The 140784-nt window shown below is 40.8% G+C and overlaps 11 protein-coding genes, 1 long non-coding RNA gene and 1 other non-coding gene across 23 annotated transcripts; 6 read left to right on the top strand and 7 right to left on the bottom strand.

The window, feature by feature from the left end:
- The first annotated feature begins 6660 nt into the window (after nt 1–6660).
- LOC124861289 lies at nt 6661–18578 on the top strand. Its single transcript, XR_007036582.1, has 3 exons — nt 6661–6800; nt 17189–17330; nt 17480–18578. It is a non-coding gene; the product is annotated as an uncharacterized LOC124861289 (long non-coding RNA).
- A 7641-nt stretch (nt 18579–26219) lies between these two features.
- On the bottom strand, nt 26220–38585 carry kif23 (kinesin family member 23). Of its 5 annotated transcripts, none has more exons than XM_047388014.1 (24): nt 38317–38585; nt 38020–38086; nt 37758–37886; nt 36573–36678; nt 35533–35669; nt 35324–35436; nt 35057–35233; nt 34869–34913; nt 33068–33180; nt 32673–32794; nt 32457–32559; nt 32305–32384; nt 32114–32233; nt 31868–32027; nt 30747–30908; nt 30504–30670; nt 30248–30421; nt 29951–30148; nt 29397–29738; nt 28993–29226; nt 28176–28264; nt 27043–27115; nt 26623–26693; nt 26220–26539 (listed from the first exon to the last, which is right to left on the bottom strand). In XM_047388014.1, the coding sequence occupies exons 1-24, from the start codon at nt 38328–38330 to the stop codon at nt 26524–26526; spliced, it is 3012 nt and encodes a 1003-aa protein (XP_047243970.1). In that variant the 5' UTR covers nt 38331–38585; the 3' UTR covers nt 26220–26523. The 5 variants fall into 5 exon arrangements, with proteins under 5 accessions (XP_047243970.1, XP_047243976.1, XP_047243985.1 ...); XM_047388020.1 differs by having other exon boundaries at nt 35057–35218; XM_047388029.1 differs by lacking the exon at nt 34869–34913.
- On the bottom strand, nt 32923–33020 carry LOC124861701. The gene has a single exon (XR_007036720.1). It is a non-coding gene; the product is annotated as a Z30 small nucleolar RNA (small nucleolar RNA).
- A 2244-nt stretch (nt 38586–40829) lies between the features above and the next one.
- On the top strand, nt 40830–49260 carry ddb2 (damage-specific DNA binding protein 2). Of its 2 annotated transcripts, none has more exons than XM_047388097.1 (11): nt 40830–40989; nt 41065–41206; nt 41292–41401; nt 43112–43303; nt 43776–43942; nt 45017–45116; nt 46009–46186; nt 47139–47284; nt 47488–47643; nt 47729–47774; nt 48816–49260. In XM_047388097.1, exons 2-11 carry the CDS (start codon nt 41074–41076, stop codon nt 49064–49066), a joined length of 1479 nt encoding a protein of 492 aa, XP_047244053.1. In that variant the 5' UTR covers nt 40830–40989; nt 41065–41073; the 3' UTR covers nt 49067–49260. The 2 variants fall into 2 exon arrangements, with proteins under 2 accessions (XP_047244053.1, XP_047244062.1); XM_047388106.1 differs by lacking the exon at nt 43776–43942 and adding an exon at nt 43472–43617.
- On the bottom strand, nt 49174–50907 carry LOC124882042 (protein FAM180A). 2 transcript variants are annotated; one of them, XM_047388158.1, is made up of 3 exons: nt 50046–50907; nt 49804–49868; nt 49174–49703 (listed from the first exon to the last, which is right to left on the bottom strand). In XM_047388158.1, exons 1-3 carry the CDS (start codon nt 50110–50112, stop codon nt 49356–49358), a joined length of 480 nt encoding a protein of 159 aa, XP_047244114.1. In that variant the 5' UTR covers nt 50113–50907; the 3' UTR covers nt 49174–49355. The 2 variants fall into 2 exon arrangements, with proteins under 2 accessions (XP_047244114.1, XP_047244123.1); XM_047388167.1 differs by having other exon boundaries at nt 49804–49865.
- Nucleotides 50906–56908, top strand: kbtbd4 (kelch repeat and BTB (POZ) domain containing 4). 2 transcript variants are annotated; one of them, XM_047388074.1, is made up of 6 exons: nt 50906–51007; nt 51409–51441; nt 52576–53046; nt 53130–53271; nt 53574–53680; nt 55458–56908. In XM_047388074.1, the coding sequence occupies exons 3-6, from the start codon at nt 52585–52587 to the stop codon at nt 56316–56318; spliced, it is 1572 nt and encodes a 523-aa protein (XP_047244030.1). In that variant the 5' UTR covers nt 50906–51007; nt 51409–51441; nt 52576–52584; the 3' UTR covers nt 56319–56908. The 2 variants fall into 2 exon arrangements, with proteins under 2 accessions (XP_047244030.1, XP_047244039.1); XM_047388083.1 differs by lacking the exon at nt 51409–51441 and having other exon boundaries at nt 50925–51007.
- A 485-nt stretch (nt 56909–57393) lies between these two features.
- Nucleotides 57394–68015, top strand: rapsn (receptor-associated protein of the synapse, 43kD). Its single transcript, XM_047388133.1, has 8 exons — nt 57394–59402; nt 61444–61782; nt 63103–63261; nt 63797–63895; nt 64063–64185; nt 64280–64333; nt 64462–64661; nt 65864–68015. Exons 1-8 carry the CDS (start codon nt 59178–59180, stop codon nt 65934–65936), a joined length of 1272 nt encoding a protein of 423 aa, XP_047244089.1. The 5' UTR covers nt 57394–59177; the 3' UTR covers nt 65937–68015.
- A 93-nt stretch (nt 68016–68108) lies between these two features.
- Nucleotides 68109–72097, top strand: LOC124882026 (zinc-binding protein A33-like). The gene is made up of 6 exons (XM_047388119.1): nt 68109–68623; nt 68873–68968; nt 69118–69348; nt 71061–71083; nt 71165–71283; nt 71363–72097. The coding sequence occupies exons 1-6, from the start codon at nt 68231–68233 to the stop codon at nt 71917–71919; spliced, it is 1419 nt and encodes a 472-aa protein (XP_047244075.1). The 5' UTR covers nt 68109–68230; the 3' UTR covers nt 71920–72097.
- ighmbp2 (immunoglobulin mu DNA binding protein 2) lies at nt 72032–82726 on the bottom strand. Its single transcript, XM_047388061.1, has 16 exons — nt 82589–82726; nt 82243–82331; nt 79503–79672; nt 79227–79422; nt 79039–79136; nt 78792–78955; nt 78477–78677; nt 78244–78391; nt 77989–78163; nt 76713–76895; nt 76502–76620; nt 76324–76418; nt 74174–74297; nt 73288–74088; nt 73015–73214; nt 72032–72302 (listed from the first exon to the last, which is right to left on the bottom strand). The coding sequence occupies exons 2-16, from the start codon at nt 82317–82319 to the stop codon at nt 72108–72110; spliced, it is 2946 nt and encodes a 981-aa protein (XP_047244017.1). The 5' UTR covers nt 82320–82331; nt 82589–82726; the 3' UTR covers nt 72032–72107.
- Nucleotides 82727–82838: 112 nt separating this feature from the next.
- Nucleotides 82839–99584, top strand: chid1 (chitinase domain containing 1). The gene is made up of 12 exons (XM_047388148.1): nt 82839–83190; nt 83313–83456; nt 95413–95545; nt 95634–95678; nt 95789–95895; nt 95986–96047; nt 96138–96227; nt 96331–96432; nt 96511–96660; nt 99175–99255; nt 99331–99373; nt 99449–99584. Exons 1-12 carry the CDS (start codon nt 83083–83085, stop codon nt 99545–99547), a joined length of 1164 nt encoding a protein of 387 aa, XP_047244104.1. The 5' UTR covers nt 82839–83082; the 3' UTR covers nt 99548–99584.
- Nucleotides 99585–101600: 2016 nt separating this feature from the next.
- Nucleotides 101601–103813, bottom strand: gatd1 (glutamine amidotransferase class 1 domain containing 1). Its single transcript, XM_047350315.1, has 7 exons — nt 103672–103813; nt 103436–103512; nt 102374–102479; nt 102169–102276; nt 101998–102089; nt 101822–101915; nt 101601–101735 (listed from the first exon to the last, which is right to left on the bottom strand). The coding sequence occupies exons 1-7, from the start codon at nt 103718–103720 to the stop codon at nt 101620–101622; spliced, it is 642 nt and encodes a 213-aa protein (XP_047206271.1). The 5' UTR covers nt 103721–103813; the 3' UTR covers nt 101601–101619.
- A 466-nt stretch (nt 103814–104279) lies between these two features.
- cd151 (CD151 molecule) lies at nt 104280–114005 on the bottom strand. Its single transcript, XM_047350326.1, has 8 exons — nt 113867–114005; nt 112952–113036; nt 111103–111294; nt 110398–110472; nt 107103–107207; nt 106803–106958; nt 104575–104661; nt 104280–104486 (listed from the first exon to the last, which is right to left on the bottom strand). Exons 2-8 carry the CDS (start codon nt 113033–113035, stop codon nt 104427–104429), a joined length of 759 nt encoding a protein of 252 aa, XP_047206282.1. The 5' UTR covers nt 113036; nt 113867–114005; the 3' UTR covers nt 104280–104426.
- Nucleotides 114006–114151: 146 nt separating this feature from the next.
- Nucleotides 114152–139148, bottom strand: cracr2b (calcium release activated channel regulator 2B). 4 transcript variants are annotated; one of them, XM_047384059.1, is made up of 19 exons: nt 138994–139047; nt 138622–138678; nt 137302–137558; nt 137112–137223; nt 135591–135735; nt 130003–130149; nt 129821–129911; nt 129227–129322; nt 128965–129152; nt 128596–128667; nt 126864–126918; nt 126070–126146; nt 125860–125977; nt 125645–125771; nt 118180–118261; nt 117973–118087; nt 117673–117780; nt 117472–117548; nt 114152–114641 (listed from the first exon to the last, which is right to left on the bottom strand). In XM_047384059.1, exons 2-19 carry the CDS (start codon nt 138641–138643, stop codon nt 114545–114547), a joined length of 1986 nt encoding a protein of 661 aa, XP_047240015.1. In that variant the 5' UTR covers nt 138644–138678; nt 138994–139047; the 3' UTR covers nt 114152–114544. The 4 variants fall into 4 exon arrangements, with proteins under 4 accessions (XP_047240015.1, XP_047240021.1, XP_047240039.1 ...); XM_047384065.1 differs by lacking the exon at nt 138622–138678 and having other exon boundaries at nt 138994–139148; XM_047384083.1 differs by lacking the exons at nt 138622–138678; nt 138994–139047 and adding an exon at nt 138887–138907.
- Nucleotides 139149–140784: the final 1636 nt, after the last annotated feature.

The raw sequence follows: 140784 nt of genomic DNA, 5'->3' as shown, positions 1-140784 counted from the left end.
CATTAACAAAAGCAAAGTGGTTGAATTGACTTACAGAGTTTCCCTCTTATCTCTTTATCTGCTGGATTACTTATCCGCCCTCTAAGGTTGATGAGTTACACCGCAAAGAAGATTTGTTTTCACAACTATTATGCGCCCTATTAAAAAAAGAAAGATTCCAGCCTTGTGACAGGTAGCAATTAGCTCTCGAAGTGGTTTTTACAAGGTCTTGAATTGTCATTGTCAGTGGTTATTTCAAAGAAGAGAATGTGCTTTTTGTGAGTTGTTACAGAAGGATAAACTAGACAGAGATGAGACAGTGTGATTTTTGTTTGTTTCGTTGTTTGTATGACCTTTGCCTTCCCGGTAATCCTTATCTCAACAATCTTGAACTGGTTCCCTACCCTCATTCACACAGCAATCTTTCCATCCTTCCTTGGTCTGCAAAGGAATGCTCACACCCTTTGCATAGTAGCACTTCAGTCCAATGTAAAATCAGTTGCAGGGATCCAATAGGACACACCATCTGCTTGTACATGCTGATTGTTGCTAAGATAACAATGTGGAGAAGAAATTAAAATAACAATAATAATAGCAACAGTTGCATGCACCGTGGAGTCCTGCAGCTATGTGTGGCTCACCTAGACCTGTTCTGCCTCTGTTTCAGTTCAAAGCAACATTCCACACGGTGTCAAGTTGTTTGTTAGCGGCTGAGTTGTGCAGTGGAGGGTAGAGAAAAAAATACTTGTGTGAGTCAACAGCTCCACTGATTTGGAACTGAGAAGAGTCATGTGATGTATCACTAACCACTCGACCACCTGTAAATCCACTCACCATTACCACCCTACCCTGCAGACATATCACTGGGAAACTGCTGACAATTACAGGATGCGGTGGATACGATTTCTCCGAGGGGAGGAGCAAACATTTCTTCAAGCATAATGAGATTTACAGCCAAGAGGATCAGGTTTATATTTTAAGGCATGCTGTATCTGGTTGAAACTTTGGTAGGGTCAAACTCATCTAGAGAAGACAAGAAGTTCGGTTACTGCAAGATCTGAGAAATATCATGAGCACCTATGAGCTTTGAGCTTTGGTATTTGACAATTAAAAGTTAAACAAGTACTCTGGAGTCTAAGCGTAGATCTCGCACTAAAAACCACATTATTTCTAGTTTCATCTGTCAGTGCAGCTGCTGCCTAGCTGTTATTAGCTATCAGTCGTTTCAAGCAGTTTGATGAGAAATGCCTGTCATTCAACTGTTGCTTCTCCCGTCTTTGAATACTATTAAAATAATCTCATGTCTAAAAATATGAGCCGCTGAGTGTTGCATGACAGAATGTCACAGACTGTTGTTTTGCTGTCATGATCATGTGAACCACTTCACCCTTGTACACACCAATACATGAGCACAGCACCTTCTCCTTGTCTTTTTACCTTGACGGTTTTGTGATTTTTAATTTCCAATGTTCAGGATAGGTTCGTGGAAAACTAACACGTCAACCATTGCAACATAAGTATGTTGGCCCCGCTGCTGGTAATAACGTAATAATTCACAAGGTTGGAGCATACAGAGGGAGGGATGTTTGGACTTTTCTATTTTCACAATCTCTCTGGATCATCAGGAGTTCTAGGTTGTCTGTTACGCTCTCCTCTCTTCTGCTCGCCCCACAGGTTTTCTAGGGGATTTATGTCTGGGGCGAGGAGTTGATCATGGAAAACCTGATTGTGTGCCTGGCGAGGCATTTCTGTAGTAATTTGGCTATAAGTTTTAGACTGCTAACCCGCTGAAAGACCCAGTGACGACTCATTTTCAGTTTTCTTGCAAAGGCCACCAGATCTTTGTTTAAAAGTTGTTCATGATTCAGTGAACTCTAAAAAGTATGCAAGGGCTTTTGAGATAGGCCCACATCATCACAGATCTTGCACCATACTTTACGGTAGGCATGAGGTGCCTTTCTGCATATTTTCCCCATGCATCACCCCAAACCCAGCTGGAGGTTTTGTTGCAAAAGAAAAGCTCAAAGCATACAGTTTCAGTCTGAGTCCCAGCAGGGTGAAAGAAACTCCACATGTTTACATTTGTGATGGTGGGACAGAAAGGCTTTTTTCTGGGATAACTCACAAGTGTTAGGCATGCAGATGGCGTCTCATCTTTGTTATGGAGAGATAGTGGCCGCAAGACTATTACTATCTTGCTCACTATCTGTGGGTCGTTTTCCAGCCATGTGGCTTGTGGCTAAATAAAATGGACGTTTGAGTCAATTCATATTTGTAACCAGGGAAACAGAAATAAAATGTCTTTGTACAATTATTTCAAAAGAAACGTTTCGGGGTACAAACAATAGTGATTGCACTGGTGATTTTGTTAAAACAATTCTTTCTCAATGCAGAATAAATCTGAATAATATTGTTCAAATTAAAGATTTGATTTCTCCATGTTTTTTAGTTGGAGATCATGCTGCTGCAATGAATTATTAATATATTTGAATTATTTTCAAGCATCTTTACCAAGGGTGCCAAACAATGTGGCAACCACAGAATGCTTCTGTTGACATGAAGAGTGTGCAGAAATAATATCACTATACAATAAATCTTTGAGCTACAAGCTAAATACAGCATGCATGCAAAAATGCTCTCTTACACCAGCTAATGTCTAATAACTGCATGGTTGAGGCCAATTTGAGTTATTTTCAGACTTCAGATCAAATTTATGAAAAACACATGTGTAGGTCAACAATTCTGATCTTGTGGTCTATTTAAAAAAACACAAATAGAATAGCTAATCAACACCAGTTCAGTCCACTGCCCTCACAAAAGGGTTTAGGAGCATCAAAACCAGAACAAGTAGACTGGGGAACAGCCTCTTTCTGTGGGCCTTAAGGACACTAAATACACATCCGTCAGTATAGTACTCATATATGGCACTTTAGGACACTTCATGTAAGTAATTTTATCGTAATGACTACTCCTTTAATGACATCTGTCCTGGTGTTTCTTCATTTAACTTCCTTTTACTTTCTGTCTTTACATGATTTTTATGTGTCTTTGATCCACTGAACAAGACTGGTTTTTGAAAATGCGTTGTACAATTAAAATAAAGATTTTTCTCATCATAGCTACAATTCAAAAAGTCAGGAATGAGCTAGAACGCTCCCTAAATCCAGCCTGTGTGTAACTCATATAAACATAGTCATAGCTGCAGTACTGATCTGTTTATTTGTACTTTTGCCTGTTTGTATCTTATTAAATCAGTCACTGCCCAACCTCTGGTAAACTAAAGCTCCCAGGCTTTGTGAGCGTGAGGCCAGACTGTTATGTGAAAATGGTTAAAGCTCACTTTTTTACATGTCAAACAATGTTACAATAGCTCACAACTTGAAAAGTTCACTTGTACCAAATCCATCGACAACCACAGAACAAAGGCATGAAAAACCACAAGACTATAACTCTCCCACCCACTATAAACCAGTTGCTTCCTGGTTTTGATATTGTCTGACAGGACCATTGACTATTGCATATTTGTGCAGAGTACAAATCTGGCATCGTGAAACATGCGCTCACTGTCATCATTCATTCAGAGCAAAATGTTTGTCACTGACTTATGTACTGACTCACTTAATCATTCCAACCTTTCACATGATGTATGTGGAGTATCAACAGGCAGGCATCAGTTATTTAGATATGATATATTTAGATATATCATGTCAGATTCTGACAGATGTTCCAGAACCTTTCCTAAAAGTTATAAACTAGCTGTAAGTATAACAAAGTCTGGAAATATTGAAGCTGAATTTCATTTAAAAGGTGGCAAACTCTGGCTGCTGATGATTATGAGATAATAGAAAACAGTCATGAAATAAATATGGATGCTCAAATTTGCAGTATGATTTGGTAAAATGAGCATTTTCTCACAGATGATAGCAGTAAATAGCAGATGAACTACACAGACTCATCTAAGTTTTTATTCTGGAATCCAAAACAATTATTTTATTCAGTTTGTTGACAGCAAACGTTAGGTTTGCCAGGCAAACAAGTTCTATCTTGATAGTGTTCCCATTCTTGCTGACTCTGTACAAGTGTAGGCGTGCATTAAATCTTTTTTCCTCAAACATTCAGAGAATCATGTTGCCAAAACTGGTGAATGGATGTCTGCCAGACCCTAAAACCAGCTGTAAAATTATCAGCAATCCAAAATGAGGATAATATGGCCTGCTAATATGTCTCATAATCCTCGTTAAAAGCTTGGTTGTGATTGCCCTTATTACAGCGGAGGTATTTTATTGTTTAAATTGCGCTATGGCAACCCACAAGGTGGATTCCCGTAACACAGTTACGCATTTAGCAAAGAGGGCTTTATGCTGTTTATAGGCTTTCACAACAACATCCAAGATGGAATGTCATGTTGAATGAGAAGGGGTATCAGGAAGAGGTACCCACAAATATTACCGCATGCTTCCCCTGGAAAAGTATTTGGCAATGACAAGGCTGCTAAATGTGGGTTGAAAAAAGGGCAATAAAACCATAGAGCAAACTGCAATATCTGTCTCAGTGTATCTGTTGTACAGCCAGAGCCAACGCTCAAACAGGGAGACGGAAACCCATGGAAATTAACAATTTTGTGGCTAAGCTATTAGTGGCTTTTTGGCTGGCAGTGCTAAAGATGGATAGCTTATCTGACTTTAATAGCTGGCACAGCAGCATTAGCGCTGAGCTGGAGCAAGGAGAGGAACAATACGGCACATTAAAGGAGCAGCCAGCACACGCCACAAAACTGCTCCAGACTTCTAATTAGCATTCATTAACAGTAGGGGAAAGAGCAATTATGGTCTTTAAGTAGTACATTAGCTAATGTTGTTTTTTTTCTTTCATGTCAGCAGATTTATCCAGGAGAAGTGCGCTGCCACATCACAGTTGCTGCTTCGTGCTGACTGGGAGGTTTTGGTTGATGCCTGTGATGACCTTAAAATACACTGCCGCTGTTTGTTTACACTAGTTATTACTGCTAACAAGGCCACAGGTTCAGTCAAACATGACTGACTGATTGCAGCCATCACAGCTGCTGCAGGAGCTTAGCTACAGAGTTATTTCATATGTGAGGTGGCTACTACATCATTATCATGTTTTTGTGCTGCTGCTTTGAAGGAAATAGATGCCTTCTGCTTTACTTACAGTCCCACTAGAACATTTCAGATTTTTCACTCAGCACATCCCAAGGTCTTGTGAAAGAAAAAGCTGTCTTGTGTGCAAAATATAACAATGCAACAGTGAAAGATCTTTAGCACGCTGGGTATTAAAAATAACATCTTAGCAAGGCTGAATCTCATGGAAGTAAAGTTGGAGAGGTCAGCCAGGTCAAATTTTTCAACAATTTCAGAATAACCATTCTTGGTTGAATATTGCAAAAGCAGTGCTACCGTCTACTACATTTACAGTTTATTACATAGAACAATTCAAGCAATACTGATATTTCTACAGAGGCAACAAAAGAGAAAACTTACTTTAAAGGTTCATGATCCTCAGTCCATCAGTGTGCTCTGAAGGAAACCAGACTTGAATCTATCAGGGAAAATCCTGGGTAGGCTCAGTTACATTTTTAGAAAGTATTATCACTGTTTGTCATTGTATTCAAACATCCAAAGGAAAATGATGACAACATGCACTACAAAGTACACCTTTCATGGATGATAGCTCATTAAAGATGCGCTGAGTATAGGTGGAGAAACATCCAGTAGTCATTTATTTTGGAACTCATGGACTCTGAATCATCCAACATTTAAGTACCACAAAAGTTTGTTAGTAGTCAGCTTTGTTTAAAAAGTAGTTTGATGGTTTTTGGCAAAATGTTTCTTCAACCCTGTCAGTTTATAAAACTGAACATTTGACTCAGTTTCATACTCAAAATAAATAAGAGAAAACAGATTTTGAATATTATTTTTTTTTTACCCAGTCCCAGTCTGTTGTGGAAATAAAATGGACAGTTAAACCCTGAACAGACAAAAGTTGCTGTAGGCTGATTGATATATAATTTCCTATGACTTCATAATTACAAATGAGGCAGAACAGACACATTTGTAGCTGCTCTGTGTAATTAAAACTTCATTCAGGCATACATATTGTTCATGCTACCACATGTTTTGCGTGGTGAAATGATTGCCTTTACGAATTATTCCACGTTGAGCTTATTCAGTTCCAAGTTGACACTGTAGAGAAATGCGCAACCTAACAGTGACACAGTTTTTAACATGGCATTGCTGCTGTTTGATTGTAACTAAAAGGAAAGTGAATGTCCTAAAAGGCTGACGTGCTGCTTACAGCTCCGCCAGCAGGTTCAGGCTCGACTGCAGAGCGCCCTCAGCCCGCACAGTGTGGAATGAAAGAGGCCGAGACGCTGACATCTAACAATAACATCAATGTGAGAGGCAGGTGATAAAAGACTTGTCATTCTTGTCAAACATGGAAGCCACAGAGGACAAAAAAAGGTAAGCAGAAGTCTGCCTTCTTCCGTTTCCTTATTATCTTTATTATTATTACTGCAGCAGGCAGTCAAGGTTCACTAACTGAGCACACTTAACTGTGTATGGTGTCACACACCCACCCCACACACACATAAATCCTGGCTCTCCTAACACCAGCCCTGCTCTGTGTGCTCTGCTAATATTGACTCTCCTGACGAACACTGCCTCTATTGAGTCAAACACAGCGCTGTTTGACTAGAATTAGAACATCATAGAGATAACAGCCATGGACCTGTCCAGGCTGGAGCGGCGGCGCTAATGTGAGGCAGAGTAGGAGAAGGAGAACCGCAGGTGATGATGGAGGTGAGGGTCAAATGTTTTCCTACTTTTTAGTAGTGCACAATAACCAGTGCACAATAATAATCGCTTGTGAAGCGTTTCTCTGTGAAATCCCACAGCTTTGTTGTTTCTGTCTGAGCAGAGCTGTGTTTATTTTTTCATTAAGCTCATTGAGGCCTTGAGGTTGTAAAATTGGCTTGTCACCCGGATTATTGTGTAGTTTGTTTCTCCGTGATGAAAATGGTGCTGTCAAACTTCTTGGAAGCAGGAATAAAAGCCTGCTTGTTGTGCCAAAGTATGCTTTTCATCTGAATGCAAGTACTAAATTCTTATCATTGGTTACACATTGCAGCTATAATGTTAACAGCTCCGCCCAACTGTAAAACACACACACAGATAAAAATACACTGATAAAAAACGCCTACTTGATTATTCCTCACACCCAGGCCTACTCACCTGCTTGGTAGCTTTTCTATCTCCATCTGTCACATATGCAGACTGTGTCTAAAATCTCTTACTAAACAGTCCTCCATATCTATACTTTATCGTTCACCTTAATTCCATGAATTCCTTCCATTTTATGCTCTGATGTTCTTCTGCAATCTTGTCCTTTCTGCTAAAAGTCTCACAATACGGGTGCTTGAGAAGAAGAAAAAAACAAAAAAAAAAGCATGAGCATCAGCAACAACATGTAGCGGGTGCTTTAGACTTTAATTGATTCAAAGTTTGCAAAAATCAGGTCCATCTTTTAGAGCAGGCATCATGATGTGATGGGACAGACCATAATGCATCAAAAACAGAATAACTGTTTTCATGTAAAAATGTTAATGAATTATTTTATTTTCATGTCAAAGTTCTTCTCTATTAATAATTTGGCCCAACAATATAAAGTAAATTGCAGGTTTTTGATTAACAGTAAAAACAATTGCTACTGTCCTTAGCTTGACCACTAGATGTCAGTAACAGGTGCAAAGTGTTCCTTTAACAAACTTCTTTGTAACTCTTGGTGATATACGAAGGCACACATCTCATACAATGCTTATGTGGACAACGTTTAATCGCCTTATAATTCCTTGGACTACGGTACAGAAATATGGACCTAAGACAAAATAGTATGAAAATAAGCATCTTTTTAACTCAGGGTAAGTAATAATCAGTTGTCACTAAAAGATAACGGGGAAAAAATAATAATATTATCCAATTTTTATTCACTAATTAGTAAAATGCAGAAGCACAAGCTGAAGGATTTAAACTGAGTTTCTGTTAACTGTCTAATAGTTGTAGCACAAAACCTAACTTTTAAGGAGGAAAACGCAATTTATATATATCATATATATTGTATATGATATATATATATATATATTACACTGTAGACTTACAAGGGTTAGCTACTCAGATCAAGTCACTTTTGGTTACTCTTAAAACTAATGCTGTCATTAGCAGGTGAAAGATAAATGGACTGAACATTTAGAGCACTTTTCTAGAGAAACTGATCGCCCAAAGCCACATTTACTTATTTGCACTCTTAATGTTCACACATTCATACGCAGATATGCATTTCGGTAGGCAGCTTGAAGTAAAGTGCCTTGCCCGAGGGTACATCAACATATCGTGTCTGTGTGGGGCAGGGGGGTGGCACTGGGGACTGGAATCAAACTCAAATCTACAGTATCTGATTGCAAAGAGAGTACTCCTGTGTTAAGGATGCGATAAGGATGGAAATAAGATGGTGATGACAAAAACTTGCCAGAAGAAAGGGTGACCTTCTAAAGGCCAGGTCCATGCAGGGACACAACCATAATGGGTAAAAACCATCAACCTCAAAGAAAGTAGGGGAGTGGATGAAGGCCTTAAGAGGAGGAAACCTTGTGCAATTTACTCTATAAGTCTTTGACAGACTACTCTGGTTTACACCACCTTTCTTACATCTCTGGTACACTACTACAAATATAGTTCTTAATATTATATGTTTTGGTGAGCAACTTTCATTGTGTTTTATATGTGCTGCAATGTGTTGGAAGCCGAACCCATGGCTGTTCTGTAACCTCTGACCCTTCCAGTCAGAATTCCAACTTCAGGGGGAATTCTTGTTTATATTTCCAACTGGAAACTCAAGAGAATCCAACTTGCGAGTACAAACAGAAAGCACAGAAAAGACAAATTTTGATTAGCATTTGACCTTTTCTCTGAATCCTTTACTTCAACAGCTCACATCTGAAATTTTAATGGTGACAGAGTCTGGTAAAAGCTAGAAAGATGTGGAACAACAAATGTTTAAACATGTCCTCCTTGCAAAATGTCTCAAATATCTTACCAAAAATGTTTCTCTGTCAACACAAGATGTACAAATAGCAGAAAATGTGTTATTGTAGAGGGTGAGATGTGGTGACTTTTGTGTCATTCACAAACCTGGTGCTCTGTGAAAGGTAAACTGTCATGGACAGACCAAATACTCAACATGATTACACAACTACTGTTCAAGCTAGGTTTAACAATAAATCATGTTCCTGCAGGTCTTTCTATCTACGACCAATACGTGCAGTTTAGCTTAGCCATCTGGGTCAGCTGGGGCCATGTTTTTCAACCTGTGTGAGCAAGGGGAAGAGCTGCAAGCTCCAGCAGCAGGCATTGCAGCAATCTTTTCTGCTTATATGGTTTCGCTTTATTCCTACCGGCCCCAACGATATTTTGAATTGCCCTGGGTTATGTATTCACTCAGTCATGTAAGCTAAATGAACCATCCATAATGTAGATGAGAAAAGAAAAAGAGATTGAGAGAGAAATGGGGATGTAAATCTAGCGGTGCCCCCGGTGTTAGGGAGGGAAGAGAAAGAGATGTCAGCATTTCCACACATTTCACTTTCAAATGAACCAAAGCTGATTGGAGAATCAAACCTTTTTCTCTGCACACATACCAGATAGTTCAAGTGCATAAAAAAGCTGCAAAAGATGCAAAAACGTGTGAATTTAAAAGATAAATCATGGTGAGAGCTGAAGTCTTATATTTATCCACTCATCACTTTTATCTTTACAACATCCCTGCCCAAATTTTACCTTCAGGAGTTAATGGGTCACCTCAGTTAATATATGGTTGCTTTCCTTCAGTGAGAGTTGTGTTTTGTTTGGTCATTTATTATCTCATGTCAAAACACAATGTACAGTGCCTTGCAGAAGTTTTCATATGCTTTTAACTTTTTCATATTTTGCCACATCACAACACCTAACTTGAATGTATTTTATTGGGATTTTATGTGATAGACCAATACAAAGTTGTGCATAGTTGTGAAGCTGAAGGAACGAATACATGGTTTGTAAAACTAATTTCAAGTAAATTAATGACAAGTGTGGAGAGAAATTTGTACTAAGTCCCCTCTGCGTCAATACTTTGTAGAACCACCTTTGCCGCAATGAGAGCCGTACGTCTATTGAGGTATGTCTCTACCAGCTTTGCACATCTTGAATTTGAACGTTTTGCCTGTTCTTCATTGCATAATAACTCAGTTTAGTCAGATTGGATGGACAGCATCTGTGAATATCAAGTCTTGCTACAGATGTGTAAATGATCTTAGGTATGAACTATGACTGAATAATCAGGACTGCAGAGAGAATAATCAGGGCTGACCTTCCCTCCATCCAGGACTTATACAGGTCTAGGGTCAGGAAAAGAGCTGCTAAAATCTCTGCAGACCCCACACACCCTGCACATAAACTGTTTAGAGTTTTACCTTCAGGCCGCCGCTACAGAGCACTGTTTACTAAAACCAGCCGCCACAGAGATAGTTTCTTCCCCCAGGCTGTTTCTCTGATGAACATTCAATAGAGTACAAAACAACAGCATACAGATGTGGCAAATGCACCATTTTACTATATATGTGTATATTGTACATTGTAAATTTGTATATTCTGTAATGCAAAAACAGAACAAAAGAGCAAAGTGTACCTGAGTCAAATTCCTTGTGTGTATGTACGAACTTGGCAATAAAGCTGATTCTGATTCTGATGACTGGGCCATTGTAACAAATAATTATACTTTGATCTGACCAGCTTCGTTTTCCCTGCAAAAGAAAAGCATCCCCACGGCATGATGGTGTCACCACCATGTTTCTAAGGGCAGTTGTCAAGTTCAAGGTGAGGTGTGCTTAGTATTTTACCACACATAGCTTTTTGCATGAAGGCCAGACATTTTTAATTTGACCTTATCGGACCAAAAAACCTTTTTCTACATGTTTTTTGTGACCTCTACATGGCTTTTGGAAAACTGCATCTTCTACCTTAACATGGTTTTATATTGTGCACATATAGTTTTTTACCTTCCAGTTGACATTTATGCACTACTTTGTGTTGATCTATCACATAAAATCCTAGTTACATACATTGACGTTTGTGTTTGTGTTTGTGAAGTTATAAACTGTGGAAACGTACAAATAGTATGAATGCCATTGCAAGGTATGTACCAATACACAGCATTGCTTCTTCTGTCTGCAAGCCATCTCTTTTCAGTTTGATATTAACAGGCATTTTTGCACTTGGCACTCTGGAAGATGATGCAAGTTATTTTGTGTCCTCCATGACAAATATTTCCTGGCATTTCACCGCTTCCAAAATACTACAGCCAGTTTGATATTAGATAAATATTTGAGCTGGCGCGCAATGAAGCGTATGTCAGATGGGGAAACAAATTATAAAACGGACTGGCACAACGGATGCATTTAGCTGCTCAAAGGGAGGAAAAAGACAAGGGGAGAGGGGCCTTGTGTGTTGTCCATTAGACTCCACTCAGTTCTTCAGCAAACAGAGAGAATGCTAGCCAAACAAGTTTATTCAAGGGGGTTCTGGGTGGACCGTGTTAACTCAGCAAATCCAGCTCCACAAACATGCTTCAAAGAATCCTGCTATCTCTGCAGAGCCTTTGATGTGGTTATTGATCACACAGTAGTCTGTGAGAAAAAAGGGATACAGTGGAGGTTTGGCATTCTCAGTTCTGGATCAGATGGAACAGATAATAGCAAAAACATACTCCCCTCATCACATTGAGGCGTGCTTCAGTTATAACAGCTGTACAGACATTTTTCAGCTTTTAGACAGATGAAATTAGAAGTGAAATATGGTAGAGCAAATCAGGTCATCCACCCTGACAACAGGACACTGTGCATTACGTCTTGCAGCAAACGATCAGTTGAGAGTGATATGACCTAATATGTACAAACTTCAGTGTGTCTCTTCATCACGAGGCAAAATAAAAGAATACCTCAAATATTTTTGATGGGTCTGGTGTCACGCTGCGATGGTAGTGAAAGCAAAGCAAACACTTCCACAATTACACGGTCACGCTGTATGCTACAGAAAGGCAAACAAAGTCTGTTCTTCTTAGCAAGCTGAAACAACCACCCACAGCCGTGCTCCTGTCTCACACTGAGACCATTAGTCACAATGATTTCTCTGCCAGCTGTCCTGGTGTTTGCTTTAGCTAGCCTTGCAGGCAGTTTGAACCTCATTTGAATTCTCACTTCAGTTTATCAGGCGTGCACCGAATCATTAGAGTCCGTTAAGTCCGATGCAGATGTGCTCCTCAGGTAATGTTCAAATGCAAGAACTCATTGATTTTTAATCGTTTGAATAAACAGCACGTTTGTAAGCATATCAAAGCTATTCTGTGTTGCTGAACTTTTTCACATTTTGTAATGTTACAGCCTCAACCTTTTGTCATAGGACAAAACAAAGCGATGCGTAATTGTGCTGTTTTCCACATGTCATGCAAAGGACACAGCAAACATTTGAAAGAATGTGCTCTTCAAATAAGCAAATAGAGCATGTTGGCCTACACGCAAAATGCTATGTGTAATGGAAAACTAACACCCTGAAAACACCCTCGTCACAGTCAAACACGATGGTGGCACCGTCATGGTGTTGGGATGCTTTTCTTCAGCAAGAACAGGGAAGCCGGTCAGAGTTGATGGGAAGTGGATGAAGCTAAATACAGGACTCCTGGAAGAGACTCCTGTTAGACATATCCCAAAAGACCCCAAAAGAAGCTGTGATTGTCGTGAAAGGTAGTTCTTACAAACTGTTATGAGCATTTAGTATATAGAGATTTTTTTTGAACAATTAACCTCACCTGTGATTTAAGACACTGATTTGCTGGGTAAAAAAAAATGCCCAGAGGGACGACCTATGCCCCACCTCCTCCATCCTCCAACCACCATGCTCTATAAATCCATCTTTTGTTGGTTTTTGTTTTTAGTATTTTGTTAGGCAGGGAAGTTTGCCAGATAACATTTTACTGCTTGGTTGCTCCAAAATCTCTTCATGCTTTTGTTTATTTTGGTAATGCTCCAATCTCTTTTGGTTTTTTTGTGAGTACAATTTTTCATTAAATATGAGTTCAAGAATTTGCCACATTATATCATGCGTACTTTGAGCTGCTTTGATTTATGGACCTAAATACAAACTGTTAAATCAGAGGGCTGAACACTTGCAGCACGCACGCAACACTTTTTAGATTTTTATTTGTTATACATTTTATAAACCATGCATCATTTACCTTTCACTTCACAGCTAAGCACTGCTTTGTGTTGGTCGGTCACATAAAATCCCAATGAAACATATTGAAGTTTGTGGTTGTAATGTGACAAAATGTTTAAAAAGGTCAAGGCATTCAGATACTTTTGGAAGGCACTGTAACAGTTTTTTGTGGACAACCGCCCTTGTTTACATTTTCCTGCAACTGTCTGATTGAAGTTGCTGCTTCATTAGAAACTTTCAAATTATTCATAAGCCAATTTCTTGACATGTACCTGTAATTACCTACCATTTAGAAAGGGAAGCGTCCAAGCTTCTGCAAGAAAGGGCCAAGCTTCTTAAAGATAAAATGCTGATATGTATGTGTGTGTGTTTTCAAAGAAGCTTTTGTGTTTCCGTGGGAGTTCGTGTGGAGGATTCTGACTGACTGAGCTTTATTCAGACATTATAAAAAGTCAGGTGGTGCAATTTCACCCTCATCCAAATGCCACCTATGATTGTTCACAGATAAGCTGGCTCTACTGTGAGTAATTTGCATGATAGCATTGGCAAGACAAAGGTTTCAAATACCATTCTCCTTCCTGCAGCAAACACAGTCAGATATCAGCTTAAGGAGTTGGTTAAAAGCTATTTATAGCAAGCTTACATTTTTTCATCTTGATTGAGAGAAAGATAAATCAATCTGTATCGCATTCAAACACCATTTAAGCCTCATACATCATCTTGCAGTGCACCATTGTTAGCACAACAGTTTCTGGCATTTCTTCTTCTTTCGTTTCATCAGCAAATTGCTCGCAGCACTCCTTAAATAATCAGGCAATTGCACGCAAAGCCTGGGTTACGCTGTGGCGTTAACTAGATGAGATCGAGCACTTGTTAAAAAGCACTCAGACTTTTCTGTGAAGGACACATTGTGGTTTCAATGAAAATGAGTCGACGGAAATCAGTCATGGCACACTGTCACCACAGTGAAGAGACAGCCAGCTAAAAGTGCAGCCAAGCCACATATACTGGGCAAGGAGAATACACTCAAGTGACAGCTGCAAGCACTTAGTCAGCCGCCAAGAACAAAGAGGGGGAGGGAAAACTCTTCAGCCCAATTTGGCAATGTGAGGCTACACAACAGCGGCTCCCAGTATTTTCAATAAGAAATAGGTCATGTCTTGAAATGCGACTATCAGTGGCCAGTTTTTTTCCGCGTTGATATGTAAACCACAACATGCATGAGGTGAAATAGATTCATCCAACCACTGATGATAACTCAGGGATATAAAATGGAGAGTGTCAAATGTAATATGTGTTGTGCCTATCTTTGGAACAGCAGTCAAGTGCATGTACAAAAAAAAAACATTAGCAATGTAGACTTTGAAAGTCTGAATGGAGCAGCTCTGTGACATGAAAGTCTAAAACATCTGAGCTGAAGGAAGAGGCAGCAGATGTATTCTGCCACCTAAAACGTGCACTTAGAGCAGTTCTACTACAATGTTCTTTCATACAGCTGAAAAACCAAACATAACCTCGAAGAATCTCTAACAGCTTGCAACTTCTTTGACCCATCTATTCGCCACAGTCATTAAAAAAGCACTCTGAGCCTTAGGCATCTATGTTCATTTTGCAGAGGTGGTGCATTTTAATTGGGCTCTGTAAACTTTGTATCAGTAGTCAGTATAGTACCTGAAGTAGATATGTCTCTGAATGACCTCAGCTTGGGAAAACAGAAAGTCAAGCTGATGGCATGTCTCAGTGGGGCCAACATGAAAATGATTTCTACCATTTTAAAACAACCCATGTTCAAAACATTTATGCCCCGTTCAAACTACTGTCGCACAATCGCTCCAACTGCTTATGGTTTTATCGCAGTGGAGATGTCTGTTGGTGTATTTTTTACACATACTTGTCCTCTTCAGGTTGGAGGGGAGTTCCTGCCTCAAGTGGAGGAGTTTACGTATCTCGGGGTCTTGTTCACGAGTGAGGGAAGAATGGAGCGGGAGATCGACAGACGGATCAGTGCGGCTGCCACAGTAATGGGGGTGCTCTGCCGGTCGGTTGTGGTGAAGAAAGAGCTGAGCCGAAAAGCGAAGCTCTCGATTTACCGATTGGTCTACGTTCCTACCCTCACCTATGGCCATGAACTTTGGGTCATGACCAAAAGAACGAGATCCCGGATACAAGCGGCTGAAATGAGCTTCCTCCGTAGGGTGGCCGGGCACTCCCTTAGAGATAGGGTGAGGAGCTCGGCCATCCGGGAGGAGCTCGGAGTAGAGCCGCTGCTCCTCCACATCGAGAGGAGCCAGTTGAGGTGGCTCGGGCATCTATACCGGATGCCTCCTGGACGCCTTCCTCGGGAGGTGTTCCAGGCACCTCCCACCGGGAGGAGGCCCAAGGGACGGCCCAGGACACGCTGGAGGGACTATGTCTCTCAGCTGGCCTGGGAAAGCCTTGGGCTCCCCCCGGAGGAGCTGGAGGAGGTGTCTGGGGAGAGGGACGTCTGGGCGTCTCTGCTGAGTCTGCTGCCCCCGCGACCTGGTCCCGGATAAGCGGAAGACGACGTGTACGAGTACAAGTACAAAGATTTGTATTGGAAGCATTTGCCACCATCTAGCAGTCAAGAGTGTGAAAGACATCTGATTGTGATTTTAACAGAAATAAGCTATATTTGAAACACTGTGATAATGGACCAGAATGGTTATCACATGCCTGAAAGTGGAAAATTATTACTATGCCCATTCCGGCCAGCTGTCCCTAAATGCATCCTATCTAAATCAATGTTTATGTTTGTTTAAGTTTGTTTATGCTTATGCGTTTGGCGGAGGCTTATATCCAAAGTGACTTACAAATGTGATATAAAAGTGTAGGTAGCATCAAAGCTAACAACAGGCCACTTAGAAGGAAGACCACCAGTCAGGTTCCGATAGAGGTCACAAGGTGACAGTGTAGAAATAAAGTGCAGGTATAGAGAAAAGTGTAGTAGAGGTGAGAACAGAAGTACAGGGTCGGTGCTGGGTAGGAGATGTGCTCTGGAGAGCTGTGACTTTAAGTTTTTGTTGAAGATAGTTAGGAACTCCCCCTGTCTACCTTTTTTGTTTAATATTTATTGTGTCATATTCAAGCCAATAGTCTCTACCTAATTTAGCATATGCTTGTTAGCAGAATCAAAATTTACTTCTTTATTTAATTTTAAAGTAATTCAGGCAGTTAGCGGTTGAAGTGCTTCATATGAATGCCACCGTCAGCTTTGCATAAGACATGTATTTATAATACTTTATTGTGAATATCTAATGCAATATAATTCAGTGTAAAACAAAATCCAGAGAATCTCTGCGCCAGAAAGTATTTCAGTAGTCTGAGGTAGGCATTGGCCCTACCTAGCACACCACATAGTTTAAAACGCATTGGAACAACTAAGTCCAAACAACGCTGTACTTGTTTGGTACATGTGCATACCGAACCAACAGGGCCGTACCAGCTATTTTTGGTACATCTACATCACATCCCTAATTATTAAAAATAAAACAAATACGACAACAATAATTAAAGTTAAATAAAGAACAAAGAATTACCAGGGGGGTTATCGGCTTCCCAAAATGAAGAACTTCGAAGACATAATTCTGAATTCCAATGTCTTACCTCATCTAAGAAAGAAAACTTATGAAGGGAAATACAGTATATTCAGTTCTCAGGACTGCAACACCATCCTCAAAAATGAGAGTTTGTTTTGATTAAATCTATTGGACTACGAGGCCATTTATAGAGGCTTACCAAAACATAGTTAAATTGATTTCATTACATCGTGTCTGTGTGTGCTTTGGAACACGGGGAACAAGTACTTTATGTGTAATTTCATTTCTATTTAAAATATATAAGGAAATGCAATTACATTTTTTCTTTTCCAGAGGATTATGATGAGATCCAACATTCCTTGGAAGGGGAGCAGCACCCGTCATATTTCTTGATGCCCAAGCAGCATAGGGACTCCACGGTAGCCAACTGCTGATCTGGCCGATGGGTGGCTACCACTTCTGGATTTTAGATCATGTAAGTAGTTGCACATGCCATGTGTGAAGCTTTAAATGATCTATCATGTTATCTAAAGGCCAAATATTTGCAGGAAAAAAAGCAGTAATGTAGTTCTTTCATGCAGTTTAGCTCTAAGCTGCACTTAGCTAATGTCTTCTCCTACTCAGATCAAGCACACCACAATGGCCCCCAATCGTTCAGCTGGCTGCCTCCACAGCAGTTGGCCAAGATCATCGTCCTCCATAAAAAAAAAAAGTCTATTGTCTTTTCAACATCACTGAAAGATTTCCAAATCTTGATAAAAATAGGAAGAACAAATAAATTGCATCAATTTGCATAGAAACAATAGAACAAGTGATTTTCTCTCCAGGGAAATCATGTATTCTTTAAACTAGGTGCAAGTTTGGAGAAGCCACTCTAAAGGTTGAACCAAGCGTCCATCATCAATGCTAAGGTTGTAGCTGCAAAGGTCCCCTTTCAATAGTCCCCTCTCTGACTAGCCATTTGTTAAATTCTTCGATCAAAACCTCTGTTTTGGCCAACGTGAAATCGCCTTTACCACTGTCTACTGTATGTAGGATACTGATGGTTAGTAACTGCTCAACACAATGCAACCTCTTTTATACAAAACTTTCTCTTTAAGCAAAATGAATGTAGGATGAAAAAACAGTGAAGCCTGGTGAGCCTTGAATGGCTGAGCGATGGGCAAGATGACAACTCACTAGCTGTCAGCACTGATCTGTGTTCGCATAGTTTTCTGGCCCAACACATTCAGCTGGCTGCCAGCCACAGCCTTGACATATAAAGACGTAGTGTAGACCCCGACCAGAGCTTTGGTTTTTCAAAAGCTATGCTCTCATGCACTATTTACGGATGCTTCCCACTAACTGACTTTAATTGTCGGAGAATGTTATGCTTGCCACTAAAAGAGAGCAGAAAACCGTGTAATAGGTCGCGGTTTAACGGACAGCTGCGGCTGTAATTGAGTCACTTGTTTCAACTTGCCCTTCAAATCTGCAATTATTCAGCTGATGCGATGCAGATTTGGAGGCGAATGGAAACCATCATACCTCAGAGGCCTGTTACAGCTCTAGTATGGTGCACAGCTGGATAGGGTTACACTCTATCTCTCCTATTTAAGCCCACTTTTCACTGCCTGGTTCAGAACAGTGTGTTAATCATGTAAGCAGAAAAAGGTCACGTACCTGCTGTTTAGTTCAAATTTAGATACACAAAACAGTAAATGTGGTGTAAGACAGCTTTGATAAAAACTGTGTAAATTAGCAATAGATCAAATGGCCACAGTGCCTTGCAAAAGCATCCATACCATTAATCTTTCTCATATCTTGACATGCTACAAGCATAAACTGCAATGTATAAATGGTATTTATTTTGGGATAGTTCAAAACAAAGTGGTGCATAATTGTGAAGTCAATGGAAAATTTTACATGTTTTTTTTTACAAGTAAATATTTGAGAAGCTTCACACACGTTTGTCTTTAGCCCCCTTGACTCAGTACCTGGTAGAACCATCAATCCCTGCAATTACAGCCAGAAGCCTTTGAGGCATGTCTTCACCAGCTTTGCACATCTTGAGACTGAAATATTTGCTTATTATTCTTTATAGAATAGCTAAAACTTTTTCAGATTGTGTTTCAATTTTTGAGACAAATTCTCAATAACATTTAGGTTTGGACTTTGACTAGGCCACTGTAACATACATGTATGCTTTGAACGTAACCATTCTAGTGCTCTGGCTGTATGTTTGTCATTGTTGTCCTGCTGGAAGTTGGACCTCTGCCCCAGTCTCAAGTCTTTTAAAGCCTCTAACATGTTTTCTTTAAGGACCTTCCTCTATTTTGCTCCATTCATCTTGTCATAAACTCTAACCAGTTTATCTGTCCCTGCTAATGAGGAGAGCCCCCATGGCGTGGTGTTGCCATGTTTTATCATAAGAATGCTGAAAAAAAAGCTATTTTATTTTTTCGCCTACATGTAACATGGTGTATGTTACATGTAGGCGAAAAAATGAAATAGCTTTTTTTTTTTTAGCTTTTATACAAGAATAGTTTTTCTCCCACTACACTTCCATCAAGGCCAGATTTGTGGAGTGTACGACTAATACAGTGGGTGTGCTGATTCTCTTCCACCTGAGCTTGGATCCCTGCAGCTCCTCCAGAGGTACCATGGGCCTGTTGGCTGCTTCTCCTATGAGCTCTCTCCTTGCATGGCCTGTCAGTTTAGGTGGATGACCATATCTGGTAGGTTTTGGAGTTGTTCCAAACTCGTTCTATTGTCAAATGATGGCTTGAACAGTGCTCTGTGAGATGTTTAGAACTTGGGTTATAGCCCAAACCTGCTTTAAATGTTTCCACAACTTTATCTTTAACCTGTCTGCTGTGTTTCTTGGTAATCGTGATGCTGTTTATTCACTAGGCATTCACAAAATTTCTGGATTATACTGAGGTTAAAATGCATACAGGTGGACTTTATTTAGTGAGGTAATTAATTGGATGAAGCATATTTAATTGAGGTGTATCAGCATAAGCAAGGCTGAATGCTAAAGCAGGCCACACTTCTCAGATTTTTATTTGGAAAATAAAAGTCTATGCTTGTCATTTTTCTCTTTTTCATAAATGACCACAGACAGGATCTTCAGATGTATATAAATACAAAATGATCTTTAGACGTCCTTCATTACATTTTTATTTGCAGCCAAACTTAGAGACTTTAATGATATCTTTAAAAAATAACTAGATTAATATTCTTTAAGGATTTTTGAAGCTCTTTCCCTTGGATTTTCACAGCTTTTTCTCTTTTTTGTCCAGTACCTGACTTTAATTTAAAGGAATGTTTTTGTTGTTTCTGTTGTTTTTATGCCTCTTAACATTGACCTTTGCATCATTCAGCCATGAAAATGTTCCTATGCTGAAAAGATGAAACTGTGTGTGTTCACAGGTAGCAGAAAATCTAGCCAAGGGCACGTTTTGTATTGGATATTTAGGCACTTTCTTGCAATACAAACTATGTTGGCATCCCTTTAGCTAAAGCTTTGTTTTAAAAAAAAAAAAAGTACAAATACCATTTTAGAACAAACTATTTCAATCACACAGAGCTTTTACCTGATAACCTCCAGGAAGTGGATCAGTCATTCAGATTATGCTGGAGTTTTTCATATTTTCTAAAGATAGGACTTTGCTGTAAATAGTTTTAAGGCATGACATTTCTTCTCTTGTCCCCCATTTGTCAGTTTTCCCCATTTTTAAGTGCATAATTGCAACATGTCCTCATGGTCATTTACAAGGACCAGACAGCAGAAAAGCAGCCAAATTTCTAGGAAAAGTAAAAAAAAACCTGATAAAGGTTTGGAGGACGTTAAATAAGGTTCACTTTAAAAAGGATACAAGAAACTCTGGCTCCTTGTATGAATAGTATAAAGAAAACATGTTTTGTTTAAAATGTTTGCACTGAATTGTAGATGTCTAAAAAAGGAAGACTTGCCTTAATATATTTGTGGTGTGCTCCACGTGCTCCAAAAAAAAACAGGTCAGAGTTTTCAAGATATAGTCACAGCGAGAACTTTCATACACGAGTCAAAACTTTGACAATCGACACATACCAGTGTGGTCCTTGGCAAAGTTGCTGAACCTGCTAATTTTTTCTGCTTCTAACTCATGATTTACAGAAACCAATTGTTTATTGTGCTCCAATATATCAGCCTTAAACTGTTATGGGCTGTTGAATATAATTAACCGAATCTGTGTGTTTGGTCATCTGGTTTATGTGTATAATTTAATCCAAATGTAATCGAGAAACTTTTAAATATGAAAGGCAAAAGATTGAACAACACAAATTTGAATCACATGAATTATTAATGGCCCTTATTTACATTGTAGATTGATGCGAAAATGATTTTATCCCATCAGTGCCAAAGGCTGCTTAAGACCTCTTCATCAGAGTCACTCAAGCAAAGAGTCAATAAAACACTGCAATTAGGCCCGCTCTTTAAAAATCTGAGGCAGTCTAATTAATTGTGTACTGAAGTGGAAGAACAGGAATCACTCCAGCAAGCTTTTGAATACTGACAAAAAAATCATAATTCATAAGCCTTCTAAGCTTTAAGCTTCGAAAGGCAGAATGATGCCTTCTGAGCATAAAGTTGGATGAGTGGCGTTGTCTATAAGATGTTTTTTTCTGTATTTTCAGGCCTTTTATTGCAGCTTCCCTCAGGTGTCTCTTTTGAAATCGCTGGTCAGAGGCTCATCAGGAGTTTGATAATAACATCTTTCTAAAGCTCACACCACTTGGCCATGGAGGGCCCTGTGGTGAGGAGCTGTGTATAATGTGGTGCAGCACATCAAACAGAGCCTGGTCAAAAAGCAAAGCACTCAATATCTCGTAGAGGTGAATTTAATGGCCGCTGGTCACACTGAGCTCTTGACCCTCTCTGAGAGGCTCCGTGTTAGTCACTCTCCAGTGCTTTCCAATTGAAACCCTGCCAGACTGGCAGTAGATGAGCTTTCAACCATCTACTCAAAGCTTGTATGACTGTACCCACTGGCACATGCTGATCAGAACACCTGTGATGTTCAGCTGATGAGACGACTCAGCTGAATGCTGCGAGAGGAACTCTAATTTTCTAACACAACTGTTTTTTTTTTGTTTTTTTTCCCTTTGAACACTGAAGTGACAGAACTGCTTGAGAGCCTTCAGGCCTCCAATGAATGAATGCAGAACTTGATTTATTAAAGTTTCTCAAACCTATTTCCAACACTGGCTGTCATGACGACGATAAATTCCAATTAATAATGTTTGAAAACTCCAGAAACTGGCTGTATTATTGGGACTGTTACTTTTACTATTTTCTCTACGGTTTGTTCCATGTGAGCATCAATGAATATCAATACATTTTAAAATATGAATAAATGCAGTGTAGTTCAGTGGTAAAAAACCCACTCCAGTATGTAAACTAGGTTGTCTTTCATAACAAAATGTTGCTCCATTTTCAGCAGCGCTCTAATATAAAACATAAATGAACATTGATGCGATTTTTTTGTTTTTCTTAAAAAAAAAAAAAAAAATCTGCTCTGTTTTGTTGAAGTTTTCATTTCTTTGCTTACAGGTTAGTTTTTTCATGCTGTCCTGTGGTGCCATCTAGCGGTAGCTAATGATATGGATGTCTATTGTGTTCAGCCTTATACAGGTGCATCTCAGGAATGGAAAATCATCGAAAATGTCATATAGAAAACTGATTCATTCCACACAGAGATATTTCAAATGTTTGTTCTGGTACTTTGATGATTGTGGATTAAAGCCAATAAAATCCCTAAATTCTTCACAAAATTAGATCACATAAATTTGTTCCAACAGCATTTTAATACAGAATTGCTGGCTATGTGAAAGCTAAGCCCCTGATAATGCCACAAGGTTAATGTCTCCAGATTCAATTGTGTCCATTCATTCGAGGAGGAAAAAACGTCCACAGTAGTCCGATGTAAAAATAAAATAAAATAAAAGTTTATTCCACAGTTTCATAGCATCTTCTTACAAGAGCATACAAAGGCATACCGGCCCCATTTTCCTTCAGAATAAACGAACTACGGTAGAAAAACCTCGTGGCTCTGTACCAAGCTGCAGCACCTACTTCTGCAATACCATCTAAACTCTCCGGCGCTGACCCTCCTTCCCATAAAATCACGAAGTCCCGAGCTCAAAATTAGAAACCAGCCTTTTCTCAAAACCTGTTCACAACAACACCCCAACATATAAACATGAACGTAATAAAATGATTCTACTTAAATTTGAACCCTAAATTTATTATGAAATTACTATTTAAACAAAATAAGGTTTAACAGCTAAATAAATACTATATATAAACTTACTTAACTTGGCTCCCACATACCGACCACTAATTTGTGACCCAAACACATAATTATCAATTTAAACTTGTGGAGCCAAAGTATTCAAATGTGCGTCATACAACATAAAACAAACTGATGAGTCGTTGTGATTACTTCAACCTGCTTCCTGCAAAAGGCAAATCTTTGTAATGGTTCTGTCCAGTGTGCTTGTCTTGGTTGTGATTCTTACGTGACGCACTATTCCTGTCCTCTCTGAAATGGTTTTGATTACTTTTCCTGTAAGCCAGGAGTTGCATGGGGCTGTGTCGTCAACAATGAGTACGATGTCACCAACAGCAAAGTTGCGAGATGAACGGATCCACTTTTGCCTTTCCTGAAGTAGTGGCAAGTATTCTCTTGCCCAATGTTTCCAGAATATTGGCAAAAGCGAATGATTACTTCTTCAGCGTCTGCAAGGTTCTCCATAGTTAGTTTGTTGGTGTCCACATGAAGCAGGCTGCGCTTGAAACCTCTCGTGTCCCTTTCAACTTCTGACTGAGCTTCAACTGCATTAAGCTCTTTCCTTTTGTGACACAGTTGCAGCAAAATCTTCACTTTAAGCATCCATGCAACCACCCTTTGTAGGAAATCCAACACTACATCTTCACATTCCTCAACTGTGTGAGCACAGACCAGTGTACTCTTCACCTCTGGGTCATCTGTAGTCAGGTCTCCAAAGGGATGCATATTTTCTGGCCATTCATCCTTGGATTTAACGAGAAACTCCGGCCCCTGTAACGAGACATGATTATGAGTGAAGCTCTCTGCCTTGAGTCCTCTTGAAGCAACGTCGGCAGCATTCAAAGAAGTGTTGACATACCTCCATTGCTGCGGATTGGAGCACTTCAGGATGACATCCACACGGTTAACAACGAAGGTGCGAAACCTACTTGTTTGGTTGCCGATATATTTAAGTACCGTAGTACTGTCTGACCAAAACCCCAATGGCTGGAGTGGAAGGTGTAATTCTGATGTCAGAACCTTGTCCATGTGGGCTGCCTAGTTGCAGCGGTAAGTTCCATACGGGGAACCGTCATGGGCTTCAGTGGGGCCACTCTTGCTTTCCCCAACATGAATGCACAATGAACTTCGTTACTGCTGTTCTTCTGTAGCAAGTAACTAACTGTACTGTAGCCCTCTTCGCTGGCATCAGCAAAATGTTGCAGCTGGTCGTAAACTGACTCTCCAAAGCCTACTGGTTTAAAACATCTTGGAACACTTATGCTCTCCAGCTGATGGAGCTGGGTCTTCTACTCAAGCCACTTATGGGCTAAGTCTTCTGGCATGATGTCATTCCAACCAATTTTCCACCTGCAAAGCTCTTGCAGAATTTTCTTAGCTTGCAGTGTGACTGGTGACAGGATACCCAATGGGCTGTAGACAGAACTCACAATGGAAAGAAGGTTCCTCTTAGTGGGAACTTTGTCAGGCATTATAATCTTGAATCTGAAGCTGTCAGACTGTATGCACCATTGAAGTCCCAAGGCTTTCTCTATGGGAAGCATGACCCGATCTAGGTCGAGCTCTTTAACCTCTGATGCCCCCTCCACTTCTGGAATAGCGGACAACATTGCTCTGCTATTACTAATCCATTTGGTGAGTATGAATCCGCCTTTGTGACATACTGCTCTCAGAGTGTGGTTCAACTGCACAGCTTCATCTTCTGAGCTAAGAGACTTTAAACAATCATCTACATAGAAATTGTTTAGCACTGTGTCAAATGCTTGATTGCTGGCCTGGTCACGGTTGTCTTCAGCACACTTGTGCAGAGCAAAGCTGGCGCAGGTTGGTGACGAAGTCGCACCAAAAATGTGAACCACCATCTTGTACTCCTCCATTTTCTGAGTTATGTCTCCAGATTTCCACCAAAGGAAACGGAGATCAGAATCTTCTAAAATAGTTTTTCTTTTGAACAAACCTTTATTTTTCAGATTAAAATTGTTTTTTTGAACAAACCTTTATTTTTCAGATTAAAATTGTTTTTCTTTTGAACAAACTTTTATTTTTCAGATTAAAATTGTTTTTCTTTTGAACAAACCTTTATTTTTCAGATTAAAATTGTTTTTCTTTTGAACAAACCTTTATTTTTCAGATTAAAATTGTTTTTCTTTCGAACAAACCTTTATTTTTCAGATTAAAATTGTTTTTCTTTTGAACAAACCTTTATTTTTCAGATTAAAATTGTTTTTTTGAACAAACCTTTATTTTTCAGATTAAAATTGTTTTTCTTTTGAACAAACTTTTATTTTTCAGATTAAAATTGTTTTTCTTTTGAACAAACCTTTATTTTTCAGATTAAAATTGTTTTTCTTTTGAACAAACCTTTATTTTTCAGATTAAAATTGTTTTTCTTTCGAACAAACCTTTATTTTTCAGATTACAATTGTTTTTCTTTTGAACAAACCTTTATTTTTCAGATTAAAATTGTTTTTCTTTTGAACAAACTTTATGGCCCCAATCTAGCTCCATATGCAAGAGCCATGTTCATCACGTTTTGAGAAAGATGTTAAATATGCTGTCAGATGGATTAATCTCGTATTTTTCAGCCTCTACTGTGCCCTTAGCTTTCTCTTCAATCCAGGTCAAAGCTGTCTCAGCAAAAGCCTTAAACAAATCTCGTAATGAGGAGGCATAAAATGCTTCAAAATGTCCTTATAGCTAGCTGCATTTACTTTAGATTTTATAAAAACACAATGAACCAACACCAGCAGATGTCATGAACCCTAAAATCTTGGAAAACCTCACACTGGCATCAAACAGCTCGGATTCTGTGCCTCTCAAATCTCCCTCCAGACTCTGGCCTTGATCTTTAAATGAAAAGGTGTCCAACTGCAGTCCTGCGTGTTTTAAATGAGTCCCTGGTGCAACAGAGACAATTCAAACGTCTGAAGTAGCTCATCAGTGAGCATAACTTATGACTGAGATTAACCTTTTTCGTTGCCATTATATTTTATTAACCCTTGCTTTACCTGTATGTTTTACGCTAATGTATGAATTTCACACACATCGATGCTTCAAAAGGAATTTTATTCCTGAGTAAATCCAGAATGAAATAAATGTGATCATTTAGACAAAGTGAGTGGTAGACCAACATCACCGTGAACACAGTCAACATTTGCCACAAGTGACTTTCAGAACAAAACCATGTTAAAAACACTTTGGTGACCCATATCTATAAATCCTTTGCATATATAAAAAGCGTGGAAAAAAAAAAAAAGGTTAAATATAAAACAAGTTCGGATTATTGCACAGCAGCCAGGTGAGGACAGGAGAGGGGAGTAACTGTATAACTGTTGAAGCTACCATTAGCTTTCAGGGTTTTCTGCGCCTGCAACAGAACAGAGTGAATCAGACATTTCCTGCAATATGAACAAAACCATCTGTTACTAATCTTGGATGCTTGCAGCTTACTTTGTGATCCCGTGATGCTCAAATCCAGGTCCCATGTTTGATCCGGCCTTCATCTCCAAGGCCACAGAGCACTGGAAAGAAAAGGAAAGAAATGGACCAGAAATTAAACTCGACTTAGATTTTACTTTGAATTTTAAGAAGATACCAGCTGAGATGTGCTTAGGCAGCATGTTACAGAGAAGCATTGTTTGGTGATTGGGTTTATTTTAATTTCTGCTACATTAGTGAGGTTTAAACACTCTGGATAAAGTAGAGTATTTTATTATGCTTCGATTTTTTTCCCATTCATCCAACATGTGCTGCATCTAAACAGACGCTGCTGCTCACTACTTTCTGCTTGTGAAAAACTTCACCTTCAACCTAGATCCAAACTGGACCATTTAAGAATGACACACGTAAGAGTCTTTTTTATTCCTTTACCCGTGTCTCCACATCAGTCCAAGGACCATCTGTTTGATCTCCACTTCTGCCTTCTGAAGATTTCCTTTTTCGACTTCAGAGGGGGAAAAAAAAGTGACAGATTTGTTTAGTTACTATTTCCACTAATAATGCTCTCATCTTTCCAAAAATACACACATGCTTAATTTGGAAGTTCTGAAGTACAACTTGGCCAAACTACTTTCACACTATCTGTTATCATTGCCCAGCTTAGGTTAAAGTTAAAATGCTTTCACTAAACAAAAAACACCTTTAAATTGTAGCTGAACAATAGTAGAAAAACATGCAATTGTGAAACTGCTGGATGTTGTCATGACAGAATTGGTTGCGATTAAAACCACATTTTCCGGTCAACATCATCCGTCTGAGGATCATCAAGAACAGTGAGAGGGTTTCTAACTTGCCTTAAATACATCCTTAGCATAAAAAACATGAATCTATAGGGTTCCTACACCTTTTTGACTAAAATAGAAAATATATTTTCAGACATTGGAGTGCAAAACAAAAATGAGCTTGTTGGGTTTATCATCTGTAGTTCTTATAAATCACGAAACAACATGATGCTCAAGTGGGCTTCAGTGTGATGAGGTCCACTGGATTATCAGTAGCTGTTGGCAAATTAAATCAACTCAACTTTAAAATCTATACACCTGGATCTGTCAAATCTGGACATTTAGCCTACACTAAAGACAGACTATTTAAAGTAGGACAGCTGTCATTTCTTTCATTCAACTGGGGACCCAAAAAACCATTTTTATTTTCAGGATCAGTTTTTTCTACCCAAATTCATTTTGTTTATTTTATTTTTTTAAACAAATGTGGTTACATCCTAAAAAGTATAACTAAGAATAAAATAGGGGAGAAATTTTGTGTTTTAGTGAACAGAATAAGGGCTAAAGTCTGCAAACTCAAACATTTTCCATACTAATTCAGAACTTGAAATACGATCAATGCAATTTCATACTTTTCCAAACTGGGCAGGAACATTTGAAACCAAACCCAAGCAGCAGTTTTGATATTGTGCACCAAGATACTACAATCTCTATCTGATAAATAAGCATCTGGACTTTAAGTGGTGTTAAACAATGAAATAAAAGCTGGTATTTTTCTGTCACCTTTGGACGGTGGCGAGTTCCTGTTTAAGCGTCTCGATGTCGGTGAACTGAACAGCTTGGCCTCCTCCTCTGGTTTTAATCACCTCCCCCTGAAACATTAGGATCAGTCAGTCAGTCATTTTCTACCACTTATTCCATAGTGGGTCACGGGGAAGCTGGTGCCTATCTCCAGCAGTCTATGGGCGAGAGGCGGGATACACCCTGGACAGGTCACCAGTCCATCACAGGGCAACACACAAACAACCACGCACACACTCATTCATACACCTAAGGGCAATTTAGAGTGACCAATTAACCTAACAGGCATGTTTTTGGACTGTGGGAGGAAGCCGGAGTACCTGGTGAGAACCCACGCATGCACAGAGACAACATGCAAACTCCATGCAGAAAGACCCCATGCTGGGAATTGAACCCAGGACCTTCTTGCTACAAAGCAACAGTGCTACCAACTGCGCCACCGTGCAGCCGCATTAGGATCAGTTAAGTTATAATCAACTTTAATTAGTAGCAAAATAAACATAAAATAGTCTCACAAAAGTATAAAGACATCCCAACGTAAAGACAATCAGTTAACTTGGGAGGAGGTTTGAAGACAGGAATACCACAACATAAAAGCCAAAAATGTCAAACTTAAATTTGTTTTTCTGGAATTCAGAGTTAAGATTTCAGCCAATTATAAGATTTACAGATTTCTTCTTTATTTTATTCTCTAAAATAATGACAGTGAAAGTAAAAACTTCTCTCAGAACATAAAACTGATGTCAACCTGGGTGAAAAAGTAAACGCATGAAATTCTTCCTGCTGCGTTTTACTTGACCTTAATAAGTTTGGTCTGTATCTCGCCGTCGGAGGCGACCTCCTGATGTGTCAACACGTATCTGTCGCACTTGGAAAGGGCCTTCTCGTTGGGTGTGGACACCTGAATGGCGTTGGGGATGACGGGCTGCAGGACTGTCCCCAAGTCGAGGCTGGAGGACGGCTTGTGGTCTACCCATTTCTCAGCGCCAGCAGAACGGGAACGACGGTGGAGAGGACGCACCGGTGTTGTCGTCTGCTCGGATAACAAGTAAAATGATTCAAAGTAGAGCAAAAGACACGTAGAACCGCGTGAATAAAATGAACATCCTGAAGCCTGAAAAACAGGCCCAGTTTCACTAAAAGAAGCACAGAGAATTTTGTCTTTATTCTTCAACTTGATGCTGCTGCAGCTATCTCACTGACCCTGTTGCTTCTCTCGTCTATCAAGTCAAAGACAAAAATGGGGGAGGGGAGACAGGCTCCTTCCTGTCTACTACAGCACTCTCCTCCTCTCCTGGGTCGACGGGCTGAAGACCCGACAGGAGACTGGATTCTTTTGGGGGTCCTAGAGGACCTTAAACCCTGCCTGTTGTCTGGAGCTGCCCCCTGCTCCAATGAGGACACAGAATTGGCCACTGATAAGGAACAACGGCTGCTGGGAAGAGGGCATGTGGGTCTTGGGTTCATCTCAACTTCCTCAACTCTAATGGCTCTGACTGTAGGTGACCCTGGCACTGGACTGACCTGAGGAGACTCAACAGGGCTCTGAGGAGCAAAGTGAAAAGGCAAGGTTAGAGACATGATCAGAGGAAAAAATGTATATATTCAATAAGAACACCTGCACATTCTCCCAACCAGAACCTTGGCAAAAAACAAACAAACAAAAAAAATCATTAAAGTCAGTGATAATCTTAACATTAAAAACCATTTTCAACAACAAAAACAAAAGTGAGCCAAGCACTAAGAAGTCAACTTACAGGAAGAGGCGACGGTGATGCTGATCTCTTTGTTGGGGGCCGCTCCTCCCTGGAGGGCCGCTGAGGCTGACGCGGTGGAGGATCCGGTCGACCAGGAGTCTTGCTCTCTGTTACTATAGCCTTGAGTTGTTTCAGTTTCTCATCTTTTACCCAGAGCTTGTTCTGCATCTCAAGCTGCATTGCATTCACACGCCTCTCCTGCACAACAGCAAGGAGGTTAAAGTGCCACTGTGGTCACAAAGTCTGTCTTTTCAAAGTCCAAGAACACTCCAAAAGCAACGCATTGTTCCAACTTACACATTCTTTCTCCCACTTATGCTGCGTGTCTGAGACCATGCCCTGCATGCGCTGCTCCATGCGTCTCTTCTCAGAAAGCTCTCTCTGCATCCTATGCGCTCTGGTTTCCAGCTCCTGCTGCAGGGAACGCTTATCATCCTCATAGATTTTAGTTGTTTTCTGTAAGATGTCGATCTGGAACAGAGTCATGTCAGAACTTTAGAAAAACGAAAGAACATCTACACACCAGTAGTGTTTAAAAAGGTTAAAGAAGAACCTTGTGTTCTTGCATTTTGTTCTTCTTCTCTAATCGTTCGATCTCAGTCTTGTTACTGTGGATCACTTTGTCTTTCTCTACAAGTCTGCCATTGTGTTCGTGGATTAAATTCTCTTTGGAAATGAGATTGGAGTCCAGTTCTTGGAGCATAGACTTCATCATGATGGCTAAATTGAGAAGAAATGGAGGGTGAGCCAAAACAAGACACAGATGGCTTGTGAGAGACAAGCTGTGCGAAGGCACCTGCTCTGTTGTATTCTTCAATCATCATCTGCCGGATCCTCTGTCTGTTCTGCAACGCTTCAATCAGCCGGGGCAGAGTGATCTCATCGTTCGGGTCAGTGAGTTCACAGGAGGGCAGAGGCGGCAGGCTCAGCACAATGCCGTTTACAGGAGAGAACCCATCTAAAGAAACAAAATATGAACTTATGACACACTGTTTCCAAAACCACTGTCACGTCTGCCTGCATACTTCAGTGACATCCCATTCCTAATCTACTGGGTTTCAAATGATGACAGCCCACCGTTTGCAGATATAACAGCTTTTAACAAGGTTTAAGAGTGTGTTTATGGGAACTCTTTACCCTTCTTCCAGAAGAGCATTTGTGAGGTTAGACACTGATGTTGGACAAGAAGGCCTGGCTCAGAGCCTCTGCTCTAATTCATGCCAAAGATGTTCTTTCAGGTTGAGGTCAGGGCTCTGTGCAGATGAGTAAAGGTCTTTCACACCAAACTCATCGATGTTTGTTTTCTGGAACTTGCTTTGTGCACTGTCACACAGCCGTGTTGGAACAGGAAATAAGTCATCTCCAAACTGCTGCCACAAAGTTGTGAGCGTGAAATTGGCCAAAATCTCTTGGTATGAATTAGGAGCTCCTTTGACCAGAACTAAGCCCAACCCCTGTGTGGTCCCAGACAACTGCTCAGGCTTGTTTTATTTGTAGATAAATAAGAGCTTCTATTTATTACTTTTTGTCATGCTAGAGGCAACCCCCATATAAAATTAGTTCATACTTGAAAGTTATGGAAGCCACATCCTATAAGATGGATGAATGAACAAATGGATAAACAGAGGGATAACTGGATGTTTAATAAATACTACTTCAGGATTTAAACTTCTAAAAAGTAATAAATGAATAAAAGCGCACTTTTCTGAACTGCGGTCCCCATAAACATCAATACATTTGAAGGTGGTATGACCAAACTGGTTTTAGGTTCTCTTTGATTAAACGTACAGTTAGGGAGAAATTAATAATGCAAGTAAATATTGTTTTATATAAATATTAAAAAAAATAAATGTTATTACATCAGTAATTCAATCATGCCTTTTAGCCCATTTGGCTTATAGGGTGTAGTATTGTTACCTCGGTCTATTGGACCACCACGCTCCTCCAACCTGTGAGACAGCTCCTCTTTAAACGCCTGGTTTCGATTGCGGCGTCCTGGAGTGAAGCCACAGATGGGCCTATCCACTGGACGAGCCACCTCCACCTCCTGGGTCATCTCCGCAAACCGCATCACCAGCTGCACAGAAAGGAAGTTCCTTTAATAACCAGAAGCAACTTTTAACCATTTCAGAAGGACACAGTGAATTTGTGGGATCAACTTGCCAGCGTTTCCTCATAATCATCTGCCTTGGGGTTGACGCAGACGACCATTCGGACTTTTCCTTCTCCGTCAAAGTAGTTTTTAAACAGGTGGGTGACCTTGGAGTCTCTGTAAGGCACCATCTATAACAGAAAGTCTATGTTACCTGCAAGTTTTGAATGTAAATATTTAGCTTTAATCTGGCAACACCGACCTTGTTAGTGCCGCACATTTGGTTCTCCCGAAGTATTTCGATGCACGTCCGCAGATTAAGAAGAGACTGATTGATGTTTCCTGCGTGATAAAAAGTATTAGGTGGAGCAGAAGATTACTAGGTGTTAAATCTCATCTTCATGTTTAACAAACCTGCTTCACGTATCCGTGTGCCTTCAGCTCCCGTTCTACCAGTGCGCTCGCTTCCTGCCAGGTCAACCAGACACAGCTGACTGACACTCACCTGGTTTTTGTCCTGACAATCGAAAGGAGGAAAATCTAAATCCATTGTGCTGATTTTAACTCAACACCAGGAGGATTTTGAAATGTGGACTAAGCTCTGGGAAAAGAGGTTTGGCTGCGGCTCACCTGGAGAATGTTGTCACCATCTGCATCCAGAGGTGCCTGCGCTAGCTTGATGATAAACACACTGTGTGATCGGCTCGACTCTCTGTTCAGTCGAGTGTTTGCAACCTTTCTCTTCTTTTGACCTGCAAAAAGAAAAAAACACATAAATATAACAAATAATTCTTTTTTTTTTAAAATTAAATTCAAATTAAATTCATCCCAACAATTTATTGCACAAAACTTTATCCAATCCTTCCAGCTGATCTAAAACCTGCTCAGAGAGAAGATTAACCAAAGTCACTTCCTGGACAGAGCCGACCCGGAGACCAGCAATTCCAGGTCAGTCGCATCTAAAAATCATCACTGCAGTGTCTGTTTTTCAAAGCACGTTTCTGGATCTCTACAGCAACACTCACCTCTCCAGAACACCTGAAACGCTTCCTCAGCAGATTTGACTTCAACCTCCATACACCCAGCCACGTACATGTTGTGATTCTGATCTTCTCTAAGGATTTTCGATTGAGGCGCTCTACACCAATAGAAAAGTTAGGAAAGATTGTTATTCACTGAGGTGGAAGAGTATCTTTCTATCATGCAACAGGTGCAGAGCACGAAGCACTACATGCAGGTAGGTGTCAGGAGAGAGCTTCAGACACAAATAATGATCAAGCAGAAAGAAACATGAGTTTATAGACAGTTGTGACACAAAGCAAAGGCCACAGGCAGATAGTGGGTCATGTAAGGAGACAAAAATCAACTCAGAGTCATCAGATTTACACACTGAGTGATTGTTTACAAGCCTCTTGGATTTAAATAATCCGGGTTCCTGCACATGTTCCAGTTCAAGACTTGGCCTCCCCTTCACAATTCTGTTAAAACTTTCATTGTTCCCCGTTTTCCTTTGTTTATCTGGACTAAAGCAGATCAGCTCTATTTCAAATATCAATAACTATTAAATGTGCCAAATCTGGACTGTATTATACTACATTAGTACAGATTCAGGTTTCATTGTGATCAATCTAATAGAAATTTCATTTAAATGGAAATAAATGTAAAAAAAAAGTACCTACGTTTTTAATCTTCTAGATAATAGAATGAATAAATTTTGGAAATATGTAACATAAAAAAATGTCTTTTTTTCATACTTAACCAGACATGGATAATAGGAACCCTGATGTATAAGAGAGCTCTCTTATACATCAGGGTTTCTATGTCAAATACGTTCATATCACAGGTACATTTAACAACAGTAATAAGGGCTGTGAAATTAATAAAATTTATTAATTTATGCTCCAAGCCCAATTTTTAAAAACACCCCATCTTTTTATAAATATTTTTGACATCTTCTGCTTTGCAAATATCCTCTTACTGTATACCGTCTCCAGACTGGTTTTTCAGAGATCTTTTAGTAGCTGAACTGAAATGTCAGCAACTTGCTTGGTCAAAACAACATGGTACCATTTATTTGTTCCTTCTGAATTTATTTGATAAATTTGAACATTTTAATATACTTTGTAATTTAAAAACTGTGCACATATATTTATATTATATTGTAGATATGTTTATACTGTTTAATTTGTATTGTATTTCACCGACTACGCCAAAACAAATTCCTTGTATGTCCAAAAACGTACTTGGCAATAAAGCTTTTCTGATTCTGATTTAACTCCAATATAAAATAAATTTTTCAGAGACTATGGAAGTAAACTGTACAGCTAACTTTATTGGTGTTTAATTTTTACATAATATCCAACATTTAAATACATATGTGGTTATTTTAAGGGCTGATTCAACAACGAGGTTTCAGGGAAAATTTCATGCCAATGGCTACTTTGTTTTCTTGACTTAACAAGTAATCACTTTAACTAATCATGTCAGTATTGGCCAGAACCCAAAATAATTTTGATTATAACTTTGTTCCATAGTCAAGCAGCCCCCAACATTAATCTTGTAGATTCTCCTAAAAATATGCAAAAAAACAAAAACAAATTTGGCACCCATTATGGACTCGGGTTTCAACAAGGGACTAATAAATATTTCTTGCACCTAGCTGGGTGTTTAGTTTGCACTATCCAGTACATTTGGAAAAATGTCTCCATTTCTACTAAGGAGGTCCCTTTCTACTTTCTAAAACTCCACATATGTGTGACACGACAGCTCAACTAAATCATGCAGCTACTCTGATGTCTGTTGGATGAGTATTCACTGGCAACATACATGAACTCAGTGTTCTGGCGCACAGGTGTGCCTCCACCATTCCACCTAGCAAAAAGAAAACACAAAGGTTTTGTCCTCTAGCTAGTCTGCCATGAAACACCTTCATAAAAGGTTCTATACAAGTCAAGCATGATGCTTAAACATACATTTTAAACAAAAGGATACATGTTTTTATTTTAGAAGCTTACTTTGGTTTTATTGCGTCTTCCTGCGTTTCCTCCAAGAGGTCATAGATGTAGTTGTTATAGATTTCAATATAGGAGACAAAGACACTGTAGCTGCTGTCTTCATCCACACCGTCTGCTTTAAAAGCCTCCTCTGGTTTGAGCATGTCGCCAATTTCAGGATCTCTAAAGGTAGGATGTCTAAAGGTAGGAAATTACACACGTCCTTGATATTTGCTTTTTCAGCTGTAAAGTATTGATGTGCAGCTTGTTCTTTTCTACATCATTTACCTGGAGGAGGGAGTTTTAGGAACAATCAAACTGTTTTCCCGTCTCTGACGCTCCAACAAAGCATCAACTTCACATTGAATCTCCATACCGTTTTTATCATCAGTCTTAAAAACCTGAGCAAAGTAGATTCAATTAAGCAACGTTTAGAAAATATGGTTGTAGGTGATGTGGACTCAAAACAAAACATGATCATTGTGTGCTGCTCTTACATATTTTTTGGCCTGAAAGGGGCCGACGCTGTTGAAAATCATGTCGAGGGAGCGTGGCAGCAAACCGCCCTGACCTGGAGAGCCAGTCATGGTGAAAGTCTTCCCACTTCCTGTGACACCGTATGTGAAGAGCAGACCTGCAACAAATAGGGTATATCATCAGCCAACACTGAACTTAAACAGAAGAAAAAGCTGAAGATACCTAACGGCATTGTAATGTAGGGACACCTGGACAACTGAGGAGGCGTAGAGCTTTCACCCGAGAAAAAGAAAAACGGCTATCATCACGTCATAAAAAAACTTTGTAGTCCTAAGAACATATTTTTCATGTTTGTGCAGTATAATGTCACATTATCACAACGCACATTTATGACATCTTTTCATGTTCATACAATATTTATATTGCATGAACGTGATCATTATCGTGCAAATGTGTGGTGGTGTAGTTAGCATCATAGAGCTTCCCTTGCCCCTTTCAGTTGATCAATGAGAAATGCTGCCACCTCAATCGGATCAGTCGATCTTCATCCCATACAGACACCCTCTGCGTTTTAAGTTTCTTCTCAGTGTCAGTATTAATATCACATTAAAGTCCAAGCTGCTCAATTACAGCAAAATCTCTCCATGGCTCAATCCAAGCATAAAATACAAATTAATCAGTTCCAGTCGACGAGAAATTTCCTCAACCACTTACCTGGACTGCTACCGTCTTCATCATGTAAAAAGGTAAACATAATGATGAAACAATAAAATATATCATGGTTTAATGTGAAAGCTTTATTGTTCTAACACTATAATTTTCTTGTTTGTACGATATATTGACCACATTAGTAACTTAATTTGTATATTGTAATAATGAGATATTATATTGTACAAATATGAAAAGTATAGGGTTAGAACAATAAAGTGTTTATGTTATAACGTGATATAGCTCTATTTTTTATTTGCTGGTGTGGCGGCTCTATGCTTCTGTGGACAACTCACCATTAATGCATATTAAAATTGACTGTGTTGTTTCTGGGGTTGAGCTATGCCCTTACCGTTCTTTCCATTAATGAGGTCAACAACAAGAGGTTTGGCAACGTGCTCAAAGAGCTCCATCTGCGATATAGAAACTCCAAATACTTTTTTGAAGGAGTATTGTGTCTAAAAAGCAAAACAGATTAATTAATATAAAACAAAAACATGATATAATTGATTGTGCAAAAAACAAGAGATTTATTCCTTTTAAAACAATTCAAGTAAAAAGTCTGAACAGCTTTCCAATTTCTATACACTATTTACAGAATGATGAATCAAACAGACATTTTTTGGTAGACCTAAAATAAACAGCTTGTTCTTCTAGTTTGGATTTATTTTTTTATTGATTAAAAAATTAAAATAAAATCTAGGCCAAAGAATAGATAAGAATTCTGCTGACTTGAGTCCTTCAAAATTCACATTAAATACAATTATATATATCCAAGACCAAAGCAAGTAGAGAACGCTACCACCGCCACTCTAGTAAAATGCACTCTTGCTACATAATAGCTAGTTCATGAACCTAAAGAAAAAGGAGGAAATAAATGTGATCAGTCTGTATAAGAACCTAGAACAGCAGTGTAAACAATGTGTCTATAAGGTGTTATGATCTCTCTGCTTTGACATATCATCGAGATGTTACTATTCTGAACGATGTAATATCATCTAATTGTCCAACCTTAACTGCATATAAAACCTACGGTGTTCAAAATGCATAATGGCTGTGCTATTGATAAATTTTGTGAGTTGCTTTCTGTAATGGCTCCAAATAATTTGAAAAACAGCTTTTATAGGTTACACTCTGGCAAATATACTCAGTTTGTGCTTTACATGCAACAAATGCAAGGCATTTCCAAATTCCACAAGTAATCCACTTAAACAGATTTCAATACCGACCCATTTAACTGAGATTATGATATATTTCCTATATTCAAACAGCCCTGCACAGTTTTTCTGTGCACACTTAAATATAAAACCAAAAGGTACTGTATATTATGTGATTCCTCTGTGCTGTTTTGAACCTAGAATAGATACATATAAACATTCATGCGTTTGAAATAGTAACTTTTTAGACAATGTAACTAAGTTCTATGCAAAGCAACCAAAAAGAATCCTTGGAAGTCTGAACAACTTATTATTGGTGTTGATTTCATTGACCCGCAGCAGTAATGCAAAAGGTACACCTGCATGGCTGGATTAGTTACCTCTCTATATTCCCCATTGCGGTTTACTTTCAGGCCCTCAGGTGCATGCAGCTGGACGGTGGTGCTGCTGATCACCTCAATGCAGCACTCCTCGTCCTCCGCAACCAGAGGCCGCACACGTAGATACACCTGAGATAAACAAAAACAAAATCCTATTATTCTTGCAGAATGCCGTCCGATTACAAGCTGAAGACGCTACGGAGACATCCCTTTTAGTAGTTCGCCATATTGAAATGCCCCTTTATCAACCTCGGATACTTACCCCAACTGGGTCTTTCTGGCTGTTAGGAGGCTTTTTAGGAGGAGGCCGTCGGGGTGTTTTACACTTCCTGATAGTGAAGGAGACAATCCATTACATTTCAGTCCAGCATATGTAGTTGGAGTGATTTAAGACAGTAATTTGTAATGAGTGGCTACTCCGTTAACTATCCCGCAGCTAAGCTATCAGCCAAAGCCTCGACAACAGAGAACAATAGGTGGGCATTTGGAGATAACACGGTAAATATTAAAAAAAAAAAACTAGACAGGCGATGTGTGGGGGGAAATAAACTATACTTACGCTTGTCGGTTCATTGTGAAGAGCAATTTGCTTTAGTTTGACCGTCTCTGTTCCTCTAAATTTGAATCTTCCCTCCGCCTGATTTCAGACGGACCTTTTTCAAAACGAGCCGAAAGCAGCCAATAAGATCCCAGAACAAGAAACACGTGTTTCCGCCGGCACTTCCGTGTCTTCGATGGTAAATACACGGCACCAGACAAAAATGTAAAATATGTAGGGTCCTCCGTTTAAAATGACATGAAACATCGGTGTACGTTGACGTAGCAAATGGCGCAACCTGGGTGCCTAGCAACTGATAAACAGCATTGTAGAATTATCAGCAAGTCCTGTTATGCATTATTAAAGTTGTTATGTTACTTTGAAGAATCAAAGAATAACAAAATTATATATTTATCAGAATCAGCTTTATTGCCAAGTTTGTACATACAAACAAGGAATTTGACTCCGGTACACTTTGCTCTTTTGTTCTGTTTTTGCATTAAAGAATATACAAATTTACAATGTACAATATACAATGTACACATATCTAATAGAAAAGGTGCATTTGCAACATCTGTATGCTGTTGTTTTGTACTCTATTGAATGTTCATCAGAGAAACAGCCTGGGGGAAGAAACTGTCTCTGTGGCGGCTGGTCTTAGTGAACAGTGCTCTGTAGCGGCGGCCTGAAGGTAAAACTCTGAACAGTTTATGTGCAGGGTGTGTGGGGTCTGCAGAGATTTTAGCAGCTCTTTTCCTGACCCTAGACCTGTATAAGTCCTGGATGGAGGGAAGGTCAGCCCTGATTATTCTCTCTGCAGTCCTGATTATTCGTTGCAGTCTGGACCTGTCCTGTTTTATGGATGAGCCAAACCACACTGAGATGGATAAAGACAGGACAGACTGAATGATGGCAGTGTAGAAGATGACCAGCAGCTCCTGTGGAAGGTTGAACTTCTTGAGTTGCCTCAGGAAGTACAATCTCTGCTGGGCCTTCTTTCGAACAGTGTCTATGTGTGAAGACCATCTCAGGTCCTCAGAGATGGTGGTTCCTAAGAACCTGAAGTGGTCCACGGCCAATACAGTGTTGTTGAAGATGGTGAGGGGGGTGTATGAGGGTGGTGTTCTCCGAAAGTCCACCACCATTTCCACAGTCTTGAGTGGGTTCAGTTCAAGGTAGTTCTGACCGCACCAGTGTACCAGCCAATCCACTTGCTGTCTGTATGCAGACTCATCACCGTCCTGGATCAGTCCAATGACAGTGGTGTCATCTGCAAACTTAAGGAGTTTCACGGACGAGTCTGATGAGGTGCAGTCATTTGTGTACAGGGAAGGAAGGAATTCAAACTATTTATGACAGTGCTTGTCAGATATAGCCTTTTACAAGCTTGGACAAATACAAATATACTACACAGTAAAGTTTTGATAAGTCCTCTATCATATGCCTTATATTATTTTATCAACAAAAACTACTAGGAAATACAAAAATAAGCTGAACTACCTAGGAGGATATAAACATTAAACAAATGTATAACCTAAACAATCCAGCTGATAAGAACTAACTAGAATAATGACTGAATACTGAATCATTATTCTCATTTTAAATCTTACAGTCGTGTATATATTGCATATCAAGTTGTGACTTAATGATAGGTTATAGGATAATTGAATCATTATAACATATTAATGAAATATACCTAGAAAAATTGACAAGTGGTGTACATATGTATTAAGCTCAATTTTATTCTCATCAGGCTAAGTACAGTCCATTGCAAAACACTAGCTTTAGAAGTTTTAAAGAGTAAATTAAGTCAGACATGGTGGTGGTAGCCTCATGTTAAAAGTGTTTTTGTTCCCTAGGGTCAGATGGAATGTGGAGGAATTTGTAGAAAGACGAATGAAGCTAAATACAGGGCAATACTGAAAGAAAACCTGTTAGAGACTGCAGAAGACTTGAGACTGGGGCGGAGAGTCACTTCCCAATGCACGCCATACTTTTCAGATACTTCTTTGCATGTAAAAAAAAACATTTGAGACCCATTTATACTTTTTTGTCCAATTCACAATTCCGCACAACATTGCGTTGGTCTATGACATCAAATCCCAATAAAATATTCAAGTTTGTAGTTAGATCGTTCAAAAATTTGAAAAGTTTCAAGAGGTTTGTTGACATTAGTCATTGTTTTTGTAACGCTGAAATATCAGATTTATTTATGTAATTGTGCACATTGACACATTTAAACCATCTTAGTTTTTCTAGGTTTGCTGCCTTTTTAATGCATTTATTTTTAGAAATCAACCTGTCCAGCTTCAGCTGTTTTTTTATGTGGATCTACCTGTGTCTTTGACAAAGTGAATTATTATTATTATTAGCAACCTCATGGTTAGCAGCGGAGCCAGATTATTAATTTAAAACTAAAACAACGGAACGCATTCGCAATTTAAATTCATGTTAAATAAACACATAACGATGCAATTTTTTATTTTTGTTTCTTCTCAACAGGAAGAGGTTTGGCGTATAAATATTCCTGCATTAACTGTAATGTCAGAAACAGCGCCCCCTATCGTACGCCGTCTATATAACGCATAGGTTACAAAACACAAGCACGCAGCCATTGAAGTCACGTGTTCTGCAGCGTTATGCAAACAGAAGTTCCTGGTGCTGATTTGCAGCAGTTTAAGATCACCGTCACAGGTAAGCAGCAGGTACGAACATCATATTTGAGGGCAGATTGATTGCTGTCGAGTTAAATCATTTCTGATGTAACAGGCTGGCAAAATGAAAAGCAAGCCCACCAAGAGACTAGCAAATGGATCAAAAAGTAAAATGACGAAAAGAGCCGCAGAGGACTCTGGCCTGTCGCCGACTAAAAAACTGCGAGACAAGATAGATGGAGAAACATCCAAAGCAGGTGTGGTGCAGTGATTGGACGGCTTCCAGAGTTGTATCAGAGTTGCTTTAGTTTTGGTGGCTGAATTGTTTTTTTCGTCTTGCAGGACCTCCTTACAGTTCTGCAGGAGCCCAGAGGAAGAATGGCCATGGGAGCATTTTGCACTATATATACAAGAGCACTCTGGGTCAGAGTTTGCACTCTCAGATGAGACGGGTAAACATCCCTGCTTGGTCCAGGATCAAGTAGTGCTGTATATTGTGGTGAAATAAGCTCTAATTTCTCTGAGTGGTCATTTAAAATTGTCGTGTAAAATAGAAAACTTGTCATTAGGATAAAGTGAAGAGCACATTTAGTATTTACACATTTACAGGTTTAAAAATGCAGTTTTAATAGTTAACTACACTTACCAGCCAGTTGATTAAGTACACCTTGCTGGGATCGGGTTGGACCTGCTTTTACTATCAGATCTGCCTTTATTTGTTGTAGCACAGATTCAATAAGGTCAATCAGAAATTTTGGTCCAGATGTACATATTGGCATCAAGCAGTGGCTGCATATCTGTCAGCTACACATCCATGCTGCAAATCTACTGTTCCACTGCATGCCAAACATGCTCTGTTGGATTGAGATCTGGTGACTATGGTGGCCACTGAAGCTCAGTGAACTCATTGACATGTTTAAAATGATTTGAGTTTCATCCTGCTGGAAGTAGCCTTCAGAAGACCCCTTTCTGAGGTCATTAAGAGATAGACATGGTGTCCAACAATACTCAAGATGTCTTTGGCATTAAGTGCCCTAATTGTGGCAAGAAAATATCCCCAACACCATTACACCTCTCTCACAGATGTCGATTCCAAGCAGGATGGATCCATGCTTTTATGTTGGTTACACCAGACTCTCATGCTACCATCTAAATGTCAGAGCTGAAATCGAGACTCGTCGGACCAGGTATTGACACCTGAGGTCCAAACTACACACTACAATGTGTAGTTTGGTTCAGCACAGCGCAGAAAACACTACACAGACCTAAAATCAGACTGTTCATCTCATAATCTGATTGTGTGCCATTCTTTCCTGTCTCCTCTAGCCTTTTTTGTCTGTTTCCTGGAAGTTATTCTCAGCATACAATATGGTGTATCTGGTTCCAATTATAGTGCCTTGCAAAACTATACACACCCTTTAAACTTTTTTAGGTTAGGTCATTTTACAACTACACATTTCGATGTGTTTTATTTGGAATTGATAGCCAACACAAAGTAGTGCATAATAGTGAAGTGGAAGGAAAATAGTTTTCAAATCTCATCCATCTTCCCATCAACTGTGACCAGCCTCCCTGTCTCTGCTGAAGAAAAGCATCCACATAACATAATGCTGGCACCACCATAATTTTCAATGTGGTTTGGGAGTTCAGGGTGATTTGCAGTTGGTTTTCTCATAGTGTTTTGCATGTTGGTCCAAAGGTTCCCCTCTGACCAGAGCATTTTCTTCCTGAGTTCTCAGTGATTTGTCCAAAGCTTGAGGTACTATCTTATAATCCAACCCTTCTTTAAACGTTTCCAAGTCCTTATCTTGACCTGTCTAGTGTGTTCCTTGATCTTCATGAAGCTGATTGTCCCTTAATGTTTTCTAGTAAGTTACTTGCTGGGTGACGTCTGAAAGCAATTGGTTGCATTTGATCTGTCTAAAGGGGGCTGAATACAAATGAATGCAACACTTGTACTTTTTTATGTAACAAAAGGCCTGAAAACCACGAATCCTTTTCCTATCACTTCAGTCATTCACGGCTTTTTGTTGGTCTGTCACATAAAATCCGAAAATATGAATCCTCCTTCAAATTTATGGATCTGCAGTGTGATAAAGCATACTGAATGTCTTATTCTACCTGAAGTTTGGTCATTAAAACTTGTTCTCTATCTCTCGCAGTGTCTCCAGGAGCCCTTCGTTCGATCTCTGTCATCCTATCATTTCCACGGTGCCGGCAGTCCGTTCGACCGCAGGATCACCTGTCTGGAGTGGCACCCCACTCACCCCACCACTGTGGCGGCTGCCTCGAAAGGGGGGGACATTTTTCTGTGGGACTTTGAGAAGTCTGAGAAGAAAAGCTTTATTCGAGGGGTGAGTTGATGCGTGTGGTTTTATCTCAGTAACGAACAGCGTGAGGGGTCCTTCTCACATTTAAAACAATCTGCCATACTTTTGTGGCTGAAGAAAGTTACATTTTGACGTTGATTTGTAGAAGCGTGCCTCTTAGATTCGACAATGTGTTGTTGATTCTCTGCTTAGATGGGGCCTGGAGATTCAGTTACAGACATGAAGTTTAACCTGTTAAATCCCACTCAGCTGTTCACCTCGTCTATGGGAGGTATGACAGCACTCCGAGATTTCAGTGGGACAACCCTAACAGTGTTTGCCAACACAGACACCCTGAAGTAAGATTACGAGCCCTCTTTCTCCATCAGGGTTGAAGGCATCAGTCCAGCATCAGTCTTCTTATCCGGTGGCTCCAACTGATTTAAGCCTTGGCATGTAATAGTCAATCTCTAACTGTGAACCCGTTATAGGCTTGCATGTGTATTTGTGTGTGCAGAACGGAGCAGGAGACTTTATTGGAGGGATGAAGTTTTGCTCCACAGACCTTTCCAGAATTTATGCGGCCTCTGGTGAGGGGACACTGAGCCTGCAGAGCTTTGAGGGCCACACTCCCACCCTACTGTCCAGAACTCAAGACTGTGGTCATGATCACCACAATGTTTGGTGAGAAAACTGGAAAGAAGACTGATGCTTGACGGTGACTTAAACATCTGCAGTTATAGTGCCTTCAAAAGGGGCTATAAGCATTAAGCTGTTTCTGTTTTCTCATATTACAACCACAAGCCTCTGTATTTTTGGGGGAGTGATTTTATTTGATAAACTAGTTGTGTCCAAATGTAAAATTGTCAATGTTATTTATATAGTCAGTCATTTTCTACCGCTTATTCCATAGTGGGTCGCGGGGGAGCTGGTGCCTATCTCCAGCTGTCTATGGGCGAGAGGCGGGGTACACCCTGAACAGGTCGCCAGTCCATCGCAGGGCAACACACAAACAACCACACACGCACTCATTCATACACCTAAGGTCAATTTAGAGTGACCAATTAACCTAACAGGCATATCTTTGGACTGTGGGAGGAAGCTGGAGTACCTGGTGAGAACCCATGCATGCACGGGGAGAACATGCAAACTCCATGCAGAAAGACCCCCGGCCAGGAATCAAACCCAGCTGTGAAGGTCTCCGAAGTTTATTAGAGAACATTAGTGAACAAGCCGCATCATGAAGACCAAGGAAATGTTGAAGACAGGTCAGGGAGATAGCTGGAACAGGTTATAAATTCCATTTCTCCGTCAGAAATGGAAAACATTGAGATTTGTGGATGTAATGTGAAAATGTTCAAGTTGTATGAATATTTTTGCAAGGCACTGAACTTCCCTGTATATTCTTATGCAGATAGTTTTGCATTTTTTGCTGTAAAATCTATCCAAAGTCAGTTTGTTTATAAGTTTTTTTTTTTGTGTGTCTAAAAGTCATTTGCTAAAGCTCAGACCAAATACGTTCATTCAATTGTTTGGAATAAGCAAATAACACAAGTCTGATTAAGTACAAAAGTATAAAGATGTTGGTTGGGGGGGTGGAATGCCACACGATCGAGTAGACCTTTTTTAAATTTTGAACTTTCTAAATGGCTGTAATATTTTTAAAGATGATTTATCACGTTATCAGTCACACCATAGTATTTTGTTCGCTGCTTATGACATATATCCTCTAAATGGACATTCTTATTTTTTTCCCAGCTTTTGGTACTGTTGCGTCGATGTGTCTGTGAGTCGACAGATGCTTGTGACTGGGGACAACGTGGGAGAGCTCATACTTCTGGGTCTGGACGGGCAAAAGGTGCTTCAGCTAGAAGCAAAAAGTCGTTTCTTTACACCATTTAACACCAGTCTTAACTTCTAAGAATCTTTTTTTTTATATATGCTCTAAATGAGTTGGAGTTGAAGATTTATTTAGGGCAAAAAGACTAAAGGCGTTAAAGGTCCGGAGTTGGCAAAGACTAAATCAACAGTTTTGTTTATGCTCAGAAAGAAGGAAGAAACCTGGTGAAATCAAAGTTAATATTACTCCCAGTCGGAAGAATCATGTTGGTTCTGTTAAAAACTGACTTTAAACCTAAAAGAACAGGTATGAATAATTCTGGTATTTTTGTTGCCAAGAGACTCATTAGAAGGGTCTACCTCAAGATTCAAACCACTTCTAACATTTAATAACTTTGATGAGCAGAAAAGCCAGGTATTAAAGATTAACTTAGTAAATTAGACTGCTGAACGGCAGCTGAAATGTCTAGTAGTATACAGTAGCTCTCAAGAGTGAATGCACCCCTAACATTTCTGTAAATATTTCATTATATCTTTACATGGGACAACACTGATGATATACTTTGATACAATGTAAAGTAGTCAGTGTAAAGTTGTGTACATCCTCTCAAAATAACTCGACACACAGCCATTAATATCTAAACCACTGGCAACAAAAGTGAGAACACCTCTTAGGTTTTTTTATTTTTATGAACGTACCTAGGAAAACAGACTATGGAATGAATCAGTTTAATTTGGATAAAATGTTAAAGCTTGCACTTATTTCTCACTCTGGCAGAGTACTGACAGGTTTGATGATGATTTTTTTTTTTCCTGCTGTAAACTACTGTCAATAACTGTTTTCTATATGGAAGAGTAGAAAAAGATTGTGTATTCATATTCCTGATGCCTTCGGTCCGTTTAATTTTTAGATTTTCAGCAGCAAGTTGCACAAAGCCAAAGTGACACATGCAGAGTTTAACTCCCGATGCGACTGGTTGCTGGCGACGGCCTCGGTTGATCACACGGTGAAGCTTTGGGACCTGAGGAACATCAAGGACAAGAAGAGCTTCCTCCACGAACTGCCTCACGAGAGAGCTGTCAACTCAGGTTCGAATTCTCCTCTTTTGAAAAAATTATCTTTAGCTTAATAAAAATCTTCAGGCTTCAGAACACTTGCAGTAACAAGTTAGAGCAGAAAAAATCTAAACTAAAAACATAAAGAACAGTGGAAACAGCTCACAGTTGAGTAGAATTTTATGCCATAAGAGATTTTATTCTACATGCAGATGACAGAAAAAAAGCCTTAGAAAGTTTCACAAATGTTTCAGACTGATGAAAACATTTGTAATTGCCAAAAAATACCTTCACCCAGTAGTTTGGTGACTGCCTTATTTTTCATACTTATTAAGGTTCTGGAACATCGAATCAGCAAAGTTCTAGTTCTGCTTATTTGAAACGTCCCCAACACGTATATATTTCAGCTGTGTGACTTAGGTTTTTTTTCCCCTGGAACTTAATTTTCCAGACCTTATATGTTACCCTGACCGTCGGTCTGTGTCTGCTGACCCTTAGAGGGTGACTGCTGTTTCCAGACAGTTGCTGCTTTTATCGTTAGTAATTGGAGCAAAGAAAAAATTGTAAACTCAGACCCATAAAGTCATATTGCTGTTGTTTCATAACAATTGTTATGTCTCTCTTTAGTGAAGCATTTAGCAAATAGAAATACTTTTGATAATCCCAAATTAACTAAAAATTTAAAAGGTTTGTCTTTTTATACAGTGCATGTAAATGGATGGATTCCAGCTTTCTTTACAGCAAATACCTTAAGTCCCTTTTAAAAAAAAAAAAAAAGAAGCTTGTGGTCACAATTAATGGCTCTGAATAATGATGAAATATAAGAGATGAGAACAGATAGTTTAAAGAAGTGGGAGTTGGGACTTTATTAGGAGATAAAAACCTAAAAGAACATCAGATCTCTCTTAACTTCCATTGTTTTTGTTGTAAAACGAAATGATCATTGATCACTTCTGTTAATCTTCTGTTTGATGGGTCTCTGCAGCCTATTTCAACCCTCTGGACTGCTCCAAGCTGCTCACCACAGACCAGCACGACCAGATCCGCGTGTACTCGTCCTGTGACTGGTCGAAGCCTCAGCACATCATCCAGCACCCACACAGACAGTTCCAGCACCTCACTCCCATCAAGGTTGGTTGCCTCTCTTCAGGTTTAATGGGAGTAAAAGCAGAATATAACAAATCCTTTTTTATGACAATTTTATCCAATTTCCATCTGGTTTTACACGTAAAAATCTCATTTTCAGCACCACTGATATAGAAATATGAAAGAAGTAATTTGTTTGAACTAGAGTCTATTTGTGACAACAGAATACTGATCCGATTGTTCTGTAGGCCACATGGCATCCCCTGCATGACCTGATTGTGGTGGGGCGTTACCCGGATGACCGCGTCTGTCCTGGAGATCAGAGAACCATTGACCTCTTTGACTCCAACAGTGGGGAGCTGGTGTTTCAGATGTATGATTCCACTGCCTCAGGGATCAAATCTGTAAATATCATTTTATTTAAATATAAGCAAGTTAAAATGAGCTCCAATACTGCACTCATTAAACCGAGGGACTCTGTTTTTACAGATCAACAAGTTCAGTCCGATGGGCGACGTCATCGGATCTGGAATGGGTGAGTTTGTTGAACCTGAATCAGATCAGTTAAGGTGCCTTGTGAAGGTTTTATACTCCGTTACCTTTCTCACATTTTGTCACGTTACAGCTAGAAAACTCCATGGTATTTTATTGGGATATTTTTTGTGATGCAGCAACAAAAAGCAGTAGATAATTGTGAAGGAAAACGATAAGTGGTTTGCAAATGCAGAAACTTAACATGTGTATTTTTTATTTGGGTCTGGACTTTAATTGAGGCAGTCTAACACATGAATAGGGTTTAATCTAAACCACTCTGTCTATGCCATTTGTAGCCATTGTCATCCACCCCAGTCTCAAGTCTTTTGCAGCCTCTCGCAGATTTTCTGCCCTTTATTTAGTTTTATCCATTACCTGATCTACTTCCCTGTCCTTGTTGAAGAAAAGCCTACACACACACAGTATAATGCTGCCTCCATTGCTGTTTTGTTCAGAGTGATGTGAAGGATTAGATCTTTGCTCTGATGGTGTTTAGCATGCAGGCCACGTAGTTTAATTTTGTTCTGATCTGACCAGAGCCCCTCAATTCATATTTTTGCTGTTTCCTACTTGGCCTGTAACAAACTGCAAACAGAACTTCTAACGTCTTACTTTTAACAGTGGTCTTTCTTTTGGCCACTCTTCAGGAAGCCCGGATTTGTGGAGTGCACAACTAATATTGTCTGTCGACATGTTCTCTGCAGCTCCTCCAGAGTTACCATAGGCCTCTTGGTTGTTCTCATGTTAATGTTCTCCTTAGGTTACTTCTGTAGGCAGCTGTTTGCACTGGATTTTATTTAAGGGTATTGGAGTAAGGTGGGATGATACACGCCACACTTTTCAGATTTGTATTAGTAAAACATTTTGAAAATCATGTATAATCCTTCCATTTCACAATTCTGTTCTCTCTTGTGTTTTTATACCATATAGGGTCCTAGTAAATACATTGTGGCTTGTGAAGTGTAACATGAATAAATGTAAAATAGGTTAAGGGGTATAAATAGTTTATTAAACAATAAAACTGTGTTCTGATCGCTCTCAGGTGTAACACTACTGATCTGGGACCACGATGAGTCGTTTGTCAGCGACCGACACAAACCGCTTGAGGAAACATCAGCTTCAGCGGAAGGGTTAAGAGGTCAGCGAAGGAATCAGCAGCGCTCTAGCAGAGACCGGAGGGGTCTGGCTGGGGATGCAAACCTGAAGAAAAAGCTAGCTTCTCTGGAAGAAAGGGAGACCAAAACCAAAACCAGGTGCACCAAACAAAAACAAACTCAGATGAGGAAGAAGTAAACTGTCAGAGAACTAAAATATTTACAATTTTTCTGTACATTTCTCTATTACTGGTTGTGTTTCTAAGATCAGGGATTGTTTGCATGTTCAAAAAATGTTCTTGATACTTTTATATGAACCATTTATATTTAAAGGGCTGTGTACATTTTCCCAGCACTTTTTCTACTGTAAAACAATAAATATCCTTATTCATACATTGTTGGTTATTTCGTTGGAAAATCTTTGCATATATATATAATTTTAAGATCCAAGCCTGCAAAAAAAAAATGCACACACCTTGATGGTTTCTTTAAGTATAATTGAAGAGAAAACCTCCCCGTAATTCGTAGGCGGTGACGTTTGCCAGCTGGAGGAGCACTCCACCCCAGGCTTCTCGCTCCTCTTTGCTCCTCTGTACCCCAGCCTGCAGAGCAGCGTACACCATGCTCAGAACCAGGTTCTTAAACTGTTCCTGAGTCAGAGGCGTCTTCTGTCGAGCCTCCAGTCTTTGTACCATAAGCTCCATTGAGCTCTGATGTTTTGGAATGCCGTCATTGATCTGAGACAGGAATTCCCGCCCTTTCCTCATCGATGCCAGCTCCTCGTCAAGCAGGAACACGTTGTTATCCGGGTTTATCTTCACCCCACCCAGCAAAAACTGGATGCAGAATATGAAAGAAAAGGTTTTGTCCATGTAGAAGAAACAGCATAAATACTTTAGGTATCTGGAAGTGTGTTGAAGTCAGATATAAAGGTACCTCAAACATCAAGTTTCCATCAGAGAGAGACGAGGCAGCCGTTGCAGGATCTGGACCTATGCCTGCTGCCACGTGTGAAGAAGGAAAAATTGTAATACACTTTAAATTAGTCACTGTCGAAAATCGAGCTGATCTGCCATTATAGCTGACATTGCTTCAGTATCAACAATGCACACTGGACAACATATTAACTACTTTAATGTAGCAACATATAAGATACCAGAATTCCTGTTTTTACTCACCATGCAGCACTTGATCAAGCCAAAGTCCCAGAATAATTGGGAGCCAGAGTTTTAGTTGTGCATTCATGCTTCTCTCGTTTAGAACAAAAATAGGAAAAGCAACATCTCTCTTACCTCTGTACTCTAAAATGCCTGCTGAATACCACACATTTTTCCAACTTGGAAAAAGGCAGCAGAGGCCAGATAGCTCATCTGCTATGAGTATATTTTGTGGAAATGTTTTTTAATATGAACCTTTTACCTTGCAAAACTCACACAGGCAAATATTTTTTCCCTATTCAAGTACAAAAAACATTAAATACATCACAAAGACTAAATGCTTAACTTTTGTTGCACAGTCTTGTTCTTTCTTTATTCCATGGCCTTACCTGTAACACCTGGACATGGCTAAAACTGGATCAAAACGAAAAAGTCTCACCCACTCTTACTTTATTTGAATACCAAATGCAGATCTGCAAGGAAAATCTGAATTTTTTTAGTTTTCGTTTTTAGATTGTAAAAAACATCACGTGGAAATTTGACTGAAGGAAGCAGTCCCGGATGATTTGTTTGAAGTCACAATATCGTGAAGGTTTGAATGAAGGTCCAAGTGCAGGGAATAATCTGAATAGGACCTCTCAGATTGACCTCCAGGGCAGTGGCCACCACTACAAAATTGCTACTGTGCCTCTGTGCTCAATGGGACTTTCAAAGCAGCAGAAATTGTTCGGTATCCTTCCCCAGATTTGTGCCTCAAGACAATCCTGTCTCAGATCTACAGGCAGTTACTTTGACTTCATTATTGGTGTTTGCACTCTGACATGCACTGTGGGGCCTTATATAAACAGGTATGTACCTTTCCTAATCATGTCCAATCAACTGAATTTACCACAGCTGGACTACATTTAAGCTGTAGAAACATCAACAAGGATGATCAGTAGAAACAATATGCACCTCAGCTCAATTTGGATCTTCATGGCAAAGTCTGTTAATATTTACATATATGTGATTTAGTAAATGTGAGATAACTATATGATTTTAATTACAAATTCAATTTGTTTACACCATTTTCCCTTTGATTACTGCTCTGTTGTATAAACTGTATTAACATTTCTCATTCAACTATTCCAACTCCTGCTTAAATATTCATAATTCTATGTTATAATTACAGTTTGTGTTATACATCAAAGCATTTATAGTATCATTTCATTGTATGTAGTCATTAAGGTGTTTAATATGTATATATATATATATAAATTTGACAAGTTTTTCATTTGTTGGACTGAATAAGAAACTGCAGGGACAAAGGTCTGCCACACGAGGGCAGTAAGCATTTGATGTCTTTTTGTACAACAACTGTGTTTACTTCCGGTGAACCGTTTAGCTGTCTCTGAATGCTGCAGCAGTGCATATAAAGGTAGCGTATCTGCACGTTTGTCACATTTGTTACATGATCATTTGTCTAGTTCTAAGTTTTCTTCAGAATATTTGAGTAGAACTTTTAGTAGACGAATTAGCAGGCGGCTTGCTGCTGTGGGCGCTAACTGCAGTCAAACATAACAGCACAGCTAGCGATAGCCTTAGCTTAGCCAATTAGCATCTGGAGTCACTTGTCGTTTTCAGGTTTCTGCTGTCATGTCAAAGACTATTAGAAAAAATGTATAAAGTGAACGAATTAATTTAATTCATTGTTTAAAATGTCTCATTTTATTTAAAAGACTTTTGAACGGTAGGTGCCCATTTTTGCAAAAACACTGATGCAGAATTTAATAAAGAATATGTAATTTAATATCCAAATTAGGAATTTATGCTCAGTGAGTGACCACATGACACTGCTCGTTTACATAGCTTTATAAGCAAAAATAAACCAACAGCCTTCACTCACACATATTTTAACAGCAGACACTATAAAAACAGAATTAACGTTTACAACATCCTATTCAACCCATCGCACAAGGCTTGTCAAGTTTTAAAGAAATACTTTAATAAATAGATGATCAAATAAAACATCTAATTAGGAAAAAAAAGGTTTTACTTTTTATACCTGCTGATCAGAGAAAGGTAACATTTAAAACCTGTTGCATCAGTGTTTGTCAAGGAAAATATCTGATTACTTTTGGTATGAAGGACCCTTGCATCCTGTTGTTTTAAGTGCCAGGGAGCAGTATCTTCTACCTGAGAATTAAAAGTAAAGACTGAATGTTTTTATCAGCTAAAATACTTCCTGTTCTGTTAAGAGGTCACAGTGCATATATGTGTTCTAAGTTATTTAGATGGATGCTGAACAGTTTACTGGGGTTAGGATTAACATATTGGACCGATATCGATGTCAACATGAAATGAAACTGGCCTTTTCAGAAAATAAAGCATTTATTGTCCTACTTCAAGCTGTTCTGTTGAAAATTCCAAGCCATCTTTTTAATGTTTGCTTACTATTGCACTAATTAACATTTTCTCTAATCCAGAGTTAATTTAAGAACTGTGAGAATATTTTCCCCAATAATCCAGAGTTTAACTGTAAACATTTGCTTTGTTGTTTTGAATGTGACAGGCAGTAAAGATGGAGTCCAGTGAGGAGGGCGGCGTCAGTGTCCGAGGCTGTGTCGGAGAGGAGAATTACTTCATTGGATACACCTTCACTGACCGCTCTCATTCCAGCCGCGTAGTGAAGAGCATCATGGACCTGTGCCTAGAGGACGGCCTGTTTGCAGATGTTACCATCAACGTGGACGACAAGCAGTTTCACCTGCACCGGCTGGTTCTGTCAGCGCAGAGCAGTTTCTTCCGCTCCATGTTCACCTCCAACCTCAAAGAGTCCCACAACCGCTCAATCGAGCTTAAGGATGTAAGCGCCTCTGTCTTCCAGCTGCTGATCGACTACATCTACCACGGCACCATTAAACTGCGGGTGGAGGAGCTGCAGGACACTTATGAGATGGCGGACATGTACCAGCTGACGGCTCTGTTTGAGGAATGCTCCCGCTTCCTCTCGCGGACGGTGGAGGTCAAGAACTGCTTACAGGTGATTTATTGTCTTTCGCTGGAGTAACAGGCCACACTGTTATAGAACATTTATGCTGAATCTTTTTCTGTTTTTTTGTCTAGGTGATGTGGCTTGCAGACAGACACAGTGACCAGGAGTTGTATACTGCAGCCAAGCAGTGTGCTAAAATCCACCTCGCTCAACTCTATCAGACAGAAGAATATCTCAGTCTGCCTCTCTGTCTGCTGCTGGATATCATCAAGGGTATTGCCTGTCAATAAATACATTTTAATAAGTTAAACCTTTTAGGTTTTCATTTACCTTCTATTTAAAACATGTACAGAAATCCTTAAGGTCCAAATACAATGTAAATCCATCCACATTTTCCAGTCTTTTCTTATTTGAAAGGAAAATAAATCTTGCAAATTTTGCGGCCAACTAATCAGCAATAGGTGTTCTGACTTTGCTTCTAAAATGTCCTTTTAAACCATACAGGAAAATTGAGGTTGAATTTCATAAACTTCTGTTTATCAACATTGTTCAAAATACTTTTTCTTTGTGTTTAGATGGAGTTCCCAGCTCCCAGAATCCATTGATGGCCATCGAGTCGTGGATAAACCATAACAAGGTTGAGAGAGAGGAGTTCTCCTGCCTCCTCCAGGAGAATCTGAAGGTAAAATTTGAAGACCGGCCAATCAGGCTTTTCTTGGCCAGTCCTGATTTCCATTTTTTTCTGGTCTTGCTTGCCAATTACAGGTATCTATTTAAGGCATCTTTTCTTTCTTTAATTAATAAATGTAACTCAACATTTAAATGTGTCAGACATTGATCAAGAAGATGTCCCATCATGGAGCTAGTTAATTTGAAAACAACAAAAAATAAATGAAACACAAACTCATTCCTGTGCATACATCAAGGCGTATGTCGCTAAACTTTGTCTGATTTTTACCAGACTCAAAACAACATGAATCGAAAAATGAACTGTTTGTTGCTACATTTACAGGCATAAAAACGTGGGAATGTTCAGTGTTGATGCATTTGAACAGAAAAAGAATTCAGATATTTTTTTTTCTTCAACTGTTTGATCACTGATTAGAGTTGATCAAGAGAAAATTGTTTGATTTTGATCGCTGGCCACTAGTTCTCTATAAACATTGTTTTTTTTTTTTCAATGCATGTGTTAATAATTAACAATAAGATTCACACTGGCAACATGGAAAGGACATGAACATGTTGTCAAAGAAGATGTACCGTATTTTCCGCACTATAAGGCGCACTTAAAAACCATTAATTTTCTCAACAAATGACAGTGCGCCTTGTAATCCGGAGCGCCTTATATATGGATCAATTGGTTAATTGGTTGATCCATACTGGTTGTACACGGCGCTCTGTCAAAATGTTTCAGTACGACTGGTAAACTACAAAGCCGCACCGCTTGCAGCATTACGGCTACCGTAGTCAGGGGCGTCGCTGAAGTAATAGCGGTAAACATCTGTACTGTGCTTACTCCTAGTCCAACACCACTTGTGTGTGTATAACGTTTGAATGTACTGTTGCAGGAATTGCCTGAACTATATGTGATTAGAAGCTCAGTGTGTGGGGTGTATGTTTCGTGTGTGTATGGAAGATGTTGACATTACTCCTCCGGACAGAGGTGGCGCTGTGTGCTGCCGTAGCTGAGAATCAAGAGTGAAGGAGTGACGTCGGTATTATTGTGTGTGTGGGGTGGGTAGAGACGGCGACTGGAGCAGCGGTGTATGAGTCTGTAAGCCCTGTGTTTTTACGTGCTGCAAAGTCATTAAAAAGAACCCCAAATCTCGTCAACAACTCAGTGTTTTGATGCTGTTTCTTCATGCTCAACTCAGCAACGTATGAGTGAGGGAGTTAACCCCGAGGAAACTAGTAACTTCGGCCCTGGAGAAAGCGTCTCCCCTGTGTCATCAGACTACGGTCAGGGGACAAAAACAGGAAAGGTTAACAATACTAACGTTTGATTTCAACTTCAACTTCATAGACTCCAATGCATTCCTAACTATTGGCTCTATTCAATAGATTTCTATGTAGAGGAGACCTTACCATGAGAGTGAATGGAGTTATCAGAACGCTGGTTTGTAGTGTATTAATAAAGTTTAACTGACTGACTTATCTGACTGTTTTGTTGACATTCTCTTTAGCACAGCTCCATCTAGTGGATGCATAACGCAACCCCAGTCAAACGTTTGACTGCAGTAGCTTCTATTCTATGCGCCTTATAATCCGGTGCGCCTTATAGTGCGGAAAATACGGTACTAAATATAACTTTTTAGTGTTTATCATATGGAAAATGGTGAATCCTCACAGTGTGTGCTTTCAATTTTCCTTTTTTCTGCAGAATGTTTTAGTAATATTATCAACTGTACTTCCTCTGTACTTATTTCTGTCATGGACGTCTCTCTCTGGGTCGTTCTCAGGAAATCGGGGAGAACGTCCACATTTATCTGATTGGTAAAGAGGAGACCAGGACTCACTCTCTTGCTGTGTCGCTGCATTGTGACGAGGACGATGCGATCAGTGTGAGCGGCCAGAACAGTCTGTGCCATCAGATCACCGCCGCCTGTAAACACGGCGGGGACTTGTACGTGGTAGGGGGGTCCATCCCCCGCCGTATGTGGAAGTGCAATATGCACACCATGGACTGGGATCGCTGCGCACCATTGCCCAGAGATCGCCTTCACCACACCATGGTGTCTGTGGCGTCTGAGGACACCATCTACTCCCTGGGAGGCAAGACGCTGCAGGACACACTGTCGAACGCCATCATTTTCTACACAGTGAAGGACAACGTGTGGACAGAGACCAGCCAATTGGACACCGCCGTGTCCGGAGCCGCTGGCGTCAACCTGGGAGGCACCATCTACCTGCTCGGAGGGGAGGAAAATGACATGGACTTCTTCACTAAGCCGTCCCGTCTCATTCAGTGCTTTGACACGTCCTCTCAGAAGTGCCAGATCAAGCCCTACATGCTGCCATTCGCAGGCTGCATGCATGCCGCCGTCCACATGGATGTGATCTTTATTGTCGCAGAAGGAGACTCACTGGTGTGCTACAACCCTCTGCTGGAGAGTTTCACGCGCCTGCGCTTCCCCGAGGCCTGGAGCTGCATCCCTTCGCTGTGGAAGGTGGCCAGCTGTAACGGCTGCATATACGTCTTCAGAGACAAATGTAAGAAAGGTGACGCTAATACGTTAAAGTTTAACCCGGCCACATCTGTGGTCTCGGTTATCAGAGGTATAAAGATCCTCCTGACGAACTGGCAGTTTGTACTGGCCTAAGCTGTCCTGTGGATTTTCACCCTGTGGTCCTCAATCATCAATGAATCTAAGTAACAGACTTTGGTAAGACTTAGTGGCTTCAGATCTGCTCAAAACCTATCCAGTCAGCTGTGTCAGCCATTCCAGCGTGGTGGAAACCAAAATGTCAGCCGTGTCTGTGAGCTGCTTCTGTTCTGGTGTCCCATCTCTTAGCCGAGGAGTGAATTTGTGGTAACGCTTGTGACCCAGTGGTGAACAAAGCTGTTGTTTCCTGTGCACTGCTCGTATATTAACATGCATGAACTGCTTTAGTGTACTGGTCAGTAAAAACGCCTCACAGCGTTGTAATCGTCATGCTGCTGAAACCGGCTAAACATTCACTGTGTCTGTAAACATAATATCAGAGAATGTTTTGTATATTTTCTTTCAACAATTGTTTTATGTACACAGTACTGGTTCATGTTGATGTAATATGATAAATGTTAAAACCTATTGGTAAACATTCGAAATCTTCAGGTAATGGTGGATGTTGTTAAAATCTGTCAAAAAGGACATAACTTCAAAGAAATTACAGTGCCTTGTAAAATTAATTATACTTGTTGAACGATAAACATGATCGGTGTATTTTATTGAGATTTTATGTGACAGGCCACCACAGAGTGTTAGTATTTGGTTTCCTGCTGAATTACAGGAGGAGCGAGAGAGACTTCAGATTATTAAGATCATTCAGCTTTGCTGGAATTTATTATGAAACATGATTTCCCAGTCAGACAACTCAATCTAGTTAAAAACAAGACTATTAACCAAATGAGGGCTTTTTAAACTCTTCTTGAGGCTAATTCTACTTCAACAAAAGTAGTAGGTAATTAAGTGGAGGTAACATGATACACGTTTTCTGTTAACATATAAAAATATAAGAAAAGTATCTAAATTTGCTCTCAACCCCCTTTGTTCTGAAACCCCTAAATAAAATCCAGTGCAACCAATTCTCTTCAGACGTCACCTAATTAGTAAGTGGAGGCCACATGTGTGTAAAGGTAAATCCAGTTGTTCTATGAAGTCCTCAGAGGTTTGTTGGAGAACATTAGTTAACAAACAACATGAAGTCAAAGGAACACAGCAGACAGGTCCGGGAATAAAGTGGTAGAGAAGTTAGGTTAGATTTCCAAGCTTGGAACATCTTGTAGAGCAATGTTCAATCCATCATCGGTGAATGGAAGGAGGCCAAAAATCAAAAGCAACCAAGAGTGGTAGCTTTGGAGCAGCTGCAGAGATCCACAGCTCAGGTGGGACTGCTAAAAGTTTTGCGCTTTACAAACCAAAGACAACCAATGTTGAAAAGAAGCCGTAAGATATTCTGTTTGCTGATTTCCACAAAATAAAGCAAACATGGAAGAAGGTGCTCCTGTCAGATGAGACCAAAGTGTGGCGGAAAACTTAAAACCACACATTGGCATGAACACACTGTCCCAGAGTGAAACGTGGTGGCAACATTGTACTGCAGGAATCCTGCAGAAATAGGGAAGCTGGTTAAATTTGATGTTAAAATAATTCAACTTAACAGAAAACTTTACAGAAGGCCGCAAAAGACTTAAGACAGGTGGAGGTTCAACTTGCAGCAGTCCAGTGGCACTAAGCATACAACAAGATCTACAATGATCATTGTGTTAGAATGACCTGCATCTAATCGATAATTTGCATTAAGATTTACAAATTGCCCCGTCCAGTCTGACCAAGACCAAGGAGAGTGTGCAACTATTTCAGACTTAAAATTGGCCAAATTGGCAGAGATATAGAAAACATTTGTAGCTGTAATTTAGGCAAAAGGTGAATCTACAAAAGTACACATTCAAGGGGGCTGAATACAACTGTTTGTCATTCTTACTTTAGCACTTTTGCAAGGATCTGTGTCTTTGTATCAGAACATGTGTTTAAAGCTGGTGAAGGTCCCTGTTTTGATTTTTTTGGAGTGAAAACGTTGAGGGAGAAATAAAGTTACGACAAAGACGCCAGCAGTGTGATCCTATTGATGTTCTGCAGGAGTCTGTGCAGCTGAAACCTAAGCTCAGGAACATGTCAGACTGTGCAAACTATTCTGAGCATCGGCTGCTGATGGCGGACTGAGGGGTGGGTGTTAGGGTTCAGATGCGCCTATACAAGAACTATCAATAAGAACTTATAGCCACTAAGAACACAGTTTGAATACGGTTCTTTTACCAAAAGAAAACAAACACACTTGAACACCAGCATGTTGCTCAGTTTTACAGTTCATGACTTCTCTGGTCAGACCCTGCTTGGGAGTTTTGTTTTAAATGCTCCAGACGTTTCTAAGTCATGTTTGGTTCATGTGAAGGTAGATTGCTAGGAGCTGTAGTGACCTTGGGACAGTTTGCTGAGGGCAGGACATTAATTCCTGAAGGGACACATGGTCTGGAGTGACAAGGCCATCTGCTGGAGCAGCAGCAGGAGGAAGGTGGAGTGGGGTGGTTGGTCGAAGGGGGTGCTAAGAATTCCTTTTGCTGGGGTGTAGAGGGAGCAGATATTCTGGGAAACCTTTGCCAGCACTCAACTGGGATACTTGTTTCTTTTATGTTTTTCAACGGAATTTAAACTGAGACTTTTCTGCACTTCTGAGGTCACATAGGATCAGTATTCCAGCTCCTTGCAAGGCGTTTTGTGATAATGTTCTTGATGTGCCACCACTCTTCCTTTCTGGATCCAGTTTACACTCCGATGCGGCTTGGCCGCAGCTGATAGAGCGGGATCTGGTACCAATCTTTCTGAGGGGATCATCTACAAGGAATCTTCTTTGGCGTTGTGCAGTTCAACAGGAAGGATTTGCTTTCTTCCTGCCTTGCTGATACTGCATGGCCTAAGCGAATGAATATTTTTACACTACGCATTGCACCAGAAATGGGCCAGGACCAAACAAAGCAGCAGATAGAGAAGGGCCTGAGGTTGTACCAGTCCAATCAGACGGACAAAGCCCTGCATGTGTGGACAAAAGTGCTGGAAAAGACCTCGGATCCTGGGGGGAAATTTCGAGTCCTTGGGTGCCTGATCACAGCCCACTCAGAAATGGGAAAGTACAAAGATATGCTAAAGGTATGCAACCGGATCCCTTGAACTCAATGTTGGATGATGAAAATCCTTTTTTTAAGTATTTCTTTAAAGGTACATTCTGTAAAATGACATCAACGTAATTTTAGTTTATGCTTTTATGAAGACACTCCAATCAGTCAAATGAGCATTTAGATAAATCCTGTTATGTTTGTATTGTGTAACTAGTATGTGGTTGTAAATCCAGAGGGTATCTCATCACTTTATATGTCAACTTGTCAGCTCACTTCTGCTGTTGTAGTATTTAAACATTTACATTAAAAAGTTAAAATTTACAGCCATCCTGGAAAAACATGGATTCATTTGTGGGCTTCCAAGCGATGCAGAGTAAATAAGTGTCCTGCAACCTTAGAGTCAGTGTAGGGTGTCTTGATGATGTAATCGTTCGTGTTCAGATACGCACCTAGACTCAGTAATGCAGTTTTAATGAAGGCTTCAGAAAGAAGAGGTCTGACAACCAAAATAATACACTGCTGAGAAAATCTGCCAACTCACACAGTTCTTCAGTTTTGTGCTTTTTCACTCTTGAATGTTTAAGATCATAACATTGTAATATCCAAGATTGTCTGAATACATCTGAAATAAAGTTTTGAAATGATGATTTCATTCATTAAGAAAACCTATCCAAAGCATCTGGATGTATGTGAAAAACCAATCTCCATTTTTAAATACTCAAACAACTGATTAACCACATGTTTTGGAAGCTGTTTTCACTTTCACCAGCCACACCCAGGCTTAATTACTTTCAAATCAAGAGAATCAGGAAATCCCTTAAATAGAACATGTCAAGATGAAGTAGGTCAAAACAGCTCAAAAAGCAATAGCATTGATCCAAAGAGCTTTCAGGGCAGATGAAAAACAGTCATTTACAGGCATCAGGAAAATGTTACAAAGCCTTTTCTAAGATTTTGGGATTCCAGTGAACCACAGTAACAGTCATCATATGCAAGAGGAGAAAACGGTAATGAAACTTCACAGAAGTGTCTGGCCAGCCAGATTTACTCTAAAAACCCAGAATAACATTTACAGCTCTGCAGGCATCAGTTGCCTCGGTTAGGATCAGTGGTCGTTCAACAATAAGAAAGAGACTCACCAAATCTGGCATCCATGGGAGAGTTTCAAGTCAAAAATCACTGCTGACCAAAACAAAAACAATTGCCCCATCTAAAATTTGTCAAAAAACATGTTGATGATTATCAAGTGTTTTGGGACAATATTCTGTGGACTTGTGAGAGAAAAGTAGAATATTTTGGAAGGTGTGTGTCCTATTAGATTAAACATAATCTAACAGTATTTCAGGAAATAACCAGTCAAACATGGTGTTGGTGGTGTGTTGTTGTGGGGCTGATTAAGGACCTGTATGACCTGTCAGAACTCATGGAATCATGAATTGCACTCTACAAGAAAATCCTGAAGAATAATCTCTGGCCATCAGCTCGTGACCTTAAACCCAAGTGTACTTGGATTACACAGCAGGACAATGATCTGAAGCCCAGCAGCAAGTTCATCACTAGCTGGTTAAAAAAGTCTAAAGGAAGGTTTTGGAGTTGCCTACTCAAATGTCCAGACACAAAACTGATCAAGATGTTGTGGCATGACCTCAAACAGGTCGTTCATACGCCCAAACCCTTCCATGTGACTGAATTAAAACAATTCTGCAAAGAAGAGTGGGTCAAATTTCCTCCACAGTAATTTTAAAACACTCATTGCAAGCTATTGTAGGTATTGATGACAGTTGTTGCTTTCCAGCGAGGCACAACCAGTTATTAGGTTAAGGGGGCAATTACTTTCTCACATAAGACCAGGTTGGTTTGGATAACTGTTTTCTCTTGGTAAATAAAATCATCATTTGAAAGCTGCATTTTGTGTTTACTCAGACATTTCTCTGATATTAAAAACATTTAAGCGTGACTAAAAAACAAAATCAAGAAACTTTTAGGAGGGCAAACACTGTTTTACAGCTCTGTATTTTAAATTGGATTTTTCAGTATTATCTGTTTCTCTTTGCCAACATGCTCCTCTGCAGTACGCCCTTGAACAGATTGACACAGCTCGAGAAATGGAGGACCCAGACTACCTAACTGAAGGCTACCTGAACTTGGCACGCAGCAACGAGAAGCTGTGCGACTTCCAGAAGACGGTGTCCTACTGCAAGACCTGTTTAAATATGCAGGGAACCACTGTGAGCCTGCAGCTCAACGGCCAAGTGTGTTTGAGCATGGGCAACGCCTACTTGGGCCTCAGCGTCTTCCAGAAGGCCCTGGAGAGCTACGAGAAGGCGCTGCGCTATGCACACAACAACGATGACAAGATGCTGGAGTGCAGAGTCTGCTGCAGTCTGGGAAACATCTATGTTCATCTGAAGGTGTTCTAAATACTGCTGTTGATGAAAACGACTTGCTGCTGCACTGCAGAATGTTTCATTTCAACCTATCTACAGAGTTGTCTGCCTAAATTGTCTTTTAAATTAAGCTGCAAATCAGCTTTATCAAAACCAATTAAAATTTCTCCCATACTTTTCCTAAGATTTAGAGCCCTTTAATGAGATGCCAGAGAAAGTGCCAGTGTAACCAGAGTTTGCTTTGCCTGTATAAAGAAAACATTAAGGCATGTCCACCATTTTCTATGGCCCGCTGTGCACTGCTGCACAGCTGACTGCAACAAAAATCCTACACCTTTCTGTTGCTTTCAATAAATACAAATTCTTGGGTTAGGCGTACATTACAGTGGTAGAGAGTTCCATTTGTCCTCGATGCAGCTGTCCGAGGTTCGAATACTGACCCTGTGAGCTGGTTAAATGTCTTCTCCCTTTACTGTTTGGTCCTTGTTAATCTCATTATGGTCCATCCTTTGTCCTTTGTGCTATCATACAAGAACTGAGTGGAGCTGGCTGGTTGGGGTCTAGGCTCTACCCTTAACACTGGAGATCTTTTAACTGCAATCCTTCTTGCTTTCCTGAGAGGATTCGTTTCTGTGACATTGTGATGAAGCAGTTGAATACTAAATGTCTAAAATTAATATATGGGTTTGACATGGGCCAGGATGAGATTCTTCCACTATAACCTTGAGTAAATATATCATGGGAATATGCTATTTACACAGAAATTTAAGGCAAACATGTACACGATGATCCAAATGCTTGTTTTTAAGCATAAAAGCAACAATCGTTCCTACTGCTGCTGCTAAAATAACACAATTTATTGATTATTACAGTTATAACAGGATTACTTACAATCTTGATGCATAAATGAAAGCAAAATATAACACATTTTTATAAGTTTTCAACTGCTTTTAAGCAGATTATTATTACTTTGCTCATTAACAGAATTTTTGAAAGTTTGTATTAAGTGGGTAATTAGTTGGACTATGTCCAAGGCAGAGGTTAGATGGTTAGGTGGTGCTTCTTTAGTTTCCATGCTGTGAACATCTGGGGTTTTTTTTAAGACAGATTTCTAAACAGATGAATAGAGAATAGGAGACAGTGATATTGCAGTGTTACTCTTTGCCCTATACGGCTGGAAAAAGCTCTGGTGACTCTGTCAATATGTTTGGCATAAGTTGCGTTCTCAAAAGAAGGCAGACAAACCCAAATATGGCTACTAATATTAGTGAACAATTGGTATATTGTGCCATTTATTTGAAGCAACTGCAAACAGAAGAGCTAATTGTTCATATCTGACAACAGGACTATGAGAAAGCACTGTTCTTCCCCTGCAAGGCAGCTGAGCTCGTCAACGACTATGGCAAAAGCTGGAGCCTCAAGTATCGTGCCATGAGCCAGTTCCACATGTCTGTGGCCTACAGGAAGCTGGATCGTCTGGCTGACGCCATGGAGTGCTGCGAGGTATTTTTTTTAAAGGCAACCACATTTTCTCATCTGGGACTTGAAGAATCTTCTAGTTTAGGTTTGTTCACACCAGGATGCTGGTATGGATGTTGTTCTTACGTCTGACAGGTGCGAGCACCAGTTGCTCCGCTGTCCGAGGCCTCAGATGTCTACAAAAATATGGTCACAGAGCAAAGAGGCGCTTGTTTAAAGTGTTAATAAAGAGGGTGGCTTAAGTCCTCGCCCTGTTCTAATTATGTACGTGGGGCGAAAAATAACTTGATGTCATTGCTTTGGAGTGTAAAAGTATAGTAAGAAGAGAGCCGGAGACATTTCAGATTTATTACGTTTAGCCAAACAGATTAAACATCCTGGGATATTTCAGATACCAGAGTATCCACATCCTTACCCGTCTCCCTCTGACTGACATGAAAAACTGAAAATAGAAATCTCTAAAAAATCTGTGCCATCATAGTGCCAAGAGCTGTATGTTGGTAACTTAACCTGGAGATAGAGACCCTTGCAAAATATCATTTATGTTGTGCTTCGACAGGAATCCATGAAGATTGCTCTGCAACATGGCGACCGGCCCCTGCAAGCTCTGTGCTTACTAAACTTTGCAGACATACACCGCTGCAGGCATGATGTTAATGTAAGGTGACATTAATGCATCTGTGTTAGTGTGAACCTGTCTTTCCAGTCTAGCTGATGTGATTCATCCTCATTTTGTTCTTTTTCACTATAAGTCCTACAATACATTGATGCATTTGAGAAAAACAGTATATACAGCATGTGCTGTTGTTCTTTGGAATCATTTAGAAAGCATTCCCTCGTTACGAGTCTGCATTGGGTATTATGACAGAGATTGGAAACCGTCTGGGACAAACGCACGTCTACCTGGGTGTTGCTAAATGTTGGCTTCTACAGAAAGAATTTGAAAAGGTTAGTACAGTTATATCACGAACACCAATGCATTTGTTTTATTGGTTCCTGTAACAACTTTTGTGGTAAATATCCTATGCCTCCTCTGCTCCAGGCCCTCGAATCTTTGGAGCGAGCACAGGAACTTGCAGATGGAATGGGAAACAAGGTAAGTGAAGTTCTCTCAAACCAAAAGACAACATTAGTCAATACAGTTATACATAAATTGCAGCAGTGCATGCTATATTTAATGTCTTCGACAGTCTAAACGTTGACCATGTTTGTCTTTCGTTTAAGCTGAGCACCCTGAAGGTTCACTGCCTGCGTGAGGGCATCTACCGGAACAACAAGCAACAGGAGGAGCTCCGAGAGCAGGTGGTGAAGTTCCTGCAGTGCGTCGAGGAGCTGGAGCTCTACTGCGGCATGTGTGGGGAGTCCATCGGGGACAGGGACCAAAAGCTGCAGGCGTTACCCTGTTCCCACATTTTCCATCTCAAGTAGGTGTTTAGCCTCTGTCAATTCTTGCATTTGTTTTCAGCCCCTCTCAAAGCTTGGCAGAACCAGGTTTTGCTGCAAAAGAGCTGTGAGAGCAATCTTTTGTGGTATGTTTCTTTGCACGTCTAGAGAGCTCAGCCAATGCTCAGAATAGTTCACTCTGATGTTCCTCAGCTTCGGTTTCAGCTGCACATCCTCCTGCCGACCATCCTGCTGGCCTCCCTGTACTAGCTTCAGCTTTCCCTCCACTTTTCAAACTGAAAGAAGGAAAGCAGGCACTTCTAACAGTTTTAAGTTTGATTTATGTACTACTGATTAAAAAACAGTGCCTTTCAAAAGTGGAGAACCACCTCTCTTATAGCTGCAAGTCTCTTAGGCTATGTCTCTATCAGCTTTGCACACCTAGGAAGTGGGAATTTTGTCCATTCTACTTTGCAAAATAGTTCAAATTCAGGCAGACAGGATGGAGAGAATCCGTGAACTTCAAGTCGTACCTCAGATTTTCATTTGGATAAATGATCTTTAACTGGGCCAGTCTAACACATGAAGATAATTTGATTGTAAACCTTTCCACTGAAGCTCTGGCTGTATATTTAAGAATGTTGTCGTCCTAGAAGGTGAACATTCACCTCAGTATCAAGTCTTTCGCAGCCTCTACCAGAGTTTCCTCCAGCAGTTCCCTGTATTTAGACCCATCGGCTCTGACCAGCTTTGGTATGCTTGCTAAAGAAAATTATAGCACGATACTGCCACTTCCATGTTTCACTGTAATAGTGCTAACTGTTTAACATAGCAATTTGAATGTTGTCCAAAACGCTTAGTTTTTGACTAATTTATCCAGAGTACCTTCTTCCCCGTTTTTTTTTTTTTTTTTTGTGCTCCCTACATGATTTGTATGAAACTGCAAAGTGGATTTCCTATGGCTTTCCTTAAGCAATGGATTTCCTTTTGCTGCTCTTTTTTAAAGGCCAGATTTTGGGAGTGCAAAAAGGAGAGTAAGCTATGAAGAGAATTGGTTGCATTGGACTTTATTTTATTGGTGATAAAGTAAAGGAGTTTGAGTACAATTCATACCTCACTTATATATTTTTATTTGTAAAACATTTTTAAAACCATTCACGATTTTTCTTATGCTTCACAGTTATGTGTGGCTTTTAGGCAATCCGCTAAGTGTAAATGTCTTTATTTTAATCCATGTTTCTAGGTGTCTGCAGACGAATGGGACGAAGGGTTGCCCTAAGTGTTTCAAATCCTCCATCAAGCCAGGATTTGTGTGACTGCCACCGTCTGTTTGCATGTTGGTTCTGCAGACACGGCATGATGCCTCAAAGGCTTTGGACCGATGAGAAGGTAGCAAGCAGCCAAAGGACGGGCTGAATTTCACAAAGGCGCAAACGTTTGCTCCTCTGCACACAGAGCAGCTACTCCGAACCAAGAGTGTCCCAAGTCTGTGGCTCACAAATCCTGATCAGGGCCTCAGCCTCATTTAGACATCAGTCTCAGTCCATCAGAGGAGATAGTGTATAACTTACATCGTTAAATTGTGAGAAAAATCAGATGGAGTAGACATCTGTTGCAACATATACACAAGATAAGGACCGCCAACATCAACTTATTTGTGTACTGGCTGTTATATGCATAAGAACCATTTAAAAACAATGAGATTAACTCATTTTTGGAAGAATAGGTTGATATCTAAAAACAGTGCATATTGTCTGAATTCACCTCAGTCTTTTTTATAGCAACTGTTTTTCACACAACAGCAAAGCTTTTACTATTGTTTTTTAATGTACATAATGTTCTCATGTCATTTTCTGGTCAACATTTGATTCATTCAATGTATTTTTTGTAAAACTAACTAAAGTCTCTTAACCATTGAAAAACTAGTATGTCTTTACAAAACAGGTTAAAGCAGCTGTATTGTTATTATTCATTTCTTTATTTGTAGAGGGGGAAAATGACTTTTGATCAGTCATGTACACAGCTTCTTGGGTGAGGTGTAAAGTTTCAGTTTAATTCATTGTTGGTTTTTTATATCATTGGTTGTATTTTACTTGCAAAGGCCATTTTTAGATCGATGAAGCCAGAAAAACAAACAAACAAAGGGCTTTTTTAAATCAGCAAAATAGGTAAGCAACTAAACTTATTTATTTATTTATTTCACTGTTTATTAGAGTATTTCTTAATAGTTTTTGAGATTTACCATTGATATTCCATGTAAATGATTTACTTTTAGCTTTATTGTTATATTTAGGAGGACATTTTTTTTAGTTTGTATATTGTGCTTTATTTGCAGCCAGGTTTCTTTAAAATCTGGTATTTCGGAGACTGCGCACTGAAAGTAGGTTATCTGCCACTGCAGCTATTTACTATCAAAACTTTAGATTTTAATTTATAGGGCTCCTACGCAGTCTGAAAAAAATGAAAAAGAATCAAATTTGATTTCAGTATTTTCCAGGTCTGGATGACAAGGAAAAATAACATGGAAAAAGTGAAAAAATAGGTGTATTTACAAACATTTTTCTGTTTCATTGTTTAAATGTTATGTCCTCTCATCCATCCATCCATCCTTCTTCCCTCCCTCCCTTCCGAACGTCCTTCTATACTTCTGTCTTTGCCTTTCTCACATCCCTTATACCCTAACTCATTTCCCTCCTTGTGCCCTACCTCCCTTCTTTATGTCTTTCCTTTCTTTTGTCCCTCTATCCTTTCAGCCTTTTTCCCCTCCTCTTCTCTTTCGATCTTGTGTTCTTCCTTCCTTTGTATTTTCTGTTCTGTGCATAAAGCCTGCTCATTGTAGAAATGTCTGATATAAATTCAAGGTTACATTTTAGTATTTTATATTTTAAAATCAGAGTAAAGGACTGAGGACTCTGGGAAGCTGAGTCTGGAAAGGTCTGTAATTTTTAGATGAAAAATGTGTAGAAACCGTTAAATTAACGTTTTTTGTCTTTATTTTACAAACTGTACAGCATAAGGAAGGGGGAAATTAGTCAAATTACTAACTAAATTACCATCATTGCACAACAACGTGTATGTCTGGATTACAGGAAGCTGACTTCCCCTCTGAAAGCCAACTGGTTCTTGTTTGATGTCTAACAAAACCCCGATGACTCATTGTTTGTGTACCTGCTAAGACCGATTATATTCAAGGTTACTGCTCCAGAAAATAGAGATTTTCCCACCAGTTTCTTTAACAATGTAAACTACCTCTGTTTTTGCCTCCAGTCTTTGAAAACAACAGCAGCGATGTTTCTGTTAGGTTTTTCTAGTCATAATGAGTTATTTTTAGTCAATGTTACTGTGTCTCATATGGAAGTGTTTCATTTTTGAAAATAAAGGGCAGTTACAGTGAATGGGTTTTTCTTTTAAAAATTATCCACGTAGACATCAATCTGTATAGGGAAGTCTTGGAATACGTTATGTGGAAACTCAACCCTGCTTGGATATTTTTGTACCTGCTCGACTAGCTGGGCAGCATTACTGGTATCAGCCAATGTTGGGGGAGGTGCACCTCCCCCAAGCAACGAGGACATTTTCTTGCCTTGTCACTCTGTAGGTGGACGTCAACATGTTATCAACAAAGAAATCTGTCTATGAGGAAGAGGTATCCTGTCCCCAGTGCTCCAACATTTATTCTTATCCTGTTCGTTTACTATGTGGACACAACATTTGCAAGCTTTGCCTGCAAAACTTCTGGGAATGGAAAAAGTGTCAAGAATGTCCCGTGTGCGGCACTGAGTCTTCCTCTGGGACGCCTCCTGTCAATTTGGATCTGGTGTTAGCTGTGGAACAGCTTCAAAACAGAAGGACCATGACTCAGGAGACTTGTCCACTTCATAATGAGAAGCTGAAAGTTTTTTGCAACAACGATGAAGTACCTATCTGTCTTGTCTGCCAAATATCAAGAGAACATAAAGTACACAGGTGCTGCCCAGTGGAGGAAGCAGCTCAACAGAAAAAGGTACAGTAAGAATAGAAACAAGGAAGAATCACACATGTGAAGATAACAGTATAAGAAAGGAAACTATCGGTGTTTTTACAGTTTGAGCAAAGGGAGAATTTTATTTTCCTTGTATCTGTAAAACATCAGAAAATAATGACAAAGACAAACTAGAATGTCCATTTTGTCTTAGTTCACTATGAGAATGAAATCTAAAAAATATATAGGAAATCAGCATTTTTAAAAAGTGTTTTATGATTCTCATTTTAGGCTGAAATTTCCACCATTCTTGAGTCCTTAAGAAAGAAAGTGAGAACAATGAGTAAAACAAAACATCAATGGGAGGAAACAAAAACCTATTTAAAGGTAAAAGCATTGGAGATTTTGTTCCCCTAGATAATTTCACCAATTCTACTGTTTTAATCTTAATATTGAACTTTTAAGTTAACTTTCTCACAGAGGAATGGAAAAGTTCCTCCCGAGCAAAGAATAACCAGCCTTCTCCAACATTACAGATTCAAGGTTATCAAATCGAGATGGCGATTAAGGAGGAATTTCTGCAGCTTCACCAGTTCCTCAAGGATGAAGAGGACATGAGGCTGAGGTTGCTCAAACAGGAAGAAGAAATAAAAATCCAGGTCATGTGTAATAAGATAAAAATTGTAGAAGAGGAGATAAAGGCTCTCAACACCACCATCAGCAAAGTAGATCTAGTGCTCAAAGCAAAGGATTTGCCATTTTTACAGGTACATTTGAATGGTTTTGGGCTTATTTCTTTGCTAAAAGAGTTGAGATTAATTGCTAATGACATTGTAAGAACACAGCCACTTTGTCCATACTTTAGATTTGCCTCTTTGTTCAGAAGATATACGTTGTAACGTTAACAAAATAAAATTTGCTGAAAATTACAAGCTAAAAAGGAAATGACACCAGTTACATAAATATACACAAAAAGCAGGACAATGATAAATTAAACTTGATAGAAAGGAAAATTACTTTAATCTTTGATAAATCAAGTAATAACTTCTTTCCAGGATCAGCTATGTCTCTGTGAACTGTAGGCAAGTTTTTGCTACTAAAGTGAATAACTTTAAGGCCACAGATGGGAAATTAGAAATGTCCTGATCACTAAGGGGGGAAAAAAATAACAAAACCTAAGATTTTCACTGGCTCACGGTTGTCAAAAGTGGTTAGAACCACAGCTTTCTCTATTTTGAATCTGGAGTTGTACCCATGTGCATAACATATGGTGGCTTGCAAAAGTATTCCTGCCACTTTAACATTTTTACATTTAGTCATAGCACAGCCGCAACGTTTGGTGCATTATTTCTTTTGAAAGATTTTGAGGCAATAGTGACCTTTATTAGTGTTAATGGGGCAGAGAGAGAAGAAGATGAGATGACGTGCACCAAGCAAGGGCTGCAAGAATTAAGTTTGAGAATTGTACAGTTTTGACCGAACAGCACAGGATGTTTTTAGGGTGAGATTTTCACTGACAGCTTACAATGATCTTAACACAAAAAATAATAGCTATAAAACAATGGATTTGTCTTTTACAGTTTTTGCTTTAATTTTAAATTTCATCGTAAACAGAACTAAAACATCCAGGGACGTTTTCTGAAAAGCAGATGGAACACACCCATTCATCACACTTAGCTGACTCCTAACTAGAGCAGGCGTTGTCACAGAAAGACGGACACATATCCTGTTTTTTATTGCTTTGAACCAAGAAAAGCGAAAAACGTCTTGAACAAAATTAAGGAAACTGTATGCTGCTTAAATTCAAACAGTTATTTTCTTTTCAATAAGACATTGCATGTTTAGTTAATTCATAAGCAGTTACAAATAAAAATAAATTCCCAATAAAATTTGTTTTGATAAACCTTTTTCTTTTTGCATTAAATTTGAATTTTTGTGGCCCGTAAGTGGTTTGAACTGGATGATTTTAGTCTGTGTGGGAAAGTTTGGAGACCCTGACCCGTGATGGTGTCAGATTTAAAAGGCGCCCAAATCAGTTTTCAGATTTGTTTTTGTAAAACAATTAGGAAATCGTGTATAACTTTCCTTACAATTTACACTCATTTTACATTTAAGTTATGCTTTTCTTAGTTTGGTCTTTCACATAAAATCCTAGTAAAACAGATTCAAGTTTGTGGCTATAAAATGACATGTTAGAAAAGGTTCAAAGGATTTTTTTTGCCAGTTGTATGGGGATGTAATGTGTTTTGAAATAAATTCATACGGAATGCTATTCAACCTAATATTTGTTGTACAAAACACGGTGACAATGTGTGAGGCTGACAGGAGGAAGTCACAAATAAAAATTGATGTTTGCATGCATGGTTACTCTGGATATTTTTCCAATAACTCTGCATCCAGATTGCATGTAGTCTTTTTGCTGATGAGAAATGATGTGTCACAAATTTGCTTTTTTTTTTTTTTTTTACTGCAAATTTAGGAATACAAGCAAACAAAGCAAAGGTATGCACAACCCCTTATCTGGTAAAATCAGTAGTATCTGCTCCTGTAAGGCAATGTTGGAATGATCTTCTCATGTTTCAGCGTCAGACACAACATCCAGGAGCCCGAAAGCATCCGAGACATATTGATTAATTCTACCAAGCATCTGGGAATACTCAAGTTTGCAGTTTGCAAGGAGATGTTAAAAACTGTCAAATATGGTGGGTGAACTGGTAGCGAATTGTTCAATTACTATGAGGGATATAATACCAATGATTAACTGAACTTCATGTTTTGCAGCGTCAGTCGTTCTGGACCCAAACACGGCCCATTTCAACTTGAAATTGTCCCAAGAGTTGACCAGGGTGCAGTATAGCAATAAGATGCTTCTTCCCGACAACCCTGAACGTTGCACCAGCCGCATGTGTGTGCTGGGAGCCACTGGTTTTACATCTGGGAAGCACAGCTGGACTGTAGAGGTGGGCCACAGCAAAGATTGGTACATCGGGGTTGCCCGTGAGTCCATCAAAAGGAAAAGCACCTCCTTCCTCAGCCCTGATGAGGGTTACTGGGTGATCGGCCAGTGCAGCAAAGAATCCCTCTGGGCTCAGACCTCGCCTCGCACCAGGATCTCTATAAAGCAGATGCCTGAGAGGATTACGGTGCAGCTGGACTGCGACAAAGGAAAGGTAGTCTTCATCAACGCTGCCAACTTAGCAGCGATACACACGTTCAGAGACAAATTTACTGAGAAAGTCTTTCCCTACTTCTCTGTTGGATTGTGTGAGGACTGGAAAAACTCGGGCCCACTCACGGTCTGCCCTGTGACAATGAAAGTGGTCCCAGAGACAGCTTAAGAAAGTGTTCAGCTCAGAAGCAACAACAACACAAGTAAATGTAAATATTTTAACATATAATTAGAACAAAGCACCATTTTGTATGAAATGAAAGTCATTGGAGTATTTGGGGTTGAATATTTGAGCTATTTTATTTAGTCAGAACCAAGTCTTCAAATTCAATAAACTACCAAGCTGATTTTATGACATTAAGTGTCCTCCTTGTTCTTCTGTTTTCTTTGTGATGCCATATCTTTCAGCTTAGAGTCCAGTTTTCTTTGCAGATACGCTTTCTTGTTAGGGTCCAAAGATTTGTCTTTCTTCCCACTCCCAGCATAAAGGATTCCCTCTTTGCTTATTCTCATCCGAGCGTGAGACTTTGCTTTATCTCCACACCCGTGAACCTAAAACAACAAAATGGATCGACATTCAGAAAACAGCTTCTCAATAAATCGGAATATTGCTGAAAGGTTAATTTATATCAGGAATTGAATTTAAAAAGTGAAACTGTTACATTATTTAGATTTAATACATGCAAACATGCAAGCATTTACTTCAGTTAATTTTAATAATTATGGCTTACAGTTCATGAAAGGTCAAAATCCAGTTCCTCAGAATATTACATAAGAAAATTACAATAGGATTTTAATACCGAAATGTCTGCCTACTTAAAAGTATGTTGATGTACTTTACAGTAAATCCACTCAATACTTGGGCGGTGCTCTGCTGAGGTATTCAGGAAAGCACAGGTTGCCCTAATAATAGACTTCAGTTCATCTGCATTGTTGGCTGTGGTGTCTCTTTCAAATATGTCCTATGGTGTTGTTTTTGGTTCAGGAGGGGCCTATCACAAGGAATGTGACAGTTGTAGCCTATGTCCTGGATACCTCCGACTACAGCTACAGTCTGCAATTTGTGATTCTCCAAACTCTTGCTGTCGGCCATTGTAATTAAATTAACAGAAATAAATGCTTAAAACATATCACTCTGTGTGTAATGCATCTGTATAATAGTTTAACTTTTTGAAATGAATTACTAAAATAAATTCCCTTTTCCAGACAGAGCTGTCGTACAAGAGTCAACAATTTGTCAGAAAGCACAGAGAGAGATTCTTACCTCTGGTATGTGATGACTGAGACAGTACTGCCTGTTGCAGAACAAGCAAAGCTGGCCGAGTGTTAACACAGATGTTTTACATTTGACAAAACTGCAAACACTGTCCGCCTTCACAACAGCGCTGATGAGAGCATCAAAGTCATCATCTGGAGCGGCGGCAGCAGCGATGTCACAGGCACCTGCCTTTGTTTTGCTCTTTCCTGAGAGGAAATAATGCAGTTATATTGTGATCAGATGTGTAGTAAAACATTTTCAGGTGTTTTTGAGACAAACCTTTAGATTTTTTTGTTCCCTGAGCTGCAGGACTGTTGTTCTGTTGCTTTTTTTGCTGGATGTTTTCTTCCCTTTTCTGCTGCTCCCTCTTCATCCTCTCCAAATGTAATGTTTTAAGATCTAATAAAGGTTCAGATGATCGCTCACTCTGCAGAGCAGGAGCAGGAGCAGTTTCTTCCTCTTGGGTCTTCTCCTGCGCTGGCTCCTCTGCGGGTTCGGATTTCACCGGCCGGGAGACAGTGATGCACCTGTCGCCGCCCTCTCCTCTGCTCTCATGAACAAGGCCCAGCTCCTCAGCGATCTGGTGGACCAGCAGGCGATCGTGGGAGTTGAATGATGATGGAAAATGAAAATTCTTCATACTTTCGTCCTTCATAAAATTCTCCACCTGGGCTCTGATCTCAGCATATCTGCTCTTGCCATCATTTTGATCTTTCTGTGCTGATGTGTGGGACTTTGTGTGATTCTGTGAACCAGCTGTTTTGTCCTTAGTGCTGCTGGTCGTTTTCTGGCCTTGCTTTGCTTTAATTGAAGCCTGATCTTGGCTCTTCTGTTTTCTCGATGTGGAGGAAGTGGCGGTCTTTGTGTCTTTCGGGTCGCGGGTATAGTTCTGCGGCACTATGTCTTGTAGGTACTCAAATGCAGTTCTGACCACACCGAACTCAGTCATGTGATCGACAAGAGATTTAAGGAAAGCGTGATTCCGAACTGTCTGCGTGTCGCACACTACTGCAATGTGGCGTCTGGCGCGTGTAATGGCAACATTTATTCGTCTGTCCTCTGCAAGAAAACCCACTTCACCTGAAGAGGGAAAAAAATGACTTTTTAGAACAGCTCCTGGTGATGATTTAGCAAAAATCTCAAATAATTTATATTTTGAAACAACCTTTTCTGTTGGAGCGAACTAACGACAGTACAACAGCTTCTTTCTCTCGGCCCTGAAATCCGTCCACAGATTTTATTTCCAGCTCTGGGTGCCGTGCAGAAAGTTTCTGACGCAGAAGATCAACCTTTATAAAAATAATAATAATTACAAAAACATTTAATCACTTAAAAAAGGTTTGTAGCTGGACTTTTAAAGACTGCAATTTTAAATATTAACAGTTTATATTATAATGCATCATATATTTACATTTTTACATTACATAACAAATCACATGTGCAATTGTTTTAAAAAAGCAAAATTGCTCCTACTGCAATACTAATAAGATTTAAGTAACAATAAATTCACACAAATTAAATTTATGTTACTTGTCTAGCTTATTTGTTGTTAACATGAACTAATTTTAAACTCAAATGTTTCAGGGGTAAAAGCCCCTGTAGAAGTTCATTAATAAGAACAGATTTGGTCACTAATGAGTGAGAAGAAAATGATGTATCAAGATAGAGTAAATATAATGCTGAGTAATCCCAGAATCAGCTTTATATGCCAGGTTTTTGTACTTTGCTCTCAATTAAGATGTTTTAAATATAAATATAGAAAAAAAGGAAAATGTATTCATTATTTTTATTCATTCATGGGGGAGCTGGTGTCTATCTCCAGCAGTCTATGAGCAAGAGGCAGGGTACACCCTGGACAGGTCACCAATCCATCTCAGGGCAACACAGAGATATTTTTGAACTGTGGGAGGAAGCCGGAGTACCCGGTGAGAACCAATGCACGGGGAGAACATGGAAACTCCATGCAGAAAGACGCCACGGCCAGGAGTCAAACCCAGGACCTACTTGCTGCAAGGCAACAGTACTACCAGCTGCGCCACCGTGCAGCCCATAAAAAAAAGGTTTTTTTTCTCTTTCTTGTCAAAATGTATATATACACACAGTTTTTACAAAAGGTTAAAATAGTGCTAATATGCATGGTATCAATCTAGTTGATCAGAGAGTAAGTCTGGGGAAAGAAACGGTTTTTGCACATGGCGCTTTGCAGCGCAGAGCTGAAGGTAAAAGTCTAAACAGTTTGTGTCCAGGATGTGTTGGATCTGCAGATATGTTAGCCACCCTTTTCCTGACCCTGTATGAGTTCTGGATGGAGTGAAGGTCAGCCCTGATGATTCTCTCTGCAGACCTGATTTTTTGTTGTAGTCAAACCACAGTGATGGAAGAACATAGAACAGACTAAATGATTGCAGTGTAAAACTTGACCCTCTGCTCCCATGGAAGGTTGTACTTCCTGAGTTGCAGCAGGAAGTACAGTCTCTGCTGGGTCCTCTTCTGAACACTGTCTATGTGTGAGGAACAGCTCAGGTCCTGAGAAAGGGTGGTTTCTAGGAACTGAAAGTGGTCCACAGCAGACACAGTGTTGTTGAGGATGATGAGGGGAGGGAGTGAGGGAAGTGTTCTCCAGAACTCCACCACCATGTTCAGTCTTAAGCGGGTTTAATATCCATGTGGTTCTGACTGCATCAGTGGAACAACCTAACCACCTCCTGTCTGTATGCACACTCATCGCTATCCTGGTTCAGACCAATGACTGGTGTCAACTGTAAACTTCAGGAGTTTCACAGGAGGGTCTGCTGAGGTGCAGCTCCAGAGACTTGAGTCTGATCTAGGTGATCTGAGTGAAGATGGTGGCCAATTAGTCAGTGCTGGCATTCAGGAAGAAGGGGGAAACACTGTCAGGTCCTGGAGGTTTCCTGGTCTTCTGACACTGAAAGAGCCTAATTACATCTTCCTCAGAGATCTTCAGTCCAGGCAGGAGGTCTGAGGAGAGAAGCATGGTCCATGGGGAGCTTCTGTGTCAGCGTGAGATGTGGACGAGTTTGTGGGAGGGAATACTTAGTTTCTAAAATTTAAACAGCTATCATCCATTGATCTGTCTATCTTTCCAGCCCTCCTGTGTCCATCCCATGTGCATTTATCTATTTTCACACCCATCCATCCATCCATCGTGCTTTTTGTGTGATTCTCTGGTCTGAAGAATATTAATAACATATTTATCATATTTTCTGTAAATTATTGCTTTGTTTGCTGTGTTTAGTTTCATCTTTTGGACCTAAAAATCTGTTAGCTGCAGCTCTTTTCAAATCTGAGACTTACTTGTAGATTATACGGAGCAATAACGGCAATATCTTTAGCTTTAAGTCCAGCTTCAGTCAAACTCTTTATGTGCAGTCCAACAATGTCGACCTCACCTGAAGACGCAGTAAAAGTTACATTTTACTCTAGAAAAGCAATAAAACCATTTAGGTTTTTATTACATGAAAGAAGGGTTTACCCTGGTTGCCTTTGGACTGCTCGTCTGCGATCTCCATTTCACTAAGACCACACCCTGCGGTGTCAATCAGAAGAAGTGGAGTGCTCGTCTCTTCGATGCAGGCAACGCTCGGTAGATCTCTGTTGAAGTAAGGTTTTACTATTTGTTTTAAAGGCCAGCCTTTGACAGCTCAGGAATATGAGACATTCTCTATGAGTGGGTGGAAACCTACTTCAATAAATGTCCCTCCACTGAGGTGTGAGCAGTTAATCTTCCATGGTACATCTCCTTGGAGGCCCATTCCATGATAGCACTGTTCATGCGGTACTGAACTGTTAACATACGGACCACTGAGTCCCCGTACATCTGAATAAGTCTTTCCATGAGACTCAGAGACAGGCCTTTGGCTGCTGCCCTGTATTAATGGACACATACAGAACCAGGTGAAAACATTTTGAAACAGAATGGTTTAATGAGTTTAATAAATGTGTTGAGGAGTTTAATTTCACAACATACATAAAACCGCAATTTAACCCTGATTTTTGTTTGTTACGACCAAAATACACTCAGTGGCTACTCTATTGGGTATACTTTGCTAGTACTGGGGTGGGACTCTTTTTGCCTTCAGAAACTTCCTTTAATTCTTCGCGGAACGGATTCAAGAGGTTGTCGGAAACATTGCTCAATGATTTTGGTCCATATTGAGATGATAACTGTACGCAGCTGCTGCAGATTTCTCTGTGGATTTCCTGTCCAACCACATCCCAACGGTGGGCTATTAGATAGATCTGGTGAATGTGGAGGAGGTTGTAGAACAATGAATACATTCTCAGGTTAAAGAAACCAGTTTGAGATTTATACAAGGCAGGATGGATCCAAGCTATCATGATGTTTTACTCCAGATTCTGACCCCAACGTCAGAATGTTGCAGCAGAAATGGTTTTCTAATCTGTGATTGTCAAATTTTGGTGGTCAGTGGGAATTGTACCCAGAGTATTCTGTTCTTAGCTGACAGATGTGACACCTGGTGTGGTCGTCTGCTGCTGTAGCTCACGTCAACATTCGACATGTCGTACATTCAGAGATGATATTCTGCAAAGTGGCTAGTTGAGCTAGTGTTGCCTTTTCTTTCACAGTTATCTAGAACAAATGTGTCCACTTTGCTTTAACCTTTGACATCACCAAGGCATGTTCGTATTTTCCTTTTTTGGACCATTCTATTGCCAACCCGAGAGATGGTTGTGAATCCCAGTAGTTTCACTGTTCCTGAAATACTCCGACCTGCCTGACTGGTCATGCCATGTTTAGAGTGACCTGAATCCCCTTTCCTCCCCATTCACACGTCTAGATGTTAAATGTATTGTGTTGCTGCCATGTGATTGGCTGATTTCATATTTGTGTTAACATGGAGCTAAAAATGTGTACCTAACAAAGCAGACGGTTGCTTATTTAAGTCATACATGAACTGTTGACAGTTAATAAAATAAAACCAGCACTTGTGTTCATACCTTTGTGATTTGATGGTTGGGGGTAACTGCTTGTAGTCTCCAGCCAGGATGCACTTGCGTGCTCTGAGTAAAGCGATCCAGCAGCTGCTCTCCAGGGCCTGAGCGCACTCATCAATCACCACCCAATCAAAATGCTCTTCTGGCAGGAACTTCAGAGGACCATCATCACAGGCACCTGCAGACATGAGCAGTTCCTCCATTATTTTCATTGCTAAAGCTGAAGCTGAAGCATGATGACTGCTTCACTCTACTGACCAGTGTTGGTGGACAACACAACATCAGCACTCTTCAGGATCTGAGCGATGGCTGCTGTCTCCCTGTTTTTTAGCTCTTTTCTCAGCTCCCCTATTTCACGTTTAAAGTTTCCTCGCTCTCCTTTTTCACTTTTGTTCTTCATCCCCACCTGGAAAAAAATGACAAAGTTCCTCAAATTATTTAAGGGATTCGTAAATCTCCATCCTAGAAGGTATACAAAATTCAATACTGACTATTGCTTTGTCGATATCTTTCCGGATGTCAGCGATGATGTTTGCGTTGTCGCTATGAGCGAGGACAGCGTCCAACGAGTGTTTCTGGATAGATTCCAGCAGTCTGGCAGGGTGACCCAGTCTCAGGACCTTGGCTTTACAGCGAGCTAGCCTTTCTACTAAATTATCGACAGCAACGTTTGAGGGGGCACAGCAGAGGACCTGCACATGCACAAGAGCACAGGGATAACAGTGATCCGTGATAGAATGCATCAATCTGACAATTTAAGACAGAAATTATTTTTACTATACTAAAATTATTCAAACTCCATGCACCTTCTGGCCTTGTTTCACAGCTTGCAGGATAAACTCCACCACTGTGGTAGTTTTTCCAGTGCCTGGAGGTCCATGAATCACAGCCAGCTCTCTCTGTGCAAGAGCGAAGGATACAGCTTCTCTTTGGGAATCGTCCAATTCTGAATTAAAGAACTCAAACTCATCTGATAAAATAAAAAAGCAAATTGCACACAATTAAACTGGATATTGCAATCTTTAAACTTGTTTTGAGGCCAGCTTCACTTACTTAATTGTGAGTAAGAAGAGGGCTGCGTGTCTCCAAAGAGAACATATATCAAACTGGCGGCTGGTCCGTTTCTGTATCCATTTAATGCATTCAAGGCCCTGGAGAGAGAAATACATTATAAAAGTAAGACAAATCAATGCCGAATTATAATCCCTTCCATGATATTTTACCTTCCAGATGTTCCTCACCGTTTCATCCGTTTGTAAGTAACATCATTGGCCAGCTTCAACAGATTGTAAATACCATCTGAGTCAAGACTGGCTCCATCCTTCAGGTCGTCAAAGGCCACACTGACAGAAGCTTGGCTGATCCTTGTTACTATCCCTGTGCATATCTGTGAGAGCGCACTGCATCCGGCAGTGTCGTACAAGCCAACAATATCGCCTGAAACAAAAGATGTGCATTTCACACTAAGAAAAACTGAAAACCAAAGCAACAGTAACACCGTTCGGCTTCTTGGTCACCTGGCCCAAAGCTGTTGCTCGGAAGCGATGAAAAACCAAGATGCTTTCTGGGCTCCAAAACGACGACGGTGCGACCATACAGGCCCGTGGACTGACTACCTATCTGTAGCTTTAGCAGGCAAACTCCTTTATTCTGAAGATCCCTCGGGGAAATGTTCTCCTGCCATATCCTAAGGATAATTTGAAGACACAATCTGTTATTTTACAAACACAACTATGATATGGCAAAACTTTTTTTTTTAAAACAATTTGAAGACACAATCTTCAGTCAAGCTGATGACCTTCCCTGTTGACTAAATATGTCAAAGTTTATCAAGAAAAATGTCAGTTTTGTTATAAAAGGACACACTGTATACTAGGGATGAGCGACATGGACTTTAAATCTTACAACAATTTGGGATATTTATTGCTATGATGATAAAAGTGAAAAAAATATTTTGGCAAAACGTAATCCATGACAGCATACAGCCTAGACCTTCACAAGCATAATTTGTACTCTGGAAAATATGGACTAGAACAAACAGTGGAAAAAAAATATAACTAACAACAAAAGTAATAAACTCCACATTACTGGATTTAGCAAACATCATCAAGTGGAGTTTATTGTTATGTAATCTGTCTACACCCCAAGAACAAAACTCTGTGTCCAATTTGTTATTAAGTTTCTGTCAGTTTTACTTAGATTGAACCTAATCACAAAATTATAAACCTTAGATAGGAAATAGGAATGTAAAGTCATTATAATAGAAAGACACCAAATTTTTATCTGACAAGCACTGTGTCTGTGATTAAGATCTCTGTATCTACTAAAAATATAAAATAAATAATATAAGGGTTCTTTAGCACCTCTGGACATCTTTCCTTTGACTTTTGGGGGGAAAGCATGTCCAATAATATACAGGTCCTTCTCAAAATATTAGTATATTGTGATAAAGTTCATTATTTTCCATAATGTCATGATGAAAATTTAACATTCATATATTTTAGATTCATTGCACACTAACTGAAATATTTCAGGTCTTTTATTGTCTTAATACGGATGATTTTGGCATACAGCTCATGAAAACCCAAAATTCCTATCTCACAAAATTAGCATATTTCATCCGACCAATAAAAGAAAAGTGTTTTTAATACAAAAAACGTCAACCTTCAAATAATCATGTACAGTTATGCACTCAATACTTGGTCGGGAATCCTTTTGCAGAAATGACTGCTTCAATGCGGCGTGGCATGGAGGCAATCAGCCTATGGCACTGCTGAGGTCTTATGGAGGCCCAGGATGCTTCAATAGCGGCCTTTAGCTCATCCAGAGTGTTGGGTCTTGAGTCTCTCAACGTTCTCTTCACAATATCCCACAGATTCTCTATGGGGTTCAGGTCAGGAGAGTTGGCAGGCCAATTGAGCACAGTGATACCATGGTCAGTAAACCATTTACCAGTGGTTTTGACACTGTGAGCAGGTGCCAGGTCGTGCTGAAAAATGAAATCTTCATCTCCATAAAGCTTTTCAGCAGATGGAAGCATGAAGTGCTCCAAAATCTCCTGATAGCTAGCTGCATTGACCCTGCCCTTGATAAAACACAGTGGACCAACACCAGCAGCTGACACGGCACCCCAGACCATCACTGACTGTGGGTACTTGACACTGGACTTCTGGCATTTTGGCATTTCCTTCTCCCCAGTCTTCCTCCAGACTCTGGCACCTTGATTTCCGAATGACATGCAGAATTTGCTTTCATCCGAAAAAAGTACTTTGGACCACTGAGCAACAGTCCAGTGCTGCTTCTCTGTAGCCCAGGTCTGGGGAATGCGGCACCTGTAGCCCATTTCCTGCACACGCCTGTGCACGGTGGCTCTGGATGTTTCTACTCCAGACTCAGTCCACTGCTTCCGCAGGTCCCCCAAGGTCTGGAATCGGCCCTTCTCCACAATCTTCCTCAGGGTCCGGTCACCTCTTCTCGTTGTGCAGCGTTTTCTGCCACACTTTTTCCTTCCCACAGACTTCCCACTGAGGTGCCTTGATACAGCACTCTGGGAACAGCCTATTCGTTCAGAAATTTCTTTCTGTGTCTTACCCTCTTGCTTGAGGGTGTCAATAGTGGCCTTCTGGACAGCAGTCAGGTCGGCAGTCTTACCCATGATTGGGGTTTTGAGTGATGAACCAGGCTGGGAGTTTTAAAGACCTCAGGAATCTTTTGCAGGTGTTTAGAGTTAACTCGTTGATTCAGATGATTAGGTTCATAGCTCGTTTAGAGACCCTTTTAATGATATGCTAATTTTGTGAGATAGGAATTTTGGGTTTTCATGAGCTGTATGCCAAAATCATTCATATTAAGACAATAAAAGACCTGAAATATTTCAGTTAGTGTGCAATGAATCTAAAATATATGAATGTTAAATTTTCATCATTACATTATGGAAAATAATGAACTTTATCACAATATGCTAATATTTTGAGAAGGACCTGTATATGTTACAGTTGCATGTGTTTTGTGGGCATTACTAAAAGTTCCAGTATTGGTGCAGACTTTTTAGTGTGAGATTATGTTACTGCAATATACCCAGAACATCTGTAAGGTTTTTACATACCTTTCTATTACAACCGTCGTGTTGGGTCGTTTGTTTCTTTTTAGACTATTCTAAAGGTTTTTGTTATCCTCTTGTTTATTCCAGTCTCTAGATATTTTAAATTACTGTTTTTATGAGTAGTAATAAAAAAAAAAAACGTGAACATTTCATACTTCGTTTCCTCTATTTCAGCATCCCGCTCTTCCTGTAGAAGCTCCAGAGTCTTGGACACAAACTTCTCCAATGCCATTGCTCAGTATATCTATAATAATGAAATAAAAATAAAGGGATAACCATCTGTCAGAAACAATCACGTATGGTACTTCATACCATCTATGTAGGACAGAAAAAATTACAATCAATCGTTCGATAAGACTGCATTTGACTGATCAGATTCGGGATGTTCGATCTCATATTTCTAGACCTTGAACTGTGTAAAGTTCATTAAAGTAAACAGGAAATTAATGGGTAATGTTTGCACGGCAACATTTGGCTAGAAATGTAGAAAAACTAACTCACTTCTTAGTTAGGTTTGGAGTCAAAGATGATAAATGTGTAATTGTTTAGATATCCGTCAAACGTCTTCTGTTACATTGCACCATAAATATCCATGCGTCTGTTTACAGAATCCTGCTTTCCTCATTTATGTCATCCGGGTTTTAAGTCCACCACACCGCCACCTACCGGCTGGGAGGACCTTCTTTGTTATTTATTTTTTTGCTCTTGGTCAGAATCTTTATTTTGAAAACCACCAAACGCGGAAGTTACCTAGCCGTGGTGACGCTCCACCAACACGTTGAGCTAAGTCTTCAATCTGTGGCAGTCCGTAAATAATATATTCGTATTTATTGTTCTTTTTCCAAGGGGTGAATATTAACCGTACCATTTGCGGTTGCTGGTTCATGTGACGTTACACACCAGGACATGCTGATTTTTATTCAGCTCCATCTGTGGCAGATAGGAGAGAAGAAAGCACTTTTACTGACAGATAAATATTAACTGAATTTTCAAAAATGAGGTCTACGTTAATATTTCTTCTGCATGCCACCTCTATCTGCCGGCTTGTCGGTGCCACTCTGTCTAAAACGGATGCAAAGAAGTTGCAGAAAGTTGAAGCCAAGGTACGTAACATCTGCTCTCTACCTGTGAATGAGTGAGGACTTCTTATTTTGGTGCAGGTGCAAATACTCGAGGCTTTTGCAAAACACCCGAAACGTTATGCTTTTCTTTATTTCACCTTTAGAGCTCTCCAGCTGAGTTTTCTGTGCTAGACAGAGGCCTTGTTGTAGCAGATGTGCAATGGAAGGACATAGTGAAGGAAGAAAGGAGATTTTGTGGTCATTGCAAGAAGACATTTGACGGACCAGTGCTGGCATATATCACGCCTGTAAGTCTGCATTTAAACAAGTGTGATCAGATTGTTGCCTACAACTTTGAACAATTAAAATTAGCATCTCACATTATTACTAAGACGTATTGTGCATTCTTTTATAAATCATGCTTCTCTAAAGGGTTAACAGAGAAATGCCTGGAAATAAAAAGTTTGGCATGGTACTACAGCGGTACCCAGAAGTTTTGAGACAGACTGAAATCTTGTTTTTACAGACTGTACATAGTATTGTTGGGGCAGTTTTATGGAGCTAATTTGGGGCCATAAAGTTTGTCCGAAAAGTTTTTTTTGAAACTGAAAAAAAAAAAGGATTTGAAACTGGGAAAAAAAAAGGATTTGAAACTGGGGAAAAAAAAGGATTTGAAACTGGGAAAAAAAAAGGATTTGAAACTGGGAAAAAAAAAGGATTTGAAACTGGGAAAAAAAAAGGATTTGAAACTGGGAAAAAAAAAGGATTTGAAACTGGGAAAAAAAAAGGATTTGAAACTGGGAAAAAAAAAAAGGATTTGAAACTGGGAAAAAAAAAAAAGGATTTGAAACTGGGAAAAAAAAAAGGATTTGAAACTGGGAAAAAAAAAAAGGATTTGAAACTGGGAAAAAAAAAGGATTTGAAACTGGGAAAAAAAAAGGATTTGAAACTGGGAAAAAAAAAAAGGATTTGAAACTGGGAAAAAAAAAAAGGATTTGAAACTGGGAAAAAAAAAAGGATTTGAAACTGGGAAAAAAAAAAAGGATTTGAAACTGGGAAAAAAAAAAGGATTTGAAACTGGGAAAAAAAGGATTTGAAACTGGGAAAAAAAAAAGGATTTGAAACTGGGAAAAAAAGGATTTGAAACTGGGAAAAAAAAAAGATTTGAAACTGGGAAAAAAAAAAGGATTTGAAACTGGGGAAAAAAAAGGATTTGAAACTGGGAAAAAAAGGATTTGAAACTGGGGAAAAAAGGATTTGAAACTGGGAAAAAAAGATTTGAAACTGGGAAAAAAAAGATTTGAAACTGGGAAAAAAAATATTTGAAACTGGAAAAAAAAAATATTTGAAACTGGGAAAAAAAAGATTTGAAACTGAGAAAAAAAAGATGTGAAACTGAAAAATATTTTTGAAGCTGAAAAAAAGATTTAAAAGTGAAAAGAATTTTTTAAAACTAATGTTCAGAGTCAAGCTTTTTTTCAGTTTCAAACGGAAGTTACGCTGTAACTATGGTTCTGTGAATTCCTGGATGACTGCCAGTGGCAGTAAACAAAGTGGATGACTTATGCCAGCAATGTCACGAGGAATGCAGTAGTCACCCACCTCTCAGTTAGTAGAAGGGGCCAGAGGCAGGATAGTCGAGGCCAGTGCGGACTCATGTGCCACATTGAGGCGGTAGAAGCGTGCAAACGTGCAAGGTGTTGCCCATGACGCCGCCGCGCAGATATCCCCCAGCGGCATGCCCCTCAGTGACGCCCAGGACGTAGACACACTCCTGGTGGAATGGCACACAGCACCAGTTGGGGCAGCTGCCCTCACAGACTCATAAGCCAGCGCAATAGCATCTACGACCCAGCCTGTGCTTAGAAAGGGCTCGTCCCCTGTCCTGTCCCCCGTGGCACACAAACAGCTGGTCCGACTGGCGAATAGCGCCTGTAGCCACCATGTACAGCCGCAATCCCCGGACCGGGCACAGCGTGTTAGCCAGCCTCTGTTCCTCGGACTGAAACGGGCGAGGGCAGTATGCCCCCATTTCAATGGCTGTATTCATGTAGCCTGGGGGCAGAACCTTGGGGAGAAAGGCTATGTTCGGCCACAGCATTATCCCGGACCCACCTGCCTTCCAACGCAGGCAGGTAGGGGTGATGGCGAGTGCGTGGAGCTCATTGACCCGCTTGGCTGTTGTTACTGCCAACAAAAAAGCAGTCTTAACCGACACCAGTGGGGCAGCACACATAGGCTCAAAAGGTGGCCCACTCAGGGCCTTCAACACAAGTAGGAGGTCCCATGCTGCCGCCGGTCTCTGTAACGGGGGGCGCAGCCTCCTTGCACCCCGGAGGCCCCCACAGCCCATGGACAGACCTGCACTGCCACACTGCTCCCCTTCCTTTAGGTGATGCGTCCGTAGTCACCTTGCGGGGACCGTACTGAGGGGGATTCCACGCTGCAGATATGCTCTGTCCCGCCAGCGACAGAGGAGCACTGCGCAGCCGGATGTAACCCGCACCTTGACCTGCTGGCGCAACCTGGGGTCCATGTGGAGGCTGTTGAACCACCTCTGCAAGGGCCGAAGATAAAGCAACCTCAGAGGAGTCAGAGCTGAGGCCACCACCAGCATCCCCAACAGTCTCAGCCACAGTTTGACTGGGGGTGCCACACCCGCTCAAAAAGACTGGAGCAGGGACTGAATCCTGTCCACCCTGTCCGAGGTCAGCTGAGCCAGCATGACCACTGAATCCAAGGCCATGCCGATAAAGACCACCTGCTGGGCTGGGATGAGAGAACTCTTCTGATGGTTTTGCTATCCCCAGTGCTCTGACATGGGCCAGGACCTTTGACGTTGCCTGATCCGTCCCGCCGGCGCGGGGGCACAGATGAGCCACTTGTCCAAATATGGCAGGATCTTTAATCCTGACAGGCACAGAGGGCTTAGGACCGCCTTCATGCACCCCGTGAAAATCCGAGGAGCTAAAGAAAGGCCAGATGGCAGGACCGAAAACTCGTAAGCCATGCCGTGGAAGGCGAATCGCAGATACTTCCTGTGTCCTGGGTGGATCAGAACATGTACGCATCCTTCAGGTCTACGGATGTAAACCACTCACCTGGACAGATTACCCGAAGGACATCGCAGGTGCGGAGCATCCGAAATGGCAGCACCTTCAAAAACTGGTTCAGCCCCCTGAGGTCCAACACCGGCCGAAGGGAACCGTCCTTCTTTGGAATCAGGAAATAGGTTGAGTAAAACCCGTCGACCTGCGAATGTGGCGGGACCACCACTATGGCCTCCTTGTCCAGCAGAGTCTTTGTTTCCTGCAGCAAGATCGCAGTTCGTGCAGGATCTGTGACGGGGGTCACCCTGATGGGGGTGGAGGCCGACGGCGGAACTGCAGCCTGTACCCTTGGGACACAGTTCTTAACACCCACGCATCCCTGCAGTGGGTTTCCCAATAGGCCCAGGTGCCGTTGTGAAAACCTCCCCGCCGTCGGCCTGCAGCCCTCAGGCCGCCCTCTGCCGCCTGCTTTGGCCTCTGAGGGGGCGCCGGCTCCGGTCCGGGCCCGCCAGAGCCCCGCGAGTTGGTGCCCGTTCCACCCCGGGCTGCCGCCAAGCTCCCGCCACAGCGCGGCTGCGCAAACTGTGTGGAAGTGGCGGTCCAAAACTGATGCCATGGGTCCCGTACGTCACGTCTCCTGGGCTGCGGAGCAAGGAGTCCCATGGCCCCGCTGCGACCACTCCAAGGCTCAGGGGCCTGGCTGGACTGCCGACGGCGCTCCAGTGCTCTCTCGGCCTCTGGTCCAAACAGCTGGCCCGGTACCACTGGCAGCCTCCGCAAGCTCTGCCTACAGTCATCCGAGATCTGGGCCTGTGCCAACCAGACCTGGTGTCGGGTGACCACCAGAGTGGACAAAAGGCAATCGAGTTCCCTGGACATGAGTCCAAAGGCCTGGAGGGCCGCGTCATTTGTGTCGCCCAGTGCTACTCCCGTCATGCACCGGCAGCATCTGGGACTGTGCCAACAGGAGGACTGAGAGGGAATTGCCAATGCGTGCCATACGAGCTGCAATGTCGTGGGCACGGCACAAAAAGTCGTCTGTCACCCGACCCTGGGCGCTTGGACAGCGGGCCCTCTCCCTGAGCGCCTCATCTGGGGAAAGAACCAGTGATGCGATGCAGTGATCCACAGGGGGCATGCGGTCCAGACCATGATCCCCAGGATTGCGCATGCACGCCAGGATCCGTGCGTCTCGACCATGGTGGGAGAACCTTCTAGGATCCCTCCAGCAGCGCTGAAGCTCTTCCAAGAAGGCGAAAAAATGGGTTTCCCATTGGCCGGGCCACGGGTGCATCGTCTAGGTCGACCTTGGCCAAGGCTGCCAAAATAATTGCCCGGGCAGGGTTACTCCCTTGTGCCAGAGCTAACTGAACTCCCGAGGGAATTACCTAACCCATCATTTTCTCTAATACTCGGGGGATCCCCCTCCCGATCCCGAGGGTCTGGGAAGGGGTCTCCCTGGTTCTCGAGGGACTGGAACTCTGAATTCATGGCCCTCACAGAGATTCCATCATCCTCCAGATCCTCCCCCGACTCCCAAGCTGCTGCTGCTTGGAAGGCAGGCGTGGGTTCTGGGGCTTTGAGTAGAGGCTTGAGCTGCTCCACATCGGCCCTCAAAGAGTCCACTTCCTCCCAATAAGTGCTGAAACATGGACTTATAGGAGCGACCAACCTGCGAAACACGCGACGGTTGACAGCGATCATTTAAACATTTATTCAAAGCGCACTCATCTCTGTTGTTTTATTTGTAGATCACTAAAATAGGATTCTTCCTAGTCAAAATTACCCTCCTACTAGTCAGAACTGTAATTATAGATTTCCTCAATTACATTTTTGCCAGAAGAAACTTAATTTCAGGATATCAAAAAATAAAATTGTACTAGTAAGAATTAAGTTTCAGATACTTATAAATCTTGACAAATTCAAAGTGGCCGTTTTAACATTTATTAGCTTGACTGAATATGTATTTCAGATGTCTTAAATAAAATTCTTCCTATCTAAAATGAACATACCACATATCTTGAATATAATTTTTACTAGTACCAATGATGTCACTTTTCCCATTCATGTGTATTGGGCTTTTACTTCTGGATATCTGAAATGACATTCCTCCTATCTAAAGTTAACATTCTGAATGTCTAAAATTTAATTCTTACAAAGATTAACTCTAATACTAGTCATAATGACTATTTCAGATATCAAAAATGAAGAAAACATTCCAGATATCTACAATATTATTTCTAACATCAAAAATATATTTTTACTAGTAAAAATGTCATTGCACTGCAGTTTTTACTAGGAACAATTTAGTTGTGGATATCCATAATTGCCATTCTTCCTATCTATAACTGATTTTACGTATATCAAATTAGAAACGACCACATATATGTAATTGATCATTGATGCAAGGTTTGGACATGTATGAGTGGGACTTTTTTGAACACCTCATGCAGGAAGTTGTTTTTCCCGCTTTCTAACACAGTCTGTGTATTTTTCCCTCTAGACGTGTTAACATGGAAACGGACAAGGAGAGAACTTCTTCAGATTCTTGACACAACTGTCTATCGATCCACGCTCTCTGTTGCCACAAATTGGCTGGTTGAGAACTTGCTCAATTTTTATATATACATATATAGTTAATATTATATCAATAATTCCATTTTGTAAAGGCAATATTAAAATTTCATATATCTGAAATTCCATTTTAACTAGTCATATAATCAGTAGTTGATATCTGTGAGGTATTGCTGCAAAGCCAATGCCAGCGACTGTCCACTGTCTCTACATGCTCATTCAGGAGCAGTGAGAGCTGCAGGTCACTGGCTCGATGCAATCTGCTGGGTTTCCTCAGATAGAAAAACTTTTTAACCAATTTGAATAAATAACTGAATCTGACTGCACTGTTGGATAGTTAGGATTAATTGGAATGTATGTACCTGACTTGGAATCTGTATGATTCGATTGAATTGACTTTGTAAAGTGCCTTGAGACGACATGTGTTGTGAATCGGCGCTATATAAATAAAACTGAATTGAATTGAATTAAATTATTGAATTTGCCCTGCGATGGACTGGCGATCTGTCCAGGGTGTACCCTGCCTCTCGCCCATAGACTGCTGGAGATAGGCACCAGCTCCCCCGCGACCCACTATGGAATAAGCGGTAGAAAATGACTGACTGACTGACTGAATTTAATTAATGACATTTCTACTAGTAGAAATAATATTGTAGATATCTGGAATGTTTTCTTCATTTTTGATATCTGAAATTGTTATGATGACTAGTATTAAGTGGATTATGGAGATCTGAAATTAGAGTTGGTTCCTGGTAAGAATTCATTATTAGACACCCAGAATGTTCATTTTAGATGGAAGTAAAAGCCCAATACACATGAATGGGAAAAGTGACATCATTGGTACTAGCAAGAATTATATTCAAGATATCTGGTATGTTCATTTTAGATAAGTAGAGGTTTATTTAAGATATCTGAAATACATATTCAGTCAAGCTAATAAATGTTAAAATGGCCACTTTGAATTTGTCAAGATTTATAGGTATCTGAAACTTAATTCTTACTAGTACAATTTTATTTTTTGATATCCTGAAATTAAGTTTCTGCTGGCAAAAAGGTAATTGAGGAAATCTATAATTACAGTTCTGATTCACACTAAAAACATTTGGGTTAAAAATAACCCAATTTGGGTTATTTCCAACTGAACCGCTGGGCTATTATAGCTACAGCCTAGCAGTAGTTAATTTGACCCAGCAAGATGGGTTGGTCCATTATAACCCGACAGATGGGTTAAAATATTCCACCCAAATTCTGGGTCAAATTAACTGCAAATATGGGTAAATTAAACCACACATTTGTTATATACTCTGCCCTAAAAGCTAGGTCAAATTAACTAAAATGTCTTGGTTTTTTCACTCGCTGCATACATTTGTTTAATAATCTATCCAAATGCTTGCTAAAATTAACCAATATGCCAGATTAATTCTAACATATCACAGTACAATCTTTAGGAAAATAAATTTGCAATAGACTACCCATATCTATAACAATGTTCAACTACAAATCTACAGGGGTTGGACAATGAAACCGAAACACCTGTCATTTTGGTGTGGGAGGTTTCATGGCTAAATTGGACCAGCCTGGTAGCCAGTCTTCATTGATTGCACATTGCACCAGTAAGAGCAGAGTGTGAAGGTTCAATTAGCAGGGTAAGAGCACAGTTTTGCTCAAAATATTGAAATGCACACAACATTATGGGTGACATACCAGAGTTCAAAAGAGGACAAATTGTTGGTGCACGTCTTGCTGGCGCATCTGTGACCAAGACAGCGAGTCTTTGCGATGTATCAAGAGCCACGGTATCCAGGGTAATGTCAGGATACCACCAAGAAGGACGAACCACATCCATCCGGGAGAGTTATGGTGTGGAGAAGCCCCAAAGAAGCGTACCACCCAGACTGTTGCATGCCCAGAGTGAAGCATGGGGTGGATCAGTGATGGTTTGGGCTGCCATATCATGGCATTCCCTTGGCCCAATACTTGTGCTAGATGGGCGCGTCACTGCCAAGGACTACCGAACCATTCTTGAGGACCATGTGCATCCAACGGTTCAAACATTGTATCCTGAAGGCGGTGCCGTGTATCAGGATGACAATGCACCAATACACACAGCAAGACTGGTGAAAGATTGGTTTGATGAACATGAAAGTGAAGTGGAACATCTCCCATGGCCTGCACAGTCACCAGATCTAAATATTATTGAGCCACTTTGGGGTGTTTTGGAGGAGCGAGTCAGGAAACGTTTTCCTCCACCAGTATCACGTAGTGACCTGGCCACTATCCTGCAAGAAGAATGGCTTAAAATCCATCTGACCACTGTGCAGGACTTGTATATGTCATTCCCAAGATAAATTGATGCTGTATTGGCCGCAAAAGGAGGCCCTACACCATACTAATAAATTATTGTGCTCTAAAACCAGGTGTTTCAGTTTCATTGTCCAACCTTTGTATAACAAAATACATGCTAGATTTGGTCATGCAAAGCATACATTATGCAAGAAACAAAATTCTGGAATCTTTACAAGCCACCGCCTTGACATTTATTAATACCCACAATAAAGGTTGCAGTTAATTATGGAACAGTTCAAACTAGTGTCGTTAAAACAGTGCACAGCAATGCATGACAACTGACAACAGTTAACAGGCCTAGTGGTCAAACTGGTAGTAACAAGCGGTCCCTGAGGCCATCTGCTCTACTGGCAAGCAAGTATTCTAGTTTGAAGAAAATTTAGCAGTTTGGACTCCCCTCCTGGCATTTCATAGACTGCATTACACAGGAATTCCTACACACGTTCACACTGCTTTGGGTATTTAATGTCTAAGATAAAGAATGCCTTGAAGCAGACAAACGCTTGTCCTACATTGATGACAAAGGCCTGAGAGGCATGCTGATCATCATTTTCCAGAGTCAGGACGTAGGGGTAAGGTCTGGATGCCTTGGACCAAATGATTGTTTTTTAAAAAGAGTAGTTACATAGGTTAAAGGGAAAACAAATTTTTTGACTGAAATTTTTTTTCTAAGCCCCACACACACATGCAGACACACACAGTATAGTATACTCCTAACACTATCCTGTGTGCTTTGACTAAGGGCATGTACACATCACTACTCCTAACACTATACACGGTGTGTTGTTCTCTAATGAAGTATTATACTTTAACCTGAACCATTTGGACAAAACAGATTTCATTTCATCTGTTTTTTAAGAAACTGGATTTTTAAGCTGCTAGAATAGTGCACTTTAGAGCAGGCGGAGGAAGGACTCACAACAGTAAACAAGGATAGCAGCGCCACATGCTAACACTTAGCACCTTAGTAAACTCACAGAAACTAAACTCCACAGGCCTCTGTACACTGCAGGCACTCAGGTGACATATTAGACAGTTTATTAGCGTATTCGTCACTCTGAAGATGTTTTTCGAGATTAATATGAAATTGTCAGAAGGCTAGCAGCAGAGATGAACAAAAAGGAATGCAGTCAACTCCCAAATTATTTCTATGAGTAGCAATGCAGACTTGAAATGCTGTGGACAAGGGAAAAATATTTTTCTTCCCTTTTAAATCTTTCTACAAGGTCTGCCAGCTGCCACTCTGTCAAAGTGTTGATGACAAAGCTGTCCATTCATCTGAAACAAACACAAAAAAAGCTTAAGCAAAAATGAACTGTGATTTATTTCTCTGGGACAGGCTGGGGATGGATCAGCACATGTATTTCATTATATGCTTTAATTTAATCCATTTAAATTAGCGCAGACATTAAGTTCAAAGTCTGCTCAACATACAGTCTTCCTCCGCTCCTTTGATCAACAAAACAGCACGTGCATGCACACACACACCCGCAGAACAAAAATGGCGCGATTTGATGGAAAATATAGCACTGCTGAATAATTTAATCCGTTAACTTTGTCTTTCTGCAGTTTAGAAAGTAGTGTGCTGTTCGCAAAGAAGAAATCTGATTAAAAGCTTGGCTGCAGAAAAGTTTTAATGAGATTTAAGATGCATCAAAAAACTGTTATGTTCCCCCCCATACTAGCTAGTAAACTAACTTGCTGGCAAATTAATCTGCTGGCTACCGAACCAGCTAGATAGCTGGAAAACTCAAAATTAATATGACATTACGCGCACGTACATTATGAACTAGTTTCATTAAATCGTTTGGTAAATTGCCAAATGACAAAACAGAAAAACTGTATTCCTGTGTGCTTCCATGATAACGGCTAAATGGCTAGCTGTGTAATTAGCCAAACCAACCAACTCGGCTCGACAATAAAAAAATACTACTTTAATATGTAACACAACGCGACACTTTGAATTAGATATGTACTGTGCACAAACCTTTTATTGATGATTTGCCTTGCTTCGATGATCAGTCAGGTTCTCCTAATATGTGTGAGCTCATGGTGGATGGAGCATAGAGTTTGGCACAGTCATGGGCACGGTGTATTGCTGGTGGAGCATGTCTGTCCATGTCGTGACATTCAAAGCACAAGCAACCCAGGTGCTGGGTCAACCGATGCATGTTGGGTTGATGGATTTTGAAAAAGATTTTGACCCAGCACTTGGGTTGCACAAAAATAACCCAACTCCCATAAAAATAACTCATAATGAATTAAACATTTCATAACCCAGCATTTGGGTAGATAAAATAAACCAGCATTTTTTAGAGAGCAGTAAAAATGTAATTTTGACTAGGAAGAATCCTATTTTGGTAATCTACAAATGGAACAACAGAGAGGAGTGCACTTTGAATAAATGTTAAAATGACCTGCCATAAGCTGTCAGTTCCACACCCCATGTCATCTATGTCCCGCCCCGACACACCAAGGGGGTAGCAGTTTGAAACTGAAAAAACAAAAAAAGCTTGAATCTGAACAGTAGTTTTAAACTAATCTTTTTTATTAGGGTTCAAAAATATTTTTTTCAGTTTCAAAAACATTTTTTGCAGACAAACTCTATGGCCCCAATTTAGCTCCATACAGTTTGCATTAAGTTTGGTTGTTATGAGGACATACCAGGACTTAATTGCAAAGATGAAAACTAACATAACCAGGAAAACCTCATTTTCATTCTTTTAGCCCTACTGTCATTTCAATAATCATCTCATGGTTGAATTTTACATGACACATCAGCTGATGGAAATCTGTTATTCAGATTGGAGGGTGGCTCCTTTTTAAAGGGAGTGGTGCGTGAAAACATTCATTTGTTAACCAAGGAAGCCTGTGGTGCTGTCATTACTCAGTATCAAAAGGGCTTCACAGGCAGAGCTATCACAAGCAAAACTGTCCACCTAATCATGCAGTACTTTAAGGAAAGAGGTTCCTGAGGCTGGTGTAAGAGTTATTTTTCCACTCACTGAGGCACAGGCTAATCAACACTAGTCTGGTATCAAGAGGTCCAGAGAAACTCCCTTATCTTCAAGAAAAACATCTATGACAGACTAACATCCTGCAACAAGGTACAGCAAATGACAAAAAGAAAGGTATTTATCACAGATTAAGCCCCTTTACACTAATTAGGACACATGAGGAAACCAGTCCAGAGTAGATGTGAAAGCTACCATGAGTCTTGTGTGTTGAATATAAATTATTTTGAGTCTATCCAAAGGGGCTCACTCTCTGTTATGCCTAAAACTAATTCCTTGGGTAAAAAGTGGAATGAAACATCCTGTAAGAGAAAGGTTGCCCAACAATCAAGAAACAATTCAGTGATGAACAATGCTTTGCATAACTTCAAGCAGTTGTCTTCTTATCCTGATGCAACTATTACTCTGCAGCAAGGTAAATCTGGATTTATCAGACCTCAAGACCACCTCCTATCATTCCACAGCTCAATCTTTATGTTCCCTAAAAATGTAAAGCCTTTTCTCCTAATTAGATGCACAGATCAGTGGTTTTCTTCAGGTTTTGCAGCTGCTTAGTCCCAATCTCCTGAGTTTCCTTCCTTAAGAAAACTATTTGCTTTGTTAATTTCAGGAGGTTACTTTTTTTTATGGAAAGGGAGTGTAAAAAGGGATATTTAACTTGCTCAGGAATCCAGGAAAGTCCCCAGATCTTAATCCTGATTAGAACCTATGGTCAAGCAAGTGGACCCTCATAAAGCAAGACTGGGTCATCATTAGTAGGGATTTTGCCCTGAAGCTGATATGTATTATTCCAGGACAAATTTTTAAAGATTTCAAAAAGAAAAGTTTAATACAACAAATAAAGATGCTTTGCATTAACCTTGTATATGTAAGATGAAATATTAAAAACTGAACTTCACCACAGAACAATCTGTTCTGACAAAGATTTAATTATGAAGCAGTACAGTTTGTATAAAACAAGATTTGTCAGTCTCAAAGATTGTGGCCATGATTAGTGTCTGTAAATTGAGAAATAGAAAACTTGTGTTCACCCTACTAATCAAGAAGCTAATAAAAAAAAAAAAAATTACAGCCAAATGCTTGCCAAGCAGCTGCGATTTAAAAGCTGTTTGATTTAAAATTCTATTTAAATTTTTTGTATACAAAAATGCCAATATATGTCGCTCATTAAATTATTACATCTTGCCTTAAAGTAACTTTTCCACATGTGAGTTTACATGATAATGATGATAAACCAGTGGATTATTATATATTCATTTTCATCTGATCTGAACCTGCAGTGGAATTCCCATGGCTATGATATTGCCAAGCAGTTTGGCTCCAAGCTATCGTCAATGTCTCCAGTTTGGCTTCAGCTCCGCCGACGAGCTCCTGGGACGTTTGACGTTACAGGACTCCACGATCACGACGCTGGTGGATAATTCACTTCCCTGACAAACTGCCAACTATGAAATTTCTCTTCATTTGCAAACATGAAAATAACATGTGTTTGTCTTTCTAGGCTGGGTCAAAGCTGTACACAAGTCAAACAAAAAAGTCAGGGTGGGTGAGTAGATGTCATCCCTGCTGTGATCTGGTAATGTGGGTTAGTGGATGTGGTTTGAGATCAGAAGGTTGCTTAAATGTTTATTTTTTTCCAACTCTGTTTATTGCCAGTGCCTCGAGTATTATTTGACGGCTGGTCCTACCAGGATTACGTGAGCGTGTTTGGAAGTGAAGATGAAATCGAAGAGCTGTCAGATGAACTGGTGGATGTGGCGAAGGTAATAAGTGGATTAGGTTATCTATAACTCCCATGAAACGTCGCAGTGTTTGCTTGATGTCGGTCTGATGGGAATTTTGTGGCCTTTCAGACAGAAGGATTCGATGGATTTACCCTGGAGCTTTGGAGTCAGCTGGGCGGAAACAAAAGAAAGTGAGTTACTCTCTTGAAATGTTGGAGACACTAACATTTTGGCTTTTAGATTAATCAAACATCTAATATTTAAAATCTGCTTTATTACAGGGAGCTTGCTCACTTGGTAAAACACATATGTGAGACTTTAAAAGCTAAAGAGTTAGACTGCATACTTGTTATCCCACCAGCTGTGACGAGGTGAATTGGTTTATATCCAGCAACTAAGTTTGTGCAAAACAACAAAAAAAACCTTGAAAGTGTATCATGCTGAAGAAAAACAATTGTGTCTTGTAATTATCAGTACTGGACAGCCAGGGATGTTTGGCAGGGAGGAGTTTGAGGAGTTGGCTCCGGTTGTTGATGGATTCAGCCTTATGACCTACGACTACTCCAGTGGACCCAGGTGAGTTCGTAGATGAGTTTTTCTTAAAGTTGACAGAAAAAAAAGGACCTTTTGTGAAATTCCTTTTTATTCTAACAGACCGGGTCCAAGCTCGCCCCTGCCCTGGATCAGAGACTGTGTTCTGCAACTGGCACCAAACACTCAGTGGAGACAAAAGATCCTGCTTGGAGTTAATTTGTATGGCCTTGATTTCTCGAGCCTTGGGACAGAGCCGATCCTGGGTGGAAGGTGAGATAGAACTGCAGGTGGAATACTGAACTGTTATTTGCTAGTTAAATTTGCTTGTTTCAGTCTTAGAGTTTTCTTTCAGAGTTGTTGCTGCAAACCACAGAAAATACTAACGTTAATCAGTTATTTCTACTTTTGCATCTCTGTCACTAAAGTTTATAATTGGAATGAAAGATGTTGGGCTTATTTTTAGCAGCATAACGTAGGTAGAAATGCCAAGTGGTAGTCTTTCAGATTGCCATGTATTGCATAGATTTCAGACTATTATTTCTTTTTAAGATTGGTAAATATGGAATACAGTTAATAGAAACACCAAATTTAGTTCTCAGATTTATTAGACCAATGAAGAAAATTTAATACAGAAATGTAGGCGTATTGAGATGTACGTCAATGTATTCTGTAGTATATGCACTCAATACTTGTCCAACAGCAGGTCATTTAGACCGTCCACGATGTGAATGAACCACAAAAAGTAATTAAATAATTTGGCTGTATCCAAGCATATTAGATGAAAATTGAGAGTAAAGAAAAATGTTTATGCACCTTTTTGATTTTAATTTCCCCATTGAGTCTTCTTTGTCATGAGTCTTTCAGCCTTACAAATCATGACTTGACAACATTTGCTCACTCTACCTTTCAAAAGTTCTCTAAATCTATCAGATTGTGAGGACATTACTTGTCCACAGCCTTCTTCATGCGATCCCATTGATGTTTGGACTTGTGCTGAAAAAAATAAAAACCCTCTCAGCTTTCTAGCAACTTTTAAGATTTTCAGTCAAAACTGAGTTTTATTTAGAACTTTTCATGTATTCATACATCTTGAAAAGCGTCTAGCTTCACTGAAGAAATGTAACTCCACAGCATAATACCGTAACCACCACATTTCTCTGTAGGTAGTCTGTTCTTTTGGTGTGAGATGTGGTGTTTTTGTGCCAGACTTTTTTTTTAGAATTAATGGCCTTAATGTCAAGATTGGATTCATCGGACCATTACAAATTCTGCCACAGGGTTGTTTTTTTGTTTTTTTGGAGGGTTTAACCAGGCCTGGAGGTTTTCTTTGGAAGGAAAGGCTTATTTCAACCTGGTTCCTTCATCCAAATATATGAATTAAACTGAGTATGTAGTGTACATAAGATTGTTGTCACATGTAGAACAGAACCAGCTCTGGCCAGAAATTCCTACGGCTCCTTCACCGTTTTTGACAACCTTTCTGACCAGCTTCTGTCTCATCCTTGTATCAGTTATGGAGAAACTTCAAGCTTTAGTCTGTGTTACATATTTTCTCCAAAAACTAATGGCTTTTGACATTATCATTTTATATAAATGCTCTGGATTAGCTGGGTTTTCTACAATCTGATCTACTCTGATGCACACTGGTCCAAGCAAGGTACCTGGCCTCTCTTTATCCTGCCAGTGTGACTGGTAGAAACAGGAGGTGGTCATTGAATATCACCAGAGGAAGTGCTTTTTGGGTCCTGCTTGATGAGCCAACACACCAGCGGAGCATTCAGGGATTTGTAGTGTGGGTGGTGCATGTGCTGTCTTAACAGCAGGCAAGCTCTACAGGGGTTGGACAATGAAACCCTTGTTTTTTGGATACAATCCGGGTTAGCACCCGAACATCCTTTCAGACAGCTTCCTCTTGCGTCCACAGTTAATCCTGTTGGATGTGGTTCATCCTTCTTGGTGGTATGTTGATATTACCCTGGATACCGTGGCTCTTGATACATCACAAAGACTTGCTCTCTTGGTCACAGATGCGCCAGCAAGACGTGCACCAACAATTTGTCCTCTTTTGAACTCTGGTATGTCACCCATAATGTTGTGTGCATTTCAATATTTTGAGCAAAACTGTGCTCTTACCCTGCTAATTGAACCTTCACACTCTGCTCTTACTGGTGCAATGTGCAATCAATGAAGACTGGCTACCAGGCTGGTCCAATTTAGCCATGAAACCTCCCACACTAAAATGACAGGTGTTTCAGTTTCATTGTCCAAACCCTGTAGCTGTCATTAGGAATTGTCTTGTGAGCCAAATGTTATTACACTGCAGGCTAAATGTGGCCATGAGCCTGAGTTTGACACCTATGATTTAGATCCTTCATGACCTCTCTGCTGACTAAAGGATGTAAAGAAGTCCTTTCTGGACAGCCACACTTTAGTTCAAGGTAATCAGATTTTATTGATTGCAGTTATGACCTTGAGATGACTGAATGCTGGAACTGAATTAAAAGGTGCTTCAACAAAGTATTTTAGAGGCGGCACAGTTATGCAACCAGCATTTTATAGCTTTTTCTTCCCCCTCTAATGGGTTTTGTTTATTCAGCTAAATGATAAAGGATAAATGTCACATTAAACGTGAAAAGGTTTGCCACCAACTCACTCTCAGCTTAACAGTGTAAAACTGTTCCCAGATCAAAGTTCCAACTTCTGAGATGAATCTAATGCAGCATGAGTATAAGGAAAAACCTTTAGGAGCTCTAACACTTTCTATTTCCTGGCTGATCTCTGTAGGTATGTTGAGATTTTGCGAGAACACAGACCAAAGATTCTCTGGGATGAAAACTCTGCAGAGCATCACTTCAGTTACAAAAGGTAGAGAGTTAATAAATCAGAAAAACGTTACAAAAAGGTTCGTATTTCTGAATAAATGTTCTTCTCTTCTCCCAGAAGCACTGCTGTAAAGCATGTGGTTTACTATCCTTCGCTGAAGGTAAACTTTTTATTTTGTTAGTATTAATTATGTTTACAACTGTAAGAAATGTAACTTTTTAAAATTTATTTGCAGTCAATCCACATGAGGACTTCTTTGGCTACTGAACTGGGAACAGGAATTTCTCTATGGGAAATGGGACAAGGACTGGATTATTTCTACGATCTCCTTTAAATGTTGGACTTTTTGATAAAGAACAATTGTGAACTGGTGTTGGTGCTGTGTGCATTTTTCCCCCTCTTTGAACTGGACAAGACAATAACAGGATGAAAAAACAGTCTGGAAAATAATCAGCTGGTTTAAAGGTCATTAAAATGTGGACATGTTCTAGAAAAACGACAATTTGTTGTTAAAAAAAACACTTAAAGCAAACATTGGTACTTCAGGTTTGTTTAATTTGTGTTTAATTTATGATTTGTACAATTCAGAAGGAATGGTGCATTATAATCGGGACTTTAACAACTACTGTGTCCTAAGAAAGTTTTCACACCCCTTCACTTTTCTATATTTTATTGACTCATTCTAAAATGGATTTGAATGTTTTCTTTAAAAGGTTTAAACACAATTGGCCATGATAACAGTGAGAAACACATTTTCATACATTTTTAAATTTAATCAAAACTTTTAAAAATAGTATTCATGCATTTTGCTGCACTTCCAATTGAGCTCTGGTGATTCTGAATTCTACTGATTGTCCCCAAGATTGAGCACATCCACTTGTCTATCTCGGGTCTCCCCGCTGACGAATAAGTCAAAGATATTGTTTGCAGACCTCAAAGACTAGATTGTGCCAAAAATCTGGGGAAGAACACAGAATTTGTTGGGAACATTGAACGTCCTAAAAAATCCCTGAATTTTTCAGAAACTGGATACGTGAAGAACCACTAGAAAAGGCTGACTAAACTGGTTTAGTGGGGGAAGAAAGGCCTTGGTCAGAGAGGTGACCAGGAACCAAATTGCCACCAAGGCAAGAATTAAGTGTTCTCATTTAGATTGACTATCCAGATGTTAACCATTACTAACACAGTCTACCAAACAGGCCTTTATGATGGAGTTCCCAGACTCTGAACCCCCTCCTTGTTAAAAGGCTCATGGCAGCCTGCTAGAAGCACCACAGAGATTGTCAGATCAGTCAGTCATTTTCTATACCGCTTCTTCCGTCGTGGGGAAGCTGGTGCCCATCTCCAGCAGTCTTAAGAGGCAGGGTACACCCTGGACAGGTTGCCAGTCCATCGCAGGGCAACACAGACGCACACAGAACAAACAACCATGCACACACTCATTCACACCGAAGGGGAATTTAGAGAGACCATTTTACCTCACAGTCATGTTTTTGGACTGTGGGAGTGAGCCGGAGTACCTGGAGAGAACATGCAAACTGCATGCAGAAAGACCCCTGGCCAGGAATCAAACCCAGGACCTTCTTTCTGCAAGGCAACAGTGCTACCAACTGTGCTACCGTGCAGCCTGTTTCTCCCCTGGCCTGTTTTCAGACAAGGGGAGACAAAATAATTCTCCAATGGAGCTGAAACTCAGAATATAACTAACACAATCTCTTCTGTGAAGTATGGTAGTGGCAGCCTCATGCTGTAGGGTTGATTGATGTTCTGTGACACAAACTGATTAGTCTGCATCGAGGGTAAGAAGACAGCAGCCAGAAATGGAGTCTTCAAGAAAATCTTCTCCAGTTAGTTATGGATGTCAGACTAGAGCAAGAAAGTACACAGCCATAATAAAGAACTGGGTAAGGGCCCCACCAGAACCTGGACTTCTAGTCGAACATATCTGGAGAGACCTAACATGGCTGTCTACTGACACTGCCCATCCAAACTGTCAGACTGAACAGAACTCTCCTCTGCATGCTTTTTCTTTAGACAGGAATAGAGAGGATGGCAAACAACAGGGTGTCGAGCTTGTAGACACAAGTCCAAAAAGACTTGAGGTTGTGATTAACTAAGGAATGGTGGATTAACATGTTTTGTCAATAAAGAGCTGTTTTGCCCTGTTATTACTGGGTTCTGTGTGCAGATCATTAAGAAAAAAATACTTAAACCTAATTTAGAAAAAGTCTACAAATGTTGGAAAAGAAATTAAAGGTTGTGAATACTTTCTGGTTGCACTGTAGCAAGGCTAAGGTTCATTTGACAAGTAATGGTGTCCATGTGTGCAGCTGACCCCAGCATCTTCAATGGTTTGCTCAAGATAAATACTTGTTCACTGACACAGATCCAGACACTGGGTGACCTTTATTTAGCTTTACAAAGGAGGATGAGATTATTCACAGCAAGTGATGTCGACTGCAGATTCTGTCCAGTTATTAGATGTCTGTCCACAACTACATGCACGCTATCTTCTTGACTTGCTGGGAAATAGAGATAAACGTTATGCAGTTTGAGAAACAATCATCCAAGTATTTGTTTTGGGTCCATGTGAAGCGCAGTCGCTCACCTGTATAAGATCCGCCGCTGTCTTTCACAAAATCTTCCACAATAAGGGGAAGGTTGGCAAAGTCGGGCTGACGCACCAATTCAAACACAGACGGCTTTGAGGGAAACATCACTTATTAGGACGATTGTACACATCATCAGCCTGAGTACATATCCCCCCTGTAAGAGAACACTAACCCCTGTTAAGCTGTAACCACCGAAAATCCACGTCTGGCCCTCGGTGGCACAGCACAGCGCTGACACTCCCTGTCCAACAGCACACATGGGCTCTGCACAAGAGGGAGAAAAGAAAAATACAGCAAGGACTGAGGCTGTTACAAAAGACATTAACAGAAGTCTGGAACTGACTTTGCTGGGAGATAAACTGTGTGAGAATTCGGTGCATGGAGCCGCTGTGTGCCAGGTCGCTCGGCGCTCCGGGGCAGTCTGGGATGAGCAGCGCCTGGTATCTGGCACCTTGGAAAAGATCGTTGGGACATAACTGAGCAGAGTCCAACCAATATCAGCAGCAGACATAACATAGCTGATGGACTGTGAAACTGAATCTTCTCACCATCTATAGATTCGAGTTTGGCTGGTGTTGCGTAGGACTTCACATTAAAGTCCTGCACCCATCTGGCTGTGCTTTCATCAACTCCCACAAAGTCTATTGTCTTCCCCTGTGATTCCAAAGAACACAGAGGAAAATAAAACACAGGAAGCACTGACGTCACACAGCGTTAAATATAGGATGAACAACACGAGGTAAAGAGTGGCAAGTGAATTAGGCTGAATCTTAAGTTAGTTTGCATGAACCTTACCAGATATCTGCAGTCTACTCCTGGGAAATTCCAGAAACAGGATATTACGCTAACTGAGATATGCAGATTTTACCCTTCCTATCTCTGATCAGCAGGTAAAAATCTGCTTGATTTTTTTCCTCGTTCAACAAAGGCATGAAAACTGAAAAAAAGCCCACATTTATTCGGTCTACAAACCAATTAACAAAGTGCATGTTTCTTGACACAATTTCTTCTCAGTTTACTAAAAATTCTACCAATATTGGAGACATATCGTTTGATGCATTGCTACTGATTATCCTGTAATCCCATCATTTCTTATGGATTCAAATCAACTATGCCAAGAGAGTTTACGGTAGGGATGCACTGACAAGGTTTTAACCGTTCTGACCTGCCGGTTAAAGTTTTTTTCTTTGCACTATAGCACATAAAAGAAATAAATATGTGCTGCGGATTTTTGGATAGAAATAGTAGTTTTTGGGTCCTACAGAAAATCAAGGAATTAAAACATTTCCCCAATTTATGCACCAACACATATCCACCTAACCTTTATCCTATTTTTATTAAACTAAAAAAAAGAGTGAATCAAAGTACACCTTGTTGATAAAACGTATAGTTAGAGATGTTCAGGGTATCATGAAATATCTCTGGGTCAGTTGCTATCAGTTTATGCTCCTGGAGGACATACTGACCACTTTCTCTCGCTATGCTACTTTCTCTTATTATTTTTGTATAGGTTGTTTAAGCAATGACGTTGTTAGGCGGTTGCACTTGCTATTTATTTGTTTATTCATTCATTCATCTGTATAGCTGTTTTCTGCCGTGCAAGCCCTTACCCCCGGTGTGGCGGTCTGCAGATTGAAAGTTGTGCTGCAAAGACTGAAGCACTGAAGAAACGATTTGGCTGAGACCCCTGAACGAATAAAGCACAGCAGTTTGACTTTTAAACAAGACAAGGCTTTGCAACAGTGCACTTAGGTATATTTTAGGTCAATGACAGATTGTAGCTAACAGGCTGTATAAATGGCGGCTCTGTTCTGATACTAAGCTACGGAAGCTGCAGTGGACTCACCTTGAGGAGAAGCGCTGGCCACTATTAAACAGGTTGGTTTCGCAGACATGTTATTTTTGCGCCTACAATGATTAAATTTACTAGTACCAAAAACGATCTAAGGAGGAAGTAAGGTCAGCTGACAACAACATCCGCAAAAAGAATTTCAAAATAAAAGCTCTAAATATGGATAAATGGTGATTGGAAATAAATAATCCAACCCATCACACAAGTTTACAGAAATCACAACTACTCTATTTTATATAAAAATCCATTAGAATTATGGCAACAATAATATTTGCGGCTTTCTCTCTCAATATTATGACACAGTATAATTATTATATAGTAGCCTATTACATTATGAGATACAAAAACAGAATGATGAGATGGCATCACATCATTATGAGTCACCTAAGGCATAATGATGATATATAAAGTTATATGAGGTGGCAAAGTCATAGTTTTTTGGCACGATGGAGGAGATGGGCCCTCACTAAATTCCTTGTAGTACATAAACTCACCCCTGTTTAAAAAAAAAAAAAACAGCATTTTTATCATAAAATGAAAGTAGATTGTAGAATTTTCTTGGGGGGGAAAAAAGAAGAGATTGGGGCTGTCCAGCAGCATCATAACATCTGCAGTATTTGTAATTTAAAAACACTTTTGTTATAATTTCAACTCCCAACTGTACAGCAACATTGTGGGAAATGTTGGGTTTTACATCATTTAAACAAAGGTTATACAGTCAAGAATGTGATATTAAAGGGGTTCCAATATCAGTACAGATCTTCCTTCAGGTTTCGACAGAGGCAGTAGGTGAACATCATCCCTACAAGCTGGAAGGAGACATAAACATAGAACTTGTTAGTTTCTCTTTCACATTTCAGAGGTGGTGGATACTCTTCTGTATTTTCCTCACTTTACCTGTAGAAATGCAATGCCAATACCCACTGCCCCGAGAATATATAGCTGGCTTTGGACGAAATTCTCTAGTTTCTCAATGCATCCTCCCTGGGTAGAAATGAAATAGAATGAGATAAAATCTGAATGTTCTGAAATATTTAGCTATAAATGGGACGTGAAGAAATTGTAAACGGATCCTTCCATCTTGAACTTTTCACATTTTGTCATTTTACAACCTAAAATTTCAATGCAATTCATTGGAAATTTATGTTATAAGCCAATGCAGAGAGGTGTGTAACTGGAAGAAAAAGAATACACGGTTTTCAAAATTCTTTACAAATCACAATTTTAAAGGTTTTGTGTGCATATTCACCTCCCTTTACTCTGAAAGCCCTAAATAAAATCCAGAGAAGCCACCCAGTTAACACAGTCCACCTGTTTGTAATTTAATCCCAGTATACATACAACCGTTCCTTGAAGCCCTCAGATGTTATTAGAGAACCAAAAGTATCATGAAGACCAAGAAACACAGTAGACAGGTCAGGGTTTGTGTTTTGGATTTTAAATCAGATTTAGGTTTAAAAAAGCAATACACCAACTTTAAAACATTTCACAGACATCACTGCAAAACTACCAAGACATGGCTGTTGACCTAAGATGACAGGCCTGGCAAGTAGAGCATTAGTTTATGAAGCTGTCAAGAGGCCCGTAGTAACTATGGAGGGGCTTCAGGGACCAACAGCTCAGGTAGAAGATTAGTTGTGCAATTCCCAGGTCCAGCCTTTATGGAAGAGTAGCAAGAAGCTATAAAAAGCAATTTTAGCAATTGTTTACAAGCTACACATGGGACACAGCCAGATGTGGGTAGTAAGTAGTTACATTTACTCAGTTACATTTACTTGGGTAGCTTTTTTAAAAAAACCAAAAAACTTATAGGAATAGTTTTACTGCACCATACTTTTTACTTCTTGAGTAATTTCATTTTGAAGCAATTTCTGGCTACTCTACCCACCCTGAATTACTTCACTGAATGAAGAGAAAACATGTTTTTACCAAAGCGCACACATGTGTGTCTCTGTCTGGGACTTCTGGTGTGTAAACAAGCTTCATTGTTCTAATGTTATTTTCTATCTGCTGAGCCCGTTGTGCCATTTAGAGGTCTGGTGAATACACAGTAAACAGTACTTTGCAATGTTCCAACATGTACACAATACCTAGGGTAAGTAATGATTTCAAAAGTTTTATGTTGTGGAAAACTGAGAGTTGGAAATGTGTGTTTCTTCTGCCCAAATGTATTTTGTAATTAAGTGATTATTTGTATAAATTTTTTATTACATTAGTGTGAGTACCAGAACCTGCTCATATTTTTTAATTTTGTCTGTATGATTACCTAATTTTTTACAAATTAAATCTGATTAAACAGTACTGCTTAAGCACTCATATATTAAGTAGCCTATTTTCAGAATATTTTCTTTATCTTACTTGAGTAATTTGCTTGAATGACTACTTTTTACTTCTAATTAAGAAAATATATTGAAGTAGTATTACTCTTACTCATACTGCCTACCTCTGGATACAGCAAATGTGTGGAAGAAGGTCTCTGGTCAGATGCATCCAAACTTGACCAACAGTGTACTGTATATTAACATGAACACTTCACCCCTACTGTGAAGCGTCATGGTGGCAGCTCTGTGGATGCTTTAATTCAACAGGTACATTGAAGTTGGTGCCATCTGATGGGACAATGGATGGAGCTAAATACAGGACAATCCTGAAAGAAAACCTTTTAGATGCTGACAGAGATTTGAGAATAGGGTGTAGGAGGGTGGCTTTAAAAATATAGCCAGAGCTATAATGGCATAGGATAGATCAAAGCCTATTCATTAAATTGGCCCAGTCAAAGTCCACTCTCCATCCAATCCGACTGAGGTTGAGCTGGTTTTGCTAAGAAGAATGATCAATGTTGCTCTCTAGATGTGAAAAGGTGGAAAGACACAACCCAAAAGACTTGCAGCTGTGACGGCAACAAGCAGTGAAGGGAGGAGCTGGAGACGACTGCACACCATTTTCTTTATTTAAAAAAATCTGTCAAAACCTTGCATCATTTTGCTTCCATTTCACATTTTCAAGCTTAACTTTGTCTTGTTCCATCACATAACATCCCAATAAAACACTTTGAAGTTTGTTGTTGCAACATGTAAAAAAACTAAAATGGTAAAGGGGTATGACTATTTGGCAAGGCACTGTACCTCCACCTTGTAGATGTTAGATGGATGGTCCCTGCGGCCGCAGAGTTTACTGGGAGTTTTACAGCAGCTGTCAGGAACAAGCCGCAGATTTTCTGACTCCTGGATCCATTTGTTGTCTGTCCAGTCAGAGAAGTTCTGACTTCCACAACACTTGAACTGAGTGGGTGGAACAAACAAAGAGGAGGAATGAGAAAATTCTGACTAAAACTTAGTTTAATAGTAAGGATTATAATTTTGCTCCTTCATATTGGTTTTACTTGGGTTAGTTTTCGCAGCTATAAAAGAAACAAATGTTTACACCTCTTGTTGTAGCTTGTCAACAGACTGCGTGATGCTCTCCTGGCCTGGCTGCTGGTATTTCTGCTGCATGGTTAACTTTAGGTTCTGTCTGAGCTCATTATCCAGCTGTGAGACAGGAGAAACACTTTAGTGTAGGAAGGAAAAAAAAAATCAGACGCTCCTCCTTTTAATAAAAATAGCCCGTGGTCAGGCTTCTTTCTTCCCTTGTAACATTCCAGTCTACCTGAGCAATGCCAACACATAACTCAGAACACATACCTGCAGATTCTCTAAACTCCTGATTCACCAGAGTGAATTTTAAATTAATTTAGGGGGTTAAAGCATTTTCTTGCTCCACAAAGTGCACAGACAAAATAAATTACAATTCTGGTCTGACGTTTACATACACTAATCATGGACATGAATGTCAAATTAAGTTTGGGCCCTTTGGGATGCACTTGAACTGATCTGCAAGAATTTTAAAGACGGGAATGTGGTGCAAATATTGAATTTATGACTAATATAGGATAACTGGGAATCCACACATAGTCAAAATTCCACACACAGGCTCAAATGTATACTTACACCCCCAATGAATATTTGTGTGAATAACCTTTTATCAGGTTGCACTTCAACCACTTTAACTGAATATTTAACAGACATTTGACAGAATATTTAACAGATATTTGACAGAATTAATAGAGTTAATGCCATGAACCGGGCTTTGAAGGACAGCCCACAAATTTGGAATAGGGTTGGAGCTTTTCCAGAAGTTTTTTAGCCTGCTTCATCCATTTATGAAGTCGTTTTGGTACGTATCTAGAAAGATTATCCAGCTTGAACACCTGTGTCCAAGTGTCAACCATTAGACCACTGCAATCAACCTCAGATGAGGGAATTGGTTAAGATGTTTAGGGGAAAAAAAAGGAATCACCAAGGCTTATACTGAAAAAGAGAATGCAAATATTTAGCTATTTGACCCCAATGATAAGAAGCATGTTTGGAGAAATTGAAGGTGAGGCTTTTCGAACCTAAGAACATTGCACCAACTGTCAAGCATGGTGGTGGCAGCATCATGCTGTGGGGCTGCTAGAGGTACTGCCGCATTGTGCGTGGATAAAACTGCGAAGATTGAGGACTGCCACGAACTTCACCTCAAATCAACAGCTAGTAGGTTGGAACTGGGAAACAATCAGGAGGTGATGGGAAAAGTCAGCTCACATTAAGCTTCTGGCATGGCCTTCCCAAAGCACCAACCTCAACACCATTGAAAATGTGGACAATGTTAAACAAAAACAGGTCTGTGCCAAAAAACTAACCAATTTAAAGGAACTCTACCACTTCTTCAGAGAAGACTTGTCAAATAGAAGCTAGTTAATGGCGACAAAAAGAGTGCGAAAAAGGGGCAACTGGCTAAGGAACATCTATCCAAATATAATGACTTTTATGACCACTGGGAATGCATTCCGCTTTTTATTAGAACTGTATATGAACTTTTGGGAGGAACAGATGCGAAACAGAAAAACACATGACAACAGATTACCTGGTGGCAGAAAGGGAAGCACTGCAACGAAGAAATGGGGGGAAGAAAGAGAGGTGTGAAAAGAATAGAAAAACAAGAGAAACAAAATGAAGAACATGCAGAGAAAGACACATGGAGTAAATCTCTACGGAGTGCAGCAGGTTAGTCATTGATGGTAGTTGCTGTAGGTTTCAACAATAAAAAGCAAGTAACAACATTCAAATTGTGTAAGGCAAGGTGATTTAAATACATGCAAAACAAAATTTAACTATTAATTTAAATAGCGATCATTTCTCAACAATGAATGAGCTGGTTCCGGTATACAGTATGTACAGTGCCATAAAAAAGTATTTGCCCCTGACAGAGTTCTAATGTTTTTTTTTGTCACACTTAAATGCTTTAGATCATTGAACTATTTTGACCTCAGACACAGACAACCAGTTAGAGTACCTACCCCCCCCCCCCCCCCTGTTAAATCATTAAATGATTGCTATTAACCAAATGTTTCCAGTTCAATTTTACTCCAAACATTGACTGATTACTGCCAGACATGTAGAATCAAAAAATCCTTTAAATAGAATCTGTCTGACAGCATGAAGTAGGCTAAAAGTCTTCGAAAAGCAAATATCATGCCCTTATCTAAAGAAATTCAAGAGATGATTTCTAAGGATTTGGGACTCCAGGGAGAGAAATTATCCAAAAATGGAGAACAGAAGTGAACCTTCCCAGGAGTGGCTGACCTAACAGATTTACTCCAAGAGCACAACAATGACTCATCCAGAAGGTCACAAAAGAACCCAGAAGGACATCTAGAGGACTGCAGACATCATTTGCCTTAGTTAAGGTTAGTAATTTATCAGCAACATAATACTGGGCAAAAATGGCATCCATTGGAGAAGTCCAAGGTGAAATCCACTGGGGACCAAAAATAACACAAAAAACAAACTCATACTGGCCAAAATAAACTCCCAAGACTTTAGCAAAATATGCTGTGGACTGACTAGACAAAAATGTTACTTTCTGGAAGGTGAGTGTTATGTTAAACTAGGCCCAGAACTAAAACAGCCTTTCAGAAAAATAAACATAATACCAACATTCAAATATGTTGGTGCTAGTGTGATGGACAGGGGCTGCTCTGCTTCTTCAGGACCAGGATTACTTGCAAATCGATGGCACCATGAACTTTATTTTATACCAGAAAGTCCTAAAGGTGAATGTCTGGACCATCATGAGCCATCAATTCATGACCTTATGCTCAACAACCGTATGCTGGACAATGATCTGAAGCACACTTGCATCCCAGTTATGAGAGACTAAAAAATAAACAGGTGATTCATGCATTTAAAACCTCTAATGTGGCTGAATTAAAAAAAAGAAATTCTGTAAAAATGTGGGTCTAAGCTCCATCACAGTGATGGAAAAGACTCATTGGCAGTTTTTTTAACACTGAAGGCTGTTTTTGCCACCCAGAATGGCACAACATGTTCTTACGTTTAAGAGATAATTATATATTTTCACATAGGTCCTGGTTGGTTTGGATACCTTCTCACCCTTAATAATGAAAATCATCATTTGAAAACTGTATTTTGTATTTACTCTGGGTTACTTTGTCGGATATTAAAATTTCTTAAAATAGGCCTGACAAAAAAAGGAAAACTGAATAAATCCATTAAGGGGCAAATAGTTTTTTACCCCTCACAAACACAGCACTGCATGTAAACAGGAAATGATATCAGATTGAATTAACACCAGTTACTATGTGCTTATATGTAAAGTAAAGACACAAAACCTCACCTCCTGGTAGTTAATATAAGCAAGGACTCCAGCGATGATTTCCAGCAGAAAAATACACAGCAGTAACACCAAATACTACAGAACAGACGTAAATTACATGTGTTAAAAAAATTCAAACTCAAGCATCTTTATCTTTATGTCAATGAAATACATTAAAGGGCTAAATGGGATTTTAAGGACTTATTGAAGTTGAAACTAAAGGAGATGAATCAAAACTAATAGATCTAGTAAATAACAGGAGGAAGGGAAGGAGACACTTTAAAAAGGCAGTGGTCCAAGGGGATATAAAAATAGACATAACGTGACACACTTTGTGCAGATTTGCTTTTGAATTGTATCCCCTCTCTGCAACTGCCTGCCTCTCTCTCTCTCTCTCTCACACACTGTGTGGCACGAGCAGCCGCTCGTGATGCTCCTCATTCCTCTGGCATGAGCTGAGCTCTAAATCTAAACTCTTAAGACACACACTGTGACTTTATCTGCTCTATGTCACTAGCATGCCTCACATATCGGGCTGCCCTGAATGGATGCAGAACAGACAGAAGGTCACCAAGAATTACCTTTCAACACACACTTCTCAGACTCATGCTCTGTGTTGCACAGAGGAACCAGAGAATGAATGCATGTCTGGTTTGTTATGTTTAAAAAGCTAACCAATGTAAGCTGTTGTGTTTTTTCAGTGTTTTGTGGGATCCATCACCTTACCACAATCAGGAGGCTCCTCATCTCCCTCAGGGTGGCGCAGCATCCGATTATCCCAGTCACAATCACAATGGCTCCAGCAGCTATCAGGATGTAAGCAGAGGCTGAGTAGAAGCTGGAGTTCAATAGACTGATGTAGTCGCTCTTATCCACCAGAGTCCACACTCCCACTGCCAACACGGCCCCTCCACCCAGCTGAGACACAGCATGCCAGATGTCAAGAATGCACCACATAACTTTAAGCAGATGTAACTTTACTCATGCAAACCACAAAACATCTAATTTACTTACTGTGAACCCCTACAGATCTGAGCTGAATTTGGTTTTATTATACAATGCATTTAAATATATAGTCAAATTCAATAAATCACAATATGTGTTCCAATGAGGCTTGTTTATCAGATTAAAATACCTTTTGAAAATAACCTTTAAGCAGGTATTAAACATATTTTTCATTAAGCCCATATTTCTGTATTATATTTTTTATTGGTTTGATGTAATATTCTAATCTTAAATGTTTTGTTTTCATTTGCTGTAAATAGATCCTCCTAATAAACCTAAATAAAGGCTTGAAAACACCAGTCTGTGTTTAATTGATTTTTATGTGCTTCACGTAGTGAACTGAGTTACTAAAATAAATAAACTTTTCAATAATACTGTAATTTATTGAAAATGGCTGTAAATGTAGATTTGAGGTTGTGCAGAAGCAGAATATCTTGTCCTTTAACTTGAATGAAAATGAAAAGTAATTAAGCCTGAAAAACAAACCAACAACAGTTTACATTATACCTGAAGTCTCTCTAATTGTTCATTCATAAAGTCTAAATAAATCCAAGTGGCCTAGATATAATTTCCCTACTGGTGTAGGGGACTTCCTTCTACTTTTTAGGGCCACAGGAGCCATTGTTTGACCACCAGGCGCTCTTCAGCGAGCCCCCCAGCCTCAGGATTGGCTCCAGAACAGTAACCCAGTTATCCTATACCGGTGAGGTTCACCTATTTGAGCCTTCATCTACAACTGAGGGCCCTGAACCTCCCTTAGTCTAATCTTTCCTCTAAAGCCATGATAGACACTTCCAGGGGTGAAGTCTCACAACATAGCCCTCAGGATCATAGGGGCACTCAATCACCTCCTCCACATTAAGGTGGTTTTTCTGTGGAGGGGCACAGTGGGCATGAAAGGCAGCTCCTCTAAATCAGAGGTTATGGTTCTTTACCGGAAAAAGATGGATAGTTCCCAGACTATGCCTCAAGCAGAGGATTTCAAGTATCTTGGACAAATGGATTTGAGTGTTCTCTGTAGTTACAGTATGTAGGCTCTGCTGTTGTGAAGAAAAAAAAGGCAAAAAGCAAAGTTCTTGATTAATTTTCTGTCTGTAAATGTTCCAGCTCTCACCTATGGTCATGAGATATGGATCATGGCCAAAAGAACAAAATCCAGTATACAAATGGTTGAAATGAGCTTGGCTCAGTCTTAGAGATAGGATGAGGAGCTCTATTGTCCATGTGAGAGCAGGAAGGAGGGCTGCTGCTCCTCAACATTAAAAGGAGTCAGTTGAAGTGGGTTAGGTATCTAATTAGGATGCCTCCTGGACACATCTCTTTGAAGGTCTTCCCAGCATTCCAATGGGAGAAGATCCAGAACACACTGGAGGGACTATATTTTGTTTCTGGCCTTGGTTTGCCTTGGGGTCCCCCAAAATAAGCTGCAAGGTCAATGGGTAGAGGGGTGTCTGGGTTCCCCCCTTTGACCTGTTATCCTTATGATCTTGAATAAGGGACGTTGGATGAATGGATGGATGGATGGATGAATTTCTTTTTTTATGTGAAAGTCTCTTCCTTGCAAACTTACCCAGAAACAAATGTTGAAGAGAAAAAGTAGGTATTTCAGACAAATTGTCCCACATTTATTTTTCTTCTCATGACGAGCTTCCATTCTGAAAAAACATATGTTCAAAGTCTGTAAACTTCATAAACATAGTAATCTTTACCAAATCCTAAAGATCCTTACAGCTCAGAGAGTGACCAAAAGAATTTAGGTTACACCTCAAACTCTGCTCTTTTACATGAGATTAGATTATCAGTGAAACTTGAATGATGTCAGGGTAAAACCTAAACGCCACGAGCTCTGGGTCTGATTAAAAGCTGTGACCTAAGTGCATTTCAGTAGTTTCCTCTTTCAGTCAGCTTTACTTCTACCTTTGTTGAGAAAATGTGAAGTACGGAGATAGGTTCAAACACAGCTATAGCTTTACTAAACGTACATGGCAGCATGCAGTCATTACAGACGTCATTTCTATAAACCAAAGTGTGACAAGAAAGCTGGCACCAAATCTATACAAGGGGGGCATGGAAAGCGCTCCGAGATGAAATCAGATATGTTGTGGGGAAAACATACTTAAAGACTTGTGTCACGTCAGCCAGCAGACTGTTGTATATTCCCCAACTTGGTAACTTAAGCTGATCCCTTACCCTACACCTGATATGTTTAACTTTTGATTTTATGAGGAAAAAGTTCCCGTTTTTTAAAAGTGAACTTTTGTAAGCTTACATTTAAAAAAAGTAAAGCTTTGTATTTGCGTATAAATTTATGTTAAAGATAAGCTGAACAAAACAGAAGAAAGTAGATATCAGAAAATGCATATATTTCAGTTAACAGTAAATGTTAAAACATTAGACAACGTTGATGCAGGCATTAAGTTATATTTAACCTGTTGTGTAATGGAAAATACTGCTCTCTTTTTTGTTGAGAGTAAAACAATCGTACCTGAATTTAGACGATGTGGCCCAGAGGGATGATGACTCTCAGGGTAACTGAGCAGATCCCACAAACCCTGCTGTAACTGTGTTACTGTTGCTGAAGCAGAACTGCAACAGTGTAAGTTCTCAATTGACGTTCACAAGTGTCTGAGCTTGTGTCCTCCTCTTTTGGCCTCACAGACAGCTCGCCCCTCTCCACGGTTCACACAGAGGACTTGTCTGCCCCCATCTGGCTACATATTCACATGGGTTTTACAACGCTTTTACAGATTTAAAAAAGGACACCAGAAAATTCATAAATATATTTTATAAAAAAGACATGGCATTACAAAGTAGGCCAGACAACTTTACAGAAAACAGACAATTTCTTGTATAATCTTGGGGCAATGGTGGCGACAGTAGTGGGGGTTGACCTTGAGACCGGTGGGTTGCCGGTTCGAACCCCGCTCTGTCTGTCCCAGTTGTTGTGTCCTTGGGTCCGTGGTACCGATTGTATGGCAGCCTCATTGTGGCCTACCACCGTCAGTGGGTGGATGACTGATTGTAGTATAAAGCGCTTTGGGGTCCTCGGACTTGATAAAGCGCTATACAAGTTGAGGTCATTTTAAGGATGTTGGTGTGAGACGACAATGAACTTCGAATCTTGGGTGTTTTTCAGCAACAAAGCTTTCCAAAAGCATCAACTCTACTTTTTCCTGTGGGCACAGCAACTTCTCTGAGCAGCGTCCTGTGTCAGTAAAAAAGCGTCCTCACATTGCCGAACATCCTTGGTCACCAGCATCCTAAAATAAAGAGAATTTATTTAAAAAAATGAACACGTCAATAAAATAAACCACAATATTTGAACAAGCAGTTTGTGTGTCATTCCTCTGATTCTCGGTTTGTGTGAAGACAACCACAGTCTATACAACAGTTTAACATATACACCCACATTGTAGAAATGTGAAGCGAAAATTTTAATTATTAAATGAATTAATTTTTCTTACTCCGCCTACGTAAATTTGGTCCAGAGCACTTTTGAAGGTTAATTGTAATTCATGAAGTAAACGTTTTGTGCCATTTAGAGTTCACAAGATAAAGGAACTTGTTCTTGTTTAATTTGAATGTTAATTTGGTCAGACAAGTATTTAAAGACATGGCCTGAGATCAGTTGTGCACTTTACTTAAGAAGTAACAAAGCGCTTAAAACTACAGCTTCTAAATTGATCATATGGTTTAGGCAACAACTCTACTAAAGGTACCAAAATAACCTTAGTGAAACCACGATTTTTTTCTGGTTGAATATGTAAGGATATTTTTGTTTTATTTTAAAAATGCCTTGCTGAAGTATTCACACCACTAAAACCTTTTCACATTTTGTTGTTTTAAAACCACTAATTTTAATATTTTACTGATATTTTATGTGATATATCAACAGAATTTTGAAGCCAAAGTAAAATTATATGCAACACAAATGTTACAAATAAATTTTCATTGAATTATTTATAGCAGCTCCTTTTGCAACAGCAACAACTCCATACGTTTCTGCTTTCTGAGTCATGAGGAAAGTCAAAGAATTGTCAAAGGATCTGCAGGAAAAGGTAATTGAACTGTATAAAACAGGAAAGGGATATAAAAAGATATCCAAGGGACTAAGAATGCCAATCAGCAGTGTTCAAACTCTAATTAAAAAGTGGAAAAAGAGGGAATACAGTATATTGAAACCAAACTATGGTTAGGTAGACCAACAAAAAGTTCAGCAACAACTGCCAGGAAAATTGCTTGGGATGCAAAGAAAAAACCCAGAAATAACTTCAGCTGAAATACAGGACTCTCTGAAGAAAAGTGGTGGGGCCGTTTCAAGATGCACAATAAGGAAGCACTTGAAGAAAAATGGGCTGAGTGGTCGAGTTGCCAGAGCTGTTACGCAAACACAAAGTGTCCCGCTTACAATACACCAGACAGCACTGTAACAAGCCTCAACATTTCTGAAACAAAGTCATTTGGAGTCATTAGATGAAAATTTTACTTTTTGGTCACAACCATCAACGTTACATTTGGAGAGGAGTCAACAAGGCCTATGATGAAAGGTATACCACTCCTACTGTGAAACATGGAGGTGGATTGCTGATATTTTGGGGATGTGTGAGCTACAAAGGCACAGTACTTGGACGTTTCAACATGACAACGATCCAAAAGACAAGGCCAAATCGACTTGTCGTTGGCTACAGCAGAACAAATTGAAGGTTCTGGAGTGGCCATCTCAGTCTCCTGACCTCAATATCATTGAACTACTCTGGCGAGATCTCAAGCGACCAGTTCATGCAAGAAAGCCCAGAAATTTGCAGGAACTACAGGCTTTTTGCAAAGAACAATGGGCAGTTTTACCTCCAGAGAAAATAAAGAGCCTCATTCACAACTATCACAACAGACTCCAAGCTGTCAGTGATGTTAAAGGGGGCAATACACGGTATTAAGAACTGGAGTATGTAAACTGTTGACCAGAGTTATTTGGGTAGCTTCTGTTGTCATTGTGATTTAAAAAGTGAAACACAGTTGTTTAACTAGAAATGGCTTCACACAACTAACCATGAGTGAAAAAACTTTCTTTTGTATCACCATTCATATTCACTGAAAAATGGCCAAAAAGTCAAAAAGTCCACCAGGGTATGCAAACTTAAGAGCACCGCTGTATGTCTCTACAAGGTTTACCCATCTAGAGACTGATTTGTTTCATTCTTTGCAAAATGACTCAAGCTCAGTCAGATTGGATGGAGATTGTCTGCAAACAGATATTTCTCAAGTCTGGCAGAGATTCTGAGTTTGGTTTAGATTTGGACTTTGACGGAGCTATTCTAACATATAAATAAACTTTTATCTAAACCATGCTAGCTTAACTCTGTCTGTATATTTAGGATTCTTGTTTGGCTAGAATGTAAATCTCCACTATGAGACCCAAGTCTTTTGGAGCCTCAAACAAGTTTTCTTCCAGGATAGCCCTTTATTTCGCTCCTTCCATCTTCCCATTAGGTCTGATCAGAATACCCTGCAAACAAAAGTATTCCCATAGCATGATGTTGCCCACACTATGTCAATCAGTTAGTCATTTTCTACCGCTTCTTCCATAGTAGAGTCTATGGGGGGGAAGCGTGGTACACCCTGGACAGATCGCCAGTCCACCACAGGGCAACACAGACACACAGGACAAACAACCATGCACACACTCATTCACACCTAAGGACAATTTAGAGAGACCAATTAACAGTCATGTTTTTGGACTGTGGGATGCACGAGGAGAACCTGCAAACTCAATGCATAAAGACCCCTGGCCAGGAGTCAAACCCAGGACCTTCTTGCTGCCAGGCAACGGTTACCAACGGCGCCACAGTAAGTCTTTACAGTAAAATCAAACTAAAGACAGGCAGACTGTAATTAAAGTCAACTTATTTAAGGGTGTAGGGAAAGGGGCACATATACTTTACCTTCCATTTTACAATGATCCACTACTTTGTGTTGGTCTGTCACATTTAATCCCTCAGTGGCTTTAGAAAGATAAAATGTGAAAAGTGCAAGAGTTGTGGATGCTTTTGCAAGACACTGGAAGTGGAAGGGAAGCATTCAGAAGAGTCATACTCAGCCAGGTGAACCATCAGCTCGTCCATGTTATCTCCAGTCTTGGCGCTGCACTCATGAAACAAAGCCTGGTAATACTGTACAAGCCGAGAGAAAACAAATGTTATTTATTTCGATATTTTAATACAGTTTATTTCATCTAGTGAGCAACCTTGAGTGAATCAGCGCAGAAGGTTCTTTGAATATTCAAATGCGGTTCACCTCTGCCAGCCTCTCGCCCTCGCCTCTTGTCACTTCTCTGTTGTTATTGTCTGCTAAGTCCAGCTTGTTTCCAAGCAGCATCAGCACAGTCCCTTCACACATCTTGTCCTGCAGGAAATCCACACCACACCGAATAATTGGGCTCAAGTGTAAAAGAAATAATGGGTTCCCACACAGGTTTTTTTGTGGTAAAAAGATATGATCATGCCACAATGATTCTTAGAACTTATTTTCTTCAATAACCTGCATGTGTATTCAGATGACTGCTTTGCATTACCCGGAACAGATCCACCCACTTACCTTCACAGAATCCATCCATCCTCTCACCGCACAGAAGGAGGGTGGGTGAGTTATGTCATACAAAGCAAGGACGCCATCTGCCTTTCGGTAATACTGTTCAGTGATGCTGCAATACCTGGAAACATTTCAAATATAACCACATAGTAGAACTGAGTTACTGATAACAGATTGGTCAAAGATTCTGCCGCTTAAAGCCTTGTGTCTTACCTCTCCTGGCCCGCAGTGTCCCACAGCTGCAATGTGATAGTGGTGGAGTTCAGAATTAAAGTCTTCATCTGGAAATCTACACCTAAAAATATTAAAACTTTATCACCAACAGTCCAACTACATCCAAGACATGTTATGTTTCACAGCACAGTTTTGGTTTAACACTGCTTTTTTTTTTTTTTTTTACAGTTTTTAAAACACTATTTAAATCCTAAAAGTAGACAATTTTGCATGTATTCACAGCTCCTCAGCCTCAGATCATCCAGAGCTTTTCCATATGCCTTGGTCCACTCCTTTCCTTGTGCATTTTTAGGACATTCCCACATTAGAAGTGGATTTGTTAACTACTGAGTGAAGCCCCTGACAAACATCATTGCATACAAACATTGTAAAACATCATTGTATTTGATAGGTATTTTATGTGACAGACCAGCACACAGCAAAGCATGATGTGAAGTGAAAGGAAAAGTATACATTGTTTTTATTCTAATTAAGTTTCTTTTTTTTTTTTTTTTTTACAAATACAAGTCTGAAAAGTGTTGCATACATATGAATGTATCCCCATTTATTTATATTCCTAAATAAACCCAGTGGAAAATAATCCACTGCACATTTTCCTGAACACACCATCCCTGTCATGCTGCAGTAGGGACAGGGGAGCTGCTCAGAGTTTATGGGAAGATGGGTGGGGCTAAAAACAGGGCTATCCTGAAATGAAAACCTGTTAGAGGCTGCAAAAGACTTGAGACTGGGGCAGATGTTTGCTTACCAGCAGGACAACAACTCTAAACATACAGTTAGTTACTGTACATGGGAACGTTCTAGGTCCAAGCATACCCATGTGTTAGAATGGCTCAGTCAAAGTCCAGATCTAAATCCCATTGAGAATATGTGGCAATACTTGGAAGGTGTTGTTCTCCATCTCTTCTGACTGGACCTGAGCTGTTTACAAAGTACATAAACATCTAAACATCTAGCAAAAACATCTGTCTCTAGACATAGCAGAGCTGGTAGAGACATACCTCAAACAGCTTCCAAATTTAGTTATGTTGAAAGGTGGTTCTAAAAAGAACTCACTCAGGGAACCTGAAAACAAATACTGGCCACACTTTTCAGATTGTCATTTATAAAAAAAAAAAAAAATGAAAACCTGTATGATTTTCCTTCAACACAGTTCTGCACTACTTTTTGTTGGTCTCACTCTTTAAAATCCTGTGAGAGACATACTTTGAAGTTTGTGGTTGTAACCTGTCAATATGTTAAAGAGTTCAATGTGTTTGAGACTCTGGCAAGGGAAAAAAAATTCCAACATCCAGCTGTTTTAAGACACATTCAGTGTGTTGCTCATCAGTTGTTTTACTGGCAATGATTAGGCCTCTTCCTGACTAGTTGAAAAACACTTTTCATCCAAATCCTTCATCTCTGATGTCATGCAGCAGCCACACATGTGACTTAGTGTAAATACTAGGTGTGTATTTTTGTCAGGTAAGCATTACAGAGTACTATGCCATTGTGACTGTTTACACAGCAGGGTGTTTGGCCTTTCAAGGACAGACTACCTAAAAATGCACTTAAAAACATTGCATTAACCTGCATGATGAAAGAATATTCGTGTTGCTTAAATACACATTTGTTTTAATTCAATTATGTAGCCAAACACCTCCACATTTATACCGAGCGATAAGGCACCAAGAAATCAACCTTTTCTCCCTAAGGTTGGAACATTTATTAGCACAACAGTTTCACCCAAAGCTTTAAAACCTCAACTGATCCATGCATTACGAAATTCTTCTCAGTCCAAGACTGAGGTTAAGATCCCATATCACCTCTTCTAGCTACAAAGTCTGCCATGAAGCCTGAAACCTGATGCTGTTTCCATTCAGTGGACTCAGATGCAGTTGGACGGTGAGTCATTAAGTTCAGCTGCCAGTGGAGAAATGGTTAGACGTTTATCACACAGAGTAGACCCATAGACAAGCTGATCCAGTAGAGAAGGAAAATGATTACTTTATGACCTTATGCTGAGCGGATCAAGACCATGCTAAACTGATGATGTTGGTTCTTGAGAAGCTTCACTCTGTTGTTCTATTTTAAACTTTAGTAGTAACACTCATTAAACTCTCTGGTATTTTTATGATACCTACATTAAAAATGTCTTAGGACCAACTGCAAAGGTTGGATGTTTTAACGAGTCAAATGTTTTGTCACTTTGAAATTTTATATACAGTATGTTCACAATCTCAAGAGTTTATGTTTTTCCATTTCTAGACGGATTTCTGTGCTGTTTAGCATAAATGTTGCAGATGCATTTGAATTACAGGAGGGTGTTATATTTAAACGTATCAGTACGTAATCAGTCACGGGTCTGAACATACAACATTACCCACACTTATTGGCATTCGTGGTAAAAGATGCACTAAAATAAATGTGTCTGTATTGTAGTAGCATGTCCTCAAACTGACAAATGTGAAAATATTATTCAATGGTGAAAAATACACACACATAAAACAAGAAATAATTGTTTCTAACAAAACCAGCGGTGTAACACTTATTGCAACTTATTGTGGAATAAGCAGATAGATTTTTGAACACCCCACTTTGTTTTCAATGTTAGTCTTACCTGAAAAAAGTACATAGTTTAAGGTTTCTACTAGGGATGGGCAATAATTTTGCTTTTTATTATCCTGAACTTTTTATAATAGGAATTTTGATTTTTTGTGACAACAATAAACTGTACTTAATGTTTGCAAACTAAAATATTGAGACTGACTCAAAAAATTCAATATCCTTAAAAAAAAAAATCAACCACACTACTTCAATTAAGTGGAGTCCTAAAGTACCTTATTCAATAATTGGTAAGTTGTTCCATCCATATCTCCCATCCCTATTTCCTACACATTTATCATATAAAAGCTTGCTTTGTTTCCTGTCTCAGCTTTTCTCAGTCCTTTAAGTTCATTTTAAACTATAAAATACCAAAGTTCACCATCAGGTTATGCTAGAGATTTTGACAGTGGGGCAGGTTTTAAATATGAAACCTGGAAAAACAGAAAGGAAAGGAAGGAAGGAACAAAAGGCACAAAGAATGAAGGACACAAGGAAGAAAGAAATGCAGAAAACAGGAATGGGGCAGAGGAAGGACATAAGGACACAGGGAAGGAAAGAATTGAGATAATATGAAGAAAAAGAATGAAAGAAAGAAGGAGGGAAGGACAGGGAAGAGAGGTAGAACACAACAAAGGAAGGATGGAAGAAAGGAAGGTAGATATGACATAAGGAGGAAAGAGGAAAGAAGGAATCAAGGAAGGATGCAAGAAAGGAAAGAAAAGAGCAGTAGAACATATTGATGGAAAGAACGACTCCTTGAACCGCCACCTTAACGTGGTGGAGGGGTTTGAGTGCTCAAATGATCCTAGAGGCTATGTTGTGTGGGGCCTAAATGCCCCTGGTAGGGTCTCCCATGGCAAACAGGCTCTAGGTGATGGGTCAGAAAAAGAGTGGTTCAAGAATCCTTCATGAAGACTAAAATATCGAGGCACGTGAAGTTGCCCGGTACGGCGGAGCCGGGGTCCCACACTGGAGCCAGGCCTGGGGTCGGGACTCGTCGGAGAGCGCCTGGTGGCCGGGTTGCTCCTCGCGGGACCCGGCCGGGCCAAGCTCAAACGAGAGACGCGAGGCCATCCCCCAGTGGGCCCACCACCTGCAGGGGGAACCGTGAGGGACCGGTGCAAAGAGGATTGGGTGGCGGACGAAGGTGGAGACCTCAGCGGCCCGATCCCCGGATGCTTAGGCTGGCTCTAGGGACGTGGAATGTCGCCTTGCTGGGAGGGAAGGAGCCTGAGCTTGTGCGGGAGGTCGAGAGATATCGACTAGAAATAGTCGGGCTCGCCTCCACGCACAGCGTGGGCTCTGGAACCCATCTCCTTGAGAGGGGTTGGACTCTCTTCTACTCTGGAGTGGCCCACGGGGAGAGGCGGTGGGCTGGTGTGGGTTTGCTTGTTGCCCCCCAGCTCAGCCGTCACGTGTTGGGGATTACCCCAGTGGATAAGAGGGTCGTATCCCTGCGCCTTCGGGTTGGGGAGAGATCTCTGACTATCATTTCAGCCTACGGGCCGAGTGGTAGTGCAGAGTACCCGGCCTTCTTGGCGTCTCTGTCTGGGGTGCTGGATAGTGCCCCTCCCGGGGACTCCATTATTCTGCTGGGGGACTTCAACGCCCACGTGGGGAACGACAGTGACACCTGGAGAGGCGTGATTGGGAGGAATGGCCTCCCCGATCTGAATCCGAGTGGTGTTTTGTTATTGGACTTCTGTGCTAGTCATGGATTGTCCATAACGAACACCATGTTCAAACATAAGGGTGTCCATCAGTGCACTTGGCACCAGGACACCCTAGGCAGGAGGTTGATGATCGACTTTGTTGTCGTATCATCAGACCTTCGGCCGCATGTTTTGGACACTCGGGTGAAGAGAGGGGCTGAGCTATCCACTGATCACCACCTGGTGGTGAGTTGGATCCGTTGGAGGAGGAGAAAGCCGGACAGACTTGGCAGGCCCAAGCACATAGTGAGGGTCTGCTGGGAACGCCTGGCGGAGCCCTCGGCCAGGGATGTATTCAACTCCCACCTCCGGGAGAGCTTCGACCAAATCCCGGGGGATGTTGGAGACATAGAGTCCGAGTGGACCATGTTCTCCGCATCTATTGTCGATGCTGCTGCCCGTAGCTGCGGCCATAAGGTCTGCGGTGCCTGTCGTGGCGGTAATCCCAGGGCCCGGTGGTGGACACCAGCAGTAAGGGATGCTGTCAAGCTGAAGAAGGAGTCCTATCAGCTGTGGTTGGCTTGTGGGACTCCTGAGGTGGCTGACGGGTACCGTGAGGCCAAGCGTGCTGCGGCCCGGGCGGTTGCAGAGGCAAAAACTCGGACCTGGGAGGAGTTCGGTGAGGCCATGGAGAAGGACTACCGGTTGGCCTCGAAGCGATTCTGGCAAACCGTCCGGCGCCTCAGGAGGGGGAAGCAGTGCTTCGCCAACACTGTTTATAGTGGGGGTGGGAGACTGCTGACCTCGACTGAGGACATTATCGGGCGGTGGAAGGAGTACTTCGAGGATCTCCTCAATCCTGCTATCACGCATTCCCTGGTGGAAACAGAGGCTGGGGACTCGGGGTTGGACTGTTTCATCACCCAGGCTGAAGTCACCGGGGTGGTTAAAAAGCTCCGCGGTGGCAAGGCTTCGGGGGTGGATGAGATCCGCCCTGCGTACCTCAAGTCTCTGGATGTTGTAGGGCTGTCATGGTTGACACGCCTCTTCAACATTGGGTGGCGGTCAGGGACAGTGCCTCTGGACTGGAAGACTGGGGTGGTGGTCCCCCTTCATAAGAAGGGGGACCGGAGGGTGCGTTCCAACTACAGGGGGATCACACTCCTCAGCCTCCCTGGTAAGGCCTAGCCCAGGGTATTGGAGAGGAGAGTCCGACCGATAGTCGAACCTCGGCTTCAGGAGGAGCAGTGTGGTTTTCGTCCCGGCTGTGGAACACTGGACCAGCTCTATACCCTCTACAGGGTACTCGAGGGTTCATAGGAGTTTGCCCAACCGGTTCACATGTGTTTTGTGGACCTGGAGAAGGCATTCGACTGTGTCCCTCGTGATGCCCTGTGTGGGGTGCTCCAGGAGTATGGAATCGGGGGCCCTTTATTAGGGGCCATCCGGTCCCTGTACGAGCGGAGCAGGAGTTTGGTCCGCATTGCCGGCATTAAGTCGGACCTGTTCCCGGTGCATGTTGGACTCCGGCAGGGCTGCCCTTTGTCACCGGTCCTGTTCATAACTTTTATGGACAGGATTTCTAGACGCAGCCAAGGGTCGGAGGTGGTCTGGTTTGGAGACCAGTGGATTTCGTCTCTTCTTTTTGCGGATGACGTGGTCCTGCTGGCCCCCTCTAGCCAAGACCTACAGCATGCGCTGTGGCGGTTCGCAGCCGAGTGTGAAGCGGCTGGGATGAGGATCAGCTCTTCCAAGTCCGAGGCCATGGTACTCAACCGGAAAAGGGTGGCTTGTCCTCTTCAGGTTGGAGGGGAGTTCCTGCCTCAAGTGGAGGAGTTTAAGTATCTCGGGGTCTTGTTCATGAGTGAGGGAAGACAGACGGATCGGTGCGGCTGCCACAGTAATGGGGGCACTGTGCCGGTCCGTTGTGGTGAAGAGAGAGCTAAGCCGAAAAGCAAAGCTCTCAATTTACCGGTCGGTCTACATTCCTACCCTCACCTATGGCCATAAACTTTGGGTCATGACCGAAAGAACGAGATCATGGATACAAGCGGCTGAAATGAGCTTCTTCCGTAGGGTGGCCGGGCACTCCCTTAGAGATAGGGTGAGGAGCTCGGCCATCCGGGAGGGGCTCGGAGTAGAGCCGCTGCTCCTCCACATCGAGAGGAGCCAGTTGAGGTGGCTCGGGCATCTATACCGGAAGCCTCCTGGACGCCTTCCTCGAGAGGTGTTCCAGGCACGTCCCACCGGGAGGAGGCCCAGGGGACGGCCCGGGACACGCTGGAGGGACTATGTCTCTCGACTGGCCCGGGAACGCCTTGGGCTCCCCCTGGAGGAGCTGGAGGAGGTGTCTGGAGAGAGGGACGTCTGGGCGTCTCTGCTGAGTCTGCTGCCCCCGCAACCCGGTCCCGGATAAGCAGAAGACAACGAGTACGAGTATGACTCAAGGAGGGGGAAGAAGGGCACATGGAAGAAAGGACAAACCAGAAAGAGAGAGGAAGGAAGGATACAAGGAAAGAAGGTAGGTACCAAAAAGGAAGCATGTCCATAAGCAAGAACGGAGTTACAATTTCTAGACAAGAAAACTAATTAAGTCTGGAAATATAGACTTCTGTTCCCATTCTCTTTTCCATAAGTTATCAAGATCTGGAAAATACTGGAATCAGGGTTCTTCTCCAGACTGCATAGAAACTCTGACAGCTACAGTCTCAGTCAAGTTTAGCTAATGTTTACATTTATGTTGGTCGAACAGAAAAGCAATGGTAACCAGAAATAACCAGTTGGCTTTGGGGATTTATTTTCAGTAAAACGATGCTCCAATTGCACTTATTTTAAAGGAATTGTACAGCGAAGGCGGGGGGGGGGGGGGGGGGCACGATATTGTTTATGAAAAACTAAATTTATATTCTTGATGTTGCCCCTGTGATGGACTGGTGACCTGGCCTGGGTCTAACCCGCCTCTTGCCCAGGGACCGCTGGACGTAGCCCTCCAGTGACCCGATAAGGAAAAACGGGTATAATGGATGGAGTCTTAATGTGGGATTATATCCCCCATTAAATATACCCAAATTATGGTAAAACAGATCTTTTCCAGGTGTACCCATACATGTACAGGATGCTGTAATGACCCAATAATAAGCGGTTTGTTAAATAGCTCAAGCAATGTGGAAGATATACGCAAGTGGTATAATTGAAAAATTGCTTACCCACAGTAGAACTCATTTTACTGTAGTAGTGTCCTGTGCAGTAGTGCTGGATGAAGGAAGTCTTTCCCACCCCCGAGTTACCCAGAAAAACCACCTTGAACACTCGCTGTGGACTCAGAAGTCTGGTCTAAAATCAAAGTAAAAGGCACCAGACTAGACACTTTTCTTAATCCAAACTTATATGTGGAAGATGGACTATTTAAGATTCTCCCCACCTGAGTTTGCATCTGCTCAACATTTTCACCTACGACTTTACATGGCGGTAGGAGTGTCTTGGATGAATCTGTGACCTCTTTCGTATCTGTCAGCTCCAACTCAGAAGAGTTCAGCGGTCTTCAGAATCAACACAAAAGAAAAAGAACTGAATCTCTTTGTCTGCCTCATTACTGTAGAAGTGAGAAATTTAAGCTCTCAATCATACAAACCTTCTCACTGGCTTGTCTTGCAGTAAGTAGTTGCTTAAAATTGACCCTCTCTTCTGCAGAGACTTGATGTTTGGATTCTAAAAGATTATGCGGACAGTGGAGTAAAATAAATGAGTAACAATTGGATTATTAAGCTGAAAAAAATATATTTAAATATTTTTTTGAAAATGTTTAATTGGCGTGAACTACAATACAAATCAAAAAGGAATAGGAGTGTCTTCTATGTAGTGAAACAAACTGCTTTGCACATTTAAAAATAGGAAATGGAGTCAAAAAGTGAGACTTTTATTTTGCTGCAAAATAATTTAACATCAAAATGTTTCCAACAATAAACTTATTTTTTAAATAAAATATATGTTTAGGAAAAAAAAAAATACATATCAAGTATGTCCTCATAAATCAAACCATGTATGAAATTTACTATTCATCATCTCTGTTACATTATACATTTTGCCATGGGGTGACAAACATTGAGCCAGTTTAGTTAACTTGATGGGTTCTATAAGGTAAGACAAAAACATTTTTTTCTTCACATTGACACAGGACAGTAAATGTCTACTACGCACAATCCTTTGCTTCACCGACCATTTCCACAGAAAGCTTAGCAGACCATTAATTCATTGGTAGCAGCTGCCCATTTGAGTAATCATTGTCCAGAGGATGGAGGAAAGCATAATGCTTTTCCAAGACATGGGTTAGGTTGGGTAAACCTGCCGGCTCCAAGGGGTCCAAGGGTCTTCACTGAAGTAATAAGGTAATGGCGAGGGGGAAAGGACAGAGTGTCGGTGACTAACCATCTTAAGTGATTGCTGCGCATCCTTCTCATCTCGTAGCCTTCTGTTCATATCTCTAGAAAAAAAAAAAAACATTTGTAAAGACATGGCTAATATAGAGAGAAATTAGTATGAAAATTATTACTTGGGGAAATGTTTTCCCCTACACTGAAATCATAAGCAACGTAAATGATCTATTTTGAATAGCACTTTAACCTCCCCCCCAAAAATAAAGGCTCCTTTAGGATCACTTAAATAAACATGAATAAAATGTAATACTCAAAATAAATCTGTATCAATATTACAGGTATGATTCAATAAATGAAACTCAAATTCATTAGACACAGAGTGATATATTACAAGTGTTTCTGTTCGTTTTAAATATTCTGGCGTACAGCTAATGAAAACCGAAAATTCAGTTTCTAAGACAAATAGAATATTGAAGAAGACTATATTGATAAAACTGTATTTTAACACAGTAACACAGAAATATCCTTTTACAGTCTACATAATCATGGGGAAAGACTGCTGACTTGACAGTTATCGGTCTTTGACATTTTAAATACCTTTGGGTTCTGTATACAAGCATATTAATGGAAAGTTAAGTGGAAGGAACATGTTTTACAGAAAATCAGTACACAAGCAGGTGCTCTGATGACTGTCTACTATGCTCCTAAACTCCAAGGTCAGCACAGCTGTCTACCAGGAAACTTTAGAGCACTTCATGCGGACAAGTTTTATAGAGATACTGATTTCATATTCCACCTGAACTTGGCATTTTCCCACACTGTCAAATGTACCAATACCTGCTTTAATAGCCATGGTATCAATGTTCTTGACTGACCAGCAAACTTGCCTGACCTGGTTCCTTAAGAGGAAGAAAACCCAACAGTGACAATGAGCTGAAGGCTGCCAATAAAGCATCTTGGTGTTCCTTGATACCTCAGTGGAACAACAATTTGATCACGTCCTTGCCATGCTGCACTGATGCAATAATTCATGCAAAAAGAGCCCTATTCAACTATTGAGTGCTCATCCTGTTCAGTCTACAGGCATACATCTTAATAGGCTGACAATTCTGTTAAACATATATATTTTTACATTTTCTGAGGAAACAAAATTTTTGGTCTTCATTAGCTGTGAGCCATAATCACTAAAATTAACATTGATATTTAAAGGCCCATACAGTCATTTTTAGGTGTATGTCTGTCTGTAATGAAGCTATACGAGTTTTAATTTTTCATATTGAATTACAGAAATAAATGACCTTTTCAAAGATATTCAGATTGATCTAGATGCACCTGTAGATTATAAACAGAAGAGAATATGACCTAGAAGAAGGTGTAGAGGCATTTATATGCCATGAAAATATTATCCTAGAGTTATTAGGATTCATATTTTTGCTCTTCTAAAAACCCTGATTGTGCATTCTGGAGTTCTTTGCTGTCTGGACTTTGCTACAAGATCGCAGCAATTTTATTTTTGGCTCATTTAAATGCAGTCAGAGAGAATAAACAACTCATGGGGTTAGCTGGTAAAATCGTACACTGTGGGCATTCAATGCAATGATTTAAAACTATTTTAGAGCAACCAGATTAAACTATTCGACTTTTACACAGTTGCAAGTCAAATAAAGATGATCACAAGATAAAGTCTGATCATTTCAACACCTTCAACCTCCACATTGAAGTATAGCTTCTATCTTTAAAATCCTTTTGGATAATTACTTGATAAATAACTTTTTTAAACTTACCTTAATATCTCAAGTTGTCTCGAGAGACTTTCCTTTTCCTTTTTGATATTTCTTGATACCCTTGTTACATTTCTACAGTGACACAGCGAAAACAGTGCTTATGAATAACCAATCTGCAAATTATTAACAAATAACGTAGAAGTTATCTCTTTATTGTGTGCTTGTTTTTCATAATTAAGTAGGTGACTTGAAACTGGCTGACTGCCACAAACGAGGTCAAAAATTAAAAAACTTCATTCCTCGGGCACTGAATCCTGTTCAAAAAGCATTTAGCATTAACAAAATTTTAGCTACATGCCTGGGCCAAATTAGCTTTTACACCTGAACATCACTTTCTTCAGACTTAATGGTATGCACTTTGCTGCTGACCTCTGTCGGGCCATCTGCTCCTGAGCGGCACTGGCCTGCAGCAGGCTGAGCTGACGCAGAGCAGACTGGAGCCGCTCTCTGCTGCTCTTCACCTGCTCCTGCAACTGGCTGTTGAGGCGCCGCAGCTGCAGGTTCTGCTCCCTGATATTGGTTTGCTCATAATTCAGAGTTCGGATTCTGGTCTCAAGCTGAAAGCAAAAGGTAGAGCCCCGTGAACACAAACACTTTACAGAGATGTGTTTACCACCAATGGGATGCCCACCTCTTTCTGTTTGCTCATTGTGTTCTCCAACTCCTGCTCCCGCATCCTCAGCTCCTCCTCAAGCTGTTGACCTCTCTGCTTTTCCTTAAAGCTGTCCTTCAAGTTAAAATACAATAATAATATAAATACTTATACAATTATGCCTTTTTGCCGAATGGCACAATGGTTGAGGCACCCAACATACTGTATCCTTCATATTTCTACTTCTAGTAAAAAAATGTGCAAGAAATATGTATTTTATTGTAGCATAATCTGTTAGAGAAACTGGAGAAAAACCTTTATAGTACATTTATTCAGTGGGAGGATTAAAACAAATCCCTAAAAAAATGTATTACAAACAACTCCGATTTCCCTGGGATAAAAATGTTTAGTGAAACAGAGCTCAGTTTTACTAAGTCATTCTTCAAAATGGGAAAGACAAGATAATAATGCAGATGTGGATGAGTGGGATGGTAACAGATCTCCCAAATTCAATGTTTGAGAGCTGCAGAAAATGTGGGGTTACCAGACCTATATAACAACAATGTTATCAAAGACTTTAACACATCTTTACCAGGGATGCAAATACTTGTGGAGCACACTGTATACCTGTACCTGAGCAACCCATTTCTCTTTTTCCTCCCTGATCTGGCTTTCCATTTCTTCATATATGGATCGGACCATCGTGTCATGTTCGCTCTCCCTTCTGAAGCAGAACAAGTTAAATAGAGTGACTCATCCCAAACGTTTTTCATATAAAAACGAGAAGCATTTAAGCAGCAGGGGGAAGGAGCAACCTGCAGAGAGCTTGTTCCAGACAGTCTCTTTCTCTGATGGCGTCTTGCAGATGGGACACGGCATGGACCAAGAGTGCATCCATGGCACTGAGCACCTCTGGGCTGTCTCTCTGGAGCTCACACCACAGCGAGAAAAGCTCCTGCCTGCTGTTTAAAGATGCAAGACCATACCTTTACTATGACTTACACAAATTAAACAAATGACCAATCTAGTGAATACATGTTCCTAAATTAGGATTACACTACTTTTGTTGTGATTTGTGGTAAAACAAAAAACTCTGTAATCTACAAGTGGGAGTAAAAAAAAAAAAAAAAAAAAAAAAACTGATATTAACCTCATTGAGATTTTGGTGTTAAAAAAAAAAGTCAGTTGGTTTCTACAATAATCCTTCAAATGTATTTGAAGGATTATTGATTATATATATATTTTAAATATATGTATATCAATATATACAGGTCCTTCTCAAAATATTAGCATATTGTGATAAAGTTAATTATTTTCCATAATGTCATGATGAAAATTTAACATTCATATATTTTAGATTCATTGCACACTAACTGAAATATTTCAGGTCTTTTATTGTCTTAATACGGATGATTTTGGCATACAGCTCATGAAAACCCAAAATTCCTATCTCACAAAATTAGCATATCATTAAAAGGGTCTCTAAACGAGCTATGAACCTAATCATCTGAATCAACGAGTTAACTCTAAACACCTGCAAAAGATTCCTGAGGCCTTTAAAACTCCCAGCCTGGTTCATCACTCAAAACCCCAATCATGGGTAAGACTGCCGACCTGACTGCTGTCCAGAAGGCCACTATTGACACCCTCAAGCAAGAGGGTAAGACACAGAAAGACATTTCTGAACGAATAGGCTGTTCCCAGAGTGCTGTATCAAGGCACCTCAGTGGGAAGTCTGTGGGAAGGAAAAAGTGTGGCAGAAAACGCTGCACAACTAGAAGAGGTGACCGGACCCTGAGGAAGATTGTGGAGAAGGGTCGATTCCAGACCTTGGGGGACCTGCGGAAGCAGTGGACTGAGTCTGGAGTAGAAACATCCAGAGCCACCGTGCACAGGCGTGTGCAGGAAATGGGCTACAGGTGCCGCATTCCCCAGGTCAAGCCACTTTTGAACCAGAAACAGTGGCAGAAGCGCCTGACATGGGCTACAGAGAAGCAGCACTGGACTGTTGCTCAGTGGTCCAAAGTACTTTTTTCGGATGAAAGCAAATTCTGCATGTCATTCGGAAATCAAGGTGCCAGAGTCTGGAGGAAGACTGGGGAGAAGGAAATGTCAAAATGCCAGAAGTCCAGTGTCAAGTACCCACAGTCAGTGATGGTCTGGGGTGCCGTGTCAGCTGCTGGTGTTGGTCCACTGTGTTTTATCAAGGGCAGGGTCAATGCAGCTAGCTATCAGGAGATTTTGGAGCACTTCATGCTTCCATCTGCTGAAAAGCTTTATGGAGATGAAGATTTCATTTTTCAGCACGACCTGGCACCTGCTCACAGTGCCAAAACCACTGGTAAATGGTTTACTGACCATGGTATCACTGTGCTCAATTGGCACTGCCAACTCTCCTGACCTGAACCCCATAGAGAATCTGTGGGATATTGTGAAGAGAACGTTGAGAGACTCAAGACCCAACACTCTGGATGAGCTAAAGGCCGCTATCGAAGCATCCCGGGCCTCCATAAGACCTCAGCAGTGCCACAGGCTGATTGCCTCCATGCCACGCCGCATTGAAGCAGTCATTTCTGCAAAAGGATTCCCGACCAAGTATTGAGTGCATAACTGTACATGATTATTTGAAGGTTGACGTTTTTTGTATTAAAAACACTTTTCTTTTATTGGGCGGATGAAATATGCTAATTTTGCGAGATAGGAATTTTGGGTTTTCATGAGCTGTATGCCAAAATCATCCGTATTAAGACAATAAAAGACCTGAAATATTTCAGTTGCAATGAATCTAAAATATTGTTCGTTCGTTCGTCGTCTTCCGCTTATCCAGGACCGGGTCGCGGGGGCAGCAGACTCAGCAGAGACGCCCAGACGTCCCTCTCTCCAGACACCTCCTCCAGTTCCTCCAGGGGGAGCCCAAGGCGTTCCCAGGCCAGCCGAGAGACATAGTCCCTCCAGCGTGTCCTGGGCCTCCTCCCGGTGGGACGTGCCTGGAACACCTCCCGAGGAAGGCGTCCAGGAGGCATCCGGTATAGATGCCCGAGCCACCTCAACTGGCTCCTCTCGATGTGGAGGAGCAGCGGCTAAACTCCGAGCCCCTCCCGGATGGCAGAGCTCCTCACCCTATCTCTAAGGGAGTGCCCGGCCACCCTACGGAGGAAGCTCATTTCAGCCGCTTGTATCCGTGATCTCGTTCTTTCGGTCATGACCCAAAGTTCATGGCCATAGGTGAGGGTAGGAACGTAGACCGACCGGTAAATTGAGAGCTTTGCTTTTCGGCTCAGCTATCTCTTCACCACAATGGACCGGCACAGTGCCCCCATTACTGTGGCAGCCGCACCGATCCGTCTGTCTTCCCTCACTCATGAACAAGACCCCGAGATACTTAAACTCCTCCACTTGAGGCAGGAACTCCCCTCCAACCTGAAGAGGACAAGCCACCCTTTTCCGGTCGAGTACCATGGCCTCGGACTTGGAAGAGCTGATCCTCATCCCAGCCGCTTCACACTCGGCTGCGAACCGCCACAGCGCATGCTGTAGGTCTTGGCTAGAGGGGGCCAGCAGGACCACGTCATCCGCAAAAAGAAGAGACGAAATCCACTGGACCCCAAACCAGACCCCCTCCGGCCCTTGGCTGCGTCTAGAAATCCTGTCCATAAAAGTTATGAACAGGACCGGTGACAAAGGGCAGCCCTGCCGGAGTCCAACATGCACTGGGAACAGGTCCGACTTAGTGCCGGCAATGCGGACCAAACTCTTGCTCCGCCCGTACAGGGACCGGATGGCCCCTAATAAAGGGCCCCCGATTCCATACTCCTGGAGCACCCCCCACAGGGCATCACAAGGGACACAGTCGAATGCCTTCTCCAGGTCCACAAAACACATGTGAACCGGTTGGGCAAACTCCCATGAACCCTCGAGCACCCTGTAGAGGGTATAGAGCTGGTCCAGTGTTCCACGGCCGGGACGAAAACCACACTGCTCCTCCTGAAGCCGAGGTTCGACTATCGGTCGGACTCTCCTCTCCAATACCCTGGCGTAGGCCTTACCGGGGAGGCTGAGGAGTGTGATCCCCCTGTAGTTGGAACACACCCTCCGGTACCCCTTCTTATAAAGGGGGACCACCACCCCAGTCTGCCAGTCCAGAGGCACTGTCCCCATCCACCACGCAATGTTGAAGAGGCGTGTCAACCATGACAGCCCTACAACATCCAGACACTTGAGGTACTCAGGGCGGATCTCATCCACCCCCGAAGCCTTGCCACCGCGGAGCTTTTTAACCACCTCGGTGACTTCAGCCTGGGTGATGAAAGAGTCCAACCCCGAGTCCCCAGCCTCTGTTTCCACCAGGGAATGCGTGATGGCAGGATTGAGGAGATCCTCAAAGTACTCCTTCCACCGCCCGATAATGTCCTCAGTCGAGGTCAGCAGTCTCCTGCCCCCTCTATAAACAGTGTTGGCAAAGCACTGCTTCCCCCTCCTGAGGCGCCGGACGGTTTGCCAGAATCGCTTCGAGGCCAACCGGTAGTCCTTCTCCATGGCCTCACCGAACTCTTCCCAGGCCCGAGTTTTTGCCTCTGCCACAGCCCGGGCCGCACCACGCTTGGCCTCACGGTACCCGTCAGCCGCCTCAGGAGTCCCACAAGCCTACCACAGCCGATAGGACTCCTTCTTCAGCTTAACAGCATCCCTTACTGCCGGTGTCCACCACCGAGTTCTGGGATTGCCGCCACGACAGGCACCGCAGAATTTACGGCCGCAGCTATGGGCAGCAGCATCGACAATAGATGCGGAGAACATGGTCCACTCGGACTCTATGTCTCCAACATCCCCCGGGATCTGGTCGAAGCTCTCCCGGAGGTGGGAGTTGAATACATCCCTGGCCGAGGGCTCCGCCAGGCATTCCTAGCAGACCCTCACTATGCGCTTGTGCCTGCCAAGTCTGTCTGGCTTTCTCCTCTTCCAGCGGATCCAACTCACCACCAGGTGGTGATCAGTGGACAGCTCAGCCCCTCTCTTCACCCGAGTGTCCAAAACATGCTGCCGAAGGTCAGATGATACGACAACAAAGTCGATCATCGACCTCCTGCCTAGGGTGTCCTGGTGCCAAGTGCACTGATGGACACCCTTATGTTTGAACATGGTGTTCGTTATGGACAATCCGTGACTAGCACAGAAGTCCAATAACAAAACACCACTCGGATTGAGATCGGGGAGGCCATTCCTCCCGATCACGCCTCTCCAGGTGTCACTGTCGTTCCCCACGTGGGCGTTGAAGTCCCCCAGCAGAATAATGGAGTTCCCGGGAGGGGCACTATCCAGCACCCCCAACAGGAACGCCAAGAAGGCCGGGTACTCTGCACTACCACTCGGCCCGTAGGCTGAAATAATAGTCAGAGACCTCTCCCCAACCCGAAGGCGCAGGGATATGACCCTCTCATCCACTGGGGTAAACCCCAACACGAGACGGCTGAGCTGGGGGGCAACAAGCAAACCCACAAGCAAACCCACACCAGCCCGCCGCCTCTCCCCGTGGGCCACTCCAGAGTAGAAGAGAGTCCAACCCCTCTCAAGGAGATGGGTTCCAGAGCCCACGCTCTGCGTGGAGGCGAGACCGACTATTTCTAGTCAACATCTCTCAACCTCCCGCACAAGCTCAGGCTCCTTCCCCCCCAGCGAGGTGACATTCCACGTCCCTAGAGCCAGCCTAAGCATCCGGGGATCGGGCCGCTGAGGTCTCCACCTTCGTCCGCCACCCAATCCTCTTTGCACCGGCCCCTCACGGTTCCCCCTGCAGGTGGTGGGCCCACTGGGGGATGGCCTCGCGTCTCTCGTTCGGGCTTGGCCCGGCCGGGTCCCGCGAGGAGCAACCCGGCCACCAGGCACTCTCCGACGAGTCCCGACCCCAGGCCTGGCTCCAGGGTGGGACCCCGGCTCCGCCATACCGGGCGACGTCTCGTGCCTCGATATTTCGTTCTTCATGAGGGGTTCTTGAACCATTCTTTGTCTGACCCATCACCTAGAGCCTGTTTGCCATGGGAGACCCTACCAGGGGCATTTAGGCCCCAGACAACATAGCCTCTAGGATCATTTGAGCACTCAAACCCCTCCACCACGTTAAGGTGACAGTTCAAGGAGGGGAAAACATCTAAAATATATGAATGTTAAATTTTCATCATGACATTATGGAAAATAATGAACTTTATCACAATATGCTAATATTTTGAGAAGGACCTGTACATTTTCTGATGGTTTGCAAATTTAGGACCACAGACAAATGCCACAGCATGTGATTCACATCATTTTTATACTCATTAGCATACCACTCCCTCCCTTCTCAGAGCTGATATGCATCTAGTATTTTTCTCTGGTGACAATTTTGCCAACTGCAAGGAAAATGTCTTACTCTCTGAAAATCTCGTCAGCGCCAAGCTCCATTAGTATGTTGACAAATCTGGCAGCGGTGGGGTCCTGGGACCAGTCTACTTCGTCCCTCTCTGCTTCTCTTCCATCTGGGCTCAGCTCAGTTTCATCCAGACCCATCAGTTCACCTGAGCGAAGCAGAAACAAGATGGTATTTTCTATAATAGGAGTCTTTCATAACTATTCACGCCTTGAAATTTTCCATCTTTTGTTGTGTTACAATCATAAACTTCAATGTATTTTAAGTGATACACCGACCAGCATAAAGTACTGTATGATTGTGGAAGGAAACTGATGCATGTTTTATTAATAAATAAAAACCAGAGAAGTTTGTACCCTTTTATTGATTCCCCTACGAAAATGCATTTGTAGGCCACATAATTAGTACATAGAGCACACCTGTGTGTAATTTAATCCCAGTAGAAATGCAGCCGCTCTGTGAAGGGCTGGGAGGTTTTTTTTAAGAGAACATGAGTGAACACATACCATCATAACGACCAAAAACACTGCAGACAGTTCAGGGAGAAAGTTGCAGAGATGTTTAAAGCAGGGTTAGGTTATTAAACTATTTTCTAAATTTTGTACATGTCACAAAGCACTGTTTAATTACCAAGAATTACAGCACTATAAACCTACAAAGACATGACCTTTAACCTTAACTGACAGGCCAGGAAACAAGAGAATTATTCACAGAACCAGTCAGGAGGCCCTTGCTAACTCTGGAGGAGCTGCAGAGATTTAACTTGTATGGAAGAATTTGTTGACACTGGAACTATAAGTCGTGTACTCTGCAAACCTGGCCTTTTTGGAAGAGTGGCAAGAAGAAATGCATCCTGTTTATGGTTATAGCACAATCTTCCCAACAGGTGGAACAAGGCGGTCTGGTTTGATGAGACCAAAATTGAACTTTTTGACCTACTTGTAAAATGCTATGTTTGGCAGAAGACTAACGATGCATGTCACCCTGAACAAAGCATCCTCATTGTGAAACATGGGGATTCTTCAGCAGGGACATGAAAACTGCTCAGAGTTGATGGAAAGATGGATGGAGCTAAATACAGGACAATCTGGGAAGTAAGGCTGTTTGAAGTTGAAAAACACTTGAAAATAGGGCAGAGTTTCACTTTCCAGCAGGGATGAAACACACAGAGCGACAGTGGATTAGATCATAGCAAATTCATGTGATAAAATGAGCCAGTCAAAATAGCCATTTTGCAAAAATGGCTAAATTTAAAGTCAGAAGTATTCAAAGCTGGTAAGAGAACAGACCTGCTACAGGTTCTACAAAGTATTGACCCAGGCGGGCTTAATGCAAATGCACTTCATACTTTCAGAATTTTATTTGTAAGAAAATAATATTTTCCTTCCACCTCACTATTATGCACTTCTTTGTATTGGTCTTTCACATCAAGTACTGAATAAGGTTTTATAATATGGACAAAAGTGTGAAAATGTTTCAGGGATTTGGATATTTTTTTAAGACACTGTATCACAGCACACTCACCAAGTCCTGTTTTGAACTCAACAGGCGTGAGGAATCCGTTGTTCTCTCGGTCCAAACTTTCAAATACAGTCTCCAGCTGTTCTGGGGACAGTGGCAGCTCGCCCTCTAGCCTCTGACCAGAAAACCGAAAACATAAAAACTCAAGTCTTTTAAATTAGCCTAAATGCTCTACCAAAACTAGCTGCCCTACCTGCATGTCTCGTTTTGTGATGAAGCCTTTCCCCTCTTTGTCACACAGGACAAAGAGCTCCTTGGCCTTACCCATGGTCTCTGCCTGTGGGCTCAGCGGCATCGGCTCTCTAGCACGAGGCGAAGCCAGTGGACTACGTCTTTGACTCATCCTGGGGCTGCCAGAGGGCAGGCTCCGCAGTCTGGGGGTCAAAGTGACTGCCTCACCTCTGCCTTGGCCCACCAGCACTTCTCCATCATTCAGCCACTTAGACATTCCTAAAAAACCAAGAAAAAGGGATGAATGGGTCCGTCTTGTCTGTCTGTAGTCCACAAAACAGGACTTTAACTTTCCTGATGAACTGGAACCAATGTCTTTTTGTGTGACTAAAATGCAGCCTTAAATAGTAAAAACACCTGTGAGACCACTCCCTTGTTAAACATAAGATGCAGAGCAAACTGTGACCGTGCGCATGAAACAAAGCTTCCACCACAGGCTTTCAGTCTTCTCTACACAACATTTTATAACCGTTTTAGATATATTTTATCACTCCACTTTAGTTGAGGGAATTATTCTTTCATATTTATTATCAAATTATCAATCCAAGGTGTGTCAGGATCATATCTGGCTTTACAGAGTCCGGCCAGTTGTTCTCTCTGAAACGCAGCAGGATGTGTATTAGATTAAAAGCAGGATGGTGTCATATGAGAAGAATTATGCGTTCTTGAAGGGGAGGGCAGATAGCAAGTGGAGAGGAGATGCAAATTAAACATTTGCAGTTGTTTGCATTGTCAAAGCCTCCACAATTACAAGCAGATTTCACTCCAAAGAGCTATGGTAAAACAGCATTGGTAGCTACATAAAATTTAGATTTTTCTATTAAATGCAATAAGCCAGAATGTATTTACAATAGGGCTAAATTCACATAAATCACAAAATTGTTCATTATAAAAAGAACAAAAACATTTTTGGACTTCCTTATGTTGGAGTGAACTGAAGCCGAGCTCAGTATTGGACAGCATGCCTTGACCTTTCTACTGTATCTTTTTGCTCTGCTATCTGTGAAGACATAAAAACAAAACACTGATAAAAGTTGTAAATTATCTAGCTGGTGGTCTAGGAAGCCTTCAAAACTAAAAGGAAATAGTGCACCAGGTAAGAGACTTATGTAAACAGTGTCTTTTAGAGATTTAGTGTCAGATGAACTCCAAACAAGCCAGAAGCCACACCAAAGTTCATATAAACTCCAATAGACACTATACAGCAATGTGGTGCAAACCAAGCCCTCACATTCATAAAAAGTTATAGAAGTTCATGACAAAGTGGCAGCAGTTGCTCTACCGTGTGGGTCAACTTCGGGCATATGTTCCCCAAAATACTAGAGCACTTGTGATAAAACTGCAGGTTGAGCAAACAAAACTGTTTCAAAGTGCAGATCTGTGTTTGAAATTACATAAATAGCTTTTTTATATATATATATACGTAGACGTTTAATGACCTAAAACAAAGGCATGTGTTCAAATTTATAGAAGCGTTTCAAGCCGAGGAAACAAAACCCATTACAAAGATTAATTTAAAAAAAAAAAACACAAAGAAGGCAATTTACCGTAATCTAGAGAAGCAAAACTATGAACAAAATTTGTATTTTTAAGTGACACGTGTTTCCTAGTCGTATACAAGCTGAGTGAAGTTGGAAAAGGTTTGATTACTCACCTGCGGCAGCCGCCTTACAGTCCACTACTACCTTTGATCAACCTCATCTGTTTTTCAGACATGTTGTCACCTCCACCGCCAGGGGGAGCAAGCGCGTCTTTTAAATCTTTACCGTAATGCTTGCTGTGCTGTGGCCTGGAAACTGGGATTGTTTTCCCCCACAAACCAAGCAGCAGCTAAGAAATTCTACAACTGCTTCTTGTGGGGCTGTGGGAGCAGTAGAAACACGTGGTTCATCATATTTATCAATTATTTATACATATGTTGGTATGCATATATTTATCTAGTTTTGACTGCATATTTTCTGCTTATATACAGTTTAAACCAGACATTGGCATACGGTAAATGAAAATACACATAATCTGTTATAAATGTTATATTTCCAATCTATTTGACTAAAACTCACTGCATCAGGTAAGGTTTTATAAACCTTTTTCAAATGTAGAAGGTTACATATATTTTATATATACATTTCTTTAGCATTCGGTAGAATAAACTCTATAATGTGGGTCAAACAGTTTGGGAATTCTTATACACTCTTCACACAATAGTTTGCTGGAATTCTGGCCCATTCTTCCAGACAGAACTGGTCTAAAAAGTAAAAATAAAATTGTTCTTTAATTGTCATGATGTATTATTTCACAAGTTTTAATTTTAAGTTCATTATTTGTACATTCTAAAACAGATATGCGTTGTGGCGAATTGTGTATATTTGGTTGTGTTTGAGGGACAGTGGGTGAAGGGAAGCCTTGACATGGTGCCCATTTCAATTTTCCCTCAAAATGGCAGTGATCAAACATTTTATTTTATCAAGCCTAAGCCAGTTATGGATGCTTCAATAAGTAATTACAGATCTATATTTCAGCTAACATTTATGGCAAAGAACATTGAAATAGCAGTTAATCAATACATATTTTTTCATTTTGATTAAAAAATAACTCTTTATTTGCATTCCAGTCATGTTTCAGATATACATCTAAAACGTCTGTGTTGGTATCACTGGATCTCAGTGCAGTTTGTAACACAGTTGATCATAACATACTGATTGATACACTGGAAACATGGAATTGTCTAGTATTATGCTAAATTGGTTCACATGCTATTAGGCAGACTGGGTATTGGGTATTTTTGGGTATTTTGGCAATTATAAATCTGGCCAAACAACAATCAACTGAGGGTTCCCTCAGGGCTCCATTCTCTGGTCAACTTTAGTCAACATCCAAATGCTCTGCCTAGTTGCTTCACCTGGGTCAGATTAAAAGCACACAAATTTATATTTCTGTTTCACCACACCACCGCTGACCCTAACGCTCATTGAGTCAGTGTGTCTATAATATAAGACTTGATGTGTCTGAGTTTCCTCTAACTAAATGCAGAAAACATAAAAGTCATAATTTTTTGAACCTGCACGGTTAGAGATTAGGGCTCAACCAGACTCAATGAGAGCATGCAAAAACACTTGGTATAGTTAAGGACTCAGACCTAAATGTTAACAACCACATAAAATCAGTTACTAAATCAGCCTACTATACTTTTTTTTTTTTACATTATCAGAATAATGGGTTTCCTGGACACAAATAACTAATGCAGAAATGTATTTTCAATTGGTTGGATTATTGTAATTGTTTCTCTACCAAATACCGATCTCTGTAAAACTTAATCAGCTTATCCAATATCCAGCTGCCAGGGTCCAGCCCAAGACCAAGAACATGTCTCTAAATGATTGCATTGGCTTGCTGTTTGTAAAGGGATATATTTTTACATGTTTTTTGTTTATATGGTATTGAATTG

This window comes from Girardinichthys multiradiatus, chromosome 2 (genome assembly GCF_021462225.1).
Source record: "Girardinichthys multiradiatus isolate DD_20200921_A chromosome 2, DD_fGirMul_XY1, whole genome shotgun sequence".
NCBI lineage: Eukaryota > Metazoa > Chordata > Actinopteri > Cyprinodontiformes > Goodeidae > Girardinichthys > Girardinichthys multiradiatus.
This window is presented reverse-complemented; position numbering and strand designations above follow the sequence as displayed.

Coding starts and splice junctions, on each gene's coding strand:
- kif23 (XM_047388014.1), bottom strand. Junction 36,679..37,757: donor GCAATGGGGAATATAGAGAG/GTAACTAATCCA, acceptor TTTGCTTTTTAG/ACACAATACTCCTTCAAAAA. Junction 27,116..28,175: donor GAACTCGCCACCGTCCAAAG/GTGACAGAAAAA, acceptor CCCCCTCTGAAG/TCGAAAAAGGAAATCTTCAG.
- ddb2 (XM_047388097.1), top strand. CDS start 41,074: ATGAAAAGCAAGCCCACCAAGAGACTAGCAAATGGATCAAAAAGTAAA. Junction 41,207..41,291: donor TGGAGAAACATCCAAAGCAG/GTGTGGTGCAGT, acceptor TTCGTCTTGCAG/GACCTCCTTACAGTTCTGCA. Junction 47,775..48,815: donor CGTCATCGGATCTGGAATGG/GTGAGTTTGTTG, acceptor GATCGCTCTCAG/GTGTAACACTACTGATCTGG.
- LOC124882042 (XM_047388158.1), bottom strand. CDS start 50,112: ATGAATGCACAACTAAAACTCTGGCTCCCAATTATTCTGGGACTTTGG. Junction 49,869..50,045: donor GCTTGATCAAGTGCTGCATG/GTGAGTAAAAAC, acceptor CACACGTGGCAG/CAGGCATAGGTCCAGATCCT. Junction 49,704..49,803: donor ATGGAAACTTGATGTTTGAG/GTACCTTTATAT, acceptor TTCTGCATCCAG/TTTTTGCTGGGTGGGGTGAA.
- kbtbd4 (XM_047388074.1), top strand. CDS start 52,585: ATGGAGTCCAGTGAGGAGGGCGGCGTCAGTGTCCGAGGCTGTGTCGGA. Junction 53,047..53,129: donor AGGTCAAGAACTGCTTACAG/GTGATTTATTGT, acceptor TTTTTTGTCTAG/GTGATGTGGCTTGCAGACAG. Junction 53,681..55,457: donor TCCTCCAGGAGAATCTGAAG/GTAAAATTTGAA, acceptor GGTCGTTCTCAG/GAAATCGGGGAGAACGTCCA.
- rapsn (XM_047388133.1), top strand. CDS start 59,178: ATGAATATTTTTACACTACGCATTGCACCAGAAATGGGCCAGGACCAA. Junction 64,186..64,279: donor TACAGAAAGAATTTGAAAAG/GTTAGTACAGTT, acceptor CCTCTGCTCCAG/GCCCTCGAATCTTTGGAGCG. Junction 64,334..64,461: donor CAGATGGAATGGGAAACAAG/GTAAGTGAAGTT, acceptor CTTTCGTTTAAG/CTGAGCACCCTGAAGGTTCA.
- LOC124882026 (XM_047388119.1), top strand. CDS start 68,231: ATGTTATCAACAAAGAAATCTGTCTATGAGGAAGAGGTATCCTGTCCC. Junction 68,969..69,117: donor AAACAAAAACCTATTTAAAG/GTAAAAGCATTG, acceptor CCAACATTACAG/ATTCAAGGTTATCAAATCGA. Junction 71,284..71,362: donor GTTAAAAACTGTCAAATATG/GTGGGTGAACTG, acceptor CATGTTTTGCAG/CGTCAGTCGTTCTGGACCCA.
- ighmbp2 (XM_047388061.1), bottom strand. CDS start 82,319: ATGGCATTGGAGAAGTTTGTGTCCAAGACTCTGGAGCTTCTACAGGAA. Junction 76,621..76,712: donor GTGGAGGGACATTTATTGAA/GTAGGTTTCCAC, acceptor TTACTTCAACAG/AGATCTACCGAGCGTTGCCT. Junction 76,419..76,501: donor GCAGTCCAAAGGCAACCAGG/GTAAACCCTTCT, acceptor CTGCGTCTTCAG/GTGAGGTCGACATTGTTGGA.
- chid1 (XM_047388148.1), top strand. CDS start 83,083: ATGAGGTCTACGTTAATATTTCTTCTGCATGCCACCTCTATCTGCCGG. Junction 96,048..96,137: donor CTGGGCGGAAACAAAAGAAA/GTGAGTTACTCT, acceptor GCTTTATTACAG/GGAGCTTGCTCACTTGGTAA. Junction 99,374..99,448: donor TTTACTATCCTTCGCTGAAG/GTAAACTTTTTA, acceptor ATTTATTTGCAG/TCAATCCACATGAGGACTTC.
- gatd1 (XM_047350315.1), bottom strand. CDS start 103,720: ATGTCTGCGAAACCAACCTGTTTAATAGTGGCCAGCGCTTCTCCTCAA. Junction 102,480..103,435: donor TGCAGACCGCCACACCGGGG/GTAAGGGCTTGC, acceptor TTGGAATCACAG/GGGAAGACAATAGACTTTGT. Junction 101,916..101,997: donor GTGGTTACAGCTTAACAGGG/GTTAGTGTTCTC, acceptor TTTCCCTCAAAG/CCGTCTGTGTTTGAATTGGT.
- cd151 (XM_047350326.1), bottom strand. CDS start 113,035: ATGGAAGCTCGTCATGAGAAGAAAAATAAATGTGGGACAATTTGTCTG. Junction 106,959..107,102: donor TTGACAAGCTACAACAAGAG/GTGTAAACATTT, acceptor CCACCCACTCAG/TTCAAGTGTTGTGGAAGTCA. Junction 104,487..104,574: donor TTGGCATTGCATTTCTACAG/GTAAAGTGAGGA, acceptor GTCTCCTTCCAG/CTTGTAGGGATGATGTTCAC.
- cracr2b (XM_047384059.1), bottom strand. CDS start 138,643: ATGCCCGAAGTTGACCCACACG. Junction 126,919..128,595: donor AGACAACTTGAGATATTAAG/GTAAGTTTAAAA, acceptor TTTTTTTTCTAG/AGATATGAACAGAAGGCTAC. Junction 114,642..117,471: donor CTGATGGTTCACCTGGCTGA/GTATGACTCTTC, acceptor TCTTTATTTTAG/GATGCTGGTGACCAAGGATG.